The 121,896-nt window shown below is 41.1% G+C and overlaps 2 protein-coding genes across 4 annotated transcripts; one reads left to right on the top strand and one right to left on the bottom strand.

Moving 5' to 3' along the window:
• Positions 1–210: 210 nt before the first annotated feature.
• On the bottom strand, positions 211–78,156 carry LOC131949662 (extracellular serine/threonine protein CG31145). Of its 3 annotated transcripts, none has more exons than XM_059311513.1 (11): positions 77,991–78,156; positions 36,042–36,621; positions 20,406–20,929; positions 19,869–19,987; positions 18,631–18,709; positions 10,413–10,505; positions 9,449–9,561; positions 8,338–8,513; positions 4,613–4,727; positions 4,381–4,462; positions 211–3,899 (listed from the first exon to the last, which is right to left on the bottom strand). In XM_059311513.1, exons 2-11 carry the CDS (start codon positions 36,195–36,197, stop codon positions 3,611–3,613), a joined length of 1,746 nt encoding a protein of 581 aa, XP_059167496.1. In that variant the 5' UTR covers positions 36,198–36,621; positions 77,991–78,156; the 3' UTR covers positions 211–3,610. The 3 variants fall into 3 exon arrangements, with proteins under 3 accessions (XP_059167496.1, XP_059167498.1, XP_059167497.1); XM_059311515.1 differs by having other exon boundaries at positions 78,078–78,144; XM_059311514.1 differs by lacking the exon at positions 77,991–78,156 and adding an exon at positions 40,424–40,489.
• A 33,552-nt stretch (positions 78,157–111,708) lies between these two features.
• LOC131949690 (extracellular serine/threonine protein CG31145) lies at positions 111,709–121,720 on the top strand. Its single transcript, XM_059311549.1, has 10 exons — positions 111,709–111,858; positions 112,977–113,206; positions 114,748–114,869; positions 115,968–116,046; positions 118,581–118,673; positions 119,150–119,262; positions 120,053–120,231; positions 120,383–120,497; positions 120,715–120,796; positions 121,334–121,720. Exons 1-10 carry the CDS (start codon positions 111,709–111,711, stop codon positions 121,620–121,622), a joined length of 1,452 nt encoding a protein of 483 aa, XP_059167532.1. The 3' UTR covers positions 121,623–121,720.
• The last annotated feature ends 176 nt before the right edge of the window (positions 121,721–121,896 follow it).

Below are 121,896 nucleotides of genomic sequence, written 5' to 3'. Positions count from 1 at the left end.
GACCTTTTGAATCTTCAAGTATCAAAGTTAAAATAATTGATAACATATATTTACATGATTTTAAACAAAATAAACATTTTTGAAGAGTGGAGTAAAAAAAAAATGTAATGGCCCATAAGTTCAATACAAAAAAAGTAACAAAAGTATGTTTAAAAACTTAAAAAGGTATTTTTAAAAACTTAAAAGGTATTTTTAAAAATTTAAAAAGAGGTAACTACATCAAAGACCTATAAACTAAAAAAAAAATTACTGATTTATATTTGAAATTAAATTTTGATGATGACAAAGTTGGTGTAAATTTTTAAAATCTACCCTGATCCTAAATTAAAGTTAACCACTATTTGGTAATCTTGCAAATTGTTTGGGTATAAGCTGTGGGTTCAAAAAATTAGGTTTTTATGTGATTTTTTTAATGTTGTAGTGAAATTAGAAAATGTCAAACCCATTAAACAAATTAAATATAAAAAATTTGATTCCATACAAACCCATTCAAGAAAAAAAAGCACTGAATGGAGATGACATTCAAAAGAGAAAAAGCTGAAATCACATGACATTCGAAGCTAGATTGAATGGACAAAGCTGATTGGATGATTTTTAAAATAAAAAGCTGAACAGACATGATATTCAAAACTGGACCTGAAGGGACATAACATTTAAAACTAGAACCGAATGGACATGACATTAAAATCTAGAACAGAATGGACCTGACATTAAAAACTAGAACAGAATGGACCGGACATTAAAAACTAGAATCAAATGAACCTGACATTAAAAACTAGAACAGAATGGACCTGACATTTAAAACTAGAACAGAATGGACATGACATTAAAAACTAGAACAGAATGTACCGGACAATGAGTATCATTGCTGAAAGGACATAGAGTTATTAAAAGCATATTTACAAACAGCAGTACCATCACATTCATCTAGCCATAACTGAACACATTTGTACGCAACAACTTTTTGTATGAATGAGGTTTTTCTTGTGTAAAACCGATATGTTAAAGACCATTACAGATCCAGGAAAATGTACAATTGCTTGTATTTGGCCAGTTAATGTACACATACATTTTTCACTGACATCCAACCAGGCACAGACCTACCAATTTTAACATCAGACAAAAAATATAACTGAACTGAATATTAAAATATGAGACAAGTTTATAATATACAAGTTAATTATTTTAGAAGTACAGTTTGTAGAGTTGCTATAAATAACACAAGAGACTTATCACAGTACAAAGGTGACAAAAATCAACATTCAAAGTAAGGTGATTCATTTTTTAAGACTTCCACATCATTATTTATTATAAGATCACCATAAGATTTTTCTCAAATTACAACTAAGACTTTGGGTCATTTGGTCAAATGGTAGAGCACTCCACTGCTCACCCAAAAGTCTTGTGAGTCTCCTGGATGTCCTGGTCCACCAAGCTCTGCTGGGTACCTGACTCACGTTTGATTAAGTAAAGGTGGCTGGGCACAGCACGGACCACACTATCCTTTCATATGCCGAGGTCACTAAAAAGTTAAATTCTAATTAACCTGTACCATGGATGGTTAGGTTTGAAAGGGTACTTAACTTTCCATGGGCAATCACATTTTTAGTAGAGTTCATAAGTATGATGACCTTGGCTGATGTATAATCGGCACACTGCCCATCCATCTTTACTTTAGAAGTGTTTTGAAAAGAATTAGACCCTCACTCTCAGATATAATGTGTCATTATTCAAATTTTTAGTATATATAATGGGCTTCAGATACAGATGATGATGATGGTGAAGATATGAAATATATTTAGTTGATCGTTATAGATTTACCAATGGACTGGCTACGACCCATAAGATATGCTAACTAGAAGAAGTATATCAAGTAGTGTCTGACCAGTAAATGACCAGCAACCAAGTAATGCTAGCAGGGACACAAGGCACAACACTGTGATCAGTTCAACAAACACAAGCCATATCAAATTATAACACTTTGGTAATTAAAAAACATTCATTTGTTGAAATATTTTTTCACCTATTAATTTTTACCATGGATACATTTTTTTTACATAGAGAACAAAATAACATTATTCTTCTTTCTCGTGATTAATTATTTTGAAATCTGTTATATGTTCATAATTTTTTAAAAGAATGTTTTAAAAGAATTTTTTGTATCATATTTAAAATAATGATGCAAATAACAGTCAAATTATAATAATAGGTTTATATTTGGTGCTAACCTTGGATAAACTAGACAATTTAAAACTTCACATTAAAATAGAAAAAAGTTCTGTCACAACAATTGGTGAAAACAAATTTAAATAACAAAATCAAATACATCTGTATGGATGGAGATTAAGTTTGGATTTTAAAGTCATTAATTATTGCCTTAACTGCTAACTCTTACAGCTGAACAACACTGAAAAATCATTTTTTTGTGGAATACAGAATCCATTTTGACAACATGCAATATTGAATGGAATGTTTGAAGATTATTCTGTAAGATCATTTTTCTGGAAAGTTTTGCAGCCAAGAATATTTGATAAGTTTAACAAGAAAGAAACATTGTAACGAAGTTTTGTACAAGAGACACTCCTCAGTACAAGATGTCTGAAGTCACAACACCATGTGGTCACATGACTGACCTACCCAAACAAAACATGGGGTCACATGACTGACCTACCCAACCAAAACATGGGGTCACATGACTGACCTACCCAACCAAAACATGGGGTCACATGACTGGCCTACCCAACCAAAACATGGAGTCACATGACTGACCTACCCAACCAAAACATGGGGTCACATGACTGACCTACCCAACCAAAACATGGGGTCACATGACTGGCCTACCCAACCAAAACATGGAGTCACATGACTGACCTACCCAACCAAAACATGGGGTCACATGACTGACCTACCCAACCAAAACATGGTGTACAGACTTCAAGCAAACAAAGTGGAGGCGTGCCAGTGTCTAGGTGGCAGGAGACTCCAAACACCATCTTAACACTTCAAGATTTCAAGCTTCAACATTCAATAAGGGTTGAGAACTGTTCAAATCAGGTTCAACAGGAAATAAAATAATAAAAATAAGTAAAACCCTTAATCAATTAATTAATAGATTAAATAATCCAAGAGGAGATTCATAGTTGCAAATAGTTGCAATATTTGTAGAGTTAAAAACATTTTTGTTTCTCTACAGGCAGAGTTGCAGCTTAAAGATTCTATGGACATAAAAATATTTCTTCATCAAACCACAAGTAATAAAAACTTTAAAAATCAAAACATAATTATGCAAAATTAATAGTTCAACAAGTTTAGTTACAGAAACATTACTTAGGTTTAGAGTTGCCTTAAGCCCAAGAATTTATGAATTGTTTAAAAAGCAAAATTGTGGTAAATCACCACTAGTTTGTGGTGACATCAGGTGAGTTGTTTGTGGTGATATATCATTGGTTTATGATGACATCACAACCTTGGAATATTTGTTAGCATCACAATGAACAAAGGCTCATGCTGACAAAGTGGTTACATCATGACGTCAGTGGTTTGTACGGACAAAATAGTGATGTCATGACATCAGTGGTTTGTGCTCACAAACTGCCAATGACAAATTTTGTTACGTGATGCCGTCATCAATTATAACATCATTCCACTGACGTCCATCTTTGATACAGTTGTTGACCATATGCAAGACTTTACTGACCCGCCTGTCCAGGGCATCTAGGTGGGGTTCCCATAGGACCGGGTCCAGCGGGTCAGAATGTAATGATAATCTCATAATCTGGCTTAAGCTGTCTGGACCAGAGTAGAGCTTGATTAGCTTGGAGAGGGTGGACAGACGGATCATGCAGCACTGGCGCACTGGTGCGATGCAGGATATACAGTCGTACTTGGATTTCCCAAACCTGGAATAAAAGAGAAAATGTCAGGATATACAGTCGTACTTGGATTTCCCAAACCTGGAATAAAAACAGTATAAGTGGTGCAAGGTTTAGAAAACAGGTTGTAAATGTGTTAAATATTAAGGACACACTCTACCAGCTGAGTTGATATTGAAGTTACTGCCATACTTGGGTTCAGTGTTTCTTCCAGACTTTTTTCTCCAGGGGAGCACTTAATATTTTCAGGGTGGGGGGGAGAGGGAGGGGGGGCTGTCTACATTTTCCAGGGGGGGGGGAATGCCTGGAAGAAACTCTGCTTGGGTTCTTTCAAGGTGATAATGTATGCCTACCTAAATACTTTGATAAGATTGTGAAATGTCTAACTTCAATTGACAGAAGAGGTATCTTTAAAATGTGATTACATAAGTCATCAAATAATTACAAAAATAATAATTTCATTACATAAGTAATCATTTGGAAGATAATTAAAAAAGTAATGACTTACGCCCTGCCATTATCCAGGTGAAGCAAGAACGTGTCGTTGCCAAAAGCTTGGAATGTTTCGTAGTGATGTCTGTCTAAGTTACCTGCAAAAATTAAAACATAATGGCTCCGATACCTAACACAGATGTAACAATAATATGCAAATGATTAAATGAAATACATGATTAAAGTTTTTGTTAAAGAGTTTTTCTTACAATATGCTGTTATATTAATAGACCAGAGGAAAGTTTTACCAGTTAGAAAATCAAAGACAGCCATGTCCATTACGTCTGCTAGTCTACGGCTTTCATTGTACGGGTGTTTGTCCCTCACCTTGTCACACAGGTCATCGTACACCTCCCAGTAAGCCTGGACATAAAATATGTTACATACATCCATCGTACACCTCCCAGTAAGCCTGGACATAAAATATGTTACATACATCCATCGTACACCTCCCAGTAGGCCTGGACATAAAATATGTTACATACATACATCGTACACCTCCCAGTAAGCCTGGACATAAAATATGTTACATACATCCATCGTACACCTCCCAGTAAGCCTGGACATAAAATATGTTACATACATCCATCGTACACCTCCCAGTAAGCCTGGACATAAAATATGTTACATACATCCATCGTACACCTCCCAGTAGGCCTGGACATAAAATATGTTACATACATCCATCGTACACCTCCCAGTAAGCCTGGACATAAAATATGTTACATACATCCATCGTACACCTCCCAGTAGGCCTGGACATAAAATATGTTACATACATCCATCGTACACCTCCCAGTAGGCCTGGACATAAAATATGTTACATACATCCATCGTACACCTCCCAGTAGGCCTGGACATAAAATATGTTACATACATCCATCGTACACCTCCCAGTAGGCCTGGACATAAAATATGTTACATACATCCATCGTACACCTCCCAGTAGGCCTGGACATAAAATATGTTACATACATCCATCGTACACCTCCCAGTAGGCCTGGACATAAAATATGTTACATACATCCATCGTACACCTCCCAGTAGGCCTGGACATAAAATATGTTACATACATCCATCGTACACCTCCCAGTAAGCCTGGACATAAAATATGTTACATACATCCATCGTACACCTCCCAGTAGGCCTGGACATAAAATATGTTACATACATCCATCGTACACCTCCCAGTAAGCCTGGACATAAAATATGTTACATACATCCATCGTACACCTCCCAGTAGGCCTGGACATAAAATATGTTACATACATCCATCGTACACCTCCCAGTAGGCCTGGACATAAAATATGTTACATACATCCATCGTACACCTCCCAGTAAGCCTGGACATAAAATATGTTACATACATCCATCGTACACCTCCCAGTAAGCCTGGACATAAAATATGTTACATACATCCATCGTACACCTCCCAGTAAGCCTGGACATAAAATATGTTACATACATCCATCGTACACCTCCCAGTAGGCCTGGACATAAAATATGTTACATACATCCATCGTACACCTCCCAGTAAGCCTGGACATAAAATATGTTACATACATCCATCGTACACCTCCCAGTAGGCCTGGACATAAAATATGTTACATACATCCATCGTACACCTCCCAGTAAGCCTGGACATAAAATATGTTACATACATCCATCGTACACCTCCCAGTAAGCCTGGACATAAAATATGTTACATACATCCATCGTACACCTCCCAGTAAGCCTGGACATAAAATATGTTACATACATCCATCGTACACCTCCCAGTAGGCCTGGACATAAAATATGTTACATACATCCATCGTACACCTCCCAGTAAGCCTGGACATAAAATATGTTACATACATCCATCGTACACCTCCCAGTAAGCCTGGACATAAAATATGTTACATACATCCATCGTACACCTCCCAGTAGGCCTGGACATAAAATATGTTACATACATCCATCGTACACCTCCCAGTAAGCCTGGACATAAAATATGTTACATACATCCATCGTACACCTCCCAGTAAGCCTGGACATAAAATATGTTACATACATCCATCGTACACCTCCCAGTAAGCCTGGACATAAAATATGTTACATACATCCATCGTACACCTCCCAGTAAGCCTGGACATAAAATATGTTACATACATCCATCGTACACCTCCCAGTAAGCCTGGACATAAAATATGTTACATACATCCATCGTACACCTCCCAGTAAGCCTGGACATAAAATATGTTACATACATCCATCGTACACCTCCCAGTAAGCCTGGACATAAAATATGTTACATACATCCATCGTACACCTCCCAGTAGGCCTGGACATAAAATATGTTACATACATCCATCGTACACCTCCCAGTAAGCCTGGACATAAAATATGTTACATACATCCATCGTACACCTCCCAGTAAGCCTGGACATAAAATATGTTACATACATCCATCGTACACCTCCCAGTAAGCCTGGACATAAAATATGTTACATACATCCATCGTACACCTCCCAGTAAGCCTGGACATAAAATATGTTACATACATCCATCGTACACCTCCCAGTAAGCCTGGACATAAAATATGTTACATACATCCATCGTACACCTCCCAGTAAGCCTGGACATAAAATATGTTACATACATCCATCGTACACCTCCCAGTAGGCCTGGACATAAAATATGTTACATACATCCATCGTACACCTCCCAGTAAGCCTGGACATAAAATATGTTACATACATCCATCGTACACCTCCCAGTAAGCCTGGACATAAAATATGTTACATACATCCATCGTACACCTCCCAGTAAGCCTGGACATAAAATATGTTACATACATCCATCGTACACCTCCCAGTAAGCCTGGACATAAAATATGTTACATACATCCATCGTACACCTCCCAGTAAGCCTGGACATAAAATATGTTACATACATCCATCGTACACCTCCCAGTAAGCCTGGACATAAAATATGTTACATACATCCATCGTACACCTCCCAGTAAGCCTGGACATAAAATATGTTACATACATCCATCGTACACCTCCCAGTAAGCCTGGACATAAAATATGTTACATACATCCATCGTACACCTCCCAGTAAGCCTGGACATAAAATATGTTACATACATCCATCGTACACCTCCCAGTAAGCCTGGACATAAAATATGTTACATACATCCATCGTACACCTCCCAGTAAGCCTGGACATAAAATATGTTACATACATCCATCGTACACCTCCCAGTAGGCCTGGACATAAAATATGTTACATACATCCATCGTACACCTCCCAGTAAGCCTGGACATAAAATATGTTACATACATCCATCGTACACCTCCCAGTAAGCCTGGACATAAAATATGTTACATACATCCATCGTACACCTCCCAGTAGGCCTGGACATAAAATATGTTACATACATCCATCGTACACCTCCCAGTAGGCCTGGACATAAAATATGTTACATACATCACTTTTAACTCCATTTTGTGCTGGAAACATTTTGAGCTTTAACGCTATATTTTACATTATATTTGTAGTTATTCTATTTTCATGATAATAGCTTTTCAAATTCATCAGAAAATGTTTTCCCAATACACAAGAGTTTGATGCATTTAAATGGCTTTAAGTTTTTTCAACAGACACTTCGTTAAATAGATTTACTGACATATTCTACTGTGGCTACCATGCTACATGCATGGCTACCCTGCTACATGGGTGGCTACCCTGCTACATGGGTGGCTACCCTGCTACATGCGTGGCTACCCTGCTACATGCGTGGCTACCCTGCTACATGCATGGCTACCCCGCTACATGTGTGGCTACTCTGCTACATGTGTGGCTACTCTGCTACATGTGTGTTTACCCTGCTTCTTATGTGGCTACCCTGCTACATATGTGGCTACCCTGCTACATATGTGGCTACCCTGCTACATGGGTGGCTACCCTGCTACCTTTCTGTGGCTACCTTTCTATGTTTACTGTAGGATCTCTTCCAGGGATTTCTCCAAGTTTTTCTCTTGGCCATCTGTATTGGTGGCAGGAAGGCGGCCAGAGATCCCTCCAGCATCATGGGATGGCCACAGATGGGGTGAGATGAGTCGCAGTAGTAGGAGCAGGAGCCATGGAAGCACCAGTTACCAGCTGACAGAGAGGGACATATTTTAACAGTGGTGGAACTAGTTAAACAGAAGCTATATACACATTTATATATATACACATTTATATGTTAAACACACACACACACACATATATATATATATATATATATATATATATATATATATATATATATATATACACATATATACAAAAACATTTATATAGGCCTATATATACAGTTGCAATTGGTGACACCTCCCTCTGACTTTGCCAAATGGTGTCAATTTGTGCACACATTATTTTAATCCACCTATAAATCATCTCCCCGCCCTGGTAATAGCTTTAAAGTGTTCACAGTTATTACTAACGATATTTATCTATAGTTTTTTATTAATACAGCTGGATGTAACATTGTTTTCTATTTGCATGTTTAGTTCATGGTGTCCCCCCCCCCCCCCCATTGTCAGGATCGTCAATTTGTCGTAAAATACTTTTTACCTCTAATTAACATTAATTAAACTGGCAAAAAGCATATTTATTATATATATATATTTTGCTATTCTGTTGACTTGGTGGCAACCCCCTAAATGGTGTCACCCTGTGCAGTCAGCACCCCTCCCCCCGCCTAGCAACGCCTCTGTGTATATGTATGTACCTATATGTTTATATGCCATATGGTGACAGGACAAATGATCTCAATGACAAAAGATACCAGGACAAATGATACGATGGACAATCGATCTCATACAATTTTGTCCAAGATATTTTGTCTGAGATGTTTCTTGAATTCATTTGTCATCGAACGGTTTATATACATGTTTATATATTTATATAGGTATAATATATATTATGTGTATTTATACCTATATACATATGTATATAAACACAAATATATAAAGATTTAATCATGTCAAGTTGTAATATTCACACCTAGAAATAAATATCGAAATTTATCTGGTGAAAGGAAATCAACTAACCTGGAGATATAAAAAAGGTTTTTGCCAGTTTGTGATTGGCCAGTCTGTGTAGGTCATGACTCACATTGAGGCTGCGACCGATGGTTGGGGGCACCCGATGAAATCCCAAAACCCTGAGGGACGAGATTAAATAAAAGTTAATACCACACGTCTGCTAAATTGAAACCATAAAAATTCAGCAGTCTGACACTTGTACAAAGTCAAAGTCTCCCACTGCGCCCAGCCCAGTTAGACAGATAGAGTTGGTCTGGTGGGAGTTATTGTTCCTGTACATTTCGTGAGTTATAGTTCGTGAAATACGTGAGAGTTATTTCCCCAGGTAGCAATAAAGTAAAGTAAAGGGAAGCAATCAGTGAGTAGTTAATCTCCCTACAGCTGTATCGGCTCTCCTAACTTTGCATGTAGTGGACTGATCTATTGCAAACAAGGGGACAGTAAACTTATCAAATGAAGCTATTCCACTAGCACTTTTTTCTTCATGTATTCCTATAGGTCTAATAATTTTACTTGTTTTGATCGACAAAAAGAAAACTTTGGTGATGACATTGTTACCAAGCCAACAAATCTCACAAAAAATTTTTTTTTAAAGGAAAATGGGTTTTGTTAAAATCACAAAAAAATGAAAAAATGCACTAAGACGTAAAAATATAATTTAATTTAATTTAAATTAAAGCTACTTGCTAGGCGCTCACTTATAGAAAATATATTCCCTTTCATAGGGAGGGAAATCAGTATTGCTCGAAAAGTAAAATATCAACGAGAGGGAATTCTTGGAAGACAACTTTGTCTGTTCCACATTTATTATCTTAAAGACTTCCACAAGACATAACTAAAGATAATAGATAAAATGGGCTATGGCTAAAGATGAATGATTTGAGTCTAAATGACTAAATATGAATAACTGAAGTGAAAATGACTAAAGATGAGGGGCTAAAGATGAATGACTAAATTAAAACTGACTAACATGTCGAGGTGAAAAGCCGCTATCTCAGCGTTGTGTCTCTCATAGTCAGCGAAGTAGAAGTGGTCTGGAAGAGTTTCTTGGTCACGTGGGAACCTGAGGGTCAAAGATACAAGAGCATGAGAGCTTCCACGTTAAGAGTACATCAGTGTCACAGATATCATGACGTCACAGATATCACGATGTCACAAATATGATGTCATGAATAGAATGACATCACACAAATAATGACGTCACATATATCATGGTACAGTAACACATCATGCCATCACAATTGTCATGATGTCACAAATGTCATGATATCGCAAATATGACGTAATAAACACATCGATGCCACAATATAATCACGTAGCTAATAGCATGACATCACAAATATCTTCAGGTCATAAAAACCATAAAGTCATAAACACATCAATGCCATAATATCATTAAGTATTATGGTTTATAACAATAAAAAGTAAAAATTGTAAAATATATTTAGGCACATCATTGTGCTTGCATGTTTTTTTGCGGTAGGCTTTTCCTTGGTAGGCTTCTCCTCAGTCGGCCTTGTCCGTGATAAGTATCAGAGGCGTAGCGACCCTTCCCGGCGGCCAGGGACAAACTTTTCGATTTGCACCCCCCCCCCCGTCGAGATTTCGATTTGCACCCCCTTCAAACTTTCGATTTGCACCCCCCTCAACCTTTCAATTTATTTTTCCAACCCATTTTGGCGCCCCCTAAGGTCGGCGCCCGGGGACATATGTCCCCCCCCCCCCCGCTACGCTACTGATAAGTATCATGACGCCACGAATATCACCACACTTAAAGACAAGCTGCTGAGTTAGATCTTCAGCGCATTATCTAGTATTTTTTGTGCCTGCAGGATAAAACATGACTGTCTTTCTCTTAAGGTTCAATGTTAGCTTTAGATGAAGGATAGGCTAATGCCTAGCGTAGGGTAAACATTAGGCACAAAGTCGGTCACCCATGGCTGATCAGGAAGTCAAAGTGGGATATTTCTATGACGAAATTCATAGTTAGAAGAAAGTCATTTAACAGGACGTCATAAAATTGATAAAAAAATTCATAAAAAAACGTTTTAATAACAAGCTTTTATGTAATGATGCACTAAAAAGTAGAAAATAAATTATAGACTACTATTTAAATAACTATAAAGAAAAGCGTGGGTCACTTTAGTATCTATTGGATACCTTTACTAATGTTAAGGAAGACACCCACGCTTTTCTTTATAGTTATTTAAATAGTAGTCTATAATTTATTTTCTACTTTTTAGTGCATCATTACATAAAAGCTTGTTATTAAAACGTTTTTTTATGAATTTTTTTTCAGTACTTTACATGTTTTATCTACAATAGAGTTACATGACTAAAAACCATTGCGCGCCTACTGAATATCACGTTCAGTAGGCGCGCAATGGTTTTTGAACGCAGCCATTACGTGGTCGTGATGGCGCAGCTATTGATGACGCGTGTGGTGTGGTTGGCTAGACATGCCTACTAATTCGGTCCAAATTTTAATTAATTCATAAAAAATCAATTAGGCATCCAATTAAGTCAAATTTAGTTTCAGATTGCATTGTCTTCATGTCTTGACCCACGTGCCAACTGTGAATCGTGTCGGTCAAGTAGAACTGTCCGAATTTTCACTCCTGCGTTTCCGTCAAGACAGACTTACGACAGACAGAGGAAGTGAGTTAAATAAAAGCTTGTAAAAAAAATTCATAAAAAACGTTTTAATAACAAGCTTTTATGTAATGATGCACTAAAAAGTAGAAAATAAATTATAGACTACTATTTAAATAACTATAAAGAAAAGCGTGGGTCACTTTAGTATCTATTGGATACCTTTACTAATGTTAAAGAAGACACCCACGCTTTTCTTTATAGTTATTTAAATAGTAGTCTATAATTTATTTTCTACTTTTTAGTGCATCATTACATAAAAGCTTGTTATTAAAACGTTTTTTTATGAATTTTTTTTCAGTACTTTACATGTTTATTTACAATAGAGTTACATGACTAAAAACCATTGCTCGCCTACTGAACATCACGTTCAGTAGGCGCGCAATGGTTTTTGAACGCAGCCATTACGTGGTCGTGATGGCGCAGCTATTGATGACGCGTGTGGTGTGGTTGGCTAGACATGCCTACTAATTCGGTCCAAATTTTAATTAATTCATAAAAAATCAATTAGGCATCCAATTAAGTCAAATTTAGTTTCAGATTGCATTGTCTTCATGTCTTGACCCACGTGCCAACTGTGAATCGTGTCGGTCAAGTAGAACTGTCCGAATTTTCACTCCTGCGTTTCCGTCTAGACAGACTGTCGACAGACTGACGACAGAGGAAGTGAGTTAAATAAAAGCTTGTAAAAATCGTCTTGCTCCATGTCTATCTGTAGATTGTAAAATAAATCACAGCCAAAGTTTGGGGAGTTCTGTCCCTTCCCGGATCTTCCATAAGGCTTGGCACATTGAGTAGAGAAGAAAAACCAAAGTTTACGTTACACTTGAACCCGATCATATTCAATACAAGCTTTAAAAATAGGTGTCACGTGAATGGTAGTAAACCAAATACTATTTTTACTTATTCGGTCAACACTAACCATATACTTAACCGATAAACCATCCCAAATTCTGCCAAAGTGCTAAGCTAAAATGTAAAATTTCCGACTTCCTAACACTATAGGCAACCCGATCGTTAAATAATATTTTCAAACAAACACACCTATTTTTAGAAGAGTCTATTGTGGACATTGATTACACCAAACATTGAAAAGCTTTCACTGGTTATTTTTTTAGGGTTGTCATTTTTGGAAGACTCAGACATTTGAATTTTAAATGAATTTAGTTACCACAAAACCGTCTTGCTAATCATACATCTGTCTACGGCCTAAGGGGTCATCCATAAATGACGTCACGCTTTTTATTTACGATTTTTACCTCCCCCCTCCCTCCCTTCCGTCACACATCGTCACAAAAAGCCAGACTCCCCCCCCCCCTAGAATGACGTCACACCCAGTGTTTCTTCCAGACTTTTTTCTCCGGGGGGGGGGGGTCACTTGAAATTTTCGGGGGGGGGGGGCGGACACTGTTAAAAGTATATATTTTCTATATAAATTTCATTTCGTTCGGGGGGGGGGGGGCGGTAGAATTATTTTTTCGGGGGGGGGGGGGGGGGGGGGCTTCCCCCGAAGAGATGCCTGGAAGAAACTCTGGTCACACCTCAGTCTACAACCCCCCTCAAAATTGCAGTTGAATTTTTCTTAGAACATCGATATTTTTCCAAAATCTCTGTCAACATAGAGTATTTTAATCAATTCCTATTACAATTTATTAAAACAGTTTTCTAAAACGCGAAATAACGTCTAAAATTCGTTTTCTAACATTGCTGTTTTATAATGCAAAAGTGTGACGTCCCACCATCAGACACCCCCCCTCCCCCCTCATCACACACCGTCACAAAATTACGGACCCCCCTCCCCCCTACGTGTGTGACGTCATTTATGGACGACCCCTTACCCTATCAAATCTCTATGCCCTACCCTCGTCTGTATGCCGCACCCAGGCATGTCTGCCCTCACAGCCTGTCTTGCTGTCATACCCCCAGCCTGTCTACCCTACCCCCCCCCCCCCCCGGGGCTGTCTACCCCTCCCCCGGGCCTGTTTACCCTACCCCACGGGCCTGTCTACCCTACCCCACGTGCCTGTCTACCCTACCCCTCCCCCGGGCCTGTCTATCCTACCCCACGGGCCTGTCTACCCTACCCCTTCCCCGGGCCTGTCTACCCTACCCCACGGGCCTGTCTACCCTACCCCTCCCCCGGGCCTGTCAACCCTACCCCTCCCCCGGGCCTGTCAACCCTACCCCTTCCCCGGACCTGTCTACCCTACCCCTCCCCCGGGCCTGTCTACCCTACCCCACGGGCCTGTCTACCCTACCCCTCCCCCGGGCCTGTCAACCCTACCCCTCCCCCGGGCCTGTCTACCCTACCCCTCCCCCGGGCCTGTTTACCCTACCCCTCCCCCGGGCCTGTCAACCCTACCCCTCCCCCGGGCCTGTCAACCCTACCCCTTCCCCGGGCCTGTCTACCTTCCCCCTCCCCCGCCTGTCTACCCTACCCCCGCCATGTTTGGCCCTACACGTCTTGAGGTGAACGGTTTTCTCCTACAACTTTCCAGGAAGTCTCGCATGGAGCATAAAACAGCCATCTAAGACACTCCAATCTAGTGGGGAATAAAACTTTTAAGTGTGGATGACATAACTCTGGTGTGTAACTATTTATAACCCGCCAATCAGAACAAGCCTCCCGAGTACACCAGTTCGACAGACAGCAGCTATAAAGAAATGAGATAACAGTTGACCAGTTTCTGCTCTGTACTTGTCGGTGTGTCGACAGTATTTGCTATCTGTCAATCTAGTCTAGGCTTGCCGTGTGTCGGGTGAAGGTATGGAAACTCTTCCACTGTGTTTCTCTTGTTTAGTGTTCATGCAACTTTGTGGCGCGTCTGATGTCCACCCCCACCCCGACACACCACCCAACACAATCAAATGCTGGCATGATTGTATTGGAGCAGACGATGAGTTTGACCCAGATTTGAAAACGACCGGCACGGGACTACGTGTCGGTACCATACACAAGGTACCACGACATCAACATGTCAGCACCATACACCAGGTACCACAACATCAACACAAGAAGAAGACGCGACACCAGCTTTTCCACAGGGAGCAGCAGGTGAAGACACAGGTAGGAGTGGAGCTGTCACCACGTGACACGCACCACAGTAGAGAAATGTTTCCCACACAAGGAAACCACATACACATTCCAGAATTCAACAAGGGAGGAGATCACAACGGCGGCCGTCAGCTTGCAGAGAAACCAATCGGAAAAACCCGGCAGAGATTTCTTAGGCCTACTAGATCTATAGAACTACCAAGATCTGTGCGGGCTACTAGATCTATAGAACTACCAAGATCTGTGCGGGCTACTAGATCTATAGAACTACCAAGATCTGTGCGGGCTACTAGATCTATAGAACTACCAAGATCTGTGCGGGCTACTAGATCTATAGCAGCACCATCTGCTGACCACCAGACTGACCTAGGTGCTCCACGTGACATAGGTGCTCCACGTGACCTAGGTGAACCACGTGACCTAGGTGAACCACGTGACCTAGGTGAACCACGTGACCTAGGTGAACCACGTGACCTAGGTGCACCACGGACGGTTCCTTCCCCGTGCACGGTGCTGGCAGACGAGCGTGACGTCACGGTCGACTGCTCCAATCTCCAGCTGACCGAGGTCAGTCCTGACTGGTTCCCGGCTAACGCGACCATCGTCTGGCTACAGGACAACCAACTCGACCTCTTGCCCAACTCAACGTTCGGTCACCTCAACGCCCTCCGTCACCTGAATATCGGCGACAACAACATTAAACTGATACAGCCGAACGCCTTTGTGGGACTTGGTTGTCTAGAAATTCTAAATTTAGAAAGGAACAAATTACATCTCTCAGTTCGATCGTACCCACCAGACATTTTCCAGCCGCTCAAAAGTCTAAGAGAGCTACGTCTGCTCCAGACGGCTGAGATCAGTGACACCTCCTACCCTGAAGACTTCCTCCGGCACGTCCGTGGCGTGTCCACTCTGTCCATCAACACTGTGGGCGACACGGTTGAGTTCCCTGCAGACTTCCAGAACCTGACCTCCCTCCGACGTATGGAGATAACTGGCGCCGCCAAGTACGTCACCAGCTCCAGTTTTGATCACGTGGCCCAGGTCGAGGAGTTAAAGATGCTGGGGTTTCTGACTCTAACAAACGTCAGCAGGGCAGCTTTTGTGACGCTGACGCGACTGACGCAGCTGAACTTGTACTACGTGTTTATAGGAGTCAAAACTGCCCTGACGCTGCTGCAGCCGTTCGAGGGCCGGAACATGACGTCAGTGACGCTGGAGTCAGTGAACCATGACATCCACGTGGGCTTCACCGGTCTGCTGGACGGGGACGCCATCTTGACGGCCGACAAGATGAAGCACGCGCTCAAGGTCTGCGTGGGTCAGTTCGCGCTGACCGGCAGCCGCATCTACATCATCGAGGAGGGCGCCTTCTCCTACAGGGGCGTCTGGAACCGGTGCCTCAGGACCCTCGACTTCTCCGACAACGTCCTCGTGGGCACGGGCGTCGCCCTGATGAGCGCCCTCCAGTTCAGGAGCCTGGAGGTGTTCACGGTCACAGGTGGCGTTACGTCATGCTCTGTTTTCCCGCCTTTTTCCGCCAGTCATAGCCCATCAGGTTACAGACCACGTGACAAAACCCTAAGAACAAAAGTCGGTATGGAATATTTACACAAAGATTCCGACCATTCTCAAACTGTGCAGCCTAACAAAACAAGCGACGGACAGATATTTTTATACTTCTCCCCGTCTTTAAGGTCAGTGACCATTCAAACTTTGATTTCATCGGGACCTATGGCGGGAAACTATCAACTCATAGGCGCAGACGGCATCACCAACCTCGACATGTCGAAAAACAACTTCAACAACTTTTACGGTGTCATGCGGGGTCTGACGGGCGTCAGGCGGCTCCTGCTGTCAGGTAACGACATGAGCCACACGGCGCCCCAGTTTCTAGACCACCTGCCCAACGTCCAAGACCTGGCTATGGCCAGCGTGTCCATGGCGCCGGAGTTCATGCCCGCCCACAGCAAGAGAATGTTCCAGACACTGATCAACCTGCGGCGAATCGATTTGTCTTACAACCTTTTCTCCATATTCGCCCGCGACACTTTTCAAACAAACCTCAAACTCGAGGAGGTTTACCTGCGGGGTAACAGGTTCGCGGAGGTTCCGTTCGACCTGAGCCACACCCCCAACCTTAGACTCCTGGACCTTCGAGATAATTCTCTGACTACTCTCGAGGAAACTACGCTGAGAAAGATAGAGAGGATAACTGCGGGTTTTCCTGATTTCCAACTCTTTTTATCGGGGAATATTTTTTCCTGCAGCTGTCAGTCGTTCTACTTCCTGCTGTGGTTGAACACGACGGTCATACAACTGGACGCAGGTCGCAACTACACCTGCATGAGCGGCGGCAACACCCTCGACCACACGGCCAACTACGCCGACATGAGCATAACGTGGAGAAGATGTTCCGCTCAGTTCTTCTTCTCCCTGGCAGTCGTGCTGCTCTTCCTGATGATCATCGGCTTCTTGGTGGTTTTCTTTGTGGAGAAAAATAAACGATTCATCGTGTCGTCCTTGCTACAGCTGATTGGCGGATACCGGCTCAAGACACGTGACAACTACCCCATCGGCGCGTTTGTCGGCTATGCTGATGTGGACTATCAGTTCCCGTGTGGGCCGCTGCGGCTCTTTCTTGAAGACACGCTGGGGCTGACGACCTTCATACGTGACCGTGACCTTCTGCCTGCGCAAGACGTGGCGCGCGCGCTGGTGTTGGCGCTCAATTCGAGCTGGAGGGTGATCCTGGTGTGTAGCGAGGGCTTCCTGCTGAGCGACGAATGGGCGGTCTTCACCTGCAGGTCGGCAGTCTACGCCCAGGCGCCGGACAACCCCCATCGTCTGGTGGTGCTGGTCGAGGGGGGTCAGTACCACCGCCTCCCCACGGAGCTGCTGGGGGTGGTGCATGAGGATGACGTCATTCTGGTAGAATCTTGGAACATGAGTTACGAGCTAAAAGAATCGCTGAGAACTAGGTTATTGTAGCGACATTTTCTGCTCAAATTTTTTTTCTAACAAACGGAAAACTCTTGGACTCACTGGAGACTTTAAGCCAATCAATTTTTAATTTAGTTACACGTCCACAACAAAGTTTTGCAAGTTTTTAAAATTTGTGTATAGAACTTTATGGTCATCGATTGTACAAAAATATGTGGTAAAGACTTATTTGTCCCAAACAGTATTATGTTTTTGCTATGCTGTATATACATGGTTTTTATCTTATTGCAATTTATTGTATTTTTAAAAAGTTGATTATTTATCTAGATTAAACAAAATTTAACACTAGCTATCTAACCTACTTCAGTATTTGTAGCCGTCAATTTGTAGTGAACTAGTAGCCGTGTTGTGTTTTAGATGTTTTTTTAATAGCCTAACAGTGACGCCACTTAAGTCGACCCATCATGGCGACCTACTTAAAAGTACTAATTAGCTGACGTTTTAATCCACTTAAAATGATAATGACCAAACGACTTACCGCATGGGTTTAAACAGGGCCAGACCGTCGTCTGCTAGCGACAGGATGAGCTTGATCTGTGTCCCACCTTCTTTTTGCTCTGAAACACCAGACGACAGTTAGCAGGGGTGGGGTGGATGACATCTAATGACAGCCACCATCCCATGACAACTAATTATGACATCCTCTCTGTGGTCATTGTTCTTGTCTTCTCCTGGGTCAAGCTGACCTCACATTAATTAACCAAAAAAAATAATCTAAATCACTGGTCTGGGGACAGGCTAGTTCACTCTTGCAACTCGAGCATCTGACATTGGCAGGTCTGATATGGCGGGGACTAGACACTAACGCTCTAGGAATGTAAGCAGTGACTGAGGTCAGGCACCAACAACTGACATTGAGGTCAGACGCCAACAACTGACATTGAGGTCAGACGCCAACAACTGACATTGAGGTCAGACGCCAACAACTGACATTGAGGTCAGACGCCAACAACTGACATTGTCAGACACCAACAACTGACATTGAGGTCAGACGCCAACAACTGACATTGTGGTCAGACGCCAACAACTGACATTGTCAGACACCAACAACTGACATTGAGGTCAGACGCCAACAACTGACATTGAGGTCAGACGCCAACAACTGACATTGAGGTCAGACGCCAACAACTGACATTGAGGTCAGACGCCAACAACTGACATTGAGGTCAGACGCCAACACCTGACATTGAGGTCAGACGCCAACAACTGACATTGAGGTCAGACGCCAACAACTGACATTGTGGTCAGACGCCAACAGCTGACATTGAAGTCAGACGCCAACAACTGACATTGTGGTCAGACGCCAACAACTGACATTGTCAGGTTACAACAACTGACATTGAGGTCAGGTGCCAACAACTGACATTGAGGTCAGACGCCAACAACTGACATTGAAGTCAGACGCCAACAACTGACATTGTGGTCAGACGCCAACAACTGACATTGTCAGACACCAACAACTGACATTGAGGTCAGACGCCAACACCTGACATTGTCAGACACCAACAACTGACATTGAGGTCAGACGCCAACAACTGACATTGAGGTCAGACGCCAACAACTGACATTGAGGTCAGACGCCAACAACTGACATTGAGGTCAGACGCCAACAACTGACATTGAGGTCAGACGCCAACAACTGACATTGAGGTCAGACGCCAACAACTGACAATGAGGTCAGACGCCAACAACTGACATTGAGGTCAGACAACTCACCTACATCGACGACCTCCTCTGTGGCCATGTCGTTGAGCAGCCTGGCGAGGTAGGGCTCCTGGGGGTCGTAGAGCGTGTACTGTCGGATCCCGTGGTGGAACTGTTCCCAGGATTGTTTGCTGCAGGGGTCAGACAGGGGTCAGTTAACGTCAGCTGACACACGCCTTAACACAGTCAACACCACACAATTTCCTACACACCAACTTATACGCCCCATGACACCCACCCTTAACACACCCAACTAATGTCTAACACATCTGTCTCACATCCAGACACACAAAAACTCACATCTGAAAAGATAACTAACATCCCCACCCCCACCCGACACGCCCTTTACACTATCTCCACCCCTCAAATCCCACCCCTAACACCTCCCCCAACAACAAACACAGGTACCACACATGACCTACCCCCTCCCCACCCCCTGCCAACACACGTGACCTACCCCCCCCCCCTGCCAACACACGTGACCTACCCTCCCCCCCCCCAACATACGTGACCTACCCCCCCCCCCCCTTACCAACACACGTGACCTACCCCCTCTTGCCGGTGAACGCATCCAGCCGAGGCCCCTTCTTCTTGACGTCATTGAGTCTCTTGAGGAACTCTGGATAGTTGACCTCAGGTGCCACGTCATACAGCGAGTTCTTGTACTTGCTGGCGAACTGTTCCACAAACTCATCCACTTCTGCTATACTGTAGTTAGCGCGGGCTCCGAAACCTTGACCTCGTTTCTGAGAAACCAGCAACGGGTCGCTGTTTCGGTGGTTGGCCAAGACCGGCCCCACCCCCTCATCCCCCTCCTCCTCCTTGTCCCTGTATGTACCATTGTGGTGCCTGTTCCTGGAGACACGGCTCTCCGCCTTCTCCCCGTCCTCCTCTTCGTTGGCCACCTCCTGGGTCTTGGCCGGCGCCACCTGGCGGCTGGTGAACTGACGTATGGTGTCGCCAGCCTCCCGCGGGGCGGGGTCAGGGCCGACAGCTCCCTGGGTCAGCTCAGAGTCGGGGTAGTTGAGGCCGGTCGAGTTGTTGCCACTCTTGTTCAGCCGCTTCCTCGAGACCTGACCAAAGGGGAAGTAATGCAAATATTAAAGGGAAGTAATGCAAATATTAAGGGAAGTAATGCAAATATTAAAGGGAAGTAATGCAAATATTAAGGGAAGTAATGCAAATATTAAAGGGAAGTAAAGCAAATATTAGTCTAAAGCTGTGAGATTTACATCAAGGATATTACAGTAGAAGCTTTCAGATGAGGGATTGGGTCTTATAGTTTTGTTTCGAGGTATTGTACAGTGTCTAATTTTGTTATAGTGTTGGAGTAACAATAACCGTCCTGTAGAAGGAAGACCTACCAGCAGACATACTTATTTTTTAAATCCGTTAAATATGAACTTCAAGTCGTCAGATGGTACCACTTAGGACTAAGATCTTAAAATCGAATTTAAAGTTTAAATTTAAAAAAAAAAAAAAACCTCAATTCAGAATCTATTCTCAAACGACGAAACAAATCGGCTGTAACATGGTTAAGTAAATATTTGGCTACAAGTCTGCAAAAGTTAACAATTTTGCTCAACGTCTTTAAAAAAAAAATTGGAGTCGTGATCCCAGTGACGATATTTGTACAACAGAATAAATGGCGGCCTGTTGCCCTACAAAGGGAAGCAATCAACAGAGAAAGGTCAAACGTTCTTTTTACAGTTATGTCCCTTGAAAATGCCTTTTTTCATTTTGGGTGAAATTGACAAGGGGAACGGATTCAATAAAGAGCTAGATCAGAGGTTTCCAAACTTTTTGGCCCAAATTTTTCAAAGACAGCTCGTAATCAATGAACAGCTTCTGATATTTGCTACTAAACAATTAGCTGCGTTTTTTAAAATCAAATTTCCGTTTTTCAAATGCGGACACTTCTGTCAGTACTTATTCAAATTTGGATAATGTTATCTGTTTGTACTAGAAATAGGATGAAAAAATGAGTGATATTTAAAAAAAACATTTAGAAACTGCTTAATTCTCCTCCAAAAATTTATTTTTACCGAAGTTCTATAACAAATGCAGAAATAATTGATTAAAAAAATATTCTCATTTGTTGTATTAATCTTGTTGACCAGCTATTGCTTTCTGTACATTCCAGCGCTGATTGTTTCATGGAGCATTGTATCAAGGGCTTTGTATCATGGAGCATTGTATCATGGAAATTTGTATCAAGGGCATTGTATAAAAGAGTATTATATCGTGCGAAATTGTATCATGGTATATTGTATCATGTGATAGTGTATCATGGTTTATTGTACCATGTGATATTGTATCATGGTTTACTGTATCATGCGATATTGTAGCATGAAGCATGTACAATGCCGACAACTTTTTATTTTGAAGGCTAAGGAATGTTCGCTAGAAAATATATTTTTTTTAGATATTCAAAGCTGATAAAATTTATTCGTTAAAAAATCAATACGAATCCATTTACATTTTTTAAACGCAAGAATTTAATTTAACAAAAATAAATTTAAAAAAGGGTTTTCACAATTTTTTTTATGATAGCAAAAGATAAAATATATGTGCAAACACATTTATAGAGAAGTGTTCTCTAAACTAAAGTTTTATTTGACACATTTATACATTATGTTTTCTAAAAAAAAAAAAACCTTTGAAGGGAAGTGTTCTGAAAGAAAGCTCCATTAAATAAATGGTAAAAAACCCCAACACATTTTAGAGCACACCAAAGCTAAAAAACCTTACATGTCTACATAGGCTGACCAGGACGGCCAAACAAGAAGATTTCAGGTCAAAAGTTTTGTTTGAAAAATAAAACCAGGGAAAATTTGACGAGTTTTGTCTCAACGTTTCATCCTCATTTTTTTAATCCCGAAAACTTAAGAATTTCAGAAGGTTTAAATTTCTTTTTATTTTTAATCCTGAAATCTTTTAAAGCTGTCAAAGCCCTTTCAGCCATGTTGAAATGACAGGCAGACGAAACAATTAGGCCATCGGGTTTTATACAGGCGGAAGTGTTTAGCTTTTACAGTCTATCTAGGGTTAACCTAGCTGAAGAACACAATGTTTTATGTGAAAATTGCAGAAAAACTGCTCTACATACAAGAAACTTCAGCACCAACGACACGTGAATCACACACAAACTGTGCTCTACATACAAGAAACTACACCAACACGTGAATCACACACAAACTGTGCTCTACATACAAGAAACTTCAGCACCAACGACACGTGAATCACACACAAACTGTGCTCTACATACAAGAAACTACACCAACACGTGAATCACACACAAACTGTGCTCTACATACAAGAAACTTCAGCACCAACGACACGTGAATCACACACAAACTGTGCTCTACATACAAGAAACTTCAGCACCAACGACACGTGAATCACACACAAACTGTGCTCTACATACAAGAAACTTCAGCAACAACGACACGTGAATCACACACAAACTGTGCTCTACATACAAGAAACTTCAGCACCAACGACACGTGAATCACACACAAACTGTGCTCTACATACAAGAAACTACACCAACACGTGAATCACACACAAACTGTGCTCTACATACAAGAAACTTCAGCACCAACGACACGTGAATCACACACAAACTGTGCTCTACATACAAGAAACTTCAGCACCAACGACACGTGAATCACACACAAACTGTGCTCTACATACAAGAAACTTCAGCACCAACGACACGTGAATCACACACAAACTGTGCTCTACATACAAGAAACTACACCAACACGTGAATCACACACAAACTGTGCTCTACATACAAGAAACTTCAGCACCAACGACACGTGAATCACACACAAACTGTGCTCTACATACAAGAAACTTCAGCACCAACGACACGTGAATCACACACAAACTGTGCTCTACATACAAGAAACTTCAGCAACAACGACACGTGAATCACACACAAACTGTGCTCTACATACAAGAAACTTCAGCACCAACGACACGTGAATCACACACAAACTGTGCTCTACATACAAGAAACTACACCAACACGTGAATCACACACAAACTGTGCTCTACATACAAGAAACTTCAGCACCAACGACACGTGAATCACACACAAACTGTGCTCTACATACAAGAAACTTCAGCACCAACGACACGTGAATCACACACAAACTGTGCTCTACATACAAGAAACTTCAGCAACAACGACACGTGAATCACACACAAACTGTGCTCTACATACAAGAAATAACACCGACACGTGAATCACACACAAACTGTGCTCTACATACAAGAAACTACACCGACACGTGAATCACACACAAACTGTACTCTACATACAAAAAACTACACCGACACGTGAATCACACACAAACTGTGCTCTACATACAAGAAACTACAGCAACACCAACACGTGAATCACACACAAACTGTGCTCTACATACAAGAAACTACAGCAACACCAACACGTGAATCACACACAAACTGTGCTCTACATACAAGAAACTACAGCAACACGTGAATCACACACAAACTGTGCTCTACATACAAGAAACTACAGCAACACGTGAATCACACACAAACTGTGCTCTACATACAAGAAACTACAGCGACACGTGAATCACACACAAACTGTGCTCTACATACAAGAAACTACAGCAACACGTGAATCACACACAAACTGTGCTCTACATACAAGAAACTACACCAACACGTGAATCACACACAAACTGTGCTCTACATACAAGAAACTTCAGCACCAACGACACGTGAATCACACACAAACTGTGCTCTACATACAAGAAACTTCAGCACCAACGACACGTGAATCACACACAAACTGTGCTCTACATACAAGAAACTTCAGCAACAACGACACGTGAATCACACACAAACTGTGCTCTACATACAAGAAATAACACCGACACGTGAATCACACACAAACTGTGCTCTACATACAAGAAACTACAGCAACACCAACACGTGAATCACACACAAACTGTGCTCTACATACAAGAAACTACAGCAACACCAACACGTGAATCACACACAAACTGTGCTCTACATACAAGAAACTACAGCAACACCAACACGTGAATCACACACAAACTGTGCTCTACATACAAGAAACTACAGCAACACGTGAATCACACACAAACTGTGCTCTACATACAAGAAACTACAGCAACACGTGAATCACACACAAACTGTGCTCTACATACAAGAAACTACACCAACACGTGAATCACACACAAACTGTGCTCTACATACAAGAAACTACAGCGACACGTGAATCACACACAAACTGTGCTCTACATACAAGAAACTACAGCAACACGTGAATCACACACAAACTGTGCTCTACATACAAGAAACTACACCAACACGTGAATCACACACAAACTGTGCTCTACATACAAGAAACTTCAGCACCAACGACACGTGAATCACACACAAACTGTGCTCTACATACAAGAAACTTCAGCACCAACGACACGTGAATCACACACAAACTGTGCTCTACATACAAGAAACTTCAGCAACAACGACACGTGAATCACACACAAACTGTGCTCTACATACAAGAAATAACACCGACACGTGAATCACACACAAACTGTGCTCTACATACAAGAAACTACACCGACACGTGAATCACACACAAACTGTACTCTACATACAAAAAACTACACCATCACGTGAATCACACACAAACTGTGCTCTACATATAAGAAACTACAGCGACACGTGAATCACACACAAACTGTGCTCTACATATAAGAAACTACAGCGACACGTGAATTACACACAAACTGTGCTCTACATATAAGAAACTACAGCGACACGTGAATCACACACAAACTGTGCTCTACATATAAGAAACAACACCAACACGTGAATCACACACAAACTGTGCTCTACATACAAGAAACTACAGCAACACCAACACGTGAATCACACACAAACTGTGCTCTACATACAAGAAATAACACCGACACGTGAATCACACACAAACTGTGCTCTACATACAAGAAACTACACCGACACGTGAATCACACACAAACTGTACTCTACATACAAAAAACTACACCATCACGTGAATCACACACAAACTGTGCTCTACATATAAGAAACTACAGCGACACGTGAATCACACACAAACTGTGCTCTACATATAAGAAACTACAGCGACACGTGAATCACACACAAACTGTGCTCTACATATAAGAAACTACAGCGACACGTGAATCACACACAAACTGTGCTCTACATATAAGAAACTACAGCGACACGTGAATCACACACAAACTGTGCTCTACATATAAGAAACTACAGCGACACGTGAATCACACACAAACTGTGCTCTACATATAAGAAACAACACCAACACGTGAATCCCACACAAACTGTGCTCTACATACAAGAAACTACAGCAACACCAACACGTGAAGCACACACAAACTGTGCTCTACATACAAGAAACTACAGCAAAATCAACACGTGAATCACACACAAACTTTGCTCTACATACAAGAAACTACAGCAACACCGACACGTGAATCACACACAAACTGTGCTCTATATCGGATGAGCTTAGTGCATGAGGCGTGAGTAAATATTTATTCCCGCTGATGTGCCGCATCAAGTGAGCACGCACGGCCATTTCACGCCCACACCATTGAGGAGATGTGAACAGGTGAAGGACAAATTCGGCTCTCAGGTGCGCTTTGATGTGAAGTGCCAACAGAGGGGAAGTTATCGCCGGCAAGATGACGCTGTTTGAAGGCTGAGGTCCGCAGTCAAGGTGTGGTGATGATGTTGGTTAAGTGTCTGGAGATGGTAGTTGTTGGGGTGTCAGGTGGTAATTGTAGGAGTGTCGGGGTGATGGTGTTGTTATGGTGTCGGGGTGATGGTGTTGGGATGTCGGGGTGATGGTGTTGGGATGTCGGGGTGATGGTGTTGGGATGTCGGGGTGATGGTGTTGTTGAGATGTTGGGGTGATGGTGTTGGGGTGTCAGTGTTGGGGTGTCGGAGTGATGGTGTTGGGATGTCGAGGTGATGGTGTTGGGATGTCGGGGTGATGGTGTTGGGATGTCGGGGTGATGGTGTGGGGATGTCGGGGTGATGGTGTTGGGATGTCGGGGTGATGGTGTTGGGATGTCGGGGTGATGGTGTTGGGATGTCGGGGTGATGGTGTTGTTGAGATGTTGGGGTGATGGTGTTGGGGTGTCAGTGTTGGGGTATTGTGGTGATGGTGTTGTTGGGATGTCGGGGTGATGAAGTTGAGTAAGGAGTGTCAAAAAAAAAAAGAAAGAAAAAGAAACATGAAAAGCGGCTCGACTTTTTTACTAAATTTTAATTTCCTGAAAGACAAAATGGAGCGATACATAACTCACGAATAAAAATTGTTGGACAAAAAACCACTTTAGAGGGACATGGAATTAATTAAATAATTAATTAACTTGCAGCCCGTGTTGAACGAAAATCTACATTTCACACTGCTTTTATTAAAGATCACACAAAAATATATTTCACACCAAAAACACAAACAAAAACACATTTTACACCAAAAGCACAAACAAAAACACATTTCACACTGATTTTATTAAAGCACACACAAAAACACATTTTACACCAAAAACACAAACAAAACACATTTCACACTGCTTTTATTAAAGCACAAACAAAAACACATTTTACACCAAAAGCACAAACAAAAACACATTTTACACCAAAAGCACAAACAAAAACACACTTCACACCAAAAGCACAAACAAAAACACATTTCACACCAAAGCACCCACAAAAACACATTTTACACGAATGCACACACACACAAACGCCAGCTAAATTTATCTACTTTTGTTGTAGTGTTCCCACCCAGAAAGTGGACTGAAGGAAATGTATAGGCCCGCGAACGGCTCTAAATGATGGGTATTTTTTTTTACGTTTGGTTTTATTATTTATTTATTATTCAGATGAGGTTCGTGCTAGAAAGAAACCGCCTCATAAGTGTGAACTGCAAGTGTATTTTGGTTTATTAATTTACTGACAGACAACAAGGTTAAGTATAAAGGTCAAGGCTGCTTTAAGGGTGAGTAAATTAATTACAATTGGCCATGAGGTCGTACAGTGTGAAAAGATTCAGTGGAAATAAAAAATCGACTAAAAAAAATCAAAGCTGCTAAAAATTTTTGTTTAAATTTCACGCGTCGTTGTTGAGGAAAAAATATCAAGTGAGATCATTCGGGTTGTCATTGTCTTACGCACCAGCTTGTGTAGAGGGTTGTCATAGTGTAGCGGGGTACAAGGGTTGTCTTTGTGTAGATGGTTGTCTTCGTGTAGAGGGGTTGTCATTGGGTAATGTGGTTGTCATTGTGTATAGGGGTTTTCATTGGGTAATGGGGTTTTGTAGAGGGGTTGTCATTTTGTAGAGTGGTAGAAAGGTTGTCTTTAGATGGGCTGTCATTGTGTAGATGGGTTTCCATTGTATAGAGGGGTTGTCATTTGATTTAAGTACAGTAATCAGCTATTACAAATTATTATTTGAAAACAGTAATCAACAGTCACAAAGGAAGATTTAGCACAGTAATCAACGATCACAAAGGAAGATTTAGCACAGTAATCAACTATCAGAATGGAAGTTTTTAGCGCAGTAATCAGCTATTATAAAGTTCTAGATGAAAAGGCTCCAGTCAATATGCACAGATGGCTTAAAGATTAGGAGCAGCACAATCACAAGCACAATCACAACACAATCGATATAAGAAGGCTTTTAACCAACACGTGTGTTCCGGATTAACTTTTAAAGTGTGTTTTCTTCACAGAAACCTACACACCTTGATTTTTCTTTCTAGTAGCCTACACCACTAAATTTTTCTTTCTACAAAACTAGATTTAAAAAAACAGCCTGCAATTTTTTAAAAATTACTTGTATGTAAAATACTACTTACACGGTGCCGACACGGGGGGGGGGGGTGTTTATGTAAAACAACACTCATATAATTACTGTGAAAACGACTATGCTAATCATTAAACAAATATTAAACAATCTTTCGAACAATAAGCTTATTAATATACTGAAAATAATAAATGCTCATGAAATCTTTTACGTATTTTAAAAACCAAAGCAGTCATTAAAAAAAAGCAAGTCGGCTTTATTTTCTTGTTTTCAGTGCATTTAAAAGTTGATTATTAGAAAGGTTGCTTATATAATATGTTTTATTTCTCACTTTTGAGTAACTCGTTTTAACGAAGTTGACACCGCAATGGTTACGATTTTTACAAGCTGTTATAAAATTAGCAATGTCTGTCTGTTTGTTTTTGTTTGTTTGTGAGGTTTGTGGCAAATCTCGAAAATCAATTTTGACCCACTTCTAAAGTTCTTAAGCGATTTGAAACTACAATATGATCAAGGACAGCTGCTTTTCAAGGAGTAGATAATCGTCTTTTAGATATCGCGAGCTACTGATGGCGTCTTAAAGCAAATATTTTCAGTCGTGTCGACTTCATAAATAAGGAATCACTAAATATTAGAACATAAAACAAAAGTAAAAACCCTTTATTGCAACTAGCTTTTAAATGCCACGAAAATAAGAAAATAAAACTAATCTACTTTCTTTAATAAAAGCTTTTGTCGCTAAAATATGTAAAAGATCTCATGAGCGACCAAAGCTTTTGTTAAGGAAATTAAATTAGTTTCATTTTCTTATTTTCAGTGCATTTAAAAGCTTGCTGCTATGAACTTTTTAAAAAAAATATTTGTTTTATTTACATATTCGCGTCAAGACTAGATAGGTAGCTTGGAATCTTGTCTCTTCTCAGTCAGTGGTCGACGCTCTGGCACAAAATCACTCAGCCGCGAACAAAACAACAGTCAACTGATAAAACGATCGTTAGTATTTAATCTTGTTATCTCCCCTTTTATTATTGACTTTTTAAAATAATATTATATAATTCTTTATCTAAATTTCGATGACTAATCTAATGTCTACCTAGATAAAATTAAGTATTCTTGCAATGTCATCGAAGACGAATGCATCTAGGAAAGTTTGAACGAAATCGGTCTATTAAAAGTGGGTCAAAGTTGAGTTATAAGATTTGCCAAAAAAACACAAAAAGCAAACCAACAAACAGACATTAAGAAATAAATAAAAGCTTGTAAAACAGATGGATAGAGCTTTGTGAGAAGTAGCCGACTAACAGTATAGAATGTAAGGAATGGTGGTGTCTAGCTTAGGGGGGGGGGGGCGAACCTATGGGGGGGGTGTAAACCGCCCACGTGTAAGTGTTGTCTTGACTCTGTGTGTTTGTTTGTGTTTTAGTGTTTGTGTGAACGTTGTGCGTCTGTGAATTTATGTTTGTATGTTTGTGTGAACTCTGCTGTGTTTACAGCAGGTTTGTTTGGGGTTAGGTTACGCCAACTCAGGGTCAAAGGTTATGTAATTAAGGGCAACTCGCAACAGCTGTGGGCGACTCGCTAGATGGACGTACACGTGTACGCTGGTCATACATTAATGTGTTGTATGTGGTATGTTGGTCATACAGCCATATGTGGTATGTTGTATGTTGGTCATACAGCACCTTGTTGTATGTGGTATGATAGCTATACAGCAATATGTGGCAAGATGGTCATACAGCAATATATTGTATGTAGCATGATAGCTATACAGCAATATGTTGTATGATGGTCATACAACAATATGTTGTATGTGGTATGATAGCCATACAGCACTATGTTACATGTGGTATGATAGCCATACAGCAGTATGTTGAATATAGCGTGCTGGCCATACAAGCAGAAGCTAGATGTAGCCCGGCAGCCTTACGAACCACTAGCTTTATGTAGCATAATGACTATTCAACCATTTTTTCCCACCATGCAACATTACAAATTCCATAGAACATTTTTTGTTGCCAGTGCCCACTAGAACTTTCTATTCTCACCCACTAGAACTTTCTATTCTCTCTCACTAGAACTTTCTACTCTCACCCACTAGAACTTTCTATTCTCACCCACTAGAACTTTCTATTCTCGCCCACTAGAACTTTCTATTCTCACCCACTAGAACTTTCTATTCTCTCTCACTAGAACTTTCTACTCTCGCCCACTAGAACTTTCTATTCTCACCCACTAGAACTTTCTATTCTCTCTCACTAGAACTTTCTACTCTCACCCACTAGAACTTTCTACTCTCTCTCACTAGAATTTTCTTTTTTCACCCACTAGAACTTTCTATTCTCACTCACTAGAACTTTCTATTCTCACCCACTAGAACTTTCTATTCTCACCCACTAGAACTTTCTATTCTCGCCCACTAGAACTTTCTATTCTCACCCACTAGAACTTTCTATTCTCACCCCCTACAACTTTCTATTCTCACTCACTAGAACTTTCTATTCTCACCCACTAGAACTTTCTATTCTCACCCACTAGAACTTTCTATTCTCGCCCACTAGAACTTTCTATTCTCACTCACTAGAACTTTCTATTCTCGCCCACTAGAACTTTCTATTCTCACCCACTAGAACTTTCTATTCTCACCCACTAGAACTTTCTATTCTCACCCACTAGAACTTTCTATTCTCGCCCACTAGAACTTTCTATTCTCACCCACTAGAACTTTCTATTCTCACCCACTAGAACTTTCTATTCTCGCCCACTAGAACTTTCTATTCTCACCCACTAGAACTTTCTATTCTCGCCCACTAGAACTTTCTATTCCCACCCACTAGAACCTTCTATTCTCACCCCCTAGAACTTTCTATTCTCACCCACTAGAACTTTCTATTCTCTCTCACTAGAACTTTCTACTCTCACCCACTAGAACTTTCTACTCTCTCTCACTAGAATTTTCTTTTTTCACCCACTAGAACTTTCTATTCTCACTCACTAGAACTTTCTATTCTCACCCACTAGAACTTTCTATTCTCACCCACTAGAACTTTCTATTCTCGCCCACTAGAACTTTCTATTCTCACCCACTAGAACTTTCTATTCTCACCCCCTACAACTTTCTATTCTCACTCACTAGAACTTTCTATTCTCACCCACTAGAACTTTCTATTCTCACCCACTAGAACTTTCTATTCTCGCCCACTAGAACTTTCTATTCTCACTCACTAGAACTTTCTATTCTCGCCCACTAGAACTTTCTATTCTCACCCACTAGAACTTTCTATTCTCACCCACTAGAACTTTCTATTCTCACCCACTAGAACTTTCTATTCTCGCCCACTAGAACTTTCTATTCTCACCCACTAGAACTTTCTATTCTCACCCACTAGAACTTTCTATTCTCGCCCACTAGAACTTTCTATTCTCACCCACTAGAACTTTCTATTCTCGCCCACTAGAACTTTCTATTCCCACCCACTAGAACCTTCTATTCTCACCCCCTAGAACTTTCTATTCTCACCCACTAGAACTTTCTATTCTCACTCACTAGAACTTTCTATTCTCACCCACTAGAACTTTCTATTCTCACCCACTAGAACTTTCTATTCTCACCCACTAGAACTTTCTATTCTCACGCACTAGAACTTTCTATTCTCGCCCACTAGAACTTTCTACTCTCACTCACTAGAACTTTCTATTCTCACCCACTAGAACTTTCTATTCTCACCCACTAGAACTTTCTATTCTCACTCACTAGAACTTTCTATTCTCACCCACTAGAACTTTCTATTCTCACCCACTAGAACTTTCTATTCTCACCCACTAGAACTTTCTATTCTCACCCACTAGAACTTTCTACTCCCACCCCCTAGAACTTTCTATTCTCACTCACTAGAACTTTCTATTCTCGCCCACTAGAACTTTCTATTCCCACCCACTAGAACTTTCTATTCTCACTCACTAGAACTTTCTATTCTCATTCACTAGAACTTTCTATTATCCCCCACTAGAACTTTCTATTCTCACCCACTAGAACTTTCTATTCTCACCCCCTATAACTTTCTATTCTCACCCACTAGAACTTTCTATTCTCACCCCCTAGAACTTTCTATTCTCACCCACTAGAACTTTCTATTCTCACTCACTAGAACTTTCTATTCTCGCCCACTAGAACTTTCTACTCTCACTCACTAGAACTTTCTATTCTCTCTCACTAGAACTTTCTACTCTCACCCACTAGAACTTTCTACTCTCTCTCACTAGAATTTTCTTTTTTCACCCACTAGAACTTTCTATTCTCACTCACTAGAACTTTCTATTCTCACCCACTAGAACTTTCTATTCTCACCCACTAGAACTTTCTATTCTCGCCCACTAGAACTTTCTATTCTCACCCACTAGAACTTTCTATTCTCACCCCCTACAACTTTCTATTCTCACTCACTAGAACTTTCTATTCTCACCCACTAGAACTTTCTATTCTCACCCACTAGAACTTTCTATTCTCGCCCACTAGAACTTTCTATTCTCACTCACTAGAACTTTCTATTCTCGCCCACTAGAACTTTCTATTCTCACCCACTAGAACTTTCTATTCTCACCCACTAGAACTTTCTATTCTCACCCACTAGAACTTTCTATTCTCGCCCACTAGAACTTTCTATTCTCACCCACTAGAACTTTCTATTCTCACCCACTAGAACTTTCTATTCTCGCCCACTAGAACTTTCTATTCTCACCCACTAGAACTTTCTATTCTCGCCCACTAGAACTTTCTATTCCCACCCACTAGAACCTTCTATTCTCACCCCCTAGAACTTTCTATTCTCACCCACTAGAACTTTCTATTCTCTCACTAGAACTTTCTACTCTCACCCACTAGAACTTTCTACTCTCTCTCACTAGAATTTTCTTTTTTCACCCACTAGAACTTTCTATTCTCACTCACTAGAACTTTCTATTCTCACCCACTAGAACTTTCTATTCTCACCCACTAGAACTTTCTATTCTCGCCCACTAGAACTTTCTATTCTCACCCACTAGAACTTTCTATTCTCACCCCCTACAACTTTCTATTCTCACTCACTAGAACTTTCTATTCTCACCCACTAGAACTTTCTATTCTCACCCACTAGAACTTTCTATTCTCGCCCACTAGAACTTTCTATTCTCACTCACTAGAACTTTCTATTCTCGCCCACTAGAACTTTCTATTCTCACCCACTAGAACTTTCTATTCTCACCCACTAGAACTTTCTATTCTCACCCACTAGAACTTTCTATTCTCGCCCACTAGAACTTTCTATTCTCACCCACTAGAACTTTCTATTCTCACCCACTAGAACTTTCTATTCTCGCCCACTAGAACTTTCTATTCTCACCCACTAGAACTTTCTATTCTCGCCCACTAGAACTTTCTATTCCCACCCACTAGAACCTTCTATTCTCACCCCCTAGAACTTTCTATTCTCACCCACTAGAACTTTCTATTCTCACTCACTAGAACTTTCTATTCTCACCCACTAGAACTTTCTATTCTCACCCACTAGAACTTTCTATTCTCACCCACTAGAACTTTCTATTCTCACGCACTAGAACTTTCTATTCTCGCCCACTAGAACTTTCTACTCTCACTCACTAGAACTTTCTATTCTCACCCACTAGAACTTTCTATTCTCACCCACTAGAACTTTCTATTCTCACTCACTAGAACTTTCTATTCTCACCCACTAGAACTTTCTATTCTCACCCACTAGAACTTTCTATTCTCACCCACTAGAACTTTCTATTCTCACCCACTAGAACTTTCTACTCCCACCCCCTAGAACTTTCTATTCTCACTCACTAGAACTTTCTATTCTCGCCCACTAGAACTTTCTATTCCCACCCACTAGAACTTTCTATTCTCACTCACTAGAACTTTCTATTCTCATTCACTAGAACTTTCTATTATCCCCCACTAGAACTTTCTATTCTCACCCACTAGAACTTTCTATTCTCACCCCCTATAACTTTCTATTCTCACCCACTAGAACTTTCTATTCTCACCCCCTAGAACTTTCTATTCTCACCCACTAGAACTTTCTATTCTCACTCACTAGAACTTTCTATTCTCGCCCACTAGAACTTTCTACTCTCACTCACTAGAACTTTCTATTCTCACTCACTAAAACTTTCTATTCTCACTCACTAGAACTTTCTATTCCCACCCACTAGAACTTTCTATTCCCACCCCCTAGAACTTTCTATTATCATTCACTAGAACTTTCTATTCTCACCCCTAAGACACTTCCTGTTTAACAGAACCCAGACTTCCAGACACGGTCAACACGAAAATTCCAAAGCCTTTACATTTCGGCAGAACACAGCGACTTTTTATTTTGAAAGAAAAGGCCAAATCTTGCCAATACGGCGAAGATGGAAGGACGGAGTGAAAGACGAACGGAAAGACAGAATTAAAGAGAAAAACACATTGCGTTATTTCCTTGCCTGAGTTGGAAGATTCATTCAACTGGCATTATTATGCAAATTATCGAATTATTTTAATTAAAATAGAAATATCAAATCTAAATGCAATTTTCTCAAGAATTTCTCTGATAAATGTAAAAATAAGCTGTTTCTTTAAATACCCGTCTTCACTTCTAATCTAATCTAAACTATCCTAATCTAATGTAATCTAATCTAAACAATGCTAATCTAATTTAATCTAATCTAAGTAAACAAAGAGCTAAGCAAGCAATGAATGCATTAAACCAGGGATCGCCTGGGTCTAGCCAGATAACAAAGACTGTCTGTCATTAGCCAGATAACAAAGACTGTCTGTCATCCAGATAACAAAGACTGTCTGTCATCATCCAGATAACAAAGACTGTCTGTCATCCAGATAACAAAGACTGTCATTAGCCAGATATCAAAGACTGTCTGTCATTAGCCAGATAACAAAGACTGTCATTAGCCAGATATCAAAGACTGTCATTAGCCAGATATCAAAGACTGTCTGTCATTAGCCAGATAACAAAGACAGTCTGTCTACGTTAGATGTAATGTCAGGTCTACTTTCCTTGTGTGATGAGTTTTGTGTGGGTTGAGTTTTGTGTGGTGCGTTTTGTGTGTGATGTGTTTTGTGTGTGATGAGTTTTGTGTGTGAGGAGTTTTGTGTGTGAGGAGTTTTGTGTGTGAGGAGTTTTGTATCCAGCACTGAGCATGTTTGTAAGTGTGACGTATTTGGTGACGTAATGTGTAGCGTGTGTGACGCATTTAGCGTCACAGTGTGTGACGCTAGTTCTGACACTAACCTGTAGGTGTGGGGCATCCCAGTGGGTGTCCTCAGCCTCCAACTGTCGTACCCTCGGGTCCGTTGCTAGGAGAAAAATGGCCGCGTTGATCATGACAACCAGGGTGAAGGTCACTCCCATCAGCACCCGCCATCTTCGTCGTATAATCATCCACATTTCAGCTCATCCACATTTCAGCTCATCCACATTTCAGCTCATCCACATTTCAGCTTATCCACATTTTAGTTCATCCACATTTTAACTCAACGTTTTTCTGAACTGTTCTAAGTCCAAGTCATCTATGGTGAGTTAGCTGCGCACTAGACCACCGCACACCTCTGTGGTCAACTCAAACGTTGATCAGATCAATATTAGAAAATCATTTGTCAGACGATACAAATTATTGTCTACAGTTGTAGCTGTTCCGACAGACAAATCGTCTGCAATCTTTCATATGTTATCAACACAAGAAACGGCTGGTTTAAAAAAAAAATCCAGTTGAAATTTCCCCCCATTAAAGACAGCTAGATTTAGCCCATGAGTTGCTGTAGGAAGTCGGCCTGTCCGTCTCCTTAGTGTGAAGTATTGCTTGAACACATACCTGGAGAAGTGGAGGGAGAAAAAACATTAAAAAATAAATTTATCGCTAAAGCAGGTTCGTGCTCTCTCAGCAGGCAAATTGTTTTTGTAGCAGATAAAGTGAGGAGAGCTCTAGAACCGACGCCAACATTCGCTGTAGTCTGCAAGGTGGGGGTGGGGTGGCCGAGCTTGTTGATGTTGGTCAATTGGTTAGTGAGGGTATATTTTATTGATCATTGATGGATACATACATATATATATATATATATATATATATATATATATATATATATATATATATATATATATATATATATATATATATATATATATATATATATATATATTATCCATATATATATTATCCATATATATATATCCATATATACATACACATGTGTTACTACATGAGTTCTTTATTTTAAGATCGAAAAACCTTTTGCGTAAGACCATCGGGAATTAGATAATCGAATACCGCATCACGTTACCGACTACCCAATTTCCTGACATCAGGAAAGGAAAACACGAAGTTAAACAAAAATGTTTTCAACAAAACATCGCCGAAGGATGATGAAAAAAACATCCACCTCGTATAGAGAAATATTTCAACGCACACCCCAAAAAAAAACAACCCACAATCATTTCGTTGTTTAGATACACTTTGACCTTTACCCTTGGCGCGTGCCGGTAATACGCTCGTTAAAAAAAAAGTGCCGTACTGTTTGATATTTCAATATTCTACGAAACAATTTATTTAACCACGCGTTTTCTGGACCAGGTTATTGTTTTATTTAAACTCCATTCATCTTGTTTTATGTGGTGCTAAATTTGTCAATTTAATTTGCCAATAAACTTGCCAAAGATGTCCAATAAACAAAGTTGAAGAGTCAAGTTATCCCCCCCCCTCCCCCCAAGTTTAAATGATTAAAATCAAATCGAGCGGTAAATGGCGCTTGTCGCATCAGTTATAAATCTACATCTAGAGCCAACTTTATCAGTTATAAATGTGAGTGGATGGCAGAGGCGTATCCAGGTTTTCTTTGTTGGGGGAGCGAAAAGAGCAAAAAAAGGCGCCGAATTTTTAACACTTCCTATATGCGTGTATTATATATATATATATATATATATATATATATATATATATATATATATATATATATATATATATATATATATATATATATATATATAATTACTAGCTGTATGTCATTATTTCGCTACGATGTAAAATAAATTGAAAGTAGCACTCTGAAGAAATAAGAAAAAACACACAATGTAGGCCGACAAAACAAAAATTGTATCAATCTTAACAAAAACAAATATACACACACTACAACCAAAAACAATGAACGTAACACAATCTGTTTTGTAATTCTTGTAAAAAAAAATTCTTACATAACAATTCCTGGGAAATTATTTAAGACAATTGAAATAGGGGAAATAATCACTCTCTTAATATAACTATGTATATATCTACACATTTTATTATAAATGTCAAAACAAATCAATAATTACTTTAGAAAATAATGAAATTGTTTAACACTATTCGTGTTAATAAAATGTTTTTGTCTATAATCAAAATTTAATATATCGTCATCATAAATGCTGAAATATTACAGCATAATGAATGTTTTTAAAAATCAGAGTTGGTATAAAACCACGCTTTTCGATATAATAGAATAACATTCGGAATAACAGCCTACATTTAACTAATTATCTGTCGTTTAGGTATATTTTAATTAACTACTGCTTTTTGTGTTCTTTAAAGATCATTTTTTAACATAGTGATAGGTATGGGTTAGATCACTGTATTAATCACATACCTTTTTACTGGTAATTGCAAAAACAATATTCACAGAGTTTTACGTTTAAAAAGCTAATTTTCTGGCGGCATGGTACTTTGGTACATCATTACGCGTTTTTCTACATGTACTTAACAGATCAGTTCGGGGTGGGTTGGGGGGGGGGGATAGGTTTAACTTCACTCACCACTGTCCGGTCACTTTAGGTCAATTATCCAACCCAGTGTATACCTAGGTGTGACATTAATGTCGCTCTACACAATTGTGTTGGTGGGGTGTGGGGGGGGGGGGGGAGATAACCAACTCAGAGTGAACATAGCGTCAGTTTTTAGATGACTGTTCTAAACATACATATATATTACACAAATATATATTACAGAAATATATTTAAATAAGTAGCAGTGGTATTATGACAATATTTTTTTACAGAGCGGTCCATGGGGGAAGGGGATTGTAACTGTTTCATATAATTTGTAATCGTAATCACTATAGTCCAAACTGTAAGAATACTACTACTTCATCGTGATGACGTTGTTGACCTTGTCAAAATATCCCCAACACTACGCAGTTTGCTCATAAGTAAATTTAAATAGAGGTGCCACATCAGTTGTATTTGTTTCTGTATTGTAATTTTTTTAAATTAATCACACGATTCAAACTGTATATATAAAGTAATTATGTGTGAAGTTTTATGTATAACATTTTCTAATTCAATTATTCGTAAGCAAATACATTATACAGTTGCCTTAAACTTAACACCCCTCTTGCCAAGTGGTACTACCCGTAGAGGTTTTTTAAACATTGCAATGCATCGTAATGGTTATTTTTAGAATGGCAAACTGATGCAGCTGTTAATACTTGTTGTAAACGTAGACGCTACTAGACTTGTACAATAATGCTTAATTGCTGCATGATAAGAAATCTGGTGATTTACATAGCTGTGCCGACCAAAAATATTTTTTACAAATATCATTGTTTAAAACTTTGAGTTTAAAAAGTTTCCAAAAAGGCGCCACTTTGCTGCCCCTGCTCCCCCCTGCGTACGCTACTGGTGGATGGAGTGTTTTATTGTTCTTTGTTCTTATGGCGGTTATTTTAATGATGGTTTTTATGTGTTGAAATAGCGCTGTCTGCTTGGGCCAGCATTTTTAAAAAAGTTTTTATCGTATTAGGTGATGTTTAATGTAAGTTTATGTTTTTACTAAGCTTAGTATCTTTTGTGTATTTTCAGGTGTATTATTTTGTACTGTATTAAGAGTTGATGTTTTTGGGATTATTTGTTGGAGCGTTGTGTGTGGTGTATGTGGGTGTGGTGTATGTGGGTGTGGTGCGGTAAAAAGCGCGAAATTCAGACCAGTCTGAAAAGGCATGTTGAGGCGATGGGTCACTTAGTGAGTCGGGCCTAGTATGGCGTGTGGACAGAGGAAAGTTGTTTGGTAAACATTGATTGTCGAGTCTGATTGGGTGTTTGATTTTGTTGTTATGTTTTATGTGACATGTTAGATGTAGCTTAAATTAATGAACTTGTTGATTTTTTTAAAAACAAAGTTTGGCTTCAATTTTTATTTTAATCAAGTTACGTATAGTTGCTAATCTTTTGATTTAAAAAAATCTAGATTTAAGTTAGGGGTTTAAGCACTGTAGTCCGATATGTTTGGTTTAGTCTGCAGGTGGATTAGGGTACTCTACCTGTCACGGGTTAGATAAAGTGTCGAATTTTAAACTTTTAGAACAACACTTTGTTAGTTTTAAAGTGTAGAATATTAAGAACAATTCTCGGTCAAACAGTGTGGGATAATTAAAATGTAATTAACCAGCTTGAGAAAGATTGATAGAGTCTGGATGTGGTGTCTTAGTGAACGTCTGCGGGTGAAAACTTTGGTAATCTTCGGGCTGATTCGTTACGTCATTCATGCAATGATCCGACCAGCTTTTCAAGGCAGGGGTTCGTTAAATCTGGAGTGACGTTACGTCTCGCGGCGTAACTGACACCCAATAAAATGTTTAAAAAAACTTTCTTACCACCCCCAGCGTCAGACTAATCCCGGCAGACGTGAGATTTAAATCCTGAGGACATCTGAGTATAACGACCACTGGGCACCCTCTAATGTCGGTCTTAATGTCATTTAATCAATGGTTCAGCATTGTCTGCACAAAAACCGTATAGCCGGCGATTACAGACTGACATTATATGTGCCTGGATTTAAGAGGCCGGCTATTATTGGATTAGTAACATATGGTCGGCTCGTGTTTCTGTCAAGCCGTGTTCAATGGTTTCCTTGCCGTGTAAATGTGTATGTAGATTATATGTATGTGTAGTTATGTGTCGGTATGTGTTTTTTGGTCGTCACAACATGACATCACGACACACATCAGATGATATCACGACACCACATCACGACAAACGACAATATAGTAATAGCAGACGACATCAAGTATTTTCCACTTGATGGGTGCTACCAAACACAACACGAGTTAGGCGAACATCGGCCTAATGGAGGTGGACAAAGTAAAAAAAATGTTTTATGTCGGCCTTATTGTGATGAGTGTACGTGTTTGTATACGTGTTTGTATTCCCCCCCCCCCCCCCCCATGTATACGGGGCCTGCTGTTCCTTATTAAACGTTACCCTACCACAAGGTCACGACATAGCCGCCCCGCCCCCAACATTAGCCTGCGCGATAGGCATCTTGTTCAAATCTGGGATAGTACTGCCATTAAGGCTAACTGCGGTCTAACGGAGCGCCCCCTCATGTAGTCTACTGATGCGCCCCCTTAGGGAGTCCAACGGTGCGCCCTACCAGCGGTCTAACGGAGCTTCCATACGGCGGTCTAACGGTGCGCCCTACCGGCGGTCTAACGGTGCGCCCTACCGGCGGTCTAACGGAGCCCCCCTAGGGCGGTCTAACGGAGCGCCCTACCAGCGGTCTAACGGTGCGCCCTACCGGCGGTCTAACGGAGCGCCCCCTCAAGCGGTGTGACGATCTCCCACCTGCCGCCCTACCCAGTTCTCACGAACAAATAGCCCAAACCTGTCTCGTCCTTGACTTGACCTTTAAGATTTACATAACACAACAAACAGCAGGGCGGGGTTGTTCCACCCTGAGTTACTGACGTCACATTCTGTCACAAGGTCACGTGACAGTATGTTTTGACTTCATCTGGACTTTTGTTATTGTAAATCTCTACCGAAGGAGTGACTTGCAGTGTTTCTTTCAGATTTTTTCTCCGTGGGGAGGGGGGGGCACTTAAAACTTTCGGGGGTGGGGGCTATATTTTGCCCCCCCCACCCATCATCGAAGAGATGCCTGAAAGAAACGCTGGTGAATTGTAACTTGCATGAGGAAGATACACTGAATGTAAGAGAGAGAGAGAGAGAGAGAGAGAGAGAGAGAGAGAGAGGGAGGGAGGGAGAGGGAGGGAGAGGGTGAGAGAGAGAGACAACACAGACAAAACACCAGACCCATGATTAAAAGAATTACTAAACAACAGAAAAACAAGCTTGCCAGATAAAAATCACAGAACACAAATCAAACAGCACCGCCCACATCTGTCGTGTAGGTATGTGTTAGGTCACAACAAACTACAACTGCTTATTTCCCTGTGTTAGGGCATTAGGTCACAACAAAGACACTCCTTGCTTATTTCCCTGTGTTAGGGCATTAGGTCACAACAAAGACACTCCTTGCTTATTTCCCTGTGTTAGGGCATTAGGTCACAACAAAGACACTCCTTGCTTATTTCCCCGTGTTAGGGCATTAGGTCACACCAAAGACACTCCTTGCTTATTTCCCTGTGTTAGGGCATTAGGTCATAACAAAGATACATCTAATATGTGTGTAGGTTTGGGGAAATACACACACACACACACACACACACATACACATACAGACAAGATTTGTGGACTACACAGCTGTGTGTCACAACAAGCAGAGCGACACACCACATCAACACCCCACAAAAACCACATCAACACACCACATCAACACACCACAAAAACCACATCAACACACCACATCAACACACCACAACAACACACCACAAAAACTACAGCAACACACCACATCAACACACCACAAAAACCACATCAACACACCACAAAAACCACATCAACACCCCACAAAAACCACAGCAACACACCACAAGATTAAAAACACACCACAACATAAAAAACATAGTGACACACCACAAAATTAAAAACACAGCAACACACCACAACATTAAAAACATATTGACACACCACAACATTATAAACACAACATTGAAAACACAACAACACACCACAACATAAAACACACAGCAAAACACCACAAAAACCACAGCAACAAACAAAATTTAAACCACGACACACCACAACATTAAAAACACAGCAACACACCACAACATTAAAAACATAGTAACACACCAAAACATTAAAAACACAACAATACTATAAAACATTAAAAACTCTACACACCACAACATTAGAACAAAAGAAGCACGTCATATACGAGCGCAGTGATCAGGAAAAACATTCACACAACAGCAGGCGAAATCAATACTGTAAGATACAACAACATAAATAAACACACGTACAAATACCCAAATCGTGGAATACCCGAAAAATACCCGAGGAATACCCGAAAAGTACCCAATTATTACGGTCCGTATTCTAACTGGTTGTTTAGGTAAGCCTCGACCACTGGTGTGTATACAAGTCAAACACCATGTGTGCTACACACGCGTACAACACACGTGTAGCACCAGAGGCGTATCCAGGTTTTCGTAGTAGGGGGAGCGAAAAGAGCAAAAAAAGGCGCCGAATTTTTAACACGCTCTATATACGTGTATTATATATATATATATATATATATATATATATATATATATATATATATATATATATATATATATATATATATATATATATATATATATATATATATATATATATATATATATATATATATATATAATTACTAGCTGTATGTCATTATTTCGCTATGATGTAAAATAAATTGAAAGTTGCACTCTGAAGAAATAAAAAAAACACACAATGTAGGCCGACAAAACAAAAATTGTATCAATCTAAACAAAAAAAAAACAAACAAAATATACACACACTACAACCAAAAACAATGAACGTAACACAATCTGTTTTGTAATTCCTGTAAAAAAATTTCTTACATTATAATTCCTGGAAAATTATTTAAGACAAGTGAAATAGGGGAAATAATCACTCTCTTAATATAAATATGTATATATCTACACATTTAATCATACATGTCAAAACAAATAAATAATTACTTTAGAATATAATGAAATTGTTTAACACTATTCGTGTTTACAAAATATTTTTGTCTATAATCAGAATTTGATATATCGTCATCATAAATGCTAAAGTATTACAGCATAATGAACGTTTTTAAAATCAGAGTTGGTATAAAACCACGCTTTTCGAAATACTAAAATACCTTTGGAATAACAGCCTACATTGAACTAAATATCGGTTTTAGTTCATATCATATATTTTTAGCGCAATTTCCATTCTGGAGAATTGCGTTTATTAACTCGTCATTTCTGGGAATGGATGGATGAATGAATGAATGTATGGATGAATGTGTGTCCGGGCTTTAAGTCGTATCTCCTCCTTAACGAAGCAATATCGATGACTAGTTCCAAAAGCAATTATGTTAAGTAAGTTAGGAGAATGAGCATAGGCCATAAAAATTCCGGGTTTCTTTCATGTATTTCCCGGAAAAGCCAAAAAACCTCGAAAAAATTCAGTTTTTGGCCCATATCTCGGCAACCAGACCACTTAGCGACTTGAAACATGTACCAATCGATTCCTGCCATAATTTAGAACAATATTGCCGAAGAAAGTTTTCAAAAATATCCTCTCGTTCGGTCACAAATTTTAAAATTACATAAACACCTACAAACCTGTCTTTCTTCTAGCTTGAACGCACCCCATCATTATACGTCAGAGCTATTTTTAGATAACATAAGGAAATTGCGCATAAATGTCACTAGACTTTTTTAATTAACTTGTTTTCAATTAAGTACTGCTTCTTGTGTTCCTCAAAGATCATTTTTTGACATAGTGATAGGTATGGGTTAGATCACTGTATTGCTCACACACCTTTTTACTGTCCGGTCACTTTAGGTGACTTTAGGTCAATTATCCAATCCAGTGTATACCTAGGTGTGACATTAATGTCGCTCTACACAATTGTGGTGGTGAGGTGTGGGGGGGTGGGGGGGTGGGGGGGTAACCAACTCAGAGTGAACATAGCGTCAGTTTTTAGATGACTGTTCTAAACATAGATATATATTACACATGTATACTGATTCAGAAATAGATTTAAATAAGTAGCAGTGGTATTATGACAATATTTTTTTTTTACAGAGGGCTCCATGGGGAAGAGGGGTTGTAACTGTTTCATATAATTTGTAATCGTATCACAATAGCCCAAACTGTAAGAATACTTTTTAGAATGGCAAACTGATGCAGCTGTTAATACGTGTTGTAAAGGTAGACACTACTAGACTAGTACAATAATGCTTAATTGCTGCATGAAAAGAAATCTTGTGATTTACATAGATGTGCCGACCAAAAATATTTTTTAACAAATATCCTTGTTTAAAACTTTGAGTTTAAAAAGTTCCCAAAAAGGCGCCACTTTGCTGAAAATGGTCACAGGGGGAGCGGCCGCTCCCCCTGCTCCCCCCCTGCGTACGCTACTGTGTAGCACACACATTCATCACAGTGTTATCACAAGTCTAGAACTAACCCCAAGGAACGGCCTATGTAGCGAAGGGAAACAATCCCTAAATCCCCGTGAAATTATCTGCCCTTGTTTCCCGCTGACGGTGGTGGCGAAAGGCCCTAGTCAGACACCCAGACACCACGTGGTGTCTGTCAAGTGAACGCCAACACCAACGACGGCTGTTGTTCTAGTGCTAGCATAAACAATATCTGGGCCAAGTCTTGACCTACAAACACCTTTCCTCAAAATGCCAGATTAACGCCAAATATAAAAACATCTCCTAAAGGTCACAGGTCGTTAAAACATTCATTTGGAATGTAATTAAGTAAATATAATATAGATAACACCTACAATTAAACCTATAAGATCCTCAGTTGAAAACATATAAATCCCATTTGAATGTTGCATGAAGAATATAAGCAATTCACAGAAAAAAGCTATTCACAGACTGAACTTTTCGCTTCAAGCAGATTTCATTCACGCTCCCCGCCCCACGCGAGCTGACGAGATTTCTCCCGCCTTGTCGGGGTTCCCGCTTCCGTCGGGATTTGTCTAGCAGGCGGTCAAACACTGCGCGTGAACCTGGCCGACGGCACAACATCTGCACGTGCGTTCGCGACATGCACGAATCAAAACACATGTACGCGTGAGTTACGGTTTCGTTCGTTTTTCACACATCTGCTTCGACTTTTTAAATACTTTAAAGAAAAAAAAAGATTATCATACAGGAATAGGTACTATTTCTGGAAATAAAAATAGAAGTTTAGTGGATCTATAAGCGAGGGAAAGAAAAACAAGGGAATACATGCGGAGATATTGAGCGCCAAGATCCGTTAAAAATAAGACAGATTTCACCGTTAGAGTATATCCTCCCACATCCTACTGTCTGTCTGCTTTTCCCATCATCCTCCTTAAAGCTACCCCCCCCCCAATCCTACCCTCACTACCGCCACTCCTCATTGAGACATCCCTGTACAGTACTCGATGAGAAAGTTTTGAAGCAGGCAAGATTCAAGTAGATATCTTGGTTCATTTAGGGGAAAACATGACTTTATCAAGGGGATACGTGAACAACAAGACACGTGAACCAGACAACCAGACACGTGAACCACGTGAACAACAAGACACGTGATTAAGACACGTGAACCAGACAACAAGACACGTAAACCAGACAACCAGACACGTGAACAAGACACGTGAACCAGACAACAAGACACGTAAACCAGACAACAAGACACGTGAACCACGTGAACAACAAGACACGTGATTAAGACACGTGAACCAGACAACAAGACACGTAAACCAGACAACCAGACACGTGAACAAGACACGTGAACCAGACAACAAGACACGTAAACCAGACACGTGAACCAGACAACAAGACACGTGAACCACGCGAACAACCAGACACGTGAACCAGACACGTGAACCAGACACGTGAACCAGACACGTGAACCAGACACGTGAACCAGACACGTGAACCAGACAACAAGACACGTGAACGAGACAACCAGACACGTGAACCAGACAACCAGACACGTGAACCAGACACGTGAACCAGACATGTGAACCAGACATGTGAACCAGACAACAAGACACGTGAACCACGTGAACAACAAGACACGTGAACAAGACACGTTAACCAGACAACAAGACACGTGAACCAGATTTTTCTGTAATTTAAATCTCTTTGCTCCACAATATTTTGTAATTAACCAATTCCTACTGAAAAAAAACGCATTACTAAACGTTAGGTGTTTAAACTCATGAGCTAATCTTGAGTGATTAAACTCATCAGCTAACATTGAGTGTTTAAACTCATGAGCTAACCCTGAGGGTTTAAACTCATGAGCTAAACTTGAGTGATTAAACTAATGAGCTAACATTGAGTGTTTAAAATCATGAGCTAACCCTGAGGGTTTAAACTCATGAGCTAATCTTGAGCTAACCTTGAGTGATTAAACTCATGAGCTAACCACGAGCTAACCTTGAGTGATTAAACTCACGAGCTAGCCATGAGCTAACCTTGAGTGATTAAACTCATGAGCTAACCATGAGCCAACCTTGAGTGATTTAACTCACGAGCTAACCTTAAGTGATTTAACTCACGAGCTAACCTTGAGTGATTTAACTCACGAGCTAACCTTAAGTGATTTAACTCACGAGCTAACCTTAAGTGATTTAACTCACGAGCTAACCTTAAGTGATTTAACTCACGAGCTAACCTTGAGTGATTAAACTCATGAGCTAACCATGAGCCAACCTTGAGTGATTAAACTCATGAGCTAACCACGAGTGTTATCAAACGACCCCCCCCCCCCGTGACTCCTGATATCTGAGCTAACACGAGGCATGCGATAGCCCGAGCTCGCCTAGAAATATTTTGTAAACAATATCTGTCGAGATAAGGGGGGGGTGTTAGTGGACGGGGGGGGGGGGGGGGGGGGCTGAACAGTTTACCCCTGGCCGAAAATATAATCGGGAGACAGGCTCCGGCTGTTGGGTATCAGCCGAGGTCACGTGACTAACTACAGCACAACATTCCATCCAACATGCAGCCCACAACATTCACATTCCATCCAACATGCAGCCCACAACACACATTCCATCCAACATGCAGCCCACAACACACATTCCATCCAACATGCAGCCCACAACACACATTCCATCCAACATGCAGCCCACAACACACATTCCATCCAACATGCAGCCCACAACACACATTCCATCCAACATGCAGCCCACAACACACATTCTATCCAACCTGCAGCCCACAACACACATTCCATCCAACATGCAGCCCACAACACACATACCATCCAACATGCAGCCCACAACATTCACATTCCATCCAACATGCAGCCCACAACACACATTCCATCCAACATGCAGCCCACAACATTCCATCCTACATGCAGCCCACAACATTCCATCCAACATGCAGCCCACAACATTCCATCCAACATGCAGCCCACAACACACATTCCATCCAACATGCAGCCCACAACATTCCATCCTACATGCAGCCCACAACATTCCATCCAACATGCAGCCCACAACATTCCATCCAACATGCAGCCCACAACACACATTCCATCCAACATGCAGCCCACAACACACATTCCATCCAACATGCAGCCCACAACATTCCATCCTACATGCAGCCCACAACATTCCATCCAACATGCAGCCCACAACATTCCATCCAACATGCAGCCCACAACACACATTCCATCCAACATGCAGCCCACAACACACATTCCATCCAACATGCAGCCCACAACACACATTCCATCCAACATGCAGCCCACAACACACATTCCATCCAACATGCAGCCCACAACACACATTCCATCCAACATGCAGCCCACAACATTCACATATTATACACTATCAGAATGTCTTCAAGGCACCCCCCCCCCACGTTTGTTAGCCTCCCACTATTTTGGGAAACTGTTTGAGCTAAACCTCTCAGCCCATCTAACACGTGATGGGATGAGTTCAACAGTCGCCATGTAAAAATTTTGGGAAACTGTTTGAGCTAAACCTCTCAGCCCATCTAGCACGTGAGTGGATGAGTTCAACAGTCGCCATGTAAAAATTTTGGGAAACTGTTTGAGCTAAACCTCTCAGCCCATCTAGCACGTGAGTGGATGAGTTCAACAGTCGCCATGTAAAAATGCGCGCTAGGGGTGAGCACTAATTGATATAAAGGTGAGTCGTGATGACGTCTCTCGACAGGTGTCTACCTCTGGTCGTTGCCGTGGTTCCCAATAGATCACGTGCTTAACCTGGGTTATATTGGCTCTTGCAGGTTCCCATTGGTTCCTGCAGGTTCCTGCAAGTTCCCATTGGTTCCTGCAGGTTCCCATTGGTTCCTGCAGGTTCCTACTGGTTCCTACAGGCAAGGGGTGCAACAAAAAATTAATTGTGAAAAATAATTAATTATAAAAACTCAAGTTTTGAAGATGTCAGTCTATTATATAAGCACCATAACTTAAAAAACGTAGTTTTGACAGTAAATTTTATGACTTTCGAATATGTTATACACTTAATTGTAGGGGGGGGGGAGGGGTGACGAATTTTAGTTTGAAGTGACGCCCTCAGTTACCGCACAACTTGACACCCGACCTAGCGGCGCCCCTGCGACAGAGTGGGCTATACTTCGTCAGTCTGTGCGGGTTTCGATCCAGAACTACAGCACTAAGTAAGACGGTTTTAACGGGCATGTCGTCTGCCGTGTTACAACACGCGAGTTTATGCTAGACAGCAAATCTGTGACAGACAGCACTGACTGTGTTGATGCCGCACCTTCAAATTTATGACAGACAGCCCCTTCAGAGCTCCATGAATTCACCGTTTCACCCCCACCCCCCCTCCCTAACTCACATCGTGCTCAGTGTTTTGTGTGAGTTTAATAAGTAAATCCCAGCTAAACCAGCTCTAATCTTCATGGTTTACAGGTACACATGTGGGAGGGGGGGGGGGGTTAGTTGAATTTGTTGGCAGCTTGAGCGGGATTTTAAAATAGAGCTGGCATTTGTAGATGTAATTACAGGCATATCAAGACAACAGCATAACACAAGCAGATAAACACACGGTAGATACTCGCACAGATAAACACACAGTAGATAATCGCACACCAAATAAATCCCAAATCAGATTAACACACACCAGTCAATCCAAAAAATTCTTTACATCTGAGCGCGGTAATGGACAAACGAAAAAAAACCCACCCAATTCTTTCGATACAATAAAGCGCAACAGGCCGTAGTGTTTTGTTTACGACATTGGGCCTGTTTACGACATTAGGGCCTGTTTGTGTGGTGGGTTATGATTGATACGTGCCTACCACACGAACAATAGCGCTAGCCTAGAACGTGGCGTGGAGATGGGAAACACAGGTCAGAACAAAACAACGAAACAAACAGGTCTAGATAAGACACGCTATTTGGGCAGCTAGAAAACATGCTCAAGTTTAATTGAAATTAATTCTTAGACTAAAGAAAACTGACCAGCACCTCTACTAGCCGTATAACTGCAGTGTTTTTTCCAGACTTCTCCATGGGGGAGGCGGACTTGATATTTTCGGGGGAGGGGGGGGGGCGGACACTGGTAAAAGTATAAGTTGTTTTCTGTATAAATTCCATTTTGTTCGGGGGGGGGGGGGGGGGGTCCGAACCCCTCGAAGAGATGCCAGGAAGAAACTCTGATAACTGACCAGCACCTCTACTAGCCGTGTAACTGACCAGCACCTCTACTAGCCGTGTTACTGACCAGCACCTCTACTAGCCGTATAACTGACCAGCACCTCCACTAGCCGTATAACTGACCAGCACCTCCACTAGCCGTATAACTGACCAGCACCTACTAATGACGGAACATCCAGCACATAACAGACATAGGACCGAGTGCGATCCTTCCAAAAATAGAACACCCGGAAATAAAATGACCGACTTAATTAATTAATTTCCCGGACCGATGTTAATTGCAGCTAATTATTCATTAACTTGTCAAACCACGCTGGGACTCGACTCTTTGTATCCGTATCAGGCTGGATCAGTTGTTGTGACGATCTGTTAAAGTGTGGGGGTGGGGGGTCACGGTGTGGGGTGGAGGTCATAGTGTGGGGGTGGGGTCACGGTGGGGGGGGGGTCATAGTGTGGGGGTCACCGTGTGGGGGTGGGATCATATTCTGAGGGTGGGTGTCAAATTCTGGGGGGGGGGGGGGTGAAATTTCAGTGTGTGGGTCAAAGTGTGGGGGTGGGATCACAGGGAAGGGGGGGGGGTGTCACACTGATGTCATGTCACAGAGACTGTTCTGCAATCCAACACTACAACGCGTTATGTATAATACATCATACAACATACATCATGCAACATTCCCCAAATGCCTGATGCTATAATCAGAGAATCGAATACGACACTCAGGTAGTCGAGTACGGCTCAAAGATAATCGAGTGCCTCGCTCATCAGAAGAGCGATCAAGATCCAGACTAATCTAAGTGAAACTAAAAACCACGAACAGATAACCCACTTCAATTCTTCTAGCATTGATTTTTTCCCCAGTCCACTACAATACCCTACCCTCCACAGCCCTCTCCCCCTCCCCAAACTTTGCGTTAATCCACTAGATTGGAACGCCGCCCACGAATCGAATTTTAAGGTGAAGTCCCGCCAAAATTAACTCTCGCTCTCGACTCGGTGTATGAGAGAAAACGAGAACAAGAGATCCGACAAGGGAATAGGAAAACAAGAACCACACCAGATAGGTTTCTACAAGATAGATCTATTCTAGAGAATACTAGTGTTGGGAACATGTATATGAGATAAGTTTCTACAAGATAGATCTATTCTAGAGAATACTAGTGTTGGGAACATGTATATGAGATAAGTTTCTACAAGATAGATCTAGAGAATACTAGTGTTGGGAACATGTATATGAGATAAGTTTCTACAAGATAGATCTATTCTAGAGAATACTAGTGTTGGGAACATGTATATGAGATAAGTTTCTACAAGATAGATCTATTCTAGAGAATACTAGTGTTGGGAACATGTATATGAGATAAGTTTCTACAAGATAGATCTAGAGAATACTAGTGTTGGGAACATGTATATGAGATAAGTTTCTACAAGATAGATCTAGAGAATACAGGAGTTGGGAACATGTATATGAGATAAGTTTTTACAAGATAGATCTAGAGAATACTAGTGTTGGGAACATGTATATGAGATAAGTTTCTACAAGATAGATCTAGAGAATACTAGTGTTGGGAACATGTATATGAGATAAGTTTCTACAAGATAGATCTAGAGAATACAGGAGTTGGGAACATGTATATGAGATAAGTTTTTACAAGATAGATCTAGAGAATACTAGTGTTGGGAACATGTATATGAGATAAGTTTCCACAAGATAGATCTAAAGAATACAGTAGTTGGGAACATGTATATGAGATAAGTTTTTACAAGATAGATCTAGAGAATACCAGTGTTGGGAACATGTATATGAGATAAGTTTCTACAAGATAGATCTAGAGAATACTGGAGTTGGGAACATGTATATGAGATAAGTTTCCACAAGATAGATCTAGAGAATACGAGTGTTGGGAACATGTATATGAGATAAGTTTCCACAAGATAGATCTAGAGAATACTGGAGTTGGGAACATGTATATGAGATAAGTTTCCACAAGATAGATCTAGAGAATACGAGTGTTGGGAACATGTATATGAGATAAGTTTCCACAAGATAGATCTAGAGAATACTGGAGTTGGGAACATGTATATGAGATAAGTTTCTACAAGATAGATCTAGAGAATACGGAAGTTGGGAACATGTATATGAGATACGTTTCCACAAGATAGATCTAGAGAATACGGAAGTTGGGAACATGTATATGAGATAAGTTTCTACAAGATAGATCTAGAGAATACTAGTGTTGGGAACATGTATATGAGATAAGTTTCCACAAGATAGATCTAGAGAATACTAGTGTTGGGAACATGTATATGAGATAAGTTTCCACAAGATAGATCTAGAGAATACGGAAGTTGGGAACATGTATATGAGATAAGTTTCCACAAGATAGATCTAGAGAATACGGAAGTTGGGAACATGTATATGAGATAAGTTTTTACAAGATAGATCTAGAGAATACTAGTGTACGGAACATGTAGACAAGGAAGCGCGAAGGAATGAGAGAAAACACGGAAGAAAACGAGACAAGCCGAGAGAAGACGAGAAGACACGTTGTATTGGTTCATCTGCTGCTACAGGAAACTGGTTCTAGACCCTGATCACGTGACGAATCCCCATTGTCTTGTCAGACTAGAAATTACAATATTATAAGTCTAATGCGCGGGTGTGTGTATGTGGTATTATGTGTGTGCGGTGTGATTGTGGTAGTATGTATGTGTGTGCGGTGTGATTGTGGTAGCATGTATGTGTGTGGTGTGTGCGGATGTGGTGAGGTAGTATATGTGTGTGTATATGTACGTGATACCGCCCTCTGGCTGGCCAAATATCCCAAGATCCACTTCCGGTGGGCGATCGATGTCTAAGACGAGCCGCCTAGGAATAAACATCGTTTATTCTGTCCTTTGTTGTTTGTCAAATTGAGATGAAGAAAAAAGCTGCAAGTCGAAGATTTGATGCACAAATATCCAATGAGAAATGTGCAGGTCACGTGGTCAGCCCTCGATAAATCTAGTCTCAGCATTTGCACAGCCTCGTTCACGCAGGCAGAATGACTCACCCTTACCCCCCCCCCCCCATACACACACTTGTAGCTGCTGGTTTACGTCGAATATTCCAGAAACCTTATCTTGGCCTCTCTAACGATACTTTAAAAAAATTATCTCCAAGCATCTGGAGAAGCGGTAGTGACGTAGTACTTTCATGTCATGACGTCACAGGGGGGATATGCCAGTAAATACGAAATGTCCCAGAAATCAGCCATAAGGTCAAAGGTTACCCTCGTTGTTTTATTTAATAAATTCACATTTCGATAAACCTGAACTGAACTGAACGTGTCGACTTGACGGGATCAACCCCACATCCTCTGGGCAGAGTTTCTTTCTGGCATCTCCCCCCCCCCCCGAACGAAATTGAATTTATATAGAACATGTATAATTTTAACAGTGTCCGACCCCCGGAAATTTGAGTCCGCCCCTCGGAAATTTCAAGTGCCCCCCCCCCCCCCCCCCCCGGAGAAAAAAGTCTGGAAGAAACACTGATAGTGGGACACAACTTTACAACCTCCATAGTGGGGCACTTTAAACTTCTTAGATCTAGTAGTGGATTAAAACTCCCAAAATAACTTGATCCGATTCAAGGTCTTGTTAAAATGTGAGGGATGTTGCAGTGAAGTCAACGCTAATCGATAATAAAAGTTATCGATCACTTGCTGATTCTGGTTTACACGACATAGAATAATAGATTGGAAGAGTTAGCAACTGTACGTAAAACTGCTCTTTATGGTTGAGCTGATTAAAAACTACTCGTGTTAAAACAGACAGCAGTTTCTGATCCAAAGGTCACGTGAGCCCTGAAACTTTTTATACTAAACTAATGCCCCCCCTCCCCACCATTTGCTCGCCTCCACTGATGTTACTAGGCTACTACCCACCAGCATTGTACAGTACAGGTCAACTTTACAACTGTTTACAATATGTAAACAAAAGCCACGCCCCTTCTTTTCCACCCCAGAGACCTCCACATGTGTTCCACTTCCTGTCCCCCCCCCCTCCCATCCCAATGTTTACATCTTGCACCCACGGCCCCACCCCCCTGTACGATATCATGTTCTGTTTTAGTGTTAGGATTTGGTTCAACCAATCCAACATACCCCCTCACCCCCTCCCTCCTCCCCACCCCAATGTTTACATCTAGCACCCAGGGGTTAACCAATCCAACATACCCCCAGCACGGTCTCCCCCCCCCCCCAGCACGGTCTACCCCCCAGCCCGGTCTACCCCCTCCCTCCCTCCCCCCCTCCTCCCAGCCGTAATACTACTCGTCTCGTGGGGGAGGACATGCTGGGCTGAATGCTGCACCACTAATAGCCACCATCTTCAACCACTACCACCACCGCTACCACTACCTTACGTCCATGAGGTTCTAGAACAATCTCAAGCACACAACAGATAACAACCCCGTCTAACGACCCCGTCTAACGACCCCATCCCCGTCTAACGACCCCGTCTAACGACCCCGTCTAACGACCCCGTCTAACGACCCCATCCCCGTCTAACGACCCCGTCTAACGACCCCGTCTAACGACCCCGTCTAACGACCCCATCAAACGACTCCGTCTAACGACCCCGTCTAACGACCCCGTCTAACGACCCCTTCTAACGACCCCGTCTAACGACCCCATCTAACGACCCCATCAAACGACTCCGTCTAACGACCCCGTCTAACGACCCCGTCTAACGACCCCTTCTAACGACCCCGTCTAACGACCCCGTTCAACGACCCCGTTAAACGACCGCTAACGTCGACTAAATGACATCATCCCACGAAATGACAAGGCGATGAAAACAACTGGCACACTGAAATTACTGATACAAAAACGTACTGTACTAAGATTTTAATGACGCAACTAATCAAGTCCTCCAGCTTTTAATACTAATTATGTAGTCCAACTTTAAATGACGCAACTACTTATGTAACTTAGTGGATTATCTACAGATGCACATCATGACGCCAAAAAAAAAGTTTCCGCCAAGATCACCCCCCACCCCCATCCCCCCCCCCGCCCCAAACACCCAGGCGAAATGAGGCCAGCACTCACCTCCAGTTGACCTTTGACCCCAATCAGTCAATGTCTGACGGCCATCGACGTGGTCATCACGCCATCAGACAACAATTACAGGCCCGAGGGAGTGGGGGGGGGGTGGTGGTCTATAAATAGTCTATGACGTGTGTACAAGGTGGGAGGGGGTGTTTTATCGTCTATAAATAGCCGCGGATGAGCGATCGGAAGTGACGTGTGTGGTGGACCTATCGACCTGGTCAGCGGTCAAGATGGTGTGTCGTCTGCTAGGTTGTGCTAGGTGGGCTGAGAGAAATGTCGCGGAAATTTCCTGAGGAAAAAACTCCATAAAAAAAAACATACCGCGCAGCCCTTCAGGGAACGTAAAAAAAGCTGGCTTGTATGTGCAGTATACAATAATTTGTTACAGGCATATAAACAACATGAAGAATTACAATTAGATACATTTGGTATTAATCTTATATTTGATACAAGCATGTTAGCAATAGGTAAGCCTAGAACGAGATATTTGGTATGAATCTAATCTTAGTTTTAATGAGTTTGATTAGAGCAACAACTGCACACGACATCACCACACTCACGACCTCACACAGCAACAACAACTGTACACGGCATCACCACACTCACGACCTCACACAGCAACAACTGCACACGGCATCACCACACTCACGACCCCACACAGCAACAACTGTACACGGCATCACCACACTCACGACCTCACACAGCAACAACTGTACACGGCATCACCACACTCACGACCCCACACAGCAAAGATCAAAACAAACAACCGACACTGCCTAAAGCAGACGTCAACGCCACACGGCAGCAGATCACAATTTTGACAGATCGACTGACGAAAGTCATGCAACAAAAATCATGCTACTAGTAAAACTTATAAGAAATATATTCAGTTATACGCCTACATTTCTATGAAATAGAAATCTAATAAAACTTGATATTCAAATTATCGTAACTTTTATGATATGGAAGATAAAAATGGGATAACTAGAAGTCAATGTTGATGTGTTTAAAATTTAAGACCAACGACCACGCATAGTTGATGAGGCGTAAGATTTTACTATTCTAGGCAAGTAGATCGATATTTGTTTGACAATGTCTGTGAATGAATTCCTGCACACCGACAAAACTCAGTAAGACTTAGCTTACAACGGGACATAAAAGCTTTTTAGTTGTTTTGTTTAAAAAATTAATGCCTCTTCCCCGTATTTTGACTGGATGTTCCCCATACTTAGACTGGATGTTCCCCATACTTTGGTGTAATGTTCCCCAGGTTTTAACTCAGAAAGTTGCCCCCAATTGAAAATGTTCCCCAATTGAAAATGTTCCCCAACCCAACAACACAGGGAATAAGGTGAGTACCTCACGCTCACATGCGCGTGACCTGAAATAGCACTTGGCCCACGACATTGGCAACACGTGTAAACGTCAGGCCATCACACAGGAGGTGCAGACACTAAACCAGACAAGGTTCACATGCTGGATAACTGGACGACGGAGAAACGTGAGAGTTTAGTTTTGATCATCCTATCACAAGGGTTCTAACCTTAACCCTCCCACACACACAGCTACAGATGGACACACAGAGCTACAAATTGACACACAGAGCAAGAAATGGACAACCAACTTTAACTAGTATCTCAACTAATGGTCACAGTTTCTTCCAGCCATCTCCTCCCCCCCCCCCGAGAAATAGAATTTATATAGTAAAAGTATATTTTTACCTGTGTCCGCCCCCCTCCCGGAAAAATTTAATCCGCCCGCCCCCACCCCCCCCCCGAAAATATCAAGTCCCCCCCCCCCTCCACGGAGAAAAGTCTGAAAGAAACACTGCCTACGCTCCTCCTTTTATAAGCGGATAAACAATAACTCGCCTGTATCACACCCCACACAAACCACCACACAAAAAAAAAAAAACAGTCAGTAGCCCATATCACCCACACACCACATAATGTCACTGGCCCTTATAACACCCCCCCCCCCCCCCCACACACACAAAATACATGTCCCTAGCCCGTATCACACCCCCACACAAAGCACCACACAAAAAAGTCACTAGCCCGTATCACACCCCCCACACACCACATACATGCCCCTAGCCCATATCAGACTCCCACCCCTCCCCGAATCTAACGACCCACATGTTGAAGCAACACCCATCTGCGCATGATACTTCAGCTAGCTACACCATCGGGAAGAATTGAAAGATTTTTTCACCTGAGTATGCGGCGGGTTACAGGTATATTTCTGCTGTGATCTAGCAGGAATGTGCCACCTGTAGTCGTCAAGTGTTCGCACGTGAAGTATCATCACGTGGCAATGACGTGACGTGTCATCACGTGGCATTGACGTGACGTTTCGGCACGTGAGTTTGACGTGCGGTGCTTTAAGACTTCCGGCATCGGTTCTTTGGCGGCCCAAATATATCGAGACAGCCGATCGTTGTGATGACCCAACGGCTTTCATAAAGTTCCATCTATCAGAGTTCCCAGTGGTTCCTTTACTATAGTTCTCCAATGTTCCCTTTTCTAAAGATCTCTAATGTTCCCTTTTCTAAAGATCTCCAATGTTCCCTTTTCTAAAGATCTCCAATGTTCCGTTTTCTAAAGATCTCCAATGTTCCCTTTTCTAAAGATCTCCAATGTTCCGTTTTCTAAAGTTCTCAATGTTCCCTTTTCTAAAGATCTCCAATGTTCCCTTTTCTAAAGATCTCCAATGTTCCCTTTTCTAAAGATCTCCAATGTTCCCTTTTCTAAAGATCTCCAATGTTCCGTTTTCTAAAGTTCTCAATGTTCCCTTTTCTAAAATTCTCCAATGTTCCCGCTACCGTTCCCCAACTTGCCACAAGTTCCACGGTCTGTTCCCCATGTCAGAGCTCACGTTATCCAAGTTCCCCATGTTCCCTGCCAGAGTTATGAGACCTGGTCACGTGACGCACGTAATGCACACGATAACGTTACGCCGTTAGAGGGGAGGGGGAGGGGGAGGTAAGGTCAAACAACAGTTATCTTTTATCTATGCTGACACAGGGGAAGTAACTCAGATCGGGTTAGGACCCACCAATCATATTGTCACGGGGTTCGGCAAGACATAAGACGCAGTGCGGACATTTTTGTCTAACCGTCGCGGGGCTTATAGCGCCAGGGTCTATTATACGGACAGTGGTTCAGCTATACACGTAGGTCGAGGTATACGGACAGCGGATCAGCTATACACGTAGATGGGGGCTGTGCGGACAGTGGATCAGCTATACACATAGAGCATCGACTCCAGACGTAGCAAGTCAGGCTAAAGTACGGTTTCTTTCAGGCATCTTTTCGAACAAACTAGAATTTATACAGACCAAAATATATTCTAACCAATGTACACCCCCCTCCTCTAACTCCGGAAAGTTTCAAGTGCCTCCTCCCCCACAGAAAAACGACTGAAAGAAACACTGCTAAAGAAAGAAGTGGTGTTGCGACAGTGAATGAAACCTCCGGGGACAGGTGGAGAAATTAGTCCCGGGCCAGGCAGAGGCGTAGCGACCCTTCCCGGCGCCCGGGGACATACTTTCAATTTGGCGCCCCCTTGGGAGCAAATTTTCGATTTGCACCCCCCCTCGAACTTTTCATTTGCACCCCCCCCCCCCTCAAACTTTCAATTTGGCGCCCCCCTAAGGTCGGCGCCCGGGGACATATGTCCCCCCCCCCGCCCCCCCTCGCTACGCTACTGGGGCCAGGTTGTTGTGGTGTGGGGGCTTTAATAGTGGGGGCCCACCACATCTCATGTTGCCCACCAGGTAGCATTGAAGACACGGGGCCCACCAGGTAGCACTGAAGACACGGGGCCCACCTTGAATGATTGAAGACACGGGGCCCACCTTGTAAGATTGAAAACTCGGGGCCCACCTTGTATGATTGAAGACACGGGGCCCACCTTGTATGATTGAAGACACGGGGCCCACCTTGTATGATTGAAGACACGGGGCCCATATAACCGTTGATAGAGCCAGCTCCACCGGATGACATTTCAAAAGGTCGTGGCTCTGCACGCGCCTATATCGACATAATGAGTATCAGCCAGCCAGGGTAGATCACTCGACAAGACAGACCACAGGAGTTACATCTTGTTAGACAAGTACGGAGAATGCACTGGGTGGCTATCCCATAATTCCATTAGTATGGCAGTTCTTCCGGCGAACCTAGTTATCCCCCCCTTCCCCCAGAGAAAAAACAATAGTGCTTACCCCTCTTTATTCCCTTAGGAAAAAAAGACCCCCCCCCCGCCTCCCTACACAAACAGAGACATAGAACAAGGAGTTAAACCAACTCAGATAGAGTTTTATATTTTAAATCCACTTCCGGTTACCGGAAATCGGTTTTAAAAAGTTGATAAAAAAGGCTATGTTTTCGATCTTACTGAACTTGTCACTATTATAGAACAGGAAATAAAGTAAAATCCACTTCCGAATATCGGAAATTGCTTAAAAACTGAAAGAAGTCTAAGACGGTGCTCAAATTATCGTTTTCAGACAGACAGACAGACAGACAGACAGACAGACAGACATACAGACAGACAGACAGACAGACAGACAGACAGACAGACAGACAGACAGACAGACAGACAGACAGACAGACAGACAGACAGACAGACAGACAGACAGACGGACGGACAGACAGACAGATGGACTGAAAGACAGACAGACTGAAAGGTATGATTACAAAAACGTCAATTTCTATTTTTCGCACGAGTACAATACTTCCCCTTTACTCCTTTTACAAGAAGGAAAAAGATGAGTACTCGTCAAATTTGAAACATCTTTGTCAGCGGGAATTCCGGCCTAATTAGATCCCGATTTAGACATAAATTAGCCGCAAACATAAACAAACAGGAAGAAACGGAATGGATTGAAATGGAGGTTTGGAAATTCTAGAAGTATTTTGAGAAGACGTCTGTCCCTTCACATCACACAGCCTAAAAATACTTTCTCAATCAATCGGACATTTCCCCACAGGTTTCATCTCAACAGTTTTTGATCCGCCTACCAGTTCCATAGATTTGATTTTGTTACGTAACTTGCTAATATGAACATCACTTTGACTGGCCATCTTATCAACTTCAGCAAGGATAGTCATCTATAGGCCGATCTACTTGCTCATATCAACATCAGCTAGGCTTGCCATCTATATGTCTTAAAATTAAAAAAAAACCTGTTATCCTCCAAGGTCATCGCCAACCCTACATAATCTAAAACAGACATAGGGAATGATGTCAATATGATGTACGGACCAGTAACCCCCCCCCCCCCCCCCCCCCACCAGACGCCAATGATGTACAGACCAGCAACCCCTCCACCAGACGCCAACATGTGTTGTTGTATAGCCGCCTGCTGTGATATAGAAACCTGACGACCCGTGACTCCAGGGTCCTGAGTTCGAGGCCAGTGAACACGGAGACTCCAGCCGGCAATTCACTCGGGCTTGACGTGATCTGAGGAGGTTGGTGGATTCAACTAAAGTATCCAGAGATCCGTGGATTCAACTAAAGTATCCAGAGATTCGTGGATTCAACTAAAATCCACAGGTCAGTGGATTCAATCTAGAGGCCAGGCCATAAAAAGAGAACACCTTTCTGCTACCCATCACTTGTAAGTTGTTCGTCACTTAGACACGCCCACATTGCAACAACAAAAATTACTCCTTATAAATTCTGGAAGATTCTCATATAGAAGCACATATATCGGCTATGTAAGGATAGTAAGTTAGGACACAGACAAAAGTATACAGACACATAGGATTAAACATGCCGACAGTTGGAAAGAAAAACACTAGAGATTGATATTAGACAGACACGTAACAACTACCTCTGGAGTAGATTGATATTAGACAGACACGTAACAACTACCTCTGGAGTAGATTGATATTAGACAGACACGTAACAACTACCTCTGGAGTAGATTGATATTAGACACACATGTAACAAAATACCTCTGGAGTCACTAGGTCTGGTGACTCCTAGTGCGGTGACCCAGGGCGTCACCCCCTCTCGGCCTACCACGTACTAAAACAGGGGTCACCTGGTGTCACCCCACCTCCCATATGGTGTCACCCCGACTCCCATATGGTGTCACCCTACCGGTGACATCCTACCACCCAGCTATTGGGGTGTCACCAAATGCTGCTTGTAACTTGAATTAACGATTGAATTAACTGGAAACGGCAGACTACTCTCATTGAAATTTGCTGCTTTTCGTTTTGGTATTACCCCCCTTGATGCCGTCACCCGGTGCGGTCCCACCCCCTCCCACCCCGCCTTGTGACGCTCCTACATCTCAGAATATCGTATGAGTATGTCAGCCCTTGCCAATCGTTACCTCACATACTTCTGTATGTGTATGTGCTCTATTTTTAATCAATAGCCAACCAAATTAAAGGTAAACAAGTATCGATTATTGATATTGATATCGATATTGAACTAAACTGAATTCAATAAAATAAATATGAGACAAAACATCCCTAGCAATATAACAATGATATAGATGAACCCAAAATAATCCCTAGCAATAGGTAAAGATCTGTTTATTCGTCCTGAAAAAGTGACCATCATACAGCATCGGTCACTTGCATCCAGCAGTTGGACCTCTGCGTGGGTCTTTTGTCGCTGTGATTGATTAAACAACCATTCAGACTCCCTACCCCCAGCTCCTTGTGTATCAGGCTAACAACCAGACCCCCCTACCCCCAGCTCCATGTGTATCAGGCTAACAACCAGACCCCCTACCCCCAGCTCCATGTGTATCAGGCTAACAACCAGACCCCCTACCCCCCAGCTCCATGTGTATCAGGCTAACAACCAGACCCCCTACCCCCCAGCTCCATGTGTATCAGGCTAACAACCAGACCCCCTACCCCCCAGCTCCATGTGTATCAGGCTAACAACCAGACCCCCCCCTACCCCACGTGTATCAGGCTAACAACCAGACCCCCTACCCCCAGCTCCATGTGTATCAGGCTAACAACCAGACCCCCTACCCCCAGCTCCATGTGTATCAGGCTAACAACCAGACCCCCTACCCCCAGCTCCATGTGTATCAGGCTAACAACCAGACCCCCTACCCCCTACCCCACGTGTATCAGGCAAACAACCAGACCCCCTACCCCCTACCCCACGTGTATCAGGCAAACAACCAGACCCCCCCCTACCCCACGTGTATCAGGCTAACAACCAGACCCCCTACCCTCAGCTCCATGTGTATCAGGCTAACAACCAGACCCCCTACCCCACGTGTATCAGGCTAACAACCAGACCCCCTACCCCCCAGCTCCATGTGTATCAGGCTAACAACCAGACCTCCTACCCCCATGTGTATCAGGCTAACAACCAGACCCCCTACCCCCTACCCCACGTGTATCAGGCAAACAACCAGACCCCCCCTACCCCACGTGTATCAGGCTAACAACCAGACCCCCTACCCCCAGCTCCATGTGTGTCAGGCTAACAACCAGACCCCCTACCCCCAGCTCCACGTGTATCAGGCTAACAACCAGACCACCCCTACCCCCAGCTCCATGTGTATCAGGCTCCCAACCAGACCCCCTACCCCACGTGTATCAGGCTAACAACCAGACCCCCTACCCCACGTGTATCAGGCTAACAACCAGACCCCCTACCCCCAGCTCCATGTGTATCAGGCTAACAACCAGACCCCCTACCCCCTGCTCCATGTGTATCAGGCTAACAACCAGACCCCCTACCCCACGTGTATCAGGCTAACAACCAGACCCCCTACCCCACGTGTATCAGGCTAACAACCAGACCCCCTACCCCCAGCTCCATGTGTATCAGGCTAACAACCAGACCCCCTACCCCCATGTGTATCAGGCTAACAACCAGACCCCCTACCCCCAGCTCCTTGTGTATCAGGCTAACAACCAGACCCCCTACCCCCAGATCCATGTGTATCAGGCTAACAACCAGACCCCCCTACCCCCAGCTCCACGTGTATCAGGCTAACAACCAGACCCCTCTACCCCCAGCTCCACGTGTATCAGGCTAACAACCAGACCCCTCTACCCCCAGCTCCACGTGTATCAGGCTAACAACCAGACCCCCTACCCCCTGCTCCATCAGGCTAACAACCAGACCCCTCTACCCCCAGCTCCACGTGTATCAGGCTAACAACCAGACCCCTCTACCCCCAGCTCCACGTGTATCAGGCTAACAACCAGACCCCTCTACCCCCAGCTCCACGTGTATCAGGCTAACAACCAGACCCCTCTACCCCCAGCTCCACGTGTATCAGGCTAACAACCAGACCCCTCTACCCCCAGCTCCACGTGTATCAGGCTAACAACCAGACCCCCCCCCAGCTCCACAAGATTAACAATAAGGACGTAAAAACGTAAACAAACAAGATTAGCTACAAAGATAGCAATCGTTAATAAAACCAACAGAGCGATTGTGCAAATAGAACCTTCAAGGGGAATTACCCAACGTTAATCCAGCATCAGGCTAAACAAAGGAGATAAACATCGTTCATATCCTTTTTGCCTTAATGACAAATCTCGTATTAAGGGTTTACGGCTAGATTTTATTGTTTTTATTGACGTTTCTAATGCAACAAATGTTCGCCATTTAATTGAACGTTCCCTTCTGGTGTATCACATGTTTAGCTCTAAGTTTCATCAATAGCTGGAGTTAAACCAGGCTTAGCTCGGAGTTTTATCAATACCATGATCTGATGTTAGAGCTAAAGGTTTAATTACATTCGAAAGATTTGTCAAGATTGAATGCATGTGATGTGTCCACGTTTACACTAGTGTGCATGTTTTTCACCTGTCTATGTACTGTCTACATTAATCACCTGTCTATGTAATGTCTAAATTAGTCACCTGTCTATGTAATGTCTACATTAGTCACCTGTCTATGTAATGTCTACATTATTCCCCTGTCAATGAAGTGTCTACGTGACACACTTCTCAATGATGAGTCTAATTTACTTACCTATCCATCACGTGTCAATGTTTATCCTCCATAAAACACAAAAAAGATAAACCAACCCATATACCAACCCAAAAGTATCGAGTTCGGATCCCGAGCTCAGGTCTTTAGGGTGATCGCCCAATCCAACTAGAGGAGTATCTAACCCTAACCCTAACCCTAATCCTAAACCTAACCCTAACCCTAACCCTAACCCTAGTACCTAACCCTAACCCTAACCCTAGAGACAGTGGAGGCTGCTGGGTATAGTGCTGGCCACACTATCCGCCTACATGCCGAGGTCAATAAAACAGATGAACTCTACTTCATCTGCCCCATGTGCCCAGGACACGAGCGGGAAAAGACGACGATGAAATGATATTTACAAAAACCTCAAAACTAAAGCACGCTCTAGTTGACATTTGAGAACCAGCAACAATAAAACAAGTTTCTAAAGATGCCTCCGTTGTTGATGGAACACTGCTTCACATTTCAACAGACCCATTAACTATGCTGGATTAGGATCCAATCGAATTAATTAAAATTATGATTGATTGATCTGATTAGCAAACCACGTGACACGTGTATTGATCGGAAATTCGTGAGAAAACGCAGGCATGGTGACGTCACTAGATTCCCGCCACCACCAGCCCTGTTACACTTCCAGTTTTTGGGTAAACAGCCCTGGCTGCTACAGTAAACAGCCCTGTCTACTACAGTAAACAGCCCTGTCTGCTACAGTAAACAGCCCTGTTACACTTCCGTTTTCAGGGTAAACAGCCCTGTCTGCTACAGTAAACAGCCCTGTCTGCTACAGTAAACAGCCCTGTCTGCTACAGTAAACAGCCCTGTCTGCTACAGTAAACAGCCCTGTCTGCTACAGTAAACAGCCCTGCTACAGTAAACAGCCCTGTCTGCTACAGTAAACAGCCCTGTCTGCTACAGTAAACAGCTTTGACACAGCAACCAAATTTATCCTGTAATGTATTAATTTTGTTCTAACCTTATCAGAGAGGCCGAGTATGAGTTGGTCAACAGACAACCAGAGAATTCCCCAGACAAATGTTGGTCAACAGACAACCAAAGAATTCCCCAGACAAATGTCTGTCGGTCAACAGACAACCAAAGAATTCCCCAGACAAATGTCTGTCGGTCAACAGACAACCAGAGAATTCCCCAGACAAATGTCGGTCAACAGACAACCAGAGAATTCCCCAGACAAATGTTGGTCAACAGGCAACCAGAGAATTTCCCAGACAAATGTCTGTCGGTTAACAGACAACCAAAGAATTCCCCAGACAAATGTCTGTCGGTCAACAGACAACCAGAGAATTCCCCAGACAAATGTTGGTCAACAGACAACCAGAGAATTCCCCAGACAAATGTTGGTCAACAGACAACCAAAGAATTCCCCAGACAAATGTCTATCGGTCAACAGACAATCAAAGAATTCCCCAGACAAATGTCGGTCAACAGACAACCAAAGAATTCCCCAGACAAATGTCTGTCGGTCAACAGACAACCAGAGAATTCCCCAGACAAATGTCGGTCAACAGACAACCAGAGAATTCCCCAGACAAATGTCGGTCAACAGACAACCAGAGAATTCCCCAGACAAATGTTGGTCAACAGACAACCAGAGAATTCCCCAGACAAATGTTGGTCAACAGACAACCAAAGAATTCCCCAGACAAATGTCTGTCGGTCAACAGACAACCAGAGAATTCCCCAGACAAAAGTCTGTCGGTCAACAGACAACCAGAGAATTCCCCAGACAAATGTCTGACTGCTGTCTACGGAAACAGTTCCTGTGACGTCACGTTGTGGGACTTATTTTTTAAATCTCAGCCAAACCAGCATCACTATCAGGAAAGAATTGGTACTCCAGTGATTGTATGACTTCATAATTGTGTGAGCTCATGAGTGTGTGACCTAATAATGGTGTAAAGGTGTGACCTAATCATTGTGTGAATATATGACCTTATGATTACTAGATTGTGTGACCTAAACCTGTGTGACCTTATGATTGTGTGACTTAGCGATTATCTGATCGTGCGACTGTGAGTGTGAACCAGCTAACTGGGTGAGGGAATTAGTCAATTGATTTTGTCAAAGATTTAGAGCCCAAAATCCCCATCAACTTAATGAAAGTTACAGACCAAAATCCTCATTAAACTAATTAATGTTATACACTTATTACCTCTTAAAACGACGTAAGCGCGCCCAGGATTACCAAAGCTTAAGGCTAATCGTTAACGTGTTAAAAGTATGAAGCTTCTAGAACTCGGTGTATGCCTGTTGAGAACCAGACAGCAGACATTAGTAAGGGGGGGGGGGGGTTAGACCCAGACAGCAGACATTAGTGGGGGGGGGGAGGGGGGTTAGACCCAGACTGCAGACATTAGTGGGGGGGGGGGGGTTAGACCCAGACTGCGGACTCTATGGGGGGGGGGTTAGACCCAGACTGCGGACTCTATGGGGGGGGGGGGGGTTAGACCCAGACAGCGGACACTATGGGGGGGGGGGGGGGTTAGACCCAGACTGCAGACATTAGTGTAGGGGGGGGGGGGGGGTTAGACCCAGACTGCAGACATTAGTGGGGGGGGGGTTAGACCCAGACTGCAGACATTAGTGGGGGGGGTGGGGGGGGGGTTAAACCCAGACTGCGGACTCTATGGGGGGGGGGGCTAGACCCAGACTGCAGACATTAGTGGGGGGGTTAGACCCAGACTGCAGACATTAGTGGGGGGGGGGGGGGTGGGGGGTTAGACCCAGACTGCGGACTCTATGGGGGGGGGTTAGACCCAGACTGCGGGACTCTATGGGGGGGGGGGGTTAGACCCAGACAGCGGACACTATGGGGGGGGGGTTAGACCCAGACAGCGGACTCTATGGGGGGGGGGGGGGTTTAGACCCAGACAGCGGACACTATGAGGAGGGGGGTGACATGCGAATAAAACCAGAAGACAATGTCTGTGTAAATATTTTATAAGCGAGTGCGGACAGTTAAAGTCAAGAGTTCGTCGTAACAAAATTTTGCTGGAAATTTTAGGCGGAAGGACCTAGTTATTTCACAGTGAGGTTATGTCGTAAGGTTACTGGAGTATGTCTTGTTGTACATAGCAGGTGGGGGGGGGGGGATTGAAGTATTTGGCTGATTTCACAGAAAGTGAGGGTAAAGGCATTATTTGATTGATGGGGGGGGGGAGGGGAGGGGTAGAAGTAAGACGCGTGTATGGTAACAGAAATGTGTTCGTAAGTTGAATGCATTAAGGTGTACGTAAGTTGAATGCATTAAGGTGTACGTAAGTTGAATGCATTAAGGTGTACGTAAGTTGAATGCATTAAGGTGTACGTAAGTTGAATGCATTAAGGTGTACGTAAGTTGAATGCATTAAGTTGTACGTAAGTTGAATGCATTAAGGTGTACGTAAGTTGAATGCATTAAGGAGTACGTAAGTTGAATGCATTAAGGAGTACGTAAGTTGAATGCATTAAGGTGTACGTAAGTTAAATGCATTAAGGTGTACGTAAGTTGAATGCATTAAGGTGTACGTAAGTTGAATGCATTAAGGTGTACGTAAGTTGAATGCATTAAGGTGTACGTAAGTTGAATGCATTAAGGTGTACGTAAGTTGAATGCATTAAGGTGTACGTAAGTTGAATGCATTAAGGTGTACGTAAGTTGAATGCATTAAGTTGTACGTAAGTTGAATGCATTAAGGTGTACGTAAGTTGAATGCATTAAGGAGTACGTAAGTTGAATGCATTAAGGAGTACGTAAGTTGAATGCATTAAGGTGTACGTAAGTTAAATGCATTAAGGTGTACGTAAGTTGAATGCATTAAGGTGTACGTAAGTTGAATGCATTAAGGTGTACGTAAGTTAAATGCATTAAGGTGTACGTAAGTTGAATGCATTAAGGAGTACGTAAGTTGAATGCATTAAGGTGTACGTAAGTTAAATGCATTAAGGTGTACGTAAGTTGAATGCATTAAGGTGTACGTAAGTTGAATGCATTAAGTTGTACGTAAGTTGAATGCATTAAGGTGTACGTAAGTTGAATGCATTAAGGTGTACGTAAGTTGAATGCATTAAGGCGTACGTACGTTGAATGCATTAAGGTGTACGTAAGTTGAATGCATTGAGGTGTACGTAAGTTGAATGCATTGAGGTGTACGTATGTTGAATGCATTTTGGTGTACGTAAGTTGAATGCATTAAGGAGTACGTAAGTTGAATGCATTAAGGTGTACGTAAGTTAAATGCATTAAGGTGTACGTAAGTTGAATGCATTAAGGTGTACGTAAGTTGAATGCTTTAAGGTGTACGTAAGTTGAATGCATTAAGGTGTACGTAAGTTAAATGTATTAAGGTATACGTAAGTTGAATGCATTAAGGAGTACGTAAGTTGAATGCATTAAGGTGTACGTAAGTTAAATGCATTAAGGTGTACGTAAGTTGAATGCATTGAGGTGTACGTATGTTGAATGCATTTTGGTGTACGTAAGTTGAATGCATTAAGGAGTACGTAAGTTGAATGCATTAAGGTGTACGTAAGTTAAATGCATTAAGGTGTACGTAAGTTGAATGCATTAAGGTGTACGTAAGTTGAATGCTTTAAGGTGTACGTAAGTTGAATGCATTAAGGTGTACGTAAGTTAAATGTATTAAGGTATACGTAAGTTGAATGCATTAAGGAGTACGTAAGTTGAATGCATTAAGGTGTACGTAAGTTAAATGCATTAAGGTGTACGTAAGTTGAATGCATAAAGGTGTACGTAAGTTGAATGCATTAAGCCATGTCGTAATGAATATGCAAGGATTGCCACCAGAGTTTATTCCAGGCATCTCTTCGGGGTGGCACCGCCCCCCCCCCCCCCCGAAGAAAGTCTAATGGAATTTATATAGAAAATATATACTTTTGACAGTGTCCCCCCCCTCCCCCCCCGAAAATTTCAAGTGCCCCCCCGGAGAAAAATGTCTGGAAGAAACACTGATAGCCACCTTCTCCACCAGAACTTTGGAACCACTTGAATTAGAAACTGTGTGGGATAATTTAATTCTTAGCGTATTAATTCATCAAGTGACCATTTATTGAATCTATAAATACAAAACAACGGAGACAAGAAAGCTCAACTACATCTGCACCGACAATCGCCGTCGCTAATTAAGCTATTAATTACTGCAATGTCTGAACACCAGCTTACGTCACTAACTGGTCCTCGCCAAGTCTACGTCACTAACCGAACCACCAGATTACGTCACTAATGGACCACCAGCTTACGTCAGTAACTAGACCACCAGTCTACGCCACTAATGGACCACAAGCGTACGTCACAAACTGGACCACCAGTCTAATTGACCAGGTGCCATCTACCAAATAGCCTGCAATGAACATTATTCACCCGTGCAATTAAACCGGTCTAAAATGAGCACATCTAAGCATCCGACTTCCTAACGGCCAGAACCAACAGTAAACCAAGACTGTCAGCACGCATGCGCGCCTCTGTAAAATTGTTATTTCCTGGGAACCTCGGCTAAATTAGGCAGACGCGAGTCAGGTTTTGGCGTCAGTGACAGATTTTGTTTTAATGGAGGCTGAGAGCAGGGGCGGCAATCTCGTGAGTTGAGCACAAGTCTGCGGGGGCGGCAGGAGAAATTGGCGCTGTCTTGGCAAACCAAGCATTCAAGGTTTTGTGGAGATTTCTGTACCCGATCTGTTTAGTTAATATCGATTGGAAATTTGGTGCTGTAAGCGACCTGACCTCTTATGTGTCAAGCGATCGTTATGTGGATTGATAGGTTTCAAATGTATTTTCTGCACTAATGACTCGTATTTTCTATACAAATGACTCGTTTTTTAATGACTAGTTTTTCTACACAAATGACTCGTATTTTCTGTATAAATGACCAGTTTTTCTACACAAATGACTAGTTTTTTTTCTCAAAAATGACCAGCTTTTCCTCACAAATGACAATTTTTTTTTTACACAAATAACTATTTTTTCTACACCAATGGCTAGTTGTTCTACCCAAAATGACTAGTTTTTCTATACAAATGACCAGTTTTCTACACAAATGACTAGTTTTTCTAAACAAATGACTAGTTCTAAACAAATTGCTAGTTTTTCTAAACAAATGACTAGTTCTAAACAAATTGCTAGTTTTTCTACACAATGTGATGTGACGAAACATATGGATGTTACCCTGAACCCACGAATTGAATAGCAACAGAATATCCAACTGCATTAATTATAACCTATTAGCATTAATTACAGAATATGCGCGGAAAAATGTGGTAATTAATAACTGGGCATACATAACGATAAAAATATGTTAATTAAGAATATCGCCTGCACAAAAAATAAACGGAATATTCATTTCTGCAGCTCTAGTTAAAGATATCATCTTCCTGGTTGAAGTGATCTACTGGTTGATCATTAGCTCCTAACATTTTAAACTCCAGAGCTAAAATATTTATACACGGCCAAGCTGACACAGCCATACAACAGATGACTGATGGGCCCATACAACAGATGACTGACAGAGCCATACAACGGATGACTGACAGAGCCATACAACAGATGACTGACAGAGCCATACAACAGATGACTGACGGGCCCATACAGAGTATGACAGACTGGCCCGTACAAAGTATGACTGACTCGCACATACAACATACAGCAAAATGCATTAGACAGACAGGCAACTAGACAAAAACCCATAGAAACATTGATTTAGCATTACCATTTTATCTTATTTCCATGAGATTTAAAAAAATAATAATTTAGAACGCAATGAAAAACGGGAGTGTGTCTGCTCATTGTCTGCACTGTGCAGTCCTCTCACATCACGTGATCTAAAGACACCGATAGAAAAAAAAACAAGGAACGTTTTGAATGTTGAGTCATTTAACCCCCCCCCCCCCGTACAAACCACAGGAGAGTTGTATTAAACCAGACAAACACGTCCATTTACAACCTGGTACCGGACTACAAAGGTGTTTCATGCCCCCCCCCCCTCCTCCCCTTGTTGAGCAACACAACAACAACTCAGGATGGTGATGTGGCCATCAATGACCTAATGATGGTGCTGTGGGCAGAAATGACCTGTTGATGTTGTGGGCAGAAATGACCTGTTGACGTAAGATGATGACAACCACACAAAAGAATGATTTAGCGAACTAGATTATTTTTAGCTCGGGGAATTCCCGTAACACCGATACCCCCCCCCCCCGGGGTACGGGGTAATTTTAGACCTCCAAATCAACACCGGTGTTCGTGGGCTTGTTGTCTTCTTTTTAGACTTCCAGTTGGAGAAGGCAAATAGGAACTAGTAACAAGTCTGTAGGAACTAGGAACAAGTCTGTGGGAACTAGGAACAAGTCTGTAGGAACTAGTAACAAGTCTGTAGGAACTAGTAACAAGTCTGTAGGAACTAGTAACAAGTCTGTAGGAACTAGGAACAAGTCTGTGGGAACTAGGAAAAGTGTGTAGGAACTAGGAACAAGTGTGTAGGAACTAGTAACAAGTCTGTAGGAACTAGTAACAAGTCTGTAGGAACTAGTAACAAGTCTAAAAGTGGATTACAAAACCCAGTGTTACAATCGTAACACAAAAAAATCACCGTAAAATAAAAAGTGACAAAATGGCCAGGTCTGCAGAGTCTATCGATTTCTCCGTAGACAAAATGAGATTAACTTCTTAGAGTTAAAAAACTGGATGGGGAGAGTGGGGAAGAAAAAGTCGGGCAGCAGACAAGCTAACGAAATGGATACCTATTAAGTCACGTGGGTACCGGCAGGTTTGAATTTCATTGGCTGCTGGCTTTCATTACGTCACGTCTGAAACGTGGAAGGTCAAAGGTCACCAAGCCTTATTGCTCTGACTTCCGGTGACTGTGTGCCAGATCAAATTTTGGTGGATTCGCGCCAAATTTTGGTGGATTCGCGCCTTGGGTAGAAATTTAATTAAAACTAAAAGCAAACCCTAACCCATTGTGTTAGAGCAACGAGATAATTGATTACATGTAATCATGTTGCTATGGCGACGACGCGCTACTAATATTATCATTGGTCTAATGAACATAATGGAGTCATTATTAACATGTTCTCAACAGAAATCAACTCCACTTATAAATTGTCTCGTCTAACTAATGTACAATTGGTATTTTCGTCCTAAAAAAAAATAATTAAATTATCAACCACTCCTGTATTGTGTTAACATGTTAATGTAATTTTAATTACAACTTTTTTAAAGTTAAGGCGTCCAAACGGATGTTGCCATAATTAGATACTTTCAAAAACCGGATTCTATTTTTAACTTCATCCACTCTGTGACTGAAACATCGGCGACTTAAACCTGGCACGTTGGATGCTGTGACGTCAAAACATGCCACCGTGACGTCACGAGCGACGATGTTGTGGCGAGAGTAGATGATTTCACACAATTTCAGATGGGCAGGTAACATGCAGGACAGGTCACAGGTAGGGAAGGTAACAGGTAGGGAAGGTAACAGGTAGCGACAGGTAACAGGTAGCGACAGGGGCCGCAGGTTTAACAGCTTAAGCGGTCCTGTGATGTTGGCGTGCAGGAGGGGTGAGGGGGGGGGGGAGGCGTGTTTGTTGTTTGTGAGAGAGGGAGGGGGGACACGCTGTCTCTTGTTTGTTTCAGGGATGTCTCATTAAGTCAGTCGCTGTCCTTTGTGTGTTCAAAGATCTTTGATTTGATACGACTTCAGACGCTGTCCTTTGTGTGTTCAAAGATCTTTGATTTGATACGACTTCAGACGCTGTCCTTTGTGTGTTCAAAGATCTTTGATTTGATACGACTTCAGACGCTGTCCTTTGTGTGTTCAAAGATCTTTGATTTGATACGACTTCAGACGCTGTCCTTTGTGTGTTCAAAGATCTTTGATTAGATAGGACACGTGGTGGACACTTATCAAATGTTGGACCAGATGATATACGATCAAATGACATACGATCAATTGACATACGATCAGATGACATGCAATCAAATGACATACGATCAGATGGCATACGATCAAATGACATACAATCAGGTGAAACACGTTGACAAACAATCACGTCAGACATCGGGCGATGACGTCATATGAAGGGCGATCATATCATAAGACAGACTATCATGACAGATGACACACTAATCATGTCAGATGATAGACGATTATGTAACATGACAGCAGATGATGTAGGATAATGACAGAACATCCTTAATTCACATACCGGTATTTAAAATGGCAGCGACGTTAGATGTAAGAGATGTGAGCCAAGGATATCATCATTGTTAGGGCGTAATGGTCCAATACCTTAATTAATGGGTCATCCTACAGGACAATTGCAAGCGAAATTAGGGCATGGAGTTTCTATACACCGGAACTTAGGATCAAACTTTTCGCATTGAACGTTAAATAAAATTTTTTTTCTTCGTTCTCAATTGTAATTATAAGGGATTTACCTGCAACATAATTAAGTATTATGTGTCAAGCTGTTAAATAATTTTTCTACATTTTGATCAAAGTGGGCTCGACATATGTGTAATATCGAAGGGAATATCTTCCAACACAATTACGTCAACATGTAATGCGACATCTCTCTCTGATGGACTGCTGTCCCCAGCTAACGAGCCTCATCTGACTAGGATCCAAAACAGTATCCAAAATAGTAATGTGTTTCTTTTTGTACATCTAAGTGGATAACTGGATATTTTGTATATCTAAATGTCGGATAATTCGTGCATCTAAATGTTTGGTGTTTTGAGGGTATAAATATTTGTGAACTATTGTTGGATGTTTTTGTGTGAGCTACTGTTGGATGTTTTGTGTGAGCTATTGTTGGATGTTTTTGTGTTAGCTACTGTTGGATGTTTTGTGTGAGCTACTGTTGGATGTTTTGGATGTTTTGTGTGAGCTACTCTTGGATGTTTTGTGTGAGCTATTGTTGGATGTTTTGTGTGAGCTATTGTTGGATGTTTTGTGTGAGCTATTGTTGGATGTTTTGTGTGAACTACTGTTGGATGTTTTGTGTGAGCTATTGTTGGATGTTTTTGTGTTAGCTACTGTTGGATGTTTTGGATGTTTTGTATGAGCTATTGTTGGATGTTTTGTGTGAGCTATTGTTGGATGTTTTTGTGTTAGCTACTGTTGGATGTTTTGGATGTTTTTGTGTGAGCTACTGTTGGATGTTTTGTGTGAGCTATTGTTGGATGTTTTGTGTGAACTACTGTTGGATGTTTTGTGTGAGCTATTGTTGGATGTTTTTGTGTTAGCTACTGTTGGATGTTTTGGATGTTTTTGTGTGAGCTACTGTTGGATGTTTTGTGTGAGCTACTGTTGGATGTTTTGTGTGAGCTATTGTTGGATGTTTTGTGTGAACTACTGTTGGATGTTTTGTGTGAGCTATTGTTGGATGTTTCGTGTGAGCTACTGCTGGATGTTTTGGATGTTTTGTGTGAGCTATTGTTGGATGTTTTTGTGTGAGCTATTGTTGGATGTTTTGTGTGAGCTATTGTTGGATGTTTTGTGTGAGCTATTGTTGGATGTTTTGTGTGAGCTACTGTTGGATGTTTTGTGTGAGCTACTGTTGGATGTTTTGTGTGAGCTATTGTTGGATGTTTTGTGTGAGCTACTGTTGGATGTTTTGTGTGAGCTATTGTTGGATGTTTTGGATGTTTTGTGTGAACTATTGTTGGATGTTTTGTGTGAGCTATTGTTGGATGTTTTTGTGTGAGCTATTGTTGGATGTTTTTGTGTGAGCTACTGTTGGATGTTTTGGATGTTTTGTGTGAGCTATTGTTGGATGTTTTTGTGTGAGCTATTGTTGGATGTTTTTGTGTGAGCTACTGTTGGATGTTTTGGATGTTTTGTGTGAGCTATTGTTGGATGTTTTGTGTGAGCTATTGTTGGATGTTTTGGATGTTTTGTGTGAGCTACTGTTGGATGCTTTGTGTGAACTATTGTTGGATGTTTTGTGTGAGCTACTGTTGGATGCTTTGTGTGAGCTATTGTTGGATGTTTTTGTGTGAGCTACTGTTGGATGTTTTGTGTGAGCTATTGTTGGATGTTTTTGTGTGAGCTATTGTTGGATGTTTTGTGTGAGCTATTGTTGGATGTTTTGTGTGAGCTATTGTTGGATGTTTTGTGTGAGCTATTGTTGGATGTTTCGTGTGAGCTATTGTTGGATGTTTTGTGTGAGCTACTGTTGGATGTTTTGTGTGAGCTATTGTTGGATGTTTTGTGTGAGCTATTGTTGGATGTTTTGTGTGAGCTATTGTTGGATGTTTTGTGTGAGCTATTGTTGGATGTTTTGTGTGAGCTATTGTTGGATGTTTTGTGTGAGCTACTGTTGGATGCTTTGTGTGAGCTATTGTTGGATGTTTTGTGTGAGCTATTGTTGGATGTTTTGTGTGAGCTACTGTTGGATGTTTTGTGTGAGCTATTGTTGGATGTTTTTGTGTGAGCTACTGTTGGATGTTTTGTGTGAGCTACTGCTGGATGTTTTGGATGTTTTGTGTGAGCTATTGTTGGATGTTTTTGTGTGAGCTATTGTTGGATGTTTTGTGTGAGCTATTGTTGGATGTTTTGTGTGAGCTATTGTTGGATGTTTTGTGTGAGCTACTGTTGAATGTTTTGTGTGAGCTAATGTTGGATGTTTTGTGTGAGCTATTGTTAGATGTTTTGTGTGAGCTATTGTTGGATGTTTTGTGTGACACATAGTTGAATGTTTTTCGTTGTCTATTGTTGGATTTAAGAAATCATGTGATAAAAAGCCATGGTAGAGATCCTACTATGCCCTAAATAAACAGACGTAAGTAACACACCGAACCCCACGTTTAGCCACACAGGAGTTAAACTGTTCAACATCGCCAACACCCGTTTAACATCTCCATAAATGTACACACCATTGAAAGACACGATTTAGTCAAGAGACGGGGGGACGACCACGACAAACTATCTACAAGACTTGTGGTACCAACACCACAACACGAGGTTGACGGTCCATGACGGGGTAGGTGGCGGTGGGGTGTGGGATGGTGGGGTGGTGACGGTGGGGTAGGTGGCGGTGGGGTGGGTGGCGGTGGGGTGGGTGGCGGTGGGGTGGTGACGGTGGGCTAGGTGGCGGTGGGATGTGTGAATCGGACTGTACTATGGTCTAGAACTGACTAATTAAATAGCTCCTAACCTACCTGCTCAATACACCCGCACTTAACACAATAGTTACCTGTGTAACTGCAGGACGCACGAAAGTAAGGTTTTACGGTACCAAACATGTAGTGGGTCTAGATATATAGGACTACGTTATATTATCAAGCATGTAGTAAATCTAGATCTATAGGCCTACGTTATATCATCTAGCATGTAGGGGGCTTACATTTATAAACCTACGTTACATCATCAAGCACATAGTTTCTTCATAGCTTCTATGTTAGACTTTCTGTCATGTAGTTAATGTTTAAATAAATTGAAGCAATGATGCTAATCATATCAATAGCAGGTTACCAATACTAAGATTAAAGTTAAAAATTTTCAATGACTAGATCTAGATTATGTTAAAGTTTGCTTCAATCAAAAGATGAAATGACACAGCAATGACTAGATCTAGATTATGTTAAAGTTTGCTTCAATCAAAAGATGAAATGACACAGCAATGACTAGATCTAGATTATGTTAAAGTTTGCTTCAATCAAAAGATGAAATGACACAGTAATGACTAGATGTTGGCTAACTGGAAGTCAGCAGACGTTGGCTTATAAAACTCTCCAACTTAGCAGACGAGCTGTTATTACAGCCTAGATCTCAACTCTAGACTCGCCTAGATGCCAGAGGTTAAACCAGCTTTTATACAGGCTAGACCTCAACTCTAGACTCGCCTAGATGCAGAGGTTAAACCAGCTTTTATTACAGGATAGACCTCAACTCTAGACTCGCCTAGACGCCAGAGGTTAAACCACAGGCGCAGGATGATACAGCGGTCTCCTGTATGTCGTGAGGTGATTCTGTGAGATCACTCAACCATGACCCAGTCACACCCCGCTACCCACAGTGGGAAATCTCCTTGTGGCTAAGTCAAACAAAGCACTTCCGGTCAGAGAAATGTAAACACTGGGTGCCAGACAGAGAGGTCAAGAGGTCAACCAAGCAGTGTGGTACAGCGTTCGTTCTGACGGAGCAGTCAGTTCCATGTCAGCTAAAGACATCGGCCCTAAGAACACATGTCTAACCCCTCCACCTACAACTCTAACACGCAGACGTCCCACTTATTCCCTATCGTACAATGATAACAATCATAGTATACAAGTATACAGTGTAGATTGGCAGATGTATCAACATTTCCTTACCTTCGTCTAGATCTAGAAACTCTGAAACACGTCTCCGCTAAAACACCCCAGCCAACACCCACGTCACAGCTACACCCCACATTATATACTCAACTTGTTGAACTTTTTTACAACCGGTTTGTTTAGCATTTCTTAGATGGAGAAGATGTTTAGAGCTATTACAACCGACTAGACTTCGTTAGGCCGATGCCCCCCAGATAGACTAGCAAGCAGAAACTTACCGCATCATAGAGCTGCATTTAGCTGGCAATTTACATTTTTAATCCAAGAAGAAATTCAGCCCAGCGGTAAGAAAATCTTGAAGTAACCTCGGAGCGAACAGCACATCGCTAGAAAACGTCTTTTATTTTCTAGCAACACTGGGTACACGTTGTCTCACAGCTAAATTTAGCCGTACGGCTGTATACAGCGGGGAGGGAGGGGCGCGGACACCGCGACACGGCACAGCCCGCTAACGGCCGGCGACCCTCGCGAGACGAGCCACGGAGAGACCCGTCAACGCCGCCGTGTTTTGGGGAGACGGGCAGACAACAGGTGCTAGACGGTTGACGTCTGATGCGGGACGGGAAACAAGATGGACGGCATACCGGCGCGCTTGACAGACAGGTGTTGGACGCAGGTTACAAGATCAGCTTCTCTTTGAGATTCGGGCAATGACGGGTTCGAAACCAGACGAGCCGTGGGCGTGGTAAACAGGGGTCGGGGTCAGGGGTCCTCAACCAGTGAGTGGGCGGGCTGTGGCAAGGTTAATTAAATACAGGTCGTTAAATTAATGAATACGGCACGTGACAGCGAGTGTGGTAAGGAACTCACTGACAGAGTCATCTGAGAAAAAAGTCGGTCAAAAATTACGCATTATTTAAATATCTAACACATCTGGTTCATTGAGTGATAAAAATTAAATACATAAAAAACTATAAAATGATTTGAATATTTTTATGTTATGAGATAATTACAGAATTCAAATATTATTATTGATTCAGATGTAATCATTTGACAGCGATGTAATTATAAACCTAATAAAATGTTGTCCAGCAGGCAATCAATCACCGTTGACATTTTAATTATTGGGGTGTGTTGCTAGCCACGCTTGTTTATAACTTAATGTAGGCACGAACCGATGGGTGCCGTATGATTGTCGCTAGCCAAACGACGTTATGTTTTACAATAACTGAACTAAAGCAAACAATAATTCTACAACGTACTGACAGCAGTAAATACGTGACGCGTGACGGCTGAAATAGTCTGTCGTTCCTGGGGCTGTCGGCGTTAGATGAGTACTCGATGCTCAAGTTAGCTGTTTGACCATGTGTCTTAACATCTTCCTACATGCGGGTCAAATCTTAGTGTAATTAATGTGAAAGTCAAACGCTGATTATTTTAGTCAAAACTGGTCATTTTCGCTTGTGTACAATATTTTTTAAATGAAAAAAAAAAACTTACACTTTCACTTACCATAGCAAAGTGGCCTTTCTCTAGAAATTTCAGTGACTTTTTACTTTCTCGTATATACGAAGTATTTTAATCGTGCACAAAAATCTCTTGAAATTTTAACAATTTTCACCGTATTACACCTCAGTCCTTCTTCACATCCGAAGTATAGAGGACTTATTTTAATCGGGCAAAAATTATCAATCCAGATTTATCAAAATTAAAAAGTTTTATCCGTAATCCAGTCTGAAAAACTGGGCTTTGCAATTCTGTCCGTATGTCTGTGTATCTGTGTGTGTGTCTGTGTGTGTGTCTGTGTGTAAACATGATTACTTGAGTACCGTTACAGCTAGGTTGATGAAATTTCATATATAAGTATTTTATCAAAATCGTAGATCCGTATCAACTTTTGAGCAATTTCCGATAACCGGAAGTGGTACGTTTTCTACTTTGAATTTTTCAAAAGCCTATAACTTGAGTACTATTTCAGATAGATAAATGAAGTTTCACATGTGAGTAAAAGATATAATTTTCTACCTTCTGTTAAATTTTGAGTAATTTCCGTTGACCGGAAGTAGTAATTTACGCTACTTCCGATTTCTCAAAAAAACTAATGTAAATTTTTAAAGTACTAATAATATTGCGCACTAGTATGCACTATTTTATTTGGCGATCACTTGGTGTGCAATTTATTTTGTCTACGAGATTTATTCTATTTTTAAAACTTTAAGTATTTAAAATGGATTAAAAATCATGTGTATAGCCCGAGTTCCCATCCCCTGTTGTTTTATATAAGAATATTCGAGAAAGTTTAGGAGAGATCGCTCCTGGTTTACTTTCACTGATTTCCCTTAATAAGACTTTTCTGTTGTTTTTCTTTTTTTTTTTAAATAAAATTTTACGATATGTTTTTGTGATTTTTTTTCCGAAAATGTTTTCGTGACTTTTTTTCTGTGACATTTCTTCGCCTGACGGCTCATGGTACGGCTCTTAAAATGTTCAGATGTGGCTCACATCATTCGGTGTAAGAGAACTTGTCAACAGGGAAAGTGAAAGGCTAAACCAAAAGTTACAACACCGGAGCTGATGAAAAAGTTTGCATCAAAAGCCGGGGACGCTGAAGTTATTAAAAACTGTTCGTCTGCCGGCCAGACGCCATACCTGGTAAAACAAACTTCGGTCAAACCGCAGTCAAAGTTTTTTGCTTTGTTAAACACAGCCTGCTGGAAACATGAACTGAATGCGTGCCGGCATTGTTGCAAGTTTGTTGGGAGTTTAGTGGCGTATGGAGGTTAGACAAATTGTTGCAAGTTTGTTGAGAGTTTAGTGGCGTATGGAGGTTAGACAAATTGTTGCAAGTTTGTTGTGTGTGTGTGTAAGTTTAGTGGTGTATGGAGGTTAGACAAATTGTTGCAAGTTTGTTGTGTGTGTGTAAGTTTAGTGGTGTATGGAGGTTAGACAAATTGTTGCAAGTTTGTTTTGTGTGTGTAAGTTTAGTGGTGTATGGAGGTTAGACAAATTGTTGCAAGTTTGTTGTGTGTGTGTAAGTTTAGTGGTGTATGGAGGTTAGACAAATTGTTGCAAGTTTGTTGTGTGTGTGTAAGTTTAGTGGTGTATGGAGGTTAGACAAATTGTTGCAAGTTTGTTGAGAGTTTAGTGGCGTCAGACAAATTGTTGCAAGTGGCGTATGGAGGCTAGACAAATTGTTGCAAGTTTGTTGTGTGTGTGTAAGTTTAGTGGTGTATGGAGGCTAGACAAATTGTTGCAAGTTTGTTGTGTGTGTGTAAGTTTAGTGGTGTATGGAGGCTAGACAAATTGTTGCAAGTTTGTTGTGTGTGTGTAAGTTTAGTGGTGTATGGAGGCTAGACAAATTGTTGCAAGTTTGTTGTGTGTGTGTAAGTTTAGTGGTGTATGGAGGCTAGACAAATTGTTGCAAGTTTGTTGAGAGTTTAGTGGCGTCAGACAAAGTGTTGCAAGTTTGTTGGGGGTTTAGTGGTGTCAGACAAATTGTTGCAAGTTTGATACAAAATTGACGCCTCATCTAGATCTAGTAATTTAGAAATGAAATAAATTGTTCTAAAGTATTAGCTTTATATTGTCTAGCAACAAGCAAAAAGTTATTGGCGATTTTTTACTTTCTATATTGAAAGAGCGAAAACAAAAAACAGCAACCCGACAGTAGATGCAATGTCTTGAAAGAATGTACCAGAACACAACTGCTACTGTCGACAACAGAATGTTCAAAGTAAAAAAAAATGTGCAACCATCACATGAAGTTTAATTTAGCGTATTCACACAAACAACCCGAAATACGAAACCAATACTCAACATTTAACGGTAAATACGTCTAGCGTAGGTTCTCTCCCCGCCCCCCACAGCTGAAGCAACTCACACTTTTTCAATCGTCTGCCGGCACGTAACACACGTGCTTTGATTATTCGAGAACCTCCCCCCCCCCCACCTCTGCACGCCTTACCATTAGAGACCAGCGAACACTGCAATAAAAAAAAACTTCAAACCAAATGTTCAAAACTTCTGTACTGATGGCCCCTAATGTAATCAAGTGGTTAAATTACAGTTGACAATTACAGTTGACAATTACAGTTGACAATTACAGTTGACCATTACACTTGACAATTACAGTTGACCATCACACTTGACAATTACAGTTGACCATTACAGTTGACCATTACAGTTGACCATTACAGTTGACAATTACAGTTGACCATTACACTTGACAATTACAGTTGACCATTACACTTGACAATTACAGTTGACCATTACAGTTGACCATTACAGTTGACCATTACAGTTGACAATTACAGTTGACAATTACAGTTGACAATTACAGTTGACAATTACAGTTGACAATTACAGTTGACAATTACACTTGACAATTACTGTTGACAATTACAGTTGACAATTACAGTTGACAATTACAGTTGACAATTACAGTTGACAATTACAGTTGACAATTACAGTTGACAATTACAGTTGACAATTACAGTTGACAATTACAGTTGACAATTACAGTTGACAATTACAGTTGACAATTACAGTTGACAATTACAGTTGACAATTACAGTTGACAATTACAGTTGACAATTACAGTTGACAATTACAGTTGACAATTACAGTTGACAATTACAGTTGACAATTACAGTTGACAATTACAGTTGACAATTACATTACAGTCATGTCAAATGACTTGGGTATAGGGTCCAGATATACAGTCATGTTTAGATGACTTGGATGTAGGGTCCAGATATACAGTCATGTTTAGATGACTTGGGTATAGTGTCCAGATATACAGTCATGTTTAGATGACTTGGATGTAGGGTCCAGATATACAGTCATGTTTAGATGACTTGGGTATAGGGTCCAGATATACAGTCATGTTTAGATGACTTGGGTATAGGGTCCAGATATACAGTCATGTTTAGATGACTTTTGTATAGGGTCCAAATATACAGTCATGTTTAGATTAATTTTGTATAGGGTCCAGATATACAGTCATGTTTAGATGACTTGTATCTAGGGTCCAGATATACAGTCATGTTTAGATGACTTGGGTATAGTGTCGATGAGGTACAGTCAAGCTTGTGCCAAAAGAGCTGCTACTATTTCTGTGCTCCTGTCGCCCAGTTCTCGAGCCCGATACACGATACAGTGGCCAACGCCCACTACACGATACAGTGGCCAACGCTCGCTACACGATACAGTGGCCAACGCTCGCTGGCCAACGCCCACTACACGATACAGTGGCCAACGCTCGCTACACGATACAGTGGCCAACGCCCACTACACGATACAGTGGCCAACGCCCACTACACGATACAGTGGCCAACGCCCACTACACGATACAGTGGCCAATGCTCGCTACACGATACAGTGGCCAACGCTCGCTGGCCAACGCCCACTACACGATACAGTGGCCAACGCCCTCTACACGATACAGTGGCCAACGCCCACTACACGAAACAGTGGCCAACGCCCTCTACACGATACAGTGGCCAACGCCCTCTACACGATACAGTGGCCAACGCCCTCTACACGATACAGTGGCCAACGCCCACTACACGATACAGTGGCCAACGCCCTGTACACGATACAGTGGCCAACGCCCTCTACACGATACAGTGGCCAACGCCCACTACACGATACAGTGGCCAACGCCCACTACACGATACAGTGGCCAACGCCCGCTACACGATACAGTGGCCAACGCCCGCTACACGATAAAGTGGCCAACGCCCTCTACACGATACAGTGGCCAACGCTCGCTGGCCAACGCCCACTACACGATACAGTGGCCAACGCCCACTACACGATACAGTGGCCAACGCCCTGTACACGATACAGTGGCCAACGCCCTCTACACGATACAGTGGCCAACGCCCACTACACGATACAGTGGCCAACGCCCACTACACGATACAGTGGCCAACGCCCGCTACACGATACAGTGGCCAACGCCCGATACACGATACAGTGGCCAACGCCCACTACACGATACAGTGGCCAACGCTCGCTACACGATACAGTGGCCAACGCTCGCTGGCCAACGCCCACTACACGATACAGTGGCCAACGCTCGCTACACGATACAGTGGCCAACGCCCACTACACGATACAGTGGCCAACGCCCACTACACGATACAGTGGCCAACGCCCACTACACGATACAGTGGCCAATGCTCGCTACACGATACAGTGGCCAACGCTCGCTGGCCAACGCCCACTACACGATACAGTGGCCAACGCCCTCTACACGATACAGTGGCCAACGCCCACTACACGAAACAGTGGCCAACGCCCTCTACACGATACAGTGGCCAACGCCCTCTACACGATACAGTGGCCAACGCCCTCTACACGATACAGTGGCCAACGCCCACTACACGATACAGTGGCCAACGCCCACTACACGATACAGTGGCCAATGCTCGCTACACGATACAGTGGCCAACGCTCGCTGGCCAACGCCCACTACACGATACAGTGGCCAACGCCCTCTACACGATACAGTGGCCAACGCCCACTACACGAAACAGTGGCCAACGCCCTCTACACGATACAGTGGCCAACGCCCTCTACACGATACAGTGGCCAACGCCCTCTACACGATACAGTGGCCAACGCCCACTACACGATACAGTGGCCAACGCCCTGTACACGATACAGTGGCCAACGCCCTCTACACGATACAGTGGCCAACGCCCACTACACGATACAGTGGCCAACGCCCTGTACACGATACAGTGGCCAACGCCCTCTACACGATACAGTGGCCAACGCCCACTACACGATACAGTGGCCAACGCCCACTACACGATACAGTGGCCAACGCCCGCTACACGATACAGTGGCCAACGCCCGCTACACGATAAAGTGGCCAACGCCCTCTACACGATACAGTGGCCAACGCTCGCTGGCCAACGCCCACTACACGATACAGTGGCCAACGCCCATAGGTGAGAACCAGCAGTTGCGCCAGGGGCGATCACTCTAATGACCGATTTGTGGATGGAAGTAATTGAGCCGAGAACAAAGGGAGGTAAATATTGCACGCTGGCCTACAGTTACCGCAAACACAACATGCACAGCGGTACGGGGTAGATCAAAGCTGGCAAAAGTATCGATACAAAAGATTTGACATATCGATACAGGGTAGATCAAATCTGGCAACACTATCGTATTCTGGCCAGGCTTTTAGTTTCTAACGACATCTAACCACCCCTACATCTAACGACCCCCACATCTAACGACCCCCACATCTAACGACCCCCAACATCTAACGACCCCAACATCTAACGACCCCCAACATCTAACGACCCCAACATCTAACGACCCCCACATCTAACGACCCCCACATCTAACGACCCCCACATCTAACGCCCCAACATCTAACGACCCCCACATCTAACGACCCCCACATCTAACGACCCCCACATCTAACGCCCCAACATCTAACGCCCCAACATCTAACGACCCCCACATCTAACGACCCCCACATCTAACGACCCCCACATCTAACGACCCCCACATCTAACGACCCCCACATCTAACGACCCCCACATCTAACGACCCCCACATCTAACGACCCCCAACATCTAACGACCCCCACATCTAACGACCCCCACATCTAACGACCCCCACATCTTCCCTCACCCAAGGAACTTGCCGCTGAGGGTGTGTGAAAAATTGCAGGTAAAAATGTGTGATTTGTAATACAAGGAGGGCAGGGGTGTTGGCACTGATTTTTCTAGCACGTTTGTGGCAGTGTTGTATGATGTAGCAGTGTTGTATGATGTAGCAGTGTTGTCTGATGTAGCATGGGGTAGAAGTGTTTTATGATGTAGCAGCGTTGTATGATGTAGCAGTGTTGTATGATGTATCATGTTGTATGATGTATCATGTTGTATGATGTAGCAGTGTTGTATGATGTAGCAGTGTTGTATGATGTAGCGGTGTTGTATGATGTAGCAGTGTTGTAGGATGTAGCAGTGTTATGGGTTGTAGCAGTGTTGTATGATGTAGCAGTGTTGTATGATGTAGCTATGTTGTATGATGTAGCATGTTGTATGATGTAGCAGTGTTGTAGGATGTAGCAGTGTTGTAGGATGTAGCAGTATTGTAGGATGTAGCAGTGTTGTATGATGTAGCAGTGTTGTATGATGTATCATGTTGTATGGGTTGTAGCATGTTGTATGATGTAGCATGGGGTAGCAGTGTTGTATGATGTAGCATGGGGTAGCAGTGTTGTATGATGTAGCATGCTGTATGATGTAGCAGTGTTGTATGATGTAGCAGTGTTGTAGGATGTAGCAGTGTTGTATGATGTAGCAGTGTTGTATGATGTAGCAGTGTTGTATGATGTAGCAGTGTTGTATGATGTAGCAGTGTTGTATGATGTAGCAGTGTTGTATGATGTAGCAGTGTTGTATGATGTAGCAGTGTTGTATGATGTAGCAGTGTTGTATGATGTAGCAGTGTTGTATGATGTAGCAGTGTTGTATGATGTAGCAGTGTTGTATGATGCAGCAGTGTTGTATGATGTAGCAGTGTTGTATGATGTAGCAGTGTTGTATGATGTAGCAGTGTTGTATGATGTAGCGGTGTTGTATGATGTAGCATGTTGTATGATGTAGCAGTGTTGTATGATGTAGCAGTGTTGTAGGATGTAGCAGTATTGTAGGATGTAGCAGTGTTGTATGATGTAGCAGTGTTGTATGATGTAGCAGTGTTGTATGATGTAGCAGTGTTGTATGATGTAGCATGTTGTATGATGTATTATGTTGTATGATGTAGCATGTTGTATGATGTAGCAGTGTTGTAGGATGTAGCAGTGTTGTATGATGTAGCAGTGTTGTATGATAAAGCAGTGTTGTATGATGTAGCAGTGTTGTATGATGTAGCAGTGTTGTATGATGTAGCAGTGTTGTATGATGTAGCATTGTTGTATGATGTAGCATGTTGTATGATGTAGCATGTTTATGATGTAGCAGGGTTGTATGATGTAGCAGTGTTGTATGATTTAGCAGTGTTGTATGATGTAGCATGTTGTATGATGTAGCAGTGTTGTATGATGTAGCATTGTTGTATGATGTAGCATGGGGTAGCATGTTGTATGATGTAGCAGTGTTGTTTGATGTAGCAGTGTTGTAGGATGTAGCAGTGTTGTATGATGTAGCAGTGTTGTATGATGTAGCAGTGTTGTATGATGTAGCATTGTTGTATGATGTAGCATGGGGTAGCATGTTGTATGATGTAGCATGTTGTATGATGTAGCATGTTGTATGATGTAGCAGTGTTGTATGATGTAGCAGAGTTGTATGATGTAGCAGTGTTGTATGATGTAGCAGTGTTGTATGATGTAGCAGTGTTGTATGATGTAGCATTGTTGTATGATGTAGCATGGGGTAGCATGTTGTATGATGTAGCATGTTGTATGATGTAGCATGTTGTATGATGTAGCAGTGTTGTATGATGTAGCAGTGTTGTAGGATGTAGCATGTTGCATGATGTAGCATTACTGTAGCAGTGTTATATAAAATGTGTAAATAGATATTTGCGCTAGTTATGCTTCACTTACCTCACGGAGCCTGATATTGTATAAGGCATGGACATTTTGTTCGATGGATTTTTTTGTGGTATCTGTGATAATTGGGGTAAGCCGTTTAGGGTTGGGGGTGGGGCAGGTTTCTCTAAATTTAATAAATAATCAATGCACGTGTAACACGTGCTGGCAGACTATTAAAAATGTGAGTTGATCCAGGTGTTGGGGGGGGGGGGGGAATTGGTGCAGGTGTTGGGGGGGGGGGTCAAGGAGAACCCTCGCTAGACTTATTTACCATTAATTGTTGAGTATTGATTGCATTTCATATTTCATGCATTGGTTGCATTTTTTTTACTTTGAACAGTTTGTTGTCGCTAGTGGCAATTTAGTTTTCGTTCCAGTACATTCTTCAAGATGTCGTCTGTACCCTGTATGTTTGCTGTAACTGGATGTACCTGGCTGTACCCTGTATGTTTGCTGTACCTGGCTGTACCTGGCTGTACCCTGTATGTTTGCTGTACCTGGCTGTACCTGGCTGTACCCTGTATGTTTGCTGTACCTGGATGTACCTGGCTGTTCCCTGTATGTTTGCTGTATCTGGCTGTACCTGGCTGTACCTGGCTGTACCCTGTATGTTTGCTGTACCTGGCTGTACCTGGCTGTTTGCTGTACCTGGCTGTACCTGGCTGTACCCTGTATGTTTGCTGTACCTGGCTGTACCTGGCTGTACCTTGCTGTACCTGGCTGTTTGCTGTACCTGGCTGTACCTGGCTGTACCCTGTATGTACCTGGCTGTACCTTGCTGTACCTGGCTGTTTGCTGTACCTGGCTGTACCCTGTATGTTTGCTGTACCTGGCTGTACCTGGCTGTACCTGGCTGTTTGCTGTACCTGGCTGTACCTGGCTGTTTGCTGTACCTGGCTTGAGAACAAAACAACACCTGTACCTCACGTGACTCGATGCACGTGCTATGAGCGCCAGGTCAATCAATGACTCCACATTATTTTAATTAATTAATTAATTAATTCCATCCTGAACACACGAATCAGTGTCCACTTATCTTTCCTTTCCAGTGCATTGAAAGCGGACATTACGCCATCGTGTAGTTCATTAATTGGTTACTTCTTGTCAGATGATCGCTGAGGATGCTGTTCTTGACGCTTGTATTGAACTAATTGATTGGACTACATCAGTTGATGGACCAGGTTTTTAAAATCAGAGCTGGGAATAAAAAATGGGACGTAATTATCACAGCCCGTAATTATGGAACTGGTCACAAAAATGTACTCAACACAGTCAGTTTTTGCCTAACCCTAACCCACCCAACAAAACCTTACAAACATAACATGTTACTAACCCACTTGAATCAAGAAGACAGCAACTGACTCAAGAAGACAGCAACTGAATCAACTAAATCAAGAAGACAGCAACTGAATCAAGAAGACAGCAACTGAATAAAAAGACAGCAACTGAAACAAGAAGACAGCAACTGAATCAAGAAGACAGCAACAGAATCAACTGAATCAAGAAGACAGCAACTGAATAAAAAGACAGCAACTGAAACAAGAAGACAGCAACTGAATAAAAAAGACAACAACTGAAACAAGAAGACAGCAATTGAATCAAGAAGACAGCAACAGAATATAGAAGACAGCAACTGACTCAAGAAGACAGCAACTGAATCAACTAAATCAAGAAGACAGCAACTGAATCAAGAAGACAGCAACTGAATAAAAAGACAGCAACTGAAACAAGAAGACAGCAACTGAATCAAGAAGACAGCAACAGAATCAACTGAATCAAGAAGACAGCAACTGAATAAAAAGACAGCAACTGAAACAAGAAGACAGCAACTGAATAAAAAAGACAACAACTGAAACAAGAAGACAGCAATTGAATCAAGAAGACAGCAACAGAATCAACTGAATCAAGAAGACAGCAACTGAATAAAAAAGACAACAACTGAAACAAGAAGACAGCAATTGAATCAAGAAGACAGCAACAGAATCAACTGAATCAAGAAGACAGCAACTGAATAAAAAAGACAACAACTGAATAAAAAGACAGCAATTGAATCAAGAAGACAGCAACAGAATATAGAAGACAGCAACTGACTCAAGAAGACAGCAACTGAATCAAGAAGACAGCAACAGAATCAACTGAATCAAGAAGACAGCAACTGAATAAAAAGACAGCAACTGAAACAAGAAGACAGCAACTGAATAAAAAAGACAACAACTGAAACAAGAAGACAGCAATTGAATCAAGAAGACAGCAACAGAATCAACTGAATCAAGAAGACAGCAACTGAATAAAAAAGACAACAACTGAAACAAGAAGACAGCAATTGAATCAAGAAGACAGCAACAGAATCAACTGAATCAAGAAGACAGCAACTGAATAAAAAAGACAACAACTGAATAAAAAGACAGCAATTGAATCAAGAAGACAGCAACAGAATATAGAAGACAGCAACAGAATATAGAAGACAGCAACTGAATCAAGAAGACAGCTACTGCCCACCTTAATGTTTGTTTTCTGTTTGTTTGTGTTTGTCTGTTTGTTTGTGTTGTCTCACGTGCCAAGAGGTCACGTGTGTCCCGTTTGATCAATCCACGAGGACAACAGCAGTCGGTGATGTTGGGAATGGGAGGGGGGGGGGGGGGGGGGGTTGATGACTCGGGGGTGGGGGAGGAGGAGTGCATTGAAACTAGCCTGTCTTCACTAGCTAGTAGACTTCATAAAAGTAGAGGACACATGTACCATTAGTTGGGGGGGGGGTGGGAAAGTCACCTATGGATGTTATTACAGTTATTATCTCTTTAACATCCGTTTCTTAGATCCAAATCTGGACTGACATGCCTTCGTTTGTACATGAAATTCATCATCATGTTAATGAGGTAACCGAATTCCTCTTTTCTTCAAGTACAAAATCATCCGAACCTAACAGAAGACAAAACGAACTAACCGCAGCTGAAAACTTTAATGTCTACTGAATAGTTTCCATTCTTCTAGTCAGCTTGTTGTTAAAACTTCACTGATTTTTTTTTTCCTCGTGGCTCTTCCTGCCCTTCTCCTACCAACATCGCAGACATATTTAATATTTATATCTTTTCACTCTAACACTGACGGGAAGAGAAACAAATTATTGATTGTCATACATACAAATACTGGGGGGGGGGGGTCGATATACAGACGGGAGACATTATGGACAACACGATACACAGAGAAATGACAAATATAGACAGAGAAGCAAATGAAAAAAAAATCGCGAACTATTAGGAGATAGACCGACAAGAGGTGTCTTTGTTTACCCAGCCGTCGATAAATATTGTAAGAAAATTGACGTAATCTAAAGCGAGGTTCGCAAATTGACGAGGTCTATATCGAGGTTCGCAAATTGACCTGGTTTAAAGCGAGGCTCACAAACTGACGAGGTCTAAAGCGAGGCTCACAAATTTACCTGATCTAAAGCGAGGCTCACAAATTGACCTAATCTAAAGCGAGGCTCGCGACGACGCGCGCTAACAACGCGAGCCTACAGGAAACACGTGTCTCAGCAGACGTCATTACGCCTCGTGCAGGTTTCAGTGCTCTCCTAAGTTGTTTTTATGGATCTGGAATTGGAAAAATTGGTTTGAAAAAATATATGGATGTGTGGAACGGTTCAATAGACGAGTTTAGACAGACAGGAGCAGCTAAGGACACATTATACTAGATGAAACCTTGCATTTTGACATGCGCTACCTGACATTTATGACATTTATGACAACTTTACACCTGTGACAACATGACATTTAAGACAACTTTACGTCTATGACAACATGACATTTAAGACAACTTCACATTTATGACAACATGACATTTAAGACAAGTTGAATCATATGACAGTTTGAGAACTATGACAAAGCTAACATTAACCTATTCTAAATGACAAGTTGACATCTATGACACGTTGACATCTAAGACAGTATGACCCCGAGTCTGTAAAATCCCATTATGAACCACCTCATTATCTATTGATATCACGTGATAGTTTGACGTCACAAGTTTTGTTGGACCCAGACTACCTAATTAAGTCATCAAATATCAACATTGAGCCATGTTGATTGTGCCGAGTGTCAACCTCATTAACTGCTAGCCGGGGATGATGGCGGCTGTGACCCATCATTTCGACCTCACGTGCAATTTTGGAGATTTGCATAATTGAAGACCACAGTAATTAAAGAAAAACGTACACCATTTTTTCAGCAACTCTGTAATTATACTAGGTCAAGGTCAGATCTAAACAGACTGGTGTGTCGTATGGTGTCTACAGGACATATCACGTGATGTTCTAGTGGACACATCACGTGATGTTCTACTGGACACATCACGTGATGTTCTCCTGGACACATCACGTGATGTTCTCCTGGACACATCACGCGATGTTCCACAGGACACACATCACGTGATATTCTACTGGACACATTCACATGAAGTTGTTCAAGATGCATGTCATGTAATGATGTAATCTCATATTCTACATGTAATCTCATATTTTACACGTAATCTCATATTCTACGTGTGATCTCATATTCTACGTGTAATCTCATGTTCTACGTGTAATCTCGTATTCCACGTGTAATCTCATATTCTACATGTAATCTCATATTCTACATGTAATCTCATATCCTACATGTAATCTCATATTCTATGTGTAATCTCATATTTTACGTGTAATCTCATATTCTACATGTAATCTCATATACTACGTGTAATCTCATATTCTACATGTAATCTCATATTCTACGTGTAATCTCACATTGTACATGCAATCTCATGTAAGTGGCCTATTTCGTCAACTGATCTTGCTTTTTGACCTTTATAAACTAGATCAATGCTATCGGTTATTGACCCCACTTCGATTAAAACCTATGATGCTGACGTCACGTTCTTTGGATACTGGACCCATGGTCTAATGATTGTTTGTGTTCACTGTCTTAAAGTGTCAACACTAGGAAAATCTTGATGATGGTTTTCTGTGACCTTAAACTTGATCACAAACTATGGCCCGTGTACAGTTGGTCAATAATAGCATACAGATGGCCCGTTTACTGGACTCAATGGCCCGCTTACCGGACTCAATGGGCCACCAAGAATTGAATGACATACACACACAAAACCGAGAAAGTCGTATTAAGCAAGACACAAAAGAAGTAATCTCAGCCCTAATTCTTCACAAAAAGGGGGGGGGGGGGAGGGAGATGTCTAAATCATCACACCAGCGGTAGGTATATTGTTTGCTCTTCAACAACGATCTTTACATTGGTCGTTACCTATGATCTTTACATTGGTCGTTACCTATGATCTTTATCGTTATTTTTACCCTGGATCATTCACTTGGCCGATTGACTGATCTAGAGCTGGATCACACATACACCAGCACTTAAAAAACACTAGGAACAAATCTCTAGCACACACAGAAGAAACAATTTTGTTCTGTTCTATCTCTGACACCGATCGCCATTTACATCCTCTAGCTAATTCAGTCATACCACCAGCGTATTAGCCTCCCTTGAATTCACGTGCGTCAAGTTCCTCAACTGATACCATCAAAGTTGTCTCCCTCTAATACCGTCGCTGAGCGTCAGGTCACATTCGTTTGTTCTAGTGATCTCCCCTTGCCGGCTGGGCAACTTTTACTGGAGCAAAAGTCGCTTTCGATCCACATCAATCCATTATAAGATTAGAGAGGTTCGTCTGCTAGTCTACGGTCGCATCACACCCCACGACTAAAAGAAACGGTCGACCTGTCGTATCGACCATAACATCCACCATCTTAAAGAAACAGTCGACCTGTCGCATCGGCCATCACACCTCACGACTAAAAGAAACGGTCGACCTGTCGCATCGACCATCACACCTCACGACTAAAAGAAACGGTCGACCTGCTCTATCGACCAAGTCATCAGGTAACACAACGTTAGCTCCAGACAGCACACCTCAGGTCAGTTACACAGACAGCACACCTCAGGTCAGTTACACAGAACTCCAGGAGCTTAAATAATAATTCAATTCATATCTTACTCTAGCTCCAAGTCTTTGTAGCTTGGGATGTTTTCTTCAAGGTTAAGATTTAAACATCGATTCAACACTTAATGTGTATTTTGTGTATCGTACGTTACGTCACTTTTTACAAATCAAAGACGTCACAGCAAGCCATAACCTCGTTATAATGACGTCACAACAAACCAGAGTTATGGGTGACCTGACAACCTTTATATAACACCTGATATAACACTTACAGAGTTTCTTCCAGGCATCTCTTCGGGGCGGGGGGGGGGGGGGGGGGGCTAAGCCCCCCCGAAAAATTTTTACCGCCCCCCCCCCCCCGAACGAAATGAAATTTATATAATTTATATAGAAAATATATACTTTTAACAGTGTCCGCCCCCCCGAAAAAAGTTTACCGCACCCCCGAAGATTTCAAGGGTCCCCCCCCCCGGAGAAAAATGTCTGGAAGAAACACTGAACACTTATATATGAAATTTCATCAACCTAGCTGTAACGGTACTCAAGATATCTTGTTCACAGACACACATACATACACACATATACACACACACAGATATACGGACAAAAATGCAAAACTATGTTTTTCCGACGCAGGGAGGTGTAAAACTTCCAGATTTGATCTCGATTATTTTTTTTTGCACGATTACAAGACTTCCTCTACACTTCGTATACGAGAAAGTAAAAAAAAAAGCAAATTAAATGTAGGTCACATCTTGTAACCCCTCCCCTCCCTACTCATGTACAAGTTCTATAATCCTCCCCCCTCCCCCAAGAACCCCTCCCTTCCCACACCTCACCCAGGCTAGTAGATCCCCACCATCAAGTAGATTATACAATCTCTGTATGTTTTAGCCACGAGATAAATATATGGGGGAGGCAAATTGTCACAGTAAGCATTTGAGCTTGGTTTAACGAAAGGGGTGGGGGGGGGGGGGGAGAGATATTCAGTTGCGAGTTAATGCACCTTTATTTGCATTTCTAAAATACCATGCACCAAGATCGAGGGCGAGTGATAGAAGAAATATATTCGTTACCAACTCGTAGATCTAATTGATAGTTGATCTAGTGGCTAGCGGTTCTGTTTGCAGGCCACTCTCCTAGCTGATCTCATAGCTGATCTCCTAGCTGATCTCCTAGCTAGCTGATCTCCTAGCTAGCTGATCTCCTAGCTGATCTCATAGCTAGGTATTTCAATCTCATAGCTAGCTGATCTCCTAGCTATCTCCTAGCTGATCTCCTAGTTAGCTGATCTCCTAGATAGCCGATCTCCTAGCTAGCTGATCTCCTAGCTATCTTCTAGCTGATCTCCTAGATAGCCGATCTCCTAGCTAGCTGATCTCCTAGCTATCTTCTAGCTGATCTCCTAGTTAGCTGATCTCCTAGATAGCCGATCTCATAGCTAGCTGATCTCCTAGCTATCTCCTAGCTGATCTCCTAGCTATCTTCTAGCTGATCTCCTAGCTATCTCCTAGCTGATCTCCTAGCTATCTTCTAGCTGATCTCCTAGCTATCTCCTAGCTGATCTCCTAGCTATCTTCTAGCTGATCTCCTAGCTAGCTGGTCTCCTAGCTCCAAGTAATTAACATAAGCACTCAACACTTACCCACATAACCTTCTGCCAGCTAAAGAAATAATTACAGAAAAATTAATGACAAATTGAATGAACTCCATTAATTCATAATTCAACCGTTACTGGGAGGCTGCTCGTCATGAAGACACCCCCAGAGTAGCAGACGGGGAAACTCCCTAGGGACATTGTCCCCGACTCTAAGAACTGTTTCCTGCTGCGCTGTTTTCCATTGCGCATCTTTCCGGTCACCATTAGTCACGTGCCCTATCTCTAAACTTTTTTTTGGACTCACACCGATGCATTGAGTGCTTGTTTCTGTCTGATGATTTGTAAGACTGATTTTAGCCGTTTTTAATTACTAGTTGATTATCTAATTAGGATGAAAATGAAATATTCTTGATATATGCATTGCTGAATTATAAAAGAGGCAAATTTAATTTACATGCTATGAACACAAACCCACAGAACTACACTTGCACAGACACACAGACAGACAAACGGACGGACGTACGGGCGGGCAGGCAGGCAGATAGTCAGACAGACATTTTGACCCATGTTTCCTAATTTAATTAGACAAACTTCAACATTTCCTTCTCTGCTACCATCTTTACTATCATCTTCACACATACCATCTTTCTATTGCTACTACCAACATCACATAATTATTCCATCTTCCCTTCTCCCTTCTTACCATCAACCAGCTTCCCATCTCTGCTACCATCTTTCCTTATACCATCTTCGCTTCCCATCAACCATCTTACTTTCTCTCCTACCATCTTGCACTAGCCATCGATACCAGTGAATTATAGGCCTTTATATTTTTAATGTTATACATCTTTGGAAATAATAAATTATATTTATAATTATAAAATATTTACAACACTACACGTTGAGATATTAGTGACAAAACAAAGAAATAACTAAATAGCTAAAAATCCGGCACATTTAAAAGAACATAGACTACCAATACCTATTCGTGGTGGGTGGGTGGGTGGGGGTGGGGGGAGGGGGGGGACACCGTCCTTAACGACCATCTGATAGTGTTTTAAAGCAAATATTTTCAGTGGCAGCATTGGTACTGTCGAATTCACAAATTATGAATTACTGAAAAGTAAAAAATAAAACAACTAAATAGCGGCGTATGATACTCGGGTCGGCTCGTATATATTATTAGTCAACAGAACAACATGTTAAATGCACGCAGTGATTAAGAGACTTAATTTAGAAATTTATTAATCGAATAGATTCTTTAGTAGACAGAGTCTAAATCTAGAATCTAGATCTTAGCGTCTACGTCTAGTTCTTTTGCGTAGATCTAGCCTAGATCTAGAATAATTTTCCAGATCTAGATATTATCTAGATCTAGAATCCTAATAGGTTAAGTGAATTTTATAAGTTTAGGCCGAGAAAATCGTATTGTATACATTTCATAGCGTACATAGCTCTAAATCATATTTGAAAGAAATAGCTAATTTCTTTATTTTATTCTAAACTCGAGAAGATGACGTCATTAGTTTCGTGCTCTTTTAGTTTAAACAATAAGTGACGTCATTGTTAAATGCGTTCATGTCCAAATATAAACACTTTTCCAGTTGCATAATTAAAATTGTTTTTCTACATTTGAATACGCCTTTATTTTTTTATTTTTCTTCTTTAAATAAAATTGTGGTTATACATTTAAAACATCTAACATATTTTTTTCAACAAAAGTCCGTATCAAGTTCTCCATATATCGCTGCAGATTCTGATGTTGTATCCTGCGAAAATATTTTGCGGACAGAGAGAGAGAGAGAGAGAGAGAAGTGCGCACATGGGCTTTTATATATTAAGGATTATACCATCTTCCCTGGTCTGCACAACCTCCGTTCTGTTCAATGAGCGAGACGTTAGTTTATCGACTTGTTGTCGCGGAGATATTAGAGTATTCATGTTCTCCATTCAGGTTCCACACTTGAGGGGGGGGGGGGCATCTTTCAACAGGAACACTTTTAATGCCATATTTTTCTCAAGCGCTGACTCCCTATGGCATTGGCAGGTTGTCAGATAGACAGACAGACAGACAGACAGACAGACAGACCGACAGACAGACAGACAGACCGACAGACAGACCGACAGACAGACAGACAGACAGACAGACAGACAGACAGACAGACAGACAGACAGACAGACAGACAGACAGACAGACAGACAGACAGACAGACAGACAGACAGACAGACAGACAGACAGACAGACAGACAGACAGACAGACAGACAGACAGACAGACAGACAGACAGACAGACAGACAGACAGACAGACAGACAGACAGACAGACAGACAGACAGACAGACAGACAGACAGACAGACAGACAGACAGACAGACAGACAGACAGACAGACAGACAGACAGACAGACAGACAGACAGACAGACAGACAGACAGACAGACAGACAGACAGACAGACAGACAGACAGACAGACAGACAGACAGACAGACAGACAGACAGACAGACAGACAGACAGACAGACAGACAGACAGACAGACAGACAGACAGACAGACAGGCAGGCAGGCAGGCAGGCAGGCAGGCAGACAGACAGACAGACAGACAGACAGACAGACAGACAGACAGACAGACAGACAGACAGACAGACAGGCGGAAGATAGCACAGTTAGATGGTAGAGGGTGGGGGTTGGACGAGGGACAGCTGCTGTCTTCACGTTGATGGCTGAGATCATTGAGAGATATTATATCTGTGCTTTCGTGCCATTGATCCTTGAGAAATGTTTTGAGATATCTGTCACTTCATTCCATTGATAAAAATATCATGTGTATACTTATATTTGTTTGAAATATGGGGAGCTCATTTTAATATATATATATATATATATATATATATATATATATATATATATATATATATATATATATATATATATATATATATATATATATGAATGTCTAAATAGATTGTTGAGTTTGTCCAGTTAGTATAATGTGTCAGTGATGCTAAAAAATAAAACTGTTTTCACTTTTCTTTAAAAAATGTTTATAAGTCGACGGGTCATAATTTCCCTCAAGTTTTCCCAGGAAGAGTTAATGCCCTTTTCTTGTAATGAGAAGAGTTACGGGTCCTGATGTTTCCCAGCTAGAGATTGAATCAACCGAACTCGGCCGAGTTATTCTTTATTTTATTTACACAATTATAATGGCCTTTTTGCTCCCCATGTAAGATTTAGAGTTTCCATAGAGCTCTTAAATCTAGTGTTGGCTTGATATAGTGGTACATCGGTCAGATAAAACCCTCACATTTTAGAAAATATAGAACATTGAAATTTGTGTTATATTTAGTTTATCGAATACAAGAATTAAAATTATTATAATATTTTAATCTTAATTATACAAGCATTTAGAATTTAGAGTACTGGAATTAATGGTAGTTGATTGAAGTGGATTTTGTTTTCACGAATGTTGTCAAGCTGTACCAGAAATGTAAATTTGAGGTAGAATTACGTGGCATCACATTTGGGCTTTTTATTTTGGTTTTTTAATGGCGTCAATGGGGGGGGGGGGTCTAATTTAGTTTGTTGCTACCATCTTGTTTATGGTGTGCCCATCGGTGGGGTGTCCTGTTCATATTGGGGGCGCCATGTATATCAGCCCATACAGTTATGTGGTTGTGTATCTCCAAGATCAGGTAGGACATAACATCAGTGTATGTAGGACATAACATTAGTAGAACATAACATCAGTGTATGTAGTACATAACATCAGTGTAGTAGGACATAACATCAGTGTATGTAGGGCATAACATCAGTGTAGTAGGACATAACATCAGTGTATGTAGGGCATAACATCAGTGTATGTAGGACATAACATCAGTGTAGTAGGACATAACATCAGTGTATGTAGGGCATAACATCAGTGTATGTAGGACATAACATCAGTGTATGTAGGACATAACATCAGTGTATGTAGGACATAACATCAGTGTATGTAGGACATAACATCAGTGTATGTAGGACATAACATCAGTGTATGTAGGACATAACATTAGTGCATGTAGGACATAACATCAGTGTATGTAGGACATAACATCAGTGTATGTAGGACATAACATCAGTGTATGTAGGACATAACATCAGTGTATGTAGGACATAATATCAGTGTATGTAGGACATAACATCAGTGTATGTAGGACATAACATCAGTGTATGTAGGACATAACATCAGTGTATGTAGGACATAACATCAGTGTATGTAGGACATAACATCAGTGTATGTAGGACATAATATCAGTGTATGTAGGACATAATATCAGTGTATGTAACACGTCGGATGCATTAGTTGACTGTAGGGACCAGGACTGGTAAAAAAACTATTTTAAAAATCTGTAATAATGATGGGCATGTTAGCAAGTGTGTGTGTCTGTCTGTCTGTCTGTGTGTGTGTGTGGGGCGCGAATAACGAGCCAATCAGCTTCCCTCACAGGTAGATATTACATCCGGCTACTTCAGGTAAAAGTACTTCACACCTGGACACTTGAACCATCTTATGAGAATTTTTTTTCTTCATTACTCCATGTTGACCGCAGTAAGTTGTACGACGGTTGGAAGTAAACAAACCCTCCCCACACTTCACGTTAACCCAGACCCTCCCTAAACACATTCACTAACGTTCAACTTACACACTCCTTTGCCACCTACATCAACATCCACAAACAAAATCAATACTATTCAAGCAACGAACATACAAACATTTAACCTCCACACCCACACTTTAATATCCACCCCACATCTATAACCACAGCAACATTTAAATACTATACATACAACACACACAACCACAATCTACTCCCTCAACACCCCCCCCCCCCACTCACACACCCGCACACATGAACACATACACACACAGGCACTTAAAAGCACACTGACATTGACACAAAAACAAACATCCATACCCCACAACACACACACACACACAGACGCACACCGATACACCCACCCGCACAACTTCGATACCCCACACACAAGTCTGCTTTTATTTTGTGAGTTTATAAACTGACTCGTCCATGTATAATTGATGCATCGCCACTTTTTGTTTACCGTATAGCAGTCGAGCTTTAGATGTGAGCATAACACGCGTATAAAATTAAGGTGATTAGAAATGTTATGCCATGAATGTTACCCATTTAAATGTTAAATTAAGCCATAATGCCATTTTGATTCTTCAATAGATTCAAGTAATGTTTTTAGAAAGACGAATTAGGTATTGTGTTCGTATGTTTGTGTGTCCAGGTGTGTGTTCTACGTGGCTGTGTTTGCATGTGTGTATTTGTTTGTTCGGACATATGTCTGGTTGTTATTCAAGAGGCTATGATATGTCTAGTGATATAAAGAAATTAAAGGGAGACTACTCACGTTTATTTTTGACTAGTTAGATTTGCGTAGATTACCTCCCTGCCAATAGAGTACAATTTATTGGATGAAAATAGTATTGCTACTGAAAGAAATAAAAGATTTGACTAGATCTAGTTGATCTAAATCTAAACATTTGTTTCAGATTTATACTTTGATAATAAAAAAAATCCTTCCGTTTTAGGTAAGATTTCACTACCGTTTACAAAATAAAAAAATAAAAAATGTATCAATTAATTGTAAATATTTTCCTTTTCTAAATGTAAAATATTGCACCAGATTCTAAATGTCAAAAATTGCACCAGATTCTAAATGTAAAAAATTGCACCAGATTCTAAATGTAAAAAATTGCACCAGATTCTAAATATAAAAAATTACACCAGACTGCAAATGTAAAAAAATGCACCATATTGCAAATGTAAAAAAATTGCACCAGATTCTAAATGTAAAAAATTGCACCAGATTCTAAATGTAAAAAATTGCACCAGATTCTAAATGTCAAAAATTGCACCAGATTCTAAATGTCAAAAATTGCACCAGATTCTAAATGTCAAAAATTGCACCAGATTCTAAATGTCAAAAATTGCACCAGATTCTAAATGTCAAAAATTGCACCTGATTTTAATGTCATGGGGTGAAAAAATGTCCAACTCTGTAGCGACATAAAGTTGTAAGCACTTCTGGCGCTATTGGTAGGGTATATCATCGCTCCCCTAGCTCTGCTCATTACGCTTCCCAGATATTGAATGTTTCTCGTATGTTCTGTATATTTTGCTGAGGTTCTGGTACTTTTTGATTCTGACGACTTGTTTTATTGCTATTGATGTTACATCCTATTCTAGAGGTTCTGGTACTTTTTGATTCTGACGTCTCTTGTTTTATTTCTATTGATGTTACATCCTATTCTAGAGGTTCTGGTACTTTTTGATTCTGACGACTCTTGTATTATTTCTATTGATGTTACATCCTATTCTAGAGGTTTCTCCAGATACTCTGGGTCAGTGTGTTTGTTGGCAGAGAGAATGCAGAGAACATCCAGCTTTTGATCCACTGGCTTCCTATAGTGTTGTTTGTAGGTACGGCGTGGTTTCACGGTAGAGCACACAGCTGATAACCAGAATGGCTCACGTTCAGATCCCAGAGTCCACCCAGGTCTTAGGCCGCTGGACCACTATCACTGTATGTACCAAGGTCTTTGAAACGTAAACTCTGCTTCATCTGCCCCATGTGGCTGGCCGCTAACGAGAAATTTAATAGTTTGGTGGTAGCTTTTTTTTTTGCTTTTACTTGCCAATCTTTACTTTCTGTTATACTTTCTGTTCTTTAGTCTGATGATGAAAATAGTTGTTTGATTACAGAGTTGTAGCGTGGAGAGTTCTACAGGTCAAGTCAGGAGATCGTGATTGGACATTAGATAGTCATTTGGTACATCGTGGGTGTGTGTGTGGGGGGGGGGGGGGTGATGTGCGTGGGGGGGGGGGGTGGGTGATTAGCCTGATGATGAAAGTTTTGACCTTATTACAGATCTCACTATCAAAAACTTGCCTCCACTGAAAGAGTTTTAAGCTCGCCTTGCATCATTCAGAAGTTTTACGGTATTAAAAAAAACCCTTTGCTAGAGTGCTCGCCTCGATGTAGACTACGACGTGCAGGCCTAACCTTTTGTGTAAGCCCCCTTTGTTCGCCTGTCGCTAGACTACGACGTGCAGGCCTAACCTTTTGTGTAAGCCCCCTTTGTTCGCCTGTCGCTAGACTACGACGTGCAGGCCTAACCTTTTGTGTAAGCCCCCTTTGTTCGCCTGTCGCTAGACTACGACGTGCAGACCGAGCCTTTTGTGTGAGCCCCCTTTGTTCGCCTGTCGCTAGACTACGACGTGCAGGCCTAAACTTTTGTGTGAGCCCCCTTTGTTCGCCTGTCGCTAGACTACGACGTGCAGGCCTAACCTTTTGTGTAAGCCCCCTTTGTTCGCCTGTCGCTAGACTACGACGTGCAGACCGAGCCTTTTGTGTGAGCCCCCTTTGTTCGCCTGTCGCTAGACTACGACGTGCAGGCCTAACCTTTTGTGTAAGCCCCCTTTGTTCGCCTGTCGCTAGACTACGACGTGCAGGCCTAACCTTTTGTGTGAGCCCCCTTTGTTCGCCTGTCGCTAGACTACGACGTGCAGGCCTAACCTTTTGTTACGACGTGCAGGCCTAACCTTTTGTGTAAGCCCCCTTTGTTCGCCTGTCGCTAGACTACGACGTGCAGGCCTAACCTTTTGTGTGAGCCCCCTTTGTTCGCCTGTCGCTAGACTACGACGTGCAGGCCTAACCTTTTGTGTGAGCCCCCTTTGTTCGCCTGTCGCTAGACTACGACGTGCAGGCCTAACCTTTTGTGTAAGCCCCCTTTGTTCGCCTGTCGCTAGACTACGACGTGCAGGCCTAACCTTTTGTGTGAGCCCCCTTTGTTCGCCTGTCGCTAGACTACGACGTGCAGGCCTAACCTTTTGTGTGAGCCCCCTTTGTTCGCCTGTCGCTAGACTACGACGTGCAGGCCTAACCTTTTGTGTAAGCCCCCTTTGTTCGCCTGTCGCTAGACTACGACGTGCAGGCCTAACCTTTTGTGTGAGCCCCCTTTGTTCGCCTGTCGCTAGACTACGACGTGCAGGCCTAACCTTTTGTGTGAGCCCCCTTTGTTCGCCTGTCGCTAGACTACGACGTGCAGGCCTAACCTTTTGTGTAAGCCCCCTTTGTTCGCCTGTCGCTAGACTACGACGTGCAGACCGAGCCTTTTGTGTGAGCCCCCTTTGTTCGCCTGTCGCTAGACTACGACGTGCAGGCCTAACCTTTTGTGTAAGCCCCCTTTGTTCGCCTGTCGCTAGACTACGACGTGCAGGCCTAACCTTTTGTGTGAGCCCCCTTTGTTCGCCTGTCGCTAGACTACGACGTGCAGGCCTAACCTTTTGTGTAAGCCCCCTTTGTTCGCCTGTCGCTAGACTACGACGTGCAGGCCTAACCTTTTGTGTGAGCCCCCTTTGTTCGCCTGTCGCGAGATGGAGTAGATGAAGATTAGCTTCGGCGCGATTGATCCAGCACATCGATCTCGACAAAACAATCCGTTGGACATCTATTAAAATTCTGCAATAACATGGCATTAAGAACGAATTCTCGGTGGGATTAAACGGATACATCGCTAGGATTCGCTGACTTAGTCAGGGGTGGGGTTATGATCTTCGGGGATTAGGCTAATCCGTGGTGTGATTCAAATGGGGATGCGAGTCAGGTCTAGATAGATAGCGACAGTCGCACCAAATCATAACCGGAAGTACTAAGTGTCAGGTTTGTAAATTTCCCTTTCGCACCTGATGACCCACGGGGCAGGTGAAGTAGTGTTCACCTGTTTCTGTCACCTCGGCATATGAAGGGATAGTTTGGTCAGCAAATGTCTATCCACAGCAACTCTCCCAAAAGAGCTGTGTGGACTCAAGGACATGCTACGATACTAGCCTAGGACCCGAACTCGAAAAATTGAGTTAGCAGGGACAGAGGTTTATAATGATTTGTTAAAAGATGATATTAGTATTGTTAAAGCAATACTTAATTTAACTAATAAGAATGTTTTTGTGAGAATACATCACACTTGCATTGTTTGTTTAAATCCCACAGTGACTTGTACCGTAAAGAATTAAAACCAAGTATGAATCCATTCACGCATCAAATGACCAGGAATCAGAGCATCGGAAAAAACATTTGGGCGATTTTTGGCAGACATCTTTACCACAGTGCAGGACAAAAAAACTGGGACAACTTTAAATTTTCCCAGCATATTACGTCTTGTGATTTGTTATGTTTACGTCTTGCCTCTCTTTTTATTGATTCTCACATATAAACCGTATTACAAAAATAAAAATAAAATATATCTCTACTGACTGTAAAACATACATAAAAATAAAAATATCTTTAAAAATTATTTTCGATTTAGTGGCCCTAAAAATAGATTATCGGGACGAAGCTGTTTTGTGACTTGCTACTAGAGAATTGATCTCCTAACTTTCAAATCGGATTAGAGAAACTGTACAGAGTCGAATAACCCAGTTTACAGCTTCATGAAGCTTTAATCAGATTAGACGTAAGGCCATTCAAGACACAACGGGGCGGCGCCCCATACAAGATGCGCCCTTTGTTGTGGACTCCCTCAACGATTCACACGTCAACAAAGCTGGCTAGTCTATCAATGGTTGGAAGTTATGTTGAAGTATGTTAGCAAACTGGGCTAGGAGTTCAGTTGAATTATATTAGCAAACAGGGCTAACAGTAATGTTGAAGTATGTTAGCAAACTGGGCAAGGAATTAAGCTGAAGATTGTTAGCAAACAGGGCCAGTATGAAACAAGGTAATTAAAAAGTCTAGTGACAATTTTAGCGCAAGTTCCTTATGTTATCTAAAAATAGCTCTGTCGTAGCGTAAATCAAGAGCAGGGTTAGTAAAACCATTGGTTAGTTATTAAAACGTTTTTTATTAATTTTTTTCCAGTATTTTACATGTTTTATTTACAGTAGAGTTACATGACTAAAAACTATTGCGCGCCTAGCTACTGAACGTGATGGCGCAGCTATTGAACGTGATGACGCGTGTGGTGTGGTTGGATAAAAATGCCTACTAATTAGGTCCAAATTTCAATTAATTCAAAAAATTTTTTGTGACCGAACGAAAGGATATTTTTGAAAACTTTCTTCGGCAATATTGTTCTAAATTATGGCAGGAATCAATTGGTACATGTTGTAAGTCGCTAAGTGGTCTGGTTGCCGAGATATGGGCCAAAACTGCATTTTTTCGAGGTTTTTTGGCTTTTCCGGGAAATCCATGAAAGAAACCCGGTATTTTTATGGCCTATGTTCATCCTTGCTTAACATAATTGCTTTTGGAACTAGTCCTCGATATTGCTTCGTTGAGGAGGAGATACGACTTAAAGCTGCGGACACACATCCATCCATCCATCCATCCATCCATCCATCCATTCATTCATTCATTCATACATCCAGAAATGACGAGTTAATAAACGCAATTCTCCAGAATGGAAATTGCCCTAAAAAATTAGATAGTATAACAAACTTCACAAACTGAGGACAATGGGACTTTTTACTCGTCCAGGCGATTAATAAGGTGGGTACGTGTGGATGAAATGACTGGAGATTTACAGTAACAATCATTGGAAAAAAGTTTAGGCTAGCAATCTGAGAAAAACCATGATTGAATGGCTTACGGTTATTTGAAATCGAACAATTCGGATTTTTCTCCTGGATGGAGTGGGCCAGCAGTATGCTGAGTTAATCCAAAAACTATAATTTGTTTTTACCTTAACCTTGGCTTAAAAGGAGTGAAATAAATCTAGGTAATCTATGGGTTTGTATTTTACACACAACATGTTTACAGCACATGCTCATCAGTGCATGCTTTACGGTTTGAAGGTCACATGACCTATACAATAGCAAGGTACAGTTTATGATTTGAAGTCACATGACCTATAAAATATCAAGGTCAAGTTTTTGAATTCTATTGTGAGATATCCGACAATTGTTTCGTGTTTCATAATGTTTACATTTTCGGAAAGGCGTTAATCTAAGTTCAGTTTCTACCTAAGTGTCTACTGAATATGTCATGTACCGCGCACGTCAAACCCACACAGAGCCCACTGCACACACATTAACACGCACACATCTACTTCCGCACACGTCAACCCGCACAGAGCCCAGTCCCGCACACGTCAACCCCACACTGAGCCCAGTACCCCACACGTCAACCCCACACTGAGCCCAGTACCCCACACGTCAACCCCACACTGAGCCCAGTACCCCACACGTCAAACCCACACAGAGCCCAGTACCCCACACGTCATCCCACACAGAACCTAATACCGCAGACGTTAACACGCACAAATCCAATATCACACACGCAACTCCGCACTAAGTGGGGAAATGTTGTTGTCAGATAATATACTTCAGTTTTCACATATTTCCCACGCACTGAATTAGGCTATAACTTTCTAGATTAATTTATCTCTGGTGACAACGCAAAAGTATCCATCATAACATCTAACTAGATTTGAAATAATTCATAAAATTGATTAAAGGATTACTGTGTAAAAAACAAAATGGAAGCAAACGGGATTAAGAAACCGATTAGTAGATCAATGGGCAGATAATTGTAGATCAAGGGGCCGATAATTGCTGTTTCCAGTTGAGCAACGTCGGATGTCGACCTGATTAAGAAACAGCGTTCATTAGTATGACGGTAATAGTTTTTATCGCTTGGATCTAAATATTTTTTTTAAAACACGGAGTGACTAATATATATATACGAGAAAAATGGCCCGTTGAGGAAGGATACAACGGGCGCTAGGTTGATAGTGCTGTCTATTTTCTCTAAACTGTAATTTTATTATAGAGTATCGATGACGACATTTCTTTTGAGTTGGGGGGGGGGGGGGGTCGGCTAAGACGTTCAATTTTCTTTTTTTTTTACATAAATCAAAAGCCAGTATGACTCCTCATAATGCCTGAAAATATTATAGAAATCTGTTGAATGATTATCGAGATATAATCATTTGAACAAACCGCCTATTATTTCTAGCGCTAAAAATCTCGATGGTCTTTGTGCTAAATTTCTCTTTTGCACATTTTTCGTTGTTTTTTCTGTTTGCACTTTTTTCCGTTTGCGCTTTTTTCTGTTTGCGCTTTTTTCTGTGTGCGCTTTTTTCTGTTTGCGCTTTTTTCTGTTTGCGCTTTTTTCCGTTTGCGCTTTTTTCCGTTTGCGCTTTTTTCCGTGTGCGCTTTTTTCTCTTTGCGCTTTTTTCCGTTTGCGCTTTTTTCTCTTTCCGCTTTTTTCCGTTTGTGCGTTTTCCTGTTTGCGCTTTTTTCTGTGTGCGCTTTTTTCTCTTTGCGCTTTTTTCTGTTTGAGCTTTTTTCTCTTTGCGCTTTTTTCTCTTTGCGCTTTTTTCCGTTTGCGCTTTTTTCTGTGTGCGCTTTTTTCTCTTTGCGCTTTTTTCTGTTTGCGTTTTTTTCTCTTTGCGCTTTTTTCTGTGTGCGCTTTTTTCTCTTTGCGCTTTTTTCCGTGTGCGCTTTTTTCCGTTGCGCTTTTTGTTTTGCGCTTTTTTCCGTTGCGCTTTTTTCCGTTGCGGTTCTTTCTGGGAACCCTGGGCAGGCGAAGTAGATATGGGTAGAGTTCACCTGTGACGTCAGCATAAGAAGGGGTAATGTGGTCAGACCTATGCTCAGCCCATATGGTCTACCCATATCTACTTCGCCTGCCCAGTGTCTCGCCAAGTTTCAGACAACATCTATTTATCGATTACAAAAAGCTTCCGGCCGAGCATGGCTCTGACCACACTATCCCTTCATATGCCAAGAACACAGAAACAGATGAACTCTACTTCACCTGCCCCGTGTCCTGCCAAGTCCCCATTGACAACTTTATCATTCACATCTATACAAAAAAATTACAAAAAAAAAAATAATATTCACAAGGTGTGTTTCGAACCTGTACCACACACACACGGTAGCGATTACACTTTCAACTCACCTATCTGTAAAGCTACAATTATGAGCAAATTAAGCGGTATAGAATCCTTGTATGAAACTTAAAATACACAAATAGGCCCTAGATCGAGCATTTCAAATTTAATATTATCCCAAATTGGCCTATTCCATAGCTAAACAAACAAAGATTTATATAAAGTAATATATTAAGGCCTGAAATAGATTAGTACATCTAGATTGAGCTAGATCTAAAATTTACGTTAAGTCTATAATTTTGCAAAATTAGCGGTATAGAAGCTGCGTATGAATCTTAAGTTACACAAATAGGCCCTAGATGGAGCATTTCCAAAGTAGCATATTCCATAGCTAAACAAACAAAGATTTATATAAAATAATAAAGGTCTAAAATAGTTTAGTATATAGAAACTCGTTATTATCTAAATCTAGATAGAATTATCTATATTCTAGATCTACGACTGGTTTGCTTAAGTCTATTTTTTTTTTGGATTGTATTTATAACTAATAAATCTTTGGTTTGACCTAGATGCTAGATCTAAATCTATAAATAACTTTCTTAGACAGACTGTAGAGCTTGAGAAATTTATTGTACAACTAAATGAAAAAGACAGTTGAAAATTGATATAAGTGTTGGAACGTAATAAAAACAGCAAACGGACGTATTGTTTAAGTTATAGCCGACAGAAAGTCAGCTTTAGAACGCGTTAAAGATCTGAATAAGATACGAAATCTTGTATGGAGCAGCCATTTATTGTACTAAAAAGTAAACAAATCATGTGACGTCACTATTCACTCAAAGTAAAGTCGTTTTTCTAAACTTTTAAAATTAAATTGAATAAATCAATACATTAATTAAGGTCTTTAAATAAATTTGTGATTAATAGTCTGTCTGAAAACAACAATTTTTCTCTACCTACTTATTATTTTACAGCTCTCCACATAGAGCAGATTGTCTCCAGTAGTCAATCAGACAAACAAATAACAAACAAATAAATATTCTAACATATAAACAAAGTTGAGTTTTAGTAGTATAGAGATAGATGAATAATTTTTTATTTTATTTTGGTAGCTTATTATTAAAAATGTTTGTATTATTGTTTGCCTTATTTGAAGTGTATTTAGAAACTTATTATCCCTCACAGCTGGGGAGGGCCCAGCTTCACACTCCTGTCTCCAGCTGTGCCCGGCTTAACACTCCTAACTCTGGCTTAAAGCGTCAGAAATATTAAATCTCGTGCCGTTGAAAGCTATACATACGGTGTTATTGACTGTAGTAGCTATATGTAAATGGGAACCATTTTTATCGTTGCTTTAGTCGTCATAAAAAGTAAAGAAAAAATAAATCTTTCCTCTGGCTGGGTTGGCTGTTTGGAACATAATATTAGCATACATGTTGTTCTGTGGGTGCTAAGTGATGACTGCCCCAAATGGGAACATTGTCCAAAGTGTTCATTTGTCTTGAACATTTTCTTGCGTGCCAGATTCTCATCTGTCCTTAATGTCCACCCATTAAGACAAAACACTGGCACAGAAATTATATATATATATATATATATATATATATATATATATATATATATATATATATATATATATATATATATATATATATATATATATATATATATATATATATATATATCGAAAAATAAATTTTAAAGTCACACCCCTGATGTTTATTGAGTTCGTAGACATATCCAATGGGGAAACAGTAAAAAACAGTGTTGTTTTCGGGAAAACGTCGATAGGCCATGAATACTTACCAGATACCGTATTTCCTTTTATAAACATAATAAACGTGAACAACGAGTTTCAAATTATTCAGAAGCTTCTTTGGAATACAGGAGGGTGAACTCTAAGGGTGAAATACTTTTTTTCACTTTGAGAAAATCGTGAAATGTTAAAAATGAGTAGGCCTACGGATGGCTTTATACGGGCTATTTGTAAGGGAGCAAACTTCCTAAATTGTTACTTTTCATAGGATTTTTATACTAATAGATGCACACAAAAATGTACGCTTCTTTCTGGTCGTTTGAGTAAATACTTTGGTACATGTTGGCACAAATATCATTTTCAAACAATTGTAAGATCATAGAAATAACTAAAGATAATGAAATTAATGAAATCATTAAAACTACTCGACATATGCTACACAGTTCTATTTACTTTTCCCCACTTTATATGGCTCAAATAATTCTAAAGTTTCTCTTAATAAAAGAAAAAAACCTGTTTAGAAAGTGTGCGCCAATATTTTAATCCTGAGATCGTAGTGTGTAGCGAGGCGTGGACTATTTCAATTGGTCCAAAATCAATATTTTACTTATTTAGTTTTAATCTCTTATATGAGCGATTTAACAAATCGTTCACAATTGGCGATTTTATTCTTTATTTTTACGACCAATTAATTCAGTTACAAATATCGTCACAAGATATCTCGCACGGCAGGGGGCTATAAACAGTTTAAGGACATGTTGATTGATAGGGCAATATGAAGTAGAGTATATATGTTTCAGTTACCTCAGCATATGAGATACAATGTGATGTGCTATGCACAGACGCCTTTGATTTTCCTAATGTAATATACACACCCATAGGGCTAGGTGGGTTCAGGGACATCTTACATACCCGGGTCTAGAAACTAAACTTGAAACTATCAGGATAGCATTCTTGCACCTCCTCTGTTAAGCTAGCCGTTGTTTTATCTCTAGTATTAGTAAAAGGGTTACGTATATGGTACTATGATTTTAAGAACGCCTAGAATCTTATAATTAAAGATTGGTTCTACTTTTTAAAAAGGTTCATCTATTTCCATAACGTATTATTTTTTAAATGTTCTTTCTAGTTTTTAAAATTGTTAAACGTTCTGATACATAGTTGGTTTTGGATGAATGGATAAATTTGAATGAATGGATGAATGTGAATAGATGGATGAGTTTATAACAAAAGGTATGTTTTCTGACGCTTGCACTTTTGACATACACACATACACGTGTAGAGCTAGCACGACCTCAGCCAGAAAGTAGGTTTTACCACCACCCCCCCAACTTCCGTGCGTGTCTCTCTCTACCCCTCCCCCACGCCCCAGTTATTCCAATGTATCATTGGTCGTTCTATACGTTCAGTTTGCGTTATTTTTTTTTTTTTTAAATTCTCCACCATCTGCTGCTTGTGATTTGTACACCTCCCACTCCCACACCCCCCCCCCCACACACACACACAAACTGTTTCCAGTACACCCACCCTACCCTAACCAATCGAAATATTATTTTTATAATTATAAAAATAAATTTTTAAAATCTTCAAAAATATTTATACATTTAAAACTCAAGATGATGGCGCACGTGCTAAAAAAAGTTGTTGAAAAAAATTCTGACGTCACACATCTAGATCGATGTTACCAAGGAAAATATAAAAAAAGAAAACGCGAAAGGTATTGTTACATGCTGAAGTCAGAGGTGAATATATGTCAGTCGTATGCTTGACATTGAACAGCTACAAGATTATTTGGTAAGTTTTTTCTAATAAATTACGTTTAGAATTTTTGTGTAGACGGTTAAAATAATTTTAGAACGTGTCAAATGTTAAATTCTTGAGTGTCAAAATTTTCCGCTCATAATAGATTTTAAAACTGTTTATAGACATCACAATTTAAAAAAAATATTTGGCGCAGCTTTGAACATCTATTTAGCGATTAGGCGACACCTTACGGCTTTCACGATAGCAAGTGTGGAAATTCACGGTCGAAATTTGTTTCATTTATTTAGTGGAGATTTTTATACTAAATTCACTAAACTAGTTTCATATGTAAGTTGTGACTTTCGTATTGAGTTGACGTGCTACTTTTTCGTTTAGTTACACTGCCTTTGTGATCTAGGACAAGCTTTGATGCAAGTAACGATGGTAACCAGAGTTCTGCTGCTACAGAAGTGCCGCTGGAGGGCGCTGTTTTTGGTCGTCTGCTTGTTCCTCACGTTCCAGTTGTACCTGCAGCATGGAGGCAACTACTACGTCAGGATGTTTAGCAACGGTGTAATCAGTGGACGACAGGTAAGGTCAAGGTGATACCTGATTGGTTAGGTGGGCATCAGGTAAGGTCAAGGTGATCCCTGATTGGTTAGGTGGGCATCAGGTAAGGTCAAGGTGATTCCTGATTGGTTAAGTGGGCATCAGGTTAAATTAGTGGGTTTCTCGCTTTCTTTAACGCAGGTAAATTAAAGTAAAGGTGATTCTTGATTATTTTAATGGGCAACTGGTAACGTTAAAGTAAAGGTGATTCTTGATTATTTCAATAGGCAACAGGTAAAGTTAAAGTAAAGGTGATTCTTGATTCTTTTAATGGGCAACAGGTAAAGTTAAAGTAAAGGTGATTCTTGATTATTTTAATAAGCAACTGGTAAAGTTAAAGTAAAGGTGATTCTTGATTATTTTAATGGGCAACTGGTAAAGTTAAAGTAAAGGTGATTCTTGATTATTTTAATGGGCAACTGGTAACGTTAAAGTAAAGGTGATTCTTGATTATTTCAATAGGCAACAGGTAAAGTTAAAGTAAAGGTGATTCTTGATTATTTTTATGGGCAACAGGTAAAGTTAAAGTAAAGGTGATTCTTGATTCTTTTTATGGGCAACTGGTAAAGTTAAAGTAAAGGTGATTCTTGATTATTTTAATATGCAACTGGTAAAGTTAAAGTAAAGGTGATTCTTGATTATTTTAATGGGCAACAAGTAAAGTTAAAGTAAAGGTGATTCTTGATTCTTTTTATGGGTAACAGGTAAAGTTAAAGTAAAGGTGATTCTTGATTATTTTAATGGGCAACAGGTAAAGTTAAAGTAAAGGTGATTCTTGATTCTTTTTATGGGCAACAGGTAAAGTTAAAGTAAAGGTGATTCTTGATTATTTTAATAGGCAACTGGTAAAGTTAAAGTTTATTCTCAATGTTTTTTCTGTGACCGAGTTGCTTCGTTGTTTATTGTACAGCCTGTTTGTGAATGTAAGAACCACTGTCCTAACAAACTGAGCACATCTGAAAGTTTATGAAAATGAACCACAAGCTTCGATTTTCTAAAAATGTGAACAGCGTTTTATAATTTTACAGGTTCGACAGAAAATTGTATTTTAAGGCATTGTTTCTATCATTATATTTTGCTTTAATTTTTGTGTGTGGTAGCTCAATGGGACGGGCAACATCAGCCTACACGTCATGAGGAGTGGGTCACACGTCACAAGGCACCGGTCACCCCTGGCGGACAAGCTGGTCAAACAGTTCCAGACTCGGCTGTCCAAACCCAGGTCTGTGTATCAGTTGAACGACACCGAGACCTACAGCCATTTCATGGGCAGGCTGAAGATCTTACGGAAACGTGGGGACTACTTGACGAAATACTTCAACATCACGGGGTAAATATTAGTTCTCTCTTCCTGTCTATCTGAGATTGGCGTAGCCAGGATCGTCTCATCATGGGGGGGGGAGGGTAAAAAATTGTCATCAATATATATATATATATATATATATATATATATATATATATATATATATATATATATATATATATATATATATATATATATATATATATATATATATATATATATTTAAGTTGTATGTCATTGCGTCACAATGAAGTAAAATAAGTTGAAAGTAGTACTCTGGAGCAATTAGAAAAAAAACCACAATGTAGGCCGACAAAACAAAACAATTTATCACTCTAAACAACAACAAAGAACAAACAATATATCCACACAATACTACCAAAAACAATGAACGCAACACAATCTGTTTTGTAATCCTTGTAAAAAAAATTGACATGATGATTCGTAGAATAATAATTAAGACAAGCGAACTAAGGGAAACGATCACTCTCTCAATAAACATATGTATATTTCTACAAATTTAATTGTAAATGTCAAAGCAGATCAATAATTACTTTAGTATGTAATATAGTAGTTTAACACTATTCGTTTTTACAAAAATGTGTTATCTATAATCAGAATTAAATATATTATTGTCATAAATGCTAAAATCATACAGCATAATGAAAGATTTTGAAATCAGAGTTGGTATAAAACCATTGTTTTCAAACAAAGTGAGAAGCTAAATGTAATATGTGAAACATTCTGAATGATAGCCTTCATATAACTTTGACATTGGTCTTGCAGTTCAGATAATTCATTCTTCAACTAGCTACTGTTTTTTTGTGTTCTTTAATGATCAAATTTTTAACATAGGATAAGGTATGGGTTAGATCACTTTATTGATCACACACCTCTTTACTGTTAATTGCAAAAACAATATTTACATAGTTTTACCTGCTTCAAAAGCTATGATTTTGGCGGCATGGTACTTTGGTACCTCATTACGCGTTTTCCCAAATGTACTTAACAGATCAGTTCTGGGCGGGTTGGTGGGGGAGGGGGGGTTCAACTTAATTCACCACTGTCCGGTCACTTTAGGTCAATTATTCTACCCAGCGTATACCTAGGTTTGACATTAATGTCACTCTACACAATTACGGCCTGTCCCGTTTTAGGTGGTGAGATGGGGAGGGGGGGGGAGAATATCCAGCTCAGAGTGAACATAGCTTCAGTGTTTAGATGACTGTTCTAAACATACATATACAATTATACTTATGTACTGATTCAGAAATATATTTAAACAAGTAACAGTGGTATTATAATAGTAATTTTTTTTAACAGAAGGGTAAATGGGCGGGGGGGGGGGGGGGGGTATGACCCCCCTAACCCCCCTACCTACGCCACTGCTGTCTGATGCCTGTCTGTCTGCATGCTTCTGTCAGTCAGTTTAGTTTACTTTCTCACGACGAAAACGATCGCTATATCAAAACAAAACAAATAAATAACAGAGAGTCCTAGATTTAAAAAAAAAAGCTTTACCGCGAGGGCTGGATAAAAAAAAAAGTTGAACTGCTGTCTGTCTACAGGAACAGGTCCTGGGAAAGGTTCCACAGGGGAATCAACCAGTACTACCTGTACGACCCTGATAGCGGCACAGACCTGACTGACTTGTTGAGAGATCTGAACAAGAAAACAATTGTTGCTGCAAGTAGGTCTTCTTTTTTCACATCACAACATACACGTCCGTTTCTCTAGTTGGGAGTTGGTTTCTCTGTTTACATTTTCTCGGGTTTTTCCCCCACCCTAACCCATTCATTTTTCTGATTTCGAGTCTGTTTCTCCGTTTCTGAACCAGCTGTCCTGTCGTAGTCAGAAAATGATTTTTAAAAATCAACTTATCCAATGCCGTAGCCAGAAATTGATTTTAAAATCAACTTATCCAATGCCGTAGCCAGAACATGATTTTAAAATCAACTTATCCAATGCCGTAGCCAGAAAATGATTTTTAAAAATCAACTTATCCAATGCCGTAGCCAGAAATTGATTTTAAAATCAACTTATCCAATGCCGTAGCCAGAAAATGATTTTAAAATCAACTTATCCAATGCCGTAGCCAGAACATGATTTTAAAATCAACTTATCCAATGCCGTAGCCAGAAAATGATTTTAAAATCAACTTATCCAATGACGTAGCCAGAAAATGATGTTAAAATCAACTTATCCAATGCCGTAGCCAGAAATTGATTTTAAAATCAACTTATCCAATGCCGTAGCCAGAAAATGATTTTAAAATCAACTTATCCAATGCCGTAGCCAGAACATGATTTTAAAATCAACTTATCCAATGCCGTAGCCAGAAAATGATTTTAAAATCAACTTATCCAATGCCGTAGCCAGAACATGATTTTAAAATCAACTTATCCAATGCCGTAGCCAGAAAATGATTTTAAAATCAACTTATCCAATGACGTAGCCAGAAAATGATGTTAAAATCAACTTATCCAATGCCGTAGCCAGAAATTGATTTTAAAATCAACTTATCCAATGCCGTAGCCAGAAAATGATTTTAAAATCAACTTATCCAATGCCGTAGCCAGAACATGATTTTAAAATCAACTTATCCAATGCCGTAGCCAGAAAATGATTTTAAAATCAACTTATCCAATGACGTAGCCAGAAAATGATGTTAAAATCAACTTATCCAATGCCGTAGCCAGAAAATGATTTTAAAATCAACTTATCCAATGACGTAGCCAGAAAATGATGTTAAAATCAACTTATCCAATGACGTTATCTTCTGTGACAGGAAGCACGCCTTACAGCTCCCATCTCGCCATTACGCTGGTCTTTGAGGATGGATCCAAAGGCATCTTCAAGGCTATCAGGTGGGTGCTTCTGCCACAACTTCGTCTGGTGGGTGAAAGGTGCAAACGTAGGTCATACTGGAGGGCAATAGGTTCCCACCTGGGTGGTTCTGGAGGGCGAGAGGTCCTCCTGTCACTGATACTGTAGGGCGGGCGACAGGACAAATGATCTCAGGACAAATGATCTCAGGACAAATGATCTCAGACAAAATATCCCAGACAAATGATCTCAGGACAAATGATCTCAGACAAAATATCCCAGACAAATGATCTCAGGACAAATGATCTCAGGACAAATGATCTCAGACAAAATATCCCAGACAAATGATCTCAGGACAAATGATCTCAGACAAAATATCCCAGACAAATGATCTCAGGACAAATGATCTCAGACAAAATATCCCAGACAAATGATCTCAGGACAAATGATCTCAGACAAAATATCCCAGACAAATGATCTCAGGACAAATGATCTCAGACAAAATATCCCTGACAAATGATCTCAGGACAAATGATCTCAGACGAAATATCCCTGACAAATGATCTCAGGACAAATGATCTCAGACAAAATATCCCTGACAAATGATCTCAGGACAAATGATCTCAGACGAAATATCCCTGACAAATGATCTCAGGACAAATGATCTCAGACAAAATATCCCTGACAAATGATCTCAGGACAAATGATCTCAGACAAAATATCCCAGACAAAATATCTCAAGTTAAACGATCTCAGGAACAAATTATCTCAGACAAAATATCCCAGACAAATGATCTCAGGACAAATGATCTCAGGACAAATTATCTCAGACAAAATATCCCAGACAAATGATCTCAGGACAAATGATCTCAGACAAAATATCCCAGACAAATTATCCTAGGACAAATGATCTCAGACAAAATATCCCAGGACAAATGATCTCAGACAAAATATCCCAGGACAAATGATCTCAGACAAAATATCACAGGACAAATGATCTCAGACAAAATATCACAGGACAAATGATCTCAGACAAAATATCCCAGGACAAATGATCTCAGACAAAATATCCCAGGACAAATGATCTCAGTGATAGATCCCCATGTGGGTGGGTCTTTAGGGTGAAAGGTTATGTGTCACGTGCTTCATGGGTCTTGTTAAAATAAATGTAAGTCTCTACTTGATATAAGCACGGTGGGTTTGTAATGTAAGTCTCTACTTGGTATAAGTACGGTGGGTTTGTAATGCAAGTCTCTACTTGGTATAAGCACGGTGGGTTTGTAATGCAAGTCTCTACTCGGTATAAGCACGGTGTCTGTAATTCGGTAAAAGTACACTTGGGTTTGGAAGTCCAACATTATCGTTGGTTAATGGAACATCGTCTCTGAAAGTGTATGATGGTGTGGAGAGCTGCATTTGATATCTAATACATACTCTAAGCTTGTGATAGTTTGGTGGTGTTTAGGACAAGGTATAATCAAGTTATGTAAGCGTATGTGGTATAATCGAATAGTGTAAATATATTTGGGATAATCGAATAGTGTAAGTGTATTTAGTATAATTGTTGTATGTAATTGTATCTGTTATAATTGAGTCATATAAGTGTATTTTGTATATTCGAAATTATGTAAGTATATTTGATAAATTCGTCATGTGTATGTATAATTTTTATGTAAGGTTGTGTAAGTGTATTTAGCATAAGTGTTCTTTCGATGCACATATGGTATATATTTTCGTTAATATTATTGATGAGCGATAAATTATTTTTGTTTCCAAGTTATGTGAATTTAAGTTCTAAGTTTTTTAAGCCTTTCAATGGCATAAGAGAATACATTTTTATTTCACCGATTAGCTTAGCTTACAGTCAGCTGGCGATACTAGAGTGAAGTTAACCTAATCAATACAGTTATTTGTGACACAAAAATGCTTGAAAGCCTGACGTCAATACGTTTTTTGAACCCTGTATACCCACAGCTTTGCTGTTGAACTGTGATTTCTAAAAATGAAATTGCTTTTTCTCTTTATAAATATATCTATCACCATATTGATTAGAAAAACGATATGTTGATAAATTTGCTGCTGTGGTGGTTGCTGTGCCGCTGATGTTGATACTTCACCGCCGTGTTTGATGAAGTAACTACAGCATCGTGTTAATAACAATACCATGATGTTGATAGATGTGAAGCCTCATGTATACACCCACCTCATGTGGGGAGAGAAATGAATACTTAACCCAATCATTGTGAAGGTCTCAGCCTTAAACCGTCCCTCAGTCTTTAGTCTCCCTACTATAGGCTGACTGTGCACAAAACACGACCAGATCAATTCCGTAGTTGCCTTTACGATGTACCGAAGCCGGACGGTGAAACCTAAATAAATTTTGTTTGACGGTTTGTCATAATACAAACTGTGCTCAGCCAAATCTGCTCCGCCATTTTTTTTATACTTTAGACATTAGCTCCGTCCTAAGTGTATACGATTCAAGTAATTTCTGTTTAACTTTGAGATCATTAGCCAATAGCTGCGTCTAAAGTGGACACACCTTAAGAAATTTTAATCCGTTTTTCATACTTAGAACTCCAAAAGAGCAAGAGGCATCACCCAACCATTTTTACTTCAGTGACATTGAGAGACCAACAGCCGAGATAGCAGCTTTTCATCTTGACAAGTACGTTGTTTTCATGTTCAATGTTGCCAAAATGTACCAATGTTGTTCGTTTTGACTAATATGTATGTTGTTTTTGTTCAATATTGCTAAAATGTACCAAAGTTGTTTATTTTGTCAAGCTTGTTAACCCCATGTGACAAACATAGTTTACAGTTAGACTGACAAGAGCATGAACTCATTAGACATGTCTATCTTTAATGCTACACCATCTTTATAATCTACTGACATGACATTAGTGGTTGTGGGAGGTTTATCTGTAATAAAGCTTTTTATTTATTAGCCTGATATTCAGGGAAAGGATACTTTAAAAGTGTGCATCATTTTGTTGTTTGAGTAATGTGAAATATTTGTACTTGGGTCCTGTAAGGTGTATCTCATAAAGTTGTACATTTGCTAACGTGAAATTTTTGTACTAGTGTCCTGTAAGGTTTATCTAATAAAGTTGTCTATTTGCTAACGTGAAATTTTCGGGGCAGGGTTCTGGCTTTCTACCGTGTCCCCCCGACCGTCGGGAGGGTCGTCAACATCACACGTGACCTGATCATGGTGGGGGACGAAAACATCAAGCCGACGGCTCATCGATCTCCAGGTAAGTCTACAATCTATTGGTAGCTCATCGATCTCCAGGTAAGTCTACAATCTATTGGTAACTCAGCCATCTCAAGGTAAGTCTACAATCTATTGGTAGCTCAGCAATCTCCAGGTAAGTCTACAATCTGTTGGTAACTCAGCCATCTCAAGGTAAGTCTACAATCTATAGGTAGCTCATCGATCTCCAGGTAAGTCTATAATCTGTTGGTAGCTCATCGATCTCCAGGTAAGTCTATAATCTGTTGGTAGCTCACCGATCTCCAGGTATTGAAAAATTTGATGGTACCTCAACAGTCTTCATGTGCTTCGATTGGAGTTGAAAGAAAGCAACTATATTTTTAGCTTTAAACAATATATTTAGTAATCTTCCATACCTGATGTTTTGGGACGGTTTGGTCTATCGGTAGAGCTTTTGACTGTTAACCGTAAGTTTCGAGTTCGGGCTCAAGGCAGGAGTACGTAAAACGTCATTGGGTCCACCCAGCTATGTAGGGTACCTGGATGAAAGGTCACCGGGCATAGTGCTGACCACACTATCTCTTCATTTGATAAGTTCTCTGAAACAGATGAACTCTACTTCACCTGCTCCATGGACTATAAGGTTTAAAATGGTAATACTTAAAACGAATGTTTCTTGGTTTAAATATTATATGATTAGGTTTTAATTCGATAAGTGTCTATTTTTATTGGCCGAAAGAAATATGTGTGTAGTTAAATTTACTATGTATAGAAATGAGTGAATCGATGATCACCAGAGGCCCCAACTATTTTAATGTTGTTGTTTGCAGTTGGTAACTCCTGCTTCTTCGGCAGCTGTAAGGACTACTGCACACAGGGCCACGCGCTCTGTGGGAACCCCCACCTCATCGAGGGCTCCGTCTCTGCTTTCCTGCCCAACAGGAGCCTGGAAGAATCAGGAAACTCCTTTTTGAATCCTTATGTTCGATCGTATGACATGAATACGAAGGTATGGCACTGTGCATTCCTCTGGGTATATTAGAAATAATAAACTTTATGTTCCCAGGTAAAATGGGAATACAACTTTATTTCCCTAGGTAAAATGGGAATACAATTTTATTTTCCCCAGGTAAAATGGGAATACAACTTTATTTCCACAGGTAAAATGGGAATACAACGAGTCGTTTTGTGAGACGGATGTCAAGCCAGTACCTGAGTACCAAGGTCGTTTTATACTGGACTTGACGGACCTCGCGGTGTTTGACTTTCTGCAGGGTAAGCCATGATATATTTATATCATATATATATATATATATATATATATATATATATATATATATATATATATATATATATATATATGTGTGTGTGTATATATATATATATCATATATTTATATATATCATTTATGCATATATATATATATATATATATATATGTGTGTGTGTGTTTGTGTGTTGTTTAAATTGACAATAGAACAAACCCTCCCCAGGTAACCTCGACAGACACCACATAGAAACGTTTAAGATGTTTGGTAACGACACCTTCTTAGTGCACTACGACAACGGCAGAGGGTGAGTCAGTCTTTCTATTCAGCCCTAATCACTTTCTGGAAATTAGCCAGCTGGGTGTGGTTTGAACTCTGACCCAGGTTTGATGCAAAGAGGGGGAGAACACTTAGAATAGCCGGCGACACATAATGCTAATGAAATAGGAGTTAAATGTATAGCTCATGTTTTGAAAGTTGTTAATTTTTAGACTTGTGTCACATACAAGTTTTAAAAAATACTTGACACAATATCTGTCACAGTATAAGCATAATGTGGCAAACACGGACAAATAAACATTTGTTGTATGGGTATAGATACACGAGACAGCATAAAACAACACAACATAACTTTATGCTACAAAAACTATCTTAAACAATCTTTGATATCCATACCACTGATTTGTACCAGACGCACGGAAGAATTATCTTTAAACTCAACTTATGATCTTACTAATTTAATCCTTATCATCATCATTATTATCATCATTTTTAAAGTAAAACAATAATTCGTTAAAGATATTTTAAAACGTTTTTTCATCCCCACATTTTGGTCCGTCAACAGGTTTGGCCGATCTAAGTACGATTGTATTTCATGCTTGGCTCCAGTTCGTCAGTGTTGTAAAGTTCGGTTATCTACCCTTGCCAAGTTGGTTAAACTTTACACTGGACCAGACAGCCTCAGTCAACTACTTAGGATGTCATTAAGCTCCGACCCCTTAGCTCCGATATTAACAGAACCTCACCTTGACGCCTTAGACAGACGTGTTGGTCTAGTCATCAGCACAGTGTATGACTGTGTCAATAGGACGGGATCCTGGGATCAAGTTATTGTTGATGATGGTGTTGTATGAATGTTACGTTTAGGTCACGTGAACTATTTCTTTAAGACAACGCCAAAGACTACATCAAACCAGTCAGCAGAGATAAATTTAATTATGCAATAATTATATAAGACTATATGCATATATATATATATATATATATATATATATACATACATATATATATATATATATATATATATATATATATATATATATATATATATATATATATATATATATATATATATATATATATATATATATATATATATATATATACATGTATACACATATTTACATT

This window comes from Physella acuta, unplaced genomic scaffold, assembly GCF_028476545.2.
Source record: "Physella acuta isolate Inbredline_101_S28 unplaced genomic scaffold, ASM2847654v3 ptg000709l, whole genome shotgun sequence".
NCBI lineage: Eukaryota > Metazoa > Mollusca > Gastropoda > Physidae > Physella > Physella acuta.
Note: the sequence above shows the minus strand (reverse complement) of the source record. Positions and strands in the feature narration are given on the sequence as shown.

Bases quoted from the DNA above. Each gene is read 5' to 3' on its own strand.
- LOC131949662 (XM_059311513.1), bottom strand. From the start codon at position 36,197: ATGTGGATGATTATACGACGAAGATGGCGGGTGCTGATGGGAGTGACC. The intron at 20,930-36,041 runs GTTAGTGTCAGA...CCCTTTGGTCAG, and splicing joins GGGATGCCCCACACCTACAG to GTCTCGAGGAAGCGGCTGAA. The intron at 4,463-4,612 runs GTAAAACTTTCC...TAATTTTTGCAG, and splicing joins TGTCTTTGATTTTCTAACTG to GTAACTTAGACAGACATCAC.
- LOC131949690 (XM_059311549.1), top strand. From the start codon at position 111,709: ATGGTAACCAGAGTTCTGCTGCTACAGAAGTGCCGCTGGAGGGCGCTG. The intron at 114,870-115,967 runs GTAGGTCTTCTT...CTTCTGTGACAG, and splicing joins GAAAACAATTGTTGCTGCAA to GAAGCACGCCTTACAGCTCC. The intron at 119,263-120,052 runs GTAAGTCTACAA...TGTTGTTTGCAG, and splicing joins GACGGCTCATCGATCTCCAG to TTGGTAACTCCTGCTTCTTC.